This window comes from Molossus molossus, unplaced genomic scaffold (assembly GCF_014108415.1).
Source record: "Molossus molossus isolate mMolMol1 unplaced genomic scaffold, mMolMol1.p scaffold_m16_p_3, whole genome shotgun sequence".
In the NCBI taxonomy this organism is placed as follows: Eukaryota; Metazoa; Chordata; class Mammalia; order Chiroptera; family Molossidae; genus Molossus; species Molossus molossus.
In genome coordinates, this window is record NW_023425366.1 from 90,694,992 (window position 1) to 90,839,170 (window position 144,179).

Genomic DNA, 144,179 nt, shown 5'->3' on the forward strand with positions numbered 1-144,179 from the left:
ACAAACTGAATGCCGCCAGGGATCAGCATCAGCTGCACATTCTTCAGCTGTTATTTTTAGGTGAATGAAATTAATGTGAATACCGAAGCGTCTCTGTCTTTGAATGTAGATCTCCAATGTGGATGTGAAACTTTTATCCAGTGCCAATTACTGAAGTGGGAACTGGCCTCCCAAGGTTGTTTTTACTTGTAGGATTTCAAGTAGATATATTTCCATGGTTGTTAAATATCAGCTTCTGGGCATTCTTCCATAAATTTAAGACAGCTGTGAAAAGTGATTCTGAAAGTGTGGTCTACAGCCTATTGGAAATCTTCATACAGTTTCATATGGTTCGTAAAGTCATTAAAAGGACAAATCACAGGACACTGTGAGCACTTAAATATTTTCTCAACTGCAGATTTAGATCTAGTGGGAAGTCACAAAAGACAACATTGTTCTTCGCCGATGGCATGAATGAATAGAAAACTCAAACTGGACATAAGGTGTTCTGCAAACCAATTGTTCCAGAACCATCTGGGGAAGATACGAAAAATTAAAATTCAGATTCCAACTTGCTACCCAAATCCACTAATCTATATACATTAAGATGAGGCTAGAGCCCAGCCAGTGTGGCTCAGTGTTTGAGCGGCAACCCATGCACCAAGAGGTCGCCAGTTCGATTCCCGGTCAGAACACATGCCCAGGTTGTGGGCCCGATTCCCATTAAGGGGCATGCAGAAGGTGGCCAATCCATGTTCTCGTTCATCAATGTTTCTATCTGTCTCTCCCTCTCTCTTCCTCTCTCTCTAAAATCCATAAAGAAAACATTTTTTTTTAAATCAACAGAATTAAAATACACTGTAAATGGAGCACATCTTCAGCACGAGGAGGAAGTAAATAGGGTCAAAATGTGTCCTCTTTTCAATGCCAAAGTGAGTTCTCCCTCCAACACGTCTCATCCTCTGACTCACTAGTATTACCACTGCCGGTTAGGGGAGAACAGCTGGGAGTTGGAAGGAAATAATCCTGGATTTGGAAGCTTGGGCTGTTTCCACTTCAGGTGTCAAGATGTGAAGCCAGCCCTCAAGCTGGGAGACTCCAATCCTAGCCACTCCCATGGTGCTAACAACTGAACTAAAAGCCGCACTGAGTCATGTCTACGAGGGATGGCAAGCCAGCCCTGAGTGGGATAGAGTTCGGACTGTGGGTTAATAATGATGGGCTGTTTCTGTGGGATAATTAGTGCTTCACCTCCATTTTTTTTTTTTAATATCAGAAGAGGAGGCTTAGAGACATTAGGAAATCAAGTAAAACAAAATCTATTTACCGTGATTTAAAGAAGTCATAGAAAGGAGCCAAACAGTAGATGTAAGTCAGGTCACAAAAGAAGAAACTGCTGGTATATGGGCCCCCTGTATTGATCCAGAGTATTCTAAATCTGTACACCATGTACCCCCTCCTCATCTCAAGAAGATTTTTGGAGTTCATATGAAAAGATACCACATTCATCCGCCGGTGTTGCTCAGTGGTTGAGCATCAACCCATGCACCAAGAGGTCACCGGTTCAATTCCCGGTCAGGACACATGCCCAGGTTGTGGGCTGGATCCCCGGTGGGAGCGTGCAGGAGGCGGGCAATGGATGTTCTCTTTCATCGATATTTCTCTCTCTCTCTCCCTTTCATTTCCTCTCTCTCTAAAATCAATAAAGGAAAAAAAAAATTTTTAAGGTACCACAGTCATGGGAAGTGCTCAGCACCACTCTTCCATGTCAAATCTTTGTCCACTTCAAATATGGCTACTTCCCTGAAGGCGCCTTGTCCTCAGTTAAACAGAAGAATCACTCTCTGCCTCTTCTTTGTTGCTAATAGACTTTGCACCTCTTTTTTGGCGCATATACATTTCATGATTAGGTTTTGCCTGTCTGTTCCGTTGTTAAAACTCCTAAATATAAGGGCCATGTCTGATTATCTTTGTATCTTCGTAGCACAAAGTGGATTATCTTGCACCAAATTGGCATTTTACAATCTTGAGTCAACAGAATTTAAAGGAGTTATAAAAACACATAACATTTTCAGAGTATAGTTAGCCAGATAAAATAATGTGTAGTCTGAATGTTTAAAGTCTTAACAATATCCTCCAAAGTGGATGTTAGAGTTACCCCAGTTTCAACCTAGATTGAAGTTCAACTAATGCTGACTACACAGTGCCATCCGTGTATTTAAAGGTATCTGACATGCATGATTCAAGAGCATCATCCTCTTCATCCACAGAGTTCAGAATATATTAGTTTACATTTGTATACAGTGGCCATAATATCTGTTTACAATCACTGTCTTTTTTGCAGTTCTTTCATTTGAGCTCATGGCAAGGAATTGTTTGAGGGAATAATTTGAGTTTAGATAAACAGTCTTAATTGATGTTTAATCTCCAAATGATCAGAGATCTATTCAAAGGCCTACTGTTCTACCACATCTTAGAGGTAGGAATGCATAATTAAGCATCTGTACCTAAATAGATACTTCGAGGAAATAAAATAGAAATAGATAAGAATATTTTGAAAACTTGATAAAAATCTATTTATATAGGAAAACACTTAATACCATTATTATAGTCAACCTAACAATAGTAAAATCTTTTGATTCCTTCCCTCAAAGTTAGCTAAATACTTAGGCTTATAATTAAAAATGTCCATATAAACACCGTGCAGTGGCTTTTCATTCTATAGCAGTCTGTGTCTTAAATGTATACACAAGTATATAAAGTATACCTGCCCTGTATGTAATCTACCTCTGGGGAAGTTATATATATATTATTCTTTATCAAAGGTAAAGATCAACTAGATAATTCAGAGGTCAATAGTGAGCAGTTGGTAATTTAAGAATGATTAACAGTATCTTCAGCTATAATTTCAAAATCTGAAAACTGCTAGGATCTAGGGAGCAATTTTATTGGCCATTAAAATGTTCTTAAGCTGTAGAATAACATTTAAAGGCTCTACTGATGAGCAGAGCTATTAGTGGTCAGCTTAATTTTAAATAAATTAAATGTATTAATTTTACTAATAAATATTTAACTATGTATGCTGATGATAATACAGTAATTCTGCAGACTGAAGTTATCTTAAGATGATCAAAGCCTTAGGAGAATGGAGGAATTCTGACTGTGGCTACTTCTTATAACCTGGGGTGGAGGGGTGCAATTTATTTTTCATAAAACAAGAAGCTTATTTTCTTGCTAGCCAAAACACATAGTAAAGTCATCAATTTCAGTTCAACAAATATTTATTAGGTACCTTCTATAAGAGGAGTAAGTATAACATAATAGTTAACAGACTGGCCTCAGGAACTAAACACCTGAGCAAATCCTTGCTTTATCACCTCATACCTGGGTGACTGCTAAAGGTACTTCATAGCTCTGTGCTTCAGTTTCCTCATCTGTAAAATGGGGATAATAATAGTACCCATCTCCTTGGATAAAATAAGTTTAAACAAAATAATGTTCATGACATTCTTTAAAACGTGCTCGAGAAATTGTATTAGTCAGGGTTCTCCCGAGAAACAGAAACAAGAGGATATATAAACATAGAGATATTTCTCTCTATATATAGAGATATATGTGTAGAGAGAGATGTCTATAGATGCATGGAAATTTATTATGAGGAATCTGCTCTCATGATTATAGAGGCTGGACAGTCCCATGATCTGCCAGATGCCAGCTGGAGACTCAGGAAAGCCAGCAGTATAATTCAGGACCAGTCCAAAGGCCTGACAACCAGGGGAACAGTGGTATAAATTTCAGTCCGAGGGGAGGAGAAGATGAGACGAGATGTCTAGCTCAAACAGGAAAGCAAGGAAAAGGGGGCAAATTCCTCCTTCCTCTGCCTTTTTTTTTGTTCAGCAGCTCACTTTGAATGATGCCCACCCACACTGGAGAGGACGGTCTTCCTTACTGAGGCCCCTAATTCCAATGCTAATCGCATCCAAAAGCACCTTCACAGACACACCCAGAAATAATACTTGATCTGGGTACCCTGTGGCTAGTTGAGCTGACACAAAATTCACCACCACATAAATGTTAGCTGTTTTGGTGGGCAAGACACTGTGTTTGATGCTGGAATAAGGCATAAATACAATACAATTCCCTCTCATAAAACAGAGTGATTCTGCAAAACTCCGAGAAGTAGTCATCACTGTCATCTTCTCCAGAATCCCAACTCTGCCTCCTGGGTTGAGTACTGAGAGGAAACAATGAGAGGCATTCATATTATATTTCCAGCATATCTCATTTGCATAGATTTATTAAGAAATGAGGGGCATTTAGTCTTGAAGGAAGAGCTCATTTGAATGAAAGCCCAAGGAGAAATAACTTCCCTTCTGTTGCTGTCCATCAGCCCTCCAGAGAAAGACGTTCCCTGGGAATTGCCTTTTCTGGTCTGTGTTGTAATTGGTTTCCAAGTGTCCTTGATCCCTCTCACCAGAAAGTAGATGGGAAACATTAATTCATTTCTAGTCCCTTTACACTTGAGATAAAATTAAAATATAGAAGTTCAAATTTGAAAGATCAATACACATTTCCAGGTCAGCATATCTTCTCATTTCAAAAAGGCTCTCTGTCAGCACTGAGTGGCCGAGTTGAGTGGACCCTATCATTATTTGCAGGGCTACTTTGTAGGATTTGAATATGGCCCTTGGGCTATAGCAGGTATAGGCAGAGGGGGAGCTACTGGCATCATCTGAGAATTTTTAGAGCTTTTGCTTTTTCCCCCTGTCACTCAATAACCTTCCTTCTCTCAGTGAGAGAGATCCAAATGGAGTTGGCTTAAGCAAACAAAAGGAACTTATTGGCTCACATTAAAGCAAAACCCAAAAATATCCTGCGGTAAACTGAATGCAGGGGCAGCGGGACCAGAGTTCAGTACATATCATCAGAGCTCCATCTTTGCCTGTTACAGGCATGGTGTCCCCTATCAGCCCAGGTGTCTCATCCCGCTGGCTGTGTAACCCCTGTGGAAGATACCATGTGCACCTCCCTACCTGACATCTCCCTCCCCTGGACCACTTGCCCAGCCCTGAACTCATCTGTGTCCAGGGCGCTGGGGTACAGGTCCTCCGCCCACCCTCAGAGCAGCACTAGAATGTACTGGGAAGAGCAGAAGTCTGGAGACCCAGGTCTGGATCTCAGTTCCACCACATATTAGTGACATGAGGCAAATGGTCTAGTTATATGCAAGCTGTGCCTTAGGTTTTCATCCAGAGAATGGAGGCAATACATTGTACCTATCTCATCATGTTGTTGTACTAGCAACTGAGTTAATACATGGAAGGCGTTCTGGCCGGTTTGGCTCAGCGGTTGAGCGTCCGCCTGTGGACTAGAGAGTCCGGGTTCGGTTCCCGCTAGGGGCACGTACCAAAAAAAAAAAAAAAAAAAAGTGTACATGGAAGGCGTTTATAACAGTGCCTTATACCTACTAACCATTCAGCAAGGCTCGGTAGGGATGCTAACTGGGAGGAAGATGAGCAGAAAGAGGAGAAGGAAGAATAAGTGGTGGAACCCCCCACCAGAACCACATGGAGTTGGGGGGGATCGTCTTAAAACTTATCAGTTCAAGGCAAAAAAGACAAATCCCCCCAAACCAGCAGGTACTTGTTTCTAGCCCCTTCATCAAGCTGTCATTCTCTACTTTCTGCCCTGACAGACTCCCACATGGTTTGGGTGCTAGAAAGATAACAGAGAGACCTCAGCAGGTAAATCCCCATGGATGACCCGCCTCAGCCACAGACACATAAACGTGTTGCCTGGATGCTTTTAAAAATAAAGCACGTTGACAAGGTAAAGATATGCTTTAAGGCTCCCGCAAGTAATTTTCCATTTGTAAATCTTGCTGCTACATATATGACTAAAGCAAAGATGCTACACATGACTGTGCTGCAGGCCCAGAGAAAAATAAACCACGTCAGACGTATTTTTATTAAAAAATAATGTCACTCCCTAAAAACTTCTTTCTTCCAGCAAATGAGCTGCACCTTATTCGTGCAGGCAGGGGTGGGAGGAAGGAGGTGGAAGAGGCCAGGGAGCAAGCAAGGGAGGAGAGAAGCGAAATGAACCCTCTCCCATTAGGGCGCGGGGCCCGCGCGCTAACAAAGACGCCCGCTCCCGCAGATCCGCGCTGGCAGCGGTGCGGGCCGCGGGTGTGCTCAGCTGTGCAGAGCTGATTATGGAAGATGAAAGGGCTCGGCAATTTATTTCATCTCACACTGAAGCACTGCTGACAACTGAAAGTGAGGACAGAAGGATTCATTTGTTCAACTTCTGTTTTAAAAAGCAGACTTCAAATGATACCACAGAGAAAAAGGAGGAAACGCTGCGGTGTAATAAAATGTCTATTTTTTTTTTTTTAACCCAGTAGCTGCAGCATTTGTATTTGGTAGATGGGTTTGGAAGGAAAGGGGCTGGGGTTTTTCTGCGGTCGTTATCAATTCCAGGGAAGAAAATGTATGGACTCAGGATCAATTCCTAATCAGAAAGGCCAAGTTCACCTAACCTGCCAAAGCATTCATGTCCTTGCATCCCTGAGTCCAAAGATCAGGCAGAATAAAAAACAACAACAACAAAAAACCCTCACCCTGCGGTGTTTAAATAAATATTTCTTAGAAATTTGAAAATGGAAATGATTTTATACATAATCTTTATGCCAAAAGTGAATAAATATATTGTACATGATAGAGAATATATTTAAATTTTTATTATCCTGGTCTTTAAAATTTTTAATCCACAAATCCATATACTCTTCATTTAACTATATCACTGTTTGATTGAAATTTGGGGGGGGGGGGATGTTCCACTTCCTTTTAAATAAAATGTGGTATTATTTTTCATCAACACATTTAGTGTTTGAGAATGAGAAATATTTCTCAGTTCAAAGACTCATATAAATTATTATGAAATCTAATCTACCTAGCAAAGTAGTCTTATCCCAAAAGATTTATAAAGATGGCTAATATTCCATACCGGTAGCACATTAGTTATTTATGGTTAGTATACAAATACAGATCCAAAGTTAAGAAATAACTTCTTTGACAAAGAGAAAGAAATACATTCTGCCTGTAATCATTAATATTAAACTAAAGTATCAGTAACACATGCACATCATTCTTAAGCAATGTTTTTCTTAAACAATTCAGTTGAGTGACTGATTCTTTTCTTTGTAATTTATATTAGAAATTTGGTTATTTTCACTGTGTTTTCAATTTAGGTTTTGTTTTTTTTGTTTTATGGTTTTTGTTTGTTTTAAGACATCAGCAAAGCAATAAAAATGGAAACGATTATGGCTAAAATAAGCTCATTAGCTACTTTAGCTCTCAAAACCATTAAATTAAAGAGTTCGTTTTTCAACAAATATTTTGGGAGCACCTGCTACGCCAAGCACTATTTTAGGAGTAGGAATAACAGCATTTAGAACGTCCCTGGAATTGGGAGACACACAGCCCTGCCTCCAGTCCAAGAGAGGGAGACAGAAAATGCACAAGGAAAACTAACAGGCAAATTAGATAAGAGTTATGGGTTCGATAAATGTAACAACACAGGTAACACAATGAAGACTGACTGGGGGCAGGAAAAAGGAATTGCATCTGGGAATTTCAGGAAGGTCTCCTCCCCTCCCAAAAAGGGCATCTGCAGTAATGTGAATGAACCTGGAAGATATTATGCTAAGTGAAATAAGCCAGGCAGAGAAAGACAAACACTGCATAATCTCACTTATATGTGGAATCAAAAAAAATTAAACTCATAAAAGCAAAGAGTAGCACAATATGTGCCAAGGGTTGGGAGGTAGGGGAAATAGAGAGATGTCAGTAAGAGTACAAACTTTCAGTGATGCAGGATGAATACGTCCTGGGGATCTAATGTGCAGTGTGGTGACCGTAGTTAAAATACTCTATTGTACAGTTGAAATTTGCTAAGAGAGTATAACGTAAATGTTCTCAACACACACAGACACACACAAAAGTGGTAATTGTGTCAGGTAATGGATATGTTAATCCGCTGAATTGTGGCATTTATTTCACAGTGTATACATGTAACAAAACATCATGTTGTACTCCTTAAATATTCATTTTATTTGTCATTTATTTCAATAAACCTGAGGAAAAAAATACAAAGAACTAACCTTTAAGCTGGATTGAACGATAAGAAAGACCCGGCCTCTTGAAGATCTGCGGAAGAAGGTTCTGAATCCTCAAACAGAAGAATGATTGTGGCATTCTCCAGGGCCAGAGAGAAGGCCTGAGCAATGGACCAGGCTGGTGGGCAAGGGGGAGAAAGCAGAACAAGGTCAGGGTATCTACAGGAAGGGGCCACTCTTCAGAGGGCCGACGGGCCCAGCAGTTTGAAATGTTTCTAGAGACAAAGAGAAGCCTCTGAAGAGGTCCTTCCGTCAAGGAAAGTGGCGACGGAGTTCTGAGCAGCAGAATACCCAGCTCAGATTGAGGCTCCTGGTCCTGTCCTGGAAGACTGAGAGCTTCAGATGATGGAATTTGAAAGTAAAAAGAGCAAGTGTGAAGGCAAATTATAATTAAGTGATGATGACTGTACTGATGTTCTAACTGTAAAGTCATAGTGATCAAAACCCTTCAGGGGCAAATCTCAGGCCTGGGACACTACAGATTTGTTTATCTGACTGAGAAATTATTTCTCAAAGACACTTGAACATTAAATTGTACATTTTTGTTCTGCCATGTGAATGGTATTTAAAACAAATAGAAGACTCAACATAGTTTGAAAAGGGTCTGTTGCAGGTGGTGGTCTAGGTACAGCAGGCTCTGGTAAACCCAGCACCCTTAACTTAAGTTATACATAGCTTAATATGGAGTGCAATATTGAATACTGAGTATATGCAATACTGTTCCAACATTGAATTTAGCCTTATTACATACAGCCTAATATTGACTTTTGTATACCACATCATATAAAAATGCAATCACTTTTCTATATAAGCTAATTAATATTTATTGCCGAAAAAAACAAAGAAGTAGGTAAAGCACATAAAATCTTTCACTCACTCTTACAGTAAGTAGTTAATAAATGGTGAATGAATAAATGAACATCTAGATTTCAATCATTTGTCACTCAATTAAAATATGCTATTTAATTGAAATTATTTGAGCTACAAGTTTGTTTGAATAATATCTCTTAATTTTTATAACAAAATTTAAGTCTACATGATACAAGGGATGTGTAATATTTTACTTTACTTAATTTGGGACATAGATTTTACTGCCATAAAGACAACTTGGGGGAAGTAATGATTGATTTAGTGAGAGTGTTTTGATAAGGCCTGTCGTAAAATACACTTTTCTTAAATTTGCCTTCACAGAATTAAATCAGAGGGAAATGCTTTAAAAACATGTCTAAAGATGATACTTCTGAATAACCAGAAACATTATAAACAAATCACTGACTCAAGCACATGAGAACATTAACAAACGAGGATGGCAATTGGGCGGTGTGCCTGGTGATTTCATGCCCTGCCTTTTTCTCTTTCCATATGGTATAAATTACACACAATGAAATGCATGTTCTCTTAACAATATAGTCCAATGGCTTTTGACTAATGTGTACACCTGCAAACAGCACCATACCACGGAAACTTCTCTCAAGTTTATTTCCAGTAACTCTCCTCACCCTTCCATTTAAGGCAATAGTTTTTTTCTCATCACAGCTTAGTTTTACCAGGTTTAATAATTCATTAAAGAAAATTATATTACTTAGCAATAAAAAGGAATGAATTATTGATAGACCCAACAACACGAATAACCCTCCAAATAATCATGCTGACTGAAAGAAAAACCAAACAAAAGAAGACATACATACTGCATTATTCCATTTATATAAAATTCTAAAAAACACAACCTAACCTGTAGTGACAGAACTCAGATCACTGGTTTTCTGGGGACCAGGGAGAGAATCAGAAAAAGAAATTACAATTGGACATGAGGAAATTTTGTGAGTATATTCATATGTCAAAACTTACCAAATTGTACACTTTAAATATGTGTAGTTGATTTTTTTTTCAATTATATCTCAGTGACATTTTAAATGACAACTCAAATGGTAAAGCAGTTTGCTGGAGAAGAACAGTTTACTTTGCAAATCACTCTGAGCTTTTTTTTTTTTTAATCCTCACCCAAGGACATTTTTCCATTTTTGTTCAGATAGAGTAGGAGAGAGAGAGAGAAACATCGATATGAAAGGGACACATCGAGTAGCTGCCTCCCACATAACACGACCAGGGCCAGGGACAAACTACAACCGAGGTACGTGCCCGGAAATTGAACCCATGTCTCTCTGGACTGCAGGCCGACACTCTAACCACTGAACAAACCCGGCCAGGGCCACACTGAGCTTTTATATTCATTATGTAATGAAGCTTTCATATTTTTTTATTTGGAACATTTTTTCTCTAAATATGTTTCTCTAGAGCAATTTTTTCTCCTCCTCCTATGATTCAATTCTTTGTATATCCAATGTCCTTGTATTGTCACACAACACAAAGGTCAATACAACTCTTTGTATTTTTTCACTCTGGGCTATATGGTTTGTCTTATTTCTACTGCATTAACTGCAAGTTCACTGATCTTTTCCACTGCCCAATCTGTTCTTATGATCTCCAGTGAATTTTTTCATCTCCCTTCTCAAATTTCCATTTCTCTACTGTGAATACCTATCTGTTCATACATTACATCCATTTTTACCATAGTTATTTTAAAATATCTATATTATCTTAAATTATTTTTAGCCAAAAGTCTCTAGTTAAATTTTATTTCTATGCCAATTACAAAACAAATGTGAATACACATTGCTTTAGTCTAAGTAGATGACTCCTTTACTTAATGTTTTATGTAGTTTTTATGTACTACTCAAAGTATAAACACTCTATTCTTTAGACCCAAACCTTTTCCATCCCATTTACCCATTAATTTGGACACATGAGATGTGTACTGGACCTAAAATTAAAAGTTCTGCGAGAACCACCTTCACTGAAAAAGAAAATCGCTGACCTAGTAAATATTGCAATGTGGTTTCGGTCATACCACATATTCAATTATATATTACTGACTGATCCACTAAAATAAGATAGCAAAAAGCTTCGCTCTACCTTCAGAATTCTCTTTTCTTTTTTTCCAGAATTTTCTTTTCTTTTCTTTTTTTTTTACAAATTGCATGTTCCTATAATCTTCTGTTATAAAGAAACAAACAAATAAAATACTGTCTTAGTCCAGATTTATTTTGAAGTGATGCTGCACTTTAAACTTTTGTTGCAGTATAAGTCACATAAAATACAATGTATATATCTTACTCTTGCAGTTCCATGATTTTGACAATTGTATACCTCCATATAATAACCACCCAAATTAATATAAAGAATATTTGATCACCCCCAAGGTTTTCCCCTTTCCTCCTTTCTAATTGCTTTGCCCCAGAGATAATATAATTTCTATTAATATAGAATAGATTTGCCTGTTCTTGGAACTCAAGTAAAATGAAGTTATATATAAGTACTCTTTTGCATCTAGATTCGTTAACACAAATAATATTTTTGAGAATTATCATGCTGTTTCATCAATCAGAAGTTTATTCTTTTTTTATTGTTAAGTAGTATTCCGTTGCATGAATATACTGTAATTTCTTTATCTATTTTCGTACTGATGGACCTCTGGATTGTTTTCAAATTTTGGCTTTTACGAATAAAATCTGGCATAAACATTTTTATATACATGTTTCTATGGATAAATGCTTTCATTTCTCTCGGCTTAATACCTAGAAATAGAATTGCTGTGTCATAGGATAGATTTATATTTCATTTTATCACCAGCTTCCTTATGCTTAGTGTTTCTGTGGTATGTCTTTTTCCACTCTTAAATTTAACTTGTGATTTTAGATATTATAGAATGTAATGGGTCTTGCTTTCTATCCAGTCTTATAATTTGTTTCTTTCTAATGGAGTGTTTAGTCCATTTACATTTAATGTAATGATGGTTTTGTTAGATCAGTTGAATTCTACTATCTTATTTATTTATTTATTTTTTCTATTTGTTTTCTATTTATCCCATCTGTTAGTTATACCATTGTTTATATATTCCTATTGTTTCTTGGGTTTATAGAGTAATTTTTACCATTCAATTTTATCTACTTTATTGACATCTTAGCAATCTATCTGTGTGTGTGTGTGGTGGGGGGTATCTGTCTGCTTGCATGTGTTTTAGTGGTTACACTAAAGATTGAAATATGCACACTTCACTTAACCACCGTTTCAATTCAAATAATATAATACTTCAATCAAAGAACTATATAATGGTATAATTTAATTTAATCCCCAGTCGATTTCTTGTATCCTAGCCATATATTTCAACATATTCTATAATTATTGTTTTTGCTTAGTCTTTTAAAGGACTTCAACAGCCCTGGCCAGTTTGGTTCAGCATTGGCCCATGGACCAGAGAGTCCCAGGTTCGGTTCCCGCTAAGGGCATGTACCTCGATTGCAGTTTGTCCCCGGCCCTGGTTGGGGTCATGTGGGTGGCAACCACTTGATGTGTCTCTCTCACATCGATGTTTCTCTCACTCTCTCTTCGTCCCTCTCTCCCTCCCGCTCTATCTGTAGATAAATGCAAAAATGTCCTCAGGTGAGGATAAAAAAAAAAAAAAATTAAAAAAACTTCAACAATTCCATAGGCCTGGGAAGGCTAAAATTAGAGTTCAACGGCATCAATACAGCCAAGACCTAAGAGGTCAAGATTCTAAAGAGAACAGTTCAAAGAACTGAGTCCAACATCTCTTAAAGATCCTCTTGAAGCATTTGCCAGTTTGTAAGTAGTGTAGGCCAAGAAGCACAGAAGCAGGGCAGAGAGTAGTATGAGTTTGGTGATCTATGCAAGATTTTTGTCAGTCTCATGTTCTGGGGAAATTTTAAAAATGGGATTAAAGGACCATGAAGAGGATGGAGTTCTGATTTAAACAAAACAAAACAAAGCAAAAAAAAAAAAAAAAAAAAACCCTCAAGTATTCAACTGGACACCAGAAAGGCTACAGTCTAAGAGTGAGGTTAAGCTAAAAAGAGACCAGCCTTGCAAAGCCTGGAACCCAGCTGTGAATCAGCTCGGTCTGCCTGGATTAAAGTAATCCATGCCTACTCTAACTGCCTGCCAGAAGCTAAAGAAATCCTATCTACAAAAAGATAATATTCTCCAGGACCTCTATAATCTTTATACATAATTTCCATAAGTCACTAAAAAAAATTTACCAGTTTTACAAAATAAAAGGGGTGCGGGGAAAGCAACAGAAACTCATACACAGATGATCTGGATACTGGTTTTCAGACAGACTTTAAAATAGCTATGATTAATAAAGATAATAGATGATAACATAGAGAAATTAATCAGAAAACTGGATTTCATATCGGATTAATAAAATGGCAATTCTAAAACTAAACAATAATAATATCTGAAATAAAAAAATGCAATAGAGGCCACCTGACACCACCAGAATACGTAAAATTAAAACTACTCACAACTGGCGGTGGCGGTGGTGGTGGCCGTGATGGTTGGTGGTTGCTTCTGGGGCCGCAAGCAGAGGGCCGCGCCGAGGGCTTGGCCATAGCAGCGGCAGAGGCTGTGTGCCCGGCTCCCCGCCTGGCGGCCTAGGCCGCAGCGCGTGCGGGCTCCAGGGCGGTGCGGTGCGGGGCAGGCCTGAGAGCACTCTGCGCCGAGGTACCATGAGCGTGGAGGTGCAAAGGCTCAGGTCAGACAGGCTCCTGTTTCTGGACACCTAGGAGGCTGAGCTGCGGCGCCCACAAGCAGGGCTCCAAGTTCGAGTTCACTGACTTCACCCTTCGCAGCCAGACGCTGACGCCCCCTGGCGGCTCTGGAGTTGGCAGCCGTGGGGGCTCCGTGGGCAGGGGCGCGCCGAGATCAGACAGCTCCGCGCGCGGAGGGCTGACCCAGGGAATCCTGCGGGACCCGCCCGTGAGGACAGCGTGGCCAAGCCCAGTGTGGGTGCCCCTGCTCAGGTGACATAGCTTCCGGGTGGATTTCGTATGAAAGTCAGCCTCACCGACAGGCTGCAACGTGCATTGAAAACGTTTGCTGTGAACGAGACCTCGGTGTGTGGCCACACCTACCTCAAATCTGCTTGGCCAGGAGGAGGACGCGATCAGGGGCCAGCTGCCTGAGCACTTCACCGTCAGAGTTCCCCGACCTCAACCACTCCCGAGTTCACGCTGTGAAAACTGTGCTGCAGAGACCTCTAAACCTGATCCAGAGACCGGTGGGCACGGGGAAGACCTCAGCCACCATGCCTGTCACCTGGCTCAGCAGGGCAAGAGGCCTGTGCTCCTCTGTCGCTAGAGAGTCGTGGATGAGCTGAGGGGGAAATCCACCAGACCAGGCTGAAAATCGCGGGGCCAAGGACTCCCAGTGTCATTCTGACCCTGCACAACCCTATCAGGAGCATGGATAGCATGGCGGATGGAGTTCCAGAGGCTGCAGAGCTAAAGGATGAGACCCGGGCACTACCATCTGCAGCAACAGCAGTACCAGGCCCTGCAGCGCTCTGCCAAGGGAGCAGCTCGGGAAAGCTGCTCGTGTGTGGTTGCAGGCACCCGCCCTCCCCCACCCCACCTCCACCCCCAGGCTCCCCGAAATGCAGGTCGGCTCCATTTAATCAGCGAAAACACCCATGCCTGTGACGGTTTTCATTGCCAAATCGAGGAGCATCTGTACCAAGGCAATGTAACTTGATTTTGGGTCAATTTGTTCTAAGCTCTTTTGTCCCCAATAATATGATAAACAAAAGAGCTACTTACCACAATGGCAATGTTATGAGTGATGGTGACAAAGTAAAACAACCAAAATTATTATACGTTGTTAGTGGGAATACAAAATGTAAAACCAGTTTGGAAAAAGTGACCATTTCTTACAAAACTAAATAATAAATTTTCCCTATGATCCAGTGATTCCACTCAAATATTTAACCAGTCGAAATAGACATAGCACAAAATGACTTGTACAAGGTTATTCATAGCAACTTTGCCATAGAGCTCTACACTGGAATGTGTCCAGTTGTCCGTCAACAGAATAAATAAAAAATAAACTGAAATACTCAGCAATGAAAGGGGATAAACTACTGTTATGGGTTGAATTGTATCCCCCTCCCAAAAGACATATTGAAGTCCTAATTCCCAGTACCTCTGAATGTGACCTTTCTTGAAAATGGGATTTTTTGGAAGTAATCAAGTTAAAATGAGGTTTTTAGGGTAGGTCCTAATCCAATTTGACTGGTGTTCTTATGAGAAGAGGAACTTTGGATACAGAGACAGACACCCAGAGGGAAGACAATGAAAGACTCAGAGGAGAAGGCAGTCATGTGACCGCGGAGAAGCACCTACAAGCCAAGGAATGCCAAAGTGGCTGGCAAACAAAAACCAGAAGAAGCAAGGAAAGGGTCCCCCCTGGAGTCATCAGAGAGAACAGGGCTCTGCTAACACCTTGATTTCAGGTTTCTAGTCTCCAGAACTGTGGGACAATAAGTTGTTTTAAGTCCCTCAATTTTGGGTTGTATTTTTATGGCCACCCTAGGAAAATAATACAACTACTAATATAGTTAATAGCATGGGTGAATCTCAAAAGCCTTAGATTATGTAAACAAAATTTTTAAAAAAAGGCTCACCCGGCTGGTACGGCTCAGTGGTCGAGCGTCGACCCATGCACCAAGAGGTTGCCGGTTTGATTCCCGTTCAGGGCACATGCCCAGGTTGTGGGCCTGATTCCCAGTGGGGGGCACTCAGGAGGTGGCCAATCAATGTTCTCTCTCATCGATGTTTCTCTCTTTCCCTCTCCCTTCCTGTCTCTCTAAAATTAGTAAAGGGGAATAAAGCCTCACGTGAAAGATGCATACTACATAATTCACTTCACATGAAGTTCTAATCTATGGTGAAAAAAATAAGGCCCTGGCCAGTTTGGCTCAGCGGTTAGAGCGTCGGCCTGCGGTCCCGAGAGACCCGGGTTCGGTTCCCGCTAAGGGCATGTACCTCGGTTGCAGTTTGTCCCCGGCTCTGGTCAGTCGTGCGGGTGGCAGCCACTCGATGTGTCCCTTCACGTCGATGTTTCTCTCTCTCTCTGTTCCTCTCTCCCCCTCCTACTCTACCTGAACAAAAAATGGAAAAATGTCCTCGGGTGAGGATAAAAAAAAAAAAAAGAAAAGAAAAAAATAAGAACGCTTGCTTATGGGTGCTGAAGTTGGGAGTGACAGGAGAGGCATGAGGAAACTCTGGGGTGACAATGAAGTTCTGATGCTAATGCTCCATATCTTGATGGGGGGTTGAGTTAGAGAAGTATCTGCATTGGTCAAATCTCAGCAAATGAATATTTTTTGTACATTTTATTGGATATAAATTCTACCTCAAACAAAATAAAAACTATATATAAATACTGAACTCTAGCTAACAATATACATGCTGAAGTATTTAGAAGGAAGTGTACTGATGTCTGTATTTTTTTTTTTAAGAGTGGGAGGGAGAGAGGGAGGAAGAGAGAGAGAGAAACATCGATGTGAGAGAGACACATTGACTGGCTGCTACCCACACGGCCCCAACTGGGGTTGGTGACAAACTGTAATGCAGGTACATGCCCTTAGCGGAAACCGAACCCGGGACTCTCCAGTCCGCGGGCTGACAGTCCAACCTCTGAGCCAAACTGTCTGTATTTTAATTTGAAAAGAATTAAAGAGTAAAAAAGATTGATGAATGACTAGAGAGGTAGATAGGTAGATATATGGTTATCCAAGTATATTATGATATTAATGGCAGAATTTAGTTGGTGGATATACAGGTGTTCAATGCAAAATCCTTTCAATTCTTCTGTATGTCTTAATATTTTCCTAAAAAAATGTTAGAGAAAAATAATGTAATATAGGGGTTTGCTAGCAAATTAGACATAGCTGAAGAGAAGTCAGGCTGAAGCATAGAATTTTATAAAGAACTGAAAGTATAGAAAGGGGCGTAAGTGATACTAGACTCAGTGATAAAGACTAATACAGGTATAATTGGAGTTCTAGAGGCAAAGGAGAAAGAGAATAGGCTGGAAGCAATTTTTTTAACAATAAGTTTTGAAAGCATATAAAAGACTTCTAGCCACATATTCTCAGTTAATGCAAGGATTTTCTTTGAATACAAGGAAACCACAACTAGATACATCTAGTTAAGCTGCTGAAAAACGAAAACAAAACTCTCTTAACGCATGCAGAGGAGCGACCATAACACTGAGAACCAACTTCTCAGCAGGACAAGACATCTTTAAAGTGAGGTGCACGGACAGAGGAGCATTCATTAGGCCCTATTATGTGCTAGGCTCTAGGCTAAAGCCTTCACAAACGTTATCCTGTTTAATCCTTATACCCTCCCAATGAGGTAGAATTAATATCCCATTTTAATAAAAGGAAATCAAGGCTTTGGACGGTTCATTATTTGCATAAAGTCAGACAGCCCACCAGTGGTAAAGATTTCAATTATTTGTGACAGAGTCCAAACACATTCCTCTTACAGAGTATGCTTTCTCCTGTGTTATAAATGTTCTGCCCTTTCCCCTCCATTCCTGTGCATCTGCCTAGGCTCTAGGTCTCAGCATTCCCTCATTTGACAAATGTCTGCCAAGTCTTGGAGTAGTTTCGACAGTATGCTTGGGGTTAATATTAAAGGGAGAGAGAGAGACAGAGACAGAGAGAAAAGGAGAGGAAGAGGGAGAGAGAGACTAAAAGTGGTAGAACACTAGTATCTGATACTGGATATCAAGGACACAGATCACATTACTGTATAGTACTGGAGCACTGACTGTAGCGAGTGCATTTAATTGTCATTCCTTCTTTGAATGCAGTATATCTAGTCTCCATTTTGACACTATAGTGGAAGACTGAAATGCTACCTTTGTGTCTTGTTAGCACCGTATTGTAAAGTGTATATTATTATAGAAAATTGACAAGGTGATGAGCTGTCACTGTAGCTAAGAGAATATCCAATTTTTAATGAATATTATTTCATAAGGAAATGTGCTGATGACAGCTTATTTCAGGGGAAACTGTTGATGCATAACCTTTTTGCTAGACAACATCATCTCCGTAGTGACTACACCTAAACAAACTATACTAGAAATGTGTGCAAGAAAAATTTTGAGAAATGAGTACATAAGAGTAAGCAAAAATATTTTAAATATATTGGCTCAGCATATATATATATAAAATGAGAACTTTTATGGCGTATATTTTTATGATGAAGTAGTAATTTATACCCCAATAATATATTGGTTTTGTTTTTATTTTCTTTAAGTCTCTGATAAGTCTGTAAGAATATGTTTTCACAATAAATTTACATGTGTGGGTAAATGCACAAATGTGTATAGGTATATACTGATATGCATATAGATAAAAATTCCAGAGTCAGTACTTCTATATCTTATAAACACATCCAGCCTGACATCTAAGCACTCATCTTCCACTGGTTACTGGAATTAGGAGAGCTAAGTTCAATTCCTGATTCTACCACTTTTATAATCTTGGAAAAGTCTCTTAATTTCTCATTTAAAATGATTTTACTTCTCAGTTAAAAGGAAGAAAATAATATTGTCCTCTGTACTTCACAGGGTGATCAGGAGGCCTTTCAAAGAAAGAATGTGTATGAAAGAAATTTGATGTTGCCAAAAGATAAAACAGTTAGCAATATAATCGTATGTTATATTATAAATATATAATATAAATTAAGTGTAAATACACACATACACACACACACGTTTTATGATATGGCCAGAACTTTTCTAGGAATCACTAACCTATGGGTTCAAATAAGGTCATGTTAATAATAATAAATGGCCCAGCCAGTGTGGCTCAGAGGTTGAGCAACGTCCCATTCACCAATACGTCGCCAGTTGAATTCCCGGTCAGGGCATTACAGAAAAAAATTTAAAAAATAAATAATAATAATAATAATAATAAATGAATTTTACCATTCCATTGTCCACATGATAATAAAGCCACCTCAAAATCTGACCCCGATTATCCTGGGACAATGATGGGGAGTGATGTTTGGTGAGTTCATGGAGAATCTTCTCATGCCTGCTCTCTAATACTTTCATGACGTTGGTCAAGGAACCCGAGCCACCACTTCACGGCCCACCCGCGTGAGGCCACAGTGACTTCTGCATCCAGGTGCTATCCTGCCACACGCACAAAGCGGCCCAAGTCCAAGGAGCCCGCGCGCTGTTCTGCTCCTGCTCTGCACTCAGAGAGAGAATGCCTGTCCAACTGGCCCAATTTCCAACTTACTCTTTGTTACATTGGCAACAGACTGTATTTCTAAGGGCCCTCTGTTTCCTCCTGTAACCCTCTCTGTCCACAGGACCCTGCCTGGAGTCCAGGTTTACAGCCCAAAGACTGGGGCAGACAGTGCTATTTTGTTGTTGTTATGTTTAATTTATCTTTATTGTTGAAAGTATTACAGATGTCCCTCCTTTATTTCCCCATTGACACCCTCTTCCCTGCTCCTGCCCCCCCGACCCTTCTCTGCACTGTTTTGTTTTTGTTTTGTTTCATTCTTTCCAGCCTCTCCCTTTGCTTTCTCCCTATATTGCAAACACCTTGTTTCATTCTCCTTTAACCAAAAAGTATTTTTAAAATCCATCATGTTAGGTGTATTTCACCAGGAGGCCTTTCTGGACTGAAAATATCTGAGATCTGTTTGGGAATACTTAAGTGTTCCAGCTACGCATTGTTGTGTAACCTACTGCTCCAAAATTTAGTGACCTGAAACAATAATGATGTTTGCTTTTCACAGTTCTGGCTGGGTGGTTCTTTTGCTGGTGTTCCTGAGCTTACTCATGTAGCTGAATTCAGCTGACTTGACTGGGGGCTAGGCTCAGGTAGGACACTGGGATGTCTGGGCCTCTGTTTCCACAATCTCTCATTCAGTAGACTAGGCTAGGATCCCTTCAGTAGCGGCAAGAATATACCAAATAAACAAAGTAAAAGCTTCCAGGCCTCTTAAAGCCCAGGTTCTCAAAATCACAGCATCATGTCCATAGCATTCTGTTGATCAAAGTGAGTCAAAAGGCCAGCCCAGATTCAAGAAGAAATGAACTATACTTCTTGATTAAGGAGGCATGCAAATAGAGATTTGATAGGAATTGTTGGAGGGTCATCTTTGAAGATAAACGACTATAGTTCAGCCTCTGGCCACAACAATGTATATCCCTTGCACATGCAAAATACACTACCCACCTCCCAAGATCCCAAAAGTCTCATTCGATTACAGTATTAGCTCAAAGTTCAGATTTTCATCATTAAATTATTCCAAGTGTGGAAAAGGCTCCACAGGTTCAATTATTCTGATGCAGCTTCTCAGGCACAACTCTTCTTGATTTGTGAACTAAAATGACAAGTCATCCCACCTCCCCAGCTCACCCCCACACATGCATACAAAATACAATAGTGAGACTGGGATAGAATAACTATAATCGAGTGTCCTGTTCAAGAAAGAGAGAAATAGAAGGTGCTTGGAGCCACTGATCCATAGCAATTCTGAAATCTTGTTAGATACCTATTTTCAGGGCCTTCTACTCTGGGTATAGGGAATGTGACCTGATTAGGGAACAGCTCTTCCCACGGGGAATAGGTTCTGACTCGTTGCTCTCTTGGCTCTTGGCTTGTGCACCAGGCTCTTTCCTCTGCCCTCTGAGCCATCACTTGCTCTCATCATAAAGAAAGAAATAGCCACCATTTCACAATTAGTTTCTAACAATGCACTCTGCATATCCACAGCTGACCAGGACTTATTAAAAGTTGGAAATGAGGTATATAATCTTGATGGAGGAGGCATGCAAATAGAGAGATGATAGGAATTGTTGGATATATTTCTGTAAATATCCCCAACAGTGTATGTGGCCATGATTAAGTCATTTGTATAAACTCATCAGTGTAATTATATAATGAATACATAAATAATCTATATAATTCATATGCGAAATTAAACTCTCTTCTAATGCAATTAAGCTGTGAAGAAATATTTCCTGTGACCTAAGAAATGAATTATTATTTTATTGTCTCTTTAATCTGCTCTTTTACTTAGTTCTAGAAAGGAAAGAAGGCTATGGTTTTATCAAGAGGGAGAAGAGAAACCAGGTGGTGTCATAGATTTCCAGAAGTGTATGAAAACATACACACACACACACACACACACCAATAAAGATGTGTCTGAACTCTATTATCTTTTAGATATGTGCAATGGAAAGAGTGAAACCTACTTGAACATGGCCTAATCCTCACTGACAATCAGTGTAATTATATAATGAATACATAAATAATCTATATAATTCATATGCTAAATTAATACTAACAATACTTCAGTTTTCCAGCTCTCCAATACTTCTTAGAAGCTTTCTCATGAAAATTTTGGCTGCAAACTTCAGAATCTGAGACAGGCTGGTGCAAATATAAAACATTACCATGTACCCTTGTAAAGGACCTGCATTAACTGCTTGTCAACTGTTCAATAGGGTTCCAATTTTCACCCCTCCCTGGTTATTTATTTACTATTTAGATATTTTTTCTTATGTAAATAGGGGTCATTATCAGAGGCAACATTTTAATGCAAGCATGATAAAGAGTGAGTTCTTTCTTTATTATAGGGTTTCTTTTGTTATAGATTTTAAATTTCCTGCCATCCCTCATTTCCTAGGATTTTCGGTTGTGCATTTGTTGGGTTTTTTTAAAAAAAAAATCTGTCTTTTGTATATTATTTTTCTAATTATTAATCTTTGTACTTTGTCACTTTATTTTGCTATACTTTTCAATCCCTTTCTATATGTCTATGTAATATATCCATTTCACGCTTCATCATTTCTACCATGTTGGTTCCCTGTGATTGTGTTATGTCTCTCTCACTTTTTGCCACCTCCCTTTCCATCAGTTTCTTTAGAATAGGATACACTACGTCTATTCTTTTAACTGTTGTTTCCAAAACTATATTTTAATATCTAATATTATAATAAAGAAATGTTTGATTTATGTGTCCAACTTTCTACCATAATTTTTCTTGTGATGTGTACTTTCATTTTTCGTTGCAGTTCTTGCCTCTTTTTTCTGGCAATATGACTCATCTTTTAATAGGAGCCTTTTCCTCTGGGTGGGCCACTAGTTACAGAACAGAACAGTAAGGTGCTGGGGAAAATGAGCTGGGCTATGAGGAATGCCAGTTCAGATACCTTGCCCCAATACACGTGGAAATATATCGAGGACAAAACAATAGTTCAATCCTTGTACCTTCTGTATAACAAATATTTAAATGAAGATATATTTTCCATCTGAGAGACAGAGAGAGAGAGAGAGAGAGAGATCTGGAAATAATCTAAGTAATAGATGTAATATATCTATACTTATAATATCATTTATTGTATAAGTTTGTTAACATGAAAAGATATTTATCATATATTGTTAATATTTTTAAAGCAATTAAAATAATGCTTACTGTATCATTTTGCTATGTAGGTATTATAATATATATTTGTTTGAGTCTGAAAGGAAAGTGAAGTGAATACTGAAGGCGTACCTTCTATATCTAACACTTTCATTGGGCCAGTGCATCCACGGCTGGGCTGCCGTGAGCATTGACTACTGACACCTCACCACTGACCACTTTCTCTACAGAATTATCCTTCACCAACTAGGAAGAGCTTGCCCAGAGTTGCAACTCCCTCATCCCATGGCATCCTGCCATCAGTGACCGAATCACACACAGCATAACTGCCTGCCCCCATTGCCTCGATGTGTGATCAACACTGGTGCAATCCATGCTCTGAGTTCCCCATGAGTTCCGCAGCTTGAGACTTGAGCTGACTGCACAAACTTCCTCAGCTCTATCCCCTGCCTTATCCTATTACTTGTCTTGCCCTGAGAGCATGGTCTAAATCATGTGCACCTGATTCTATTGCAGGTGTGGTTTCTGGGGAACCAGACCTCAGAGAAACATAAAACACAATGTTAAAAATAGTTCCACAGGTACTGTGATTAAATATCATTTAGTTTATTGTCATGCTTTTCTCTAATTAAAATATATTGTTTGTATTGTAAGAAAAAATAAATTACAAAAAGTTTTAAAATATTGTTTCTAAATTATGTTTCATAGGCTCTTGTTTGGTAGAACCTGGAAGTTAAATTTAAAAAATATACCAAATAGAAAGTTTAAAGAAAACATTTATTATATTTTAATAAAATGTGTCTATTTAAATAACACTAACATTATTTGTACATGTTAGGTGAAATTATTTTGAATATGGCTCCTTGCAAGTTTCCAAATTATTAATAATAAATTATTTCCTGACACTAGTTCAGGTCTTTTATTAGAACTAATTCTAGAATTTTATATTAAATGAAATATAAATATTAATCAGAATGTTATTGGTCCTTTTCACCTTCTTCCTAGAATTTCTTAAATAAGCATATATTCACTTCTAAATATACTTGAAAGGGCATATAATAATATAGAGCCGGAAGGATTTCATTTCTTTGTCATTTCTTTCTGTTAGTCATATCTAATTCACTCAAGTCTACATAAAGAAAGGCTTGAAAATTTGTGCAAATTTTTAGTGTTATCCATGTAATACTTTAAATTATTTTTTAATAGTATCTATTTTTCTATCGTGTGTGTGTGTGTGTGTGTGTGTGTGTGTGTGTAATATACCTCCCAGAAAAAAGGCTAGGCATGTTACACAAGTTTTTTACTTCATCCTCACAGCATCCCATCAACATTATAATTATTCATAAGTGAGGTCAGATCGTATGCCTGAGGGTGCTGGATCTGTCATCTGGTACAGCTATCAACTGGGACCACCCCTTCCTTACCTTACAGGGTTTCGTAGTCAGATTTGCTACTTTCTCCTACAATATATTTTATACCTTTCTTCATTAAGTCTAATAACCAAAACTGTTTCGCCCAAATAAAATGGCAAGTCCTTATCTAAAACAACCAAAACCCAAGTAACTTATAAGGGACCGCTCAATAGAGGAGAACTTATTATTTAAGGGCATCCCTCAGAGCTTCAGTGATAAGTGAAATTATATTACATTTCTCAACAAAGAGGAAACTATGTTCTCCAAAGTGCATAGAATTAGTTCCGAAATTAAAAATTCAGAAGTTAGACTTAAATGAATGCCATCAATTAATTTTTATAAAAGAACTAGAACCGTTTTGGGGAAAGTTCAATTGTCTTCTAAATGAAAATTAGATAAATAACTTCATTTTATTGAGAAAAATCATTATGATCTGAGAGATAGAGTAGCTGACTTTTTAGCCTTCAATTAAAAATATCAATCCTCCAGTGTGGTTCCCCAAATCACTCACCCACAAACGAGAACTCAAAGAGGACTTCCCCTAGAGAACAAAGGGGCAGCAATGGACAGAGACGATGCTTTTTATTTGATTCTATTGCTTTCAATGATAATGAGGTTATTTAAATACCCCAACATGATCAAATAAATACTTATGTTCTTAAAAGTCCCAGGTACTGTCTGTCTGGTAAGTTGTACCCCACAATTTAACAGAACCTTAAAACAATAAACCTATTTCCTATGTATTTTAGGCGTCTTTAGATTTCAGTGCAATCTTACAGCTGCTTAAAAAGTCTCTGGCTGTTCAATTTTTTATAAAGTTAATAAAGAAGGAAAAGAACACATGCCTTTGTTTTTGGTAAGAGATCTATAAAGATATGGTGTGGGTTCTTAATCACGCAACAGGAATCTGACTAGTAATTTGGAAAGACCCAGAATTTCGGCCTTTCTATAGCGTTCCACATTTTCATTGTCACTGTTTTTCTTTGAAGTACATTTTAGAAAGAAAACAGTATTTCTGTGTCTGGTCATCCTGTTCATCGACCCTGTTTTTTCACTACCAAAAAAAAGCATTTGTCAGTGTGTAGAACTAATGTACGAAACTAGAAACACCTATGAACTGTACGAAATTTTATGGCCGAGTTAAAAGGGACCATCCCATTTGTTACCATCTTCTCAATGACACAAATGGCCGAAATCCCAAACATCATAATGTAGCTGAAACAAGACAAAATGGACCGTTTTCTGTACAGTATCACTTTTTCTTTCTTTTCTTTTTTTTAAAGGCATGGAAACATTTGCCGAAATGTGATATCTGTAATAACAAGCCACAGGGGGAAAAAAAAAAGCAAAACATCCTTGCACAGTGATGCTATACTCTTACATTTCGCCTACCCACACAAATTGGTCCCAGCAGTTTTCTCTTTAATTCAGAATTTATGGAAACATCTGAGATTATAAAATTAACCAAACAAAAACAGATGCTATAATTGTGAGGGGACTCCATTCTTGGATGAATACCAGAGCTACACATTAGTATATGAAGTGGAAACATTTTAACTTAAGTTCTTATATATCAGTTTACAAGCTGATGTGGCTTATTCCACATGAAAACAACGATCTGAAACAGCTTGAAGAAATGAAATGATGTTCACGTAAGTGGCTCATTTTTCTCCCTTTCAAAAGGAAGACAAGGAGTATTAAAATGACAATTTCCTCAAGTTTCTTAATTAATAATATAAAAACTCCCACCTATATTTACAATTCCTAGGAAGGATTGAGGGAGAGTCATGTCTTAGGAGAGCTTCCACACTGCGCTTTTATATTACTCTGGAGTTAGCATTGGTCAGAGGTAGTAGCTTCAACTAAAAAGGAAAAGAACATCTTTCTATTTGAAGTAAGAGTAACTATTTAAAGGTAGCAGAAAATACCCTTCTAGACTAGCCTACACTTAGACCTTGTAAAAGACCTGGAAATTATCCTTTGGAAAAAGAGACATAAAAAGTTGAACTTTGCTAGTCTTATTTCCATTTAAGGACTGAATGAGGATGCAGCAACCTACTCCTTGTGGCTATGCCTTCGCCCAGGCTGTTTTTAAGGTAAAAATACAAAGAAAATTAGAGACTGAAAGTCAATTTTAAAAATGACTTCTTTTTAGGAATGAAGGGCCTTTGAGTGATCTTAGATGCTTTTTCTGGAAAGTAGTGGGTTTGAAGAACACACGGCAAAGGCTCTGTTTCCAAGACTGGGTAAGAGGGCTTTCTTTGTAAACATACTTACGGAAATGTCAGGAAAATACCTCCAAGGGACCTTGGCCAAGACTTGTTTATTGGATTTACACAATTGAACCAATCATGATTAAATGGCCTCAGGGCAAAAGTTCAAAGGCATAACAATCAGAATGCATAAAAAATAGAGCAACAACTGGCATATATTAAAATAAATAAGATGTCAATGCAAAGAGACGTGTCTTTTAGTTCCTTCCAGTTTTGCTTGTAGAGTCTAGTCATTAGACAAGGGTGGACCAAACCATGGTGAACAAAGAATCCCACAAATAACGGCCTGGAAATCCAATTTCTCCTCGCATCCTTCATGGATGAAATGTGGTAACTGTCAGAGGGAGCGCTCCAGCTGATTTATGGTTCTGTGCTGTGGAATACGCAGTTTCCCACAGCGTGTTCCAGGGAACACAAAGCTCATGGAATGTGAATAGTGTTAGCCAAATGCTCTACTTTCCCACCGAAGTGCATCATCGAGGAAGCACAGATGGAAATCTGGTTTACCAAATTGTCCATGTTCCTAGAGTCCAGCTTTCCCAAACTTATTTGATCTCAGAGTCCCCTTTTCTGAGCCCCAGTCTTGTAGGAACAGTGTCCCTTTGGAATACACTTTGGAAAACCCAAATTCAAGTGAATGCATGTACAAGCTCTGTACAGAGTCCCAGGCCCAAAGGTGAAGAAAGCTTGTCGCTTGTTCCACGCGGGCCCCTTTCTGTTCTCTGTCACATTTTGGTCTGACTCTCTTTCAAATAAGGCGAAAATGGTTGATAGAAACTGGAATGTTTCCCTTCATATGTACATTTGCTTGCAACAGAACAGAGCTATGATGTGAAAGAATATATTTTTATCCAGATCTTTTGGGCAAGTGAGAGCAATGTTTGGAGAACTCATGAAGGTATTTACAAGATGCCATAGACAGTCATACCTGACCGTGCTCCAGCCCAAGCTGTTGAGGGTTTGGAAACCTGAAATTAGCATTTCTAACTGGACCAAGAGATCTCAAAAGCATTTGGTTCTCAAGATTCCTGTATCTGACAAATTTCATGAGTTATCTGATAACAGCCTCACCATGACTTCATATTTAACCTTCTGTCCAACCCAGAAGAGGGCACCATATCTGGTATCAAATAATCCCCCTTTTACAGAGTAGCCCTTAAGAATCATATATGATAGAAATTTCCCCAGAATAACCTTCTGATAATTCCCCCATATTTTCAGCTCTAGTTCAGAATGTATTCTGCCCACAGGATAATTTCAAAAGAGAGAGATCACCTCTCGTTTCATCTTTTCTTCTCCAAGTACAATATCTTCATTCTTTTTTTTTTTTTTATCCTCACCCAAGGACATTTTTCCATTTTTTGTTCAGATAGAGTGGGAGAGAGAGAGAGAAGAGAGAGAGAGAGAGAGAGAGAGAAACTTCAATGTGAAAGGGACACATCGAGTGGCTGCCACCTGCACGATCCACCCAGGGCCGGGGACAAACTGCAACTGAGGTACGCACCCTCTCTGGGGTCTCTCTGGACCATAGGCCGACACTCTAACAGCTGAGCCAAACTGGCCAGGGCAATATCTTCATTCTTTGTATGGCAAAGCATCAGGCCCCCTCACAATTCTGGATATATCATTACAAGTCTTACCTTGATGGTCAATATAACTCAAGTTTGGCATCCAAAACAACAACTGTGATACTCAGCATAGAACAGAGGAGCTAGCTACACGCTATTGAGTTCAGTATTCTGTAGACACCTTACTCACTGTTTAAAATGCTTTTAACTGGAACTTCACATGTCTCTTTTTCATTCTCTGGCACCTCTTCAATTCTGCATAACCTTTCAAAAGTTGTTTGGCTCTGAGTTCCATATCCTTGATTCATGTCCATCTAATCCAGAATAATTTAACTCAATTAGTAGTTATCTCCTCAACTAAGCTGAACTGGAATGCCTTTCTTAAATTGTCGTTCTATCCTTTCACTAAAGAACGAACCTTCACAGAGCACTATCCGTAACCCGGACACTGTGGTGGGCATCAGATAATGACATCACATGTACCACTGAAGAGCCACAGTCTGATATGGGAGAGAAACATGTACACAACCCATCATAATGCAGTGACATGGCATTCATAACAGAGATAGGACAATGGGCCAAGGAGAGGGGGAAAAGGAGCAATTAATGGGAAGGTTGCTTTGTGTCTCAGTTTCTTTATCAGTAAAATAGTAATGGTGTACCTGTTCTGGGAATTAAATGAGATATTTTTCAGTACTAATAACAATGTCTGTTCCATAATAAGGGCTGAATAAACATCAGCTCTCATTATTAGTTGAGACTCTTGATATTAAAAAGCATCAAAGCTCTAGCCAGTTTGGCTCAGGGGTTAGAACGTCGGTCTGTGAACTGAAGGGTCACAGGTTTGATTCCCAGTCAAGGGCATGTATCTGGGTTGCAGGTTTGATCGCCAACTCCGGTTGGGGTCTTGCTGAAGGCTACAAATCGATGTGTCTCTCTCACATCAATGTTTCCCAGTCTTTCTCCCTCCTTCTCTTCCACTCTAACTAAAAATCAATAATATCCTTGGTGAGGATTAATAAAATAAAACAAAAAAAAGCATCAAAAAACATTAATAAATTAAGGGTTCTATCTATCTCTGCCCATGAAGAAGGCAAAACTAGGACTCTTGCATGGGTGGGTAGATTTGGGGTTCACTTTAGGCCTTCCTAAAATGTAGTCTTCTAAATGCTAAGAGTCAACGTGATGAGCTCCTTCTGTAAATATTACTCGAGTAGGTGCTGAATATCTGTGTGGCTTTCTGCATTCGGTTTGAGCTTGGATTAGCTCTGGAATGACAGAGATGTCACTTCAGATCAGTTGGTATTGGCTAACTGAAGTACTGTGAACATGGGAAGCTGCGCTTGGCTCCATGGGAAGGGGTCCTGAACATTTAGTCGTCATTCTTGGGAACAGGAGGCGAGGTGATGGCACCGATGTCATTTAACTGGTTACCCTGAACTGGATGTTTCCTACTAGAAAGGCACCTGGCACAGGAGCCACCCAGCTGGCTGAGGCTCAGCGGACAGTGGGTGCGTTGAGTTTGCCTGGCATCCAAGGGCACTGCACTCTCCAGGCAGTGTTCCTACAAGCTGTCCGCACCACAAGGCCATGGCGCAACTGTTCCCCAAGGTGCCCGGAAAGTCAGTACTCAGAAGTCCAAGCAGAAAGCCAGTGAGCATCTTGACTATTTCCCCGTTACAGGGTTTATTCATTCTCCAAACAGTTACTGAGCTATGTTTGCTAGGTACTGGAAACAGGATAAAGGACAGGACAAATATGGCCCAACATTCATGGTACTTCCACTTTCGTTAAGAGAAGACCATCAAGAAACAAATTAACAAGGGATTACTGAGCAATGCTTAAATAAAACAAATAAAATATAACCAGTTGACATGAAATATAGTGATGGGGCCAAAGTTCAAAGGGAGGACTCTAGTACTAGAGATAAAAACAACAGACTGAAGACAGGGTCTTAGAAGGAAGCTGAGATCTGGTGAGAGAGTGGGACAAAAGTGGGAGCATAGGTAGGATCTTAGCTATATGACCACAAGTGACCACCGTGGGTGAGGGATTCAGGAAGTTAGGAACATAGGGGCTGAAAGGGGGTGCAACATGGCTGCTACTCTTTGATCATCACTGTGCATGTGATGAATGTTATTGCAAATGTAAAATGTACAGGTCAACATGGGGCAGCAAATGCTATTTACAGAGCATGATGATTAAATACCTACACCAACTAAAATCCCTACACCAAAGGGCTGCTGTTTGATTTTCTGCCCCAGTTAAGATAGATCTGGGATCAGGGATAAATATGTCCCCAAGGCTTGGGAAGATGAGTGAAGAGCAGGAGGAGAAGCTGGCATTTAAAAACTATCAGATCAAGTGATTATATCCTGAGGATTCAGATATGAGAGAGCCATGCCTAATTTGCTTATGGTGATGGCAGCCAGAACTCAGCTGGATTTTCTAACTACAAATTCAATTCAGGCTTCACATATTTGATTTATTTCCTGGGTTGCTGTGATGGTTATTTTTACGTGTCAACTTGACTGGGCTGAGGGATGCCCAGAGATCTGGTAAAACAGTATTTCTGGGTGTGTCTGTGAGAGCATTCCTGGAAGAGATGACCATTTCAATCAGTAGACTGAGTAAAGAAGATCCAACCTCACCAACATGGACAGGCATCTTCCAATCCTTTGAGGACCCAAATAGAACGACGACAAAAAAAGGTTGAGAGAGGGCAAATTTGCTCTCTGCTCACCTTCTCCTACTGTCTGACACTGGACATCAGTGCTCTTGGTTCCCAGGGCTTTGGGCTTAAACTAGAAGTTACACCACCAGCTTTCCTGGTTGTCCAGCTTGCGGAGAGCAGATTGTCTCGCCCTCTACAATTGTGTGAGCCAATGCCCCAATACACACACACACACACACACACACACACACACACACGATCTCCTACTGGTTCTTTTTCTCTGGAGAATCCTGACTAATACAGTTGGTATAAGAAATGGCAATTCATCAGCTTCAGAGAGAATACCACACATGACAAGTTGGCTAGGCAGATACTTGACAGGACATGCTTTGTCTTTAATGCAAAAACACTTATCATTCGCCCTGGTCAGTTGGCTCAGTTTAGAGCCTTGGCCCGAGGACCAAAGGGTTTAATTCCCAAAGACATATACCTGGGTTGCAGGTTCCATTCCTGACCCCGTCAGGGTCTTGTGGGAGGCAGTCAATCTATGTGTCTCTATCACATTCATGTTTCTCTCTCTCGCTCTCCCCCACTTTTCCTCCCCCACTCCCTCCCTTCCACTCCATCTAAAAATCAATGGAAAAATATCCTTGGGTGAGGATTAACAAAGATGAACAAACAAAAAAACCCCACTTATTATTCAATCTCATTGTTAGCTATTATTTGTATAGAGGCTCTAGACTTTGTATCTCCTGTGAAAAACAGATAGTTAAAAATAAATATTCTGCATACAGCCCTGGCCAGTCCGGCTCAGTAGTTAGAGTGTTGCCCAGTGGACCACAGAGTTGCAGCCTCATTTCCAGTCAAGGGCACCTACTGTGCTTGTAGATCAGTCCCTGGCCCTGGTCAGGGTCGTGCAGGAGGCAACCAGTCTCTCTCACGTCAATGTTTCTCTCTCTCTCTCTCCCTTTCCATCCCACTCTATCTGAAGATAAATGGAAAAATACCCTGCATATTAAGGTTCTAGAAAATTCTCAATTTCCTAACTGATGAAAGATAATATTAATAGAGATTATATTATTATAAATATAAATATTTAAATGAAAGTATATAATATTAAATGTTTATTTGGGAATATTATTGAATGCAAGAACTCAGACTTGAGACCGAAGCAGGAAGATAAATTAACTTCTGAGGGATTCTACTTTACATCCCCTCGGGCTCATCTGCAAACAGCCCAAGAGAACAATAACAAAATTAAATGAAACAATTGATTAAACATGATTTAAAATCTGTTTATATTGTATGTCTCTAGCCATCTTTACTTTGGAGTTAATTAGAATGGAAATAAATTTTTTTTAATCATCCATTTCTTTCTCTGTCTGTCCATGTAATAAAACACGGATCTAAGAATTTCAGCAGTCCTGCCTAGATTGTCTTAAGGGTCAGCTTTTATTCGACCTATGTTCAAAAATGAGAGAGGCAGAGGGAGAGAGAGTGAAGTGAGGGAAGGAGAGAGAGAGAGACTATTATTTGGGGTTAAAATATAGAATAAAATAGAAAACAGATTTAAAATTCACTTGACCAAAAACTTGATTGAGCTCAATGCTTTCACCAAACATTAATGTGTTAGAACTTTAGTGTTTTCAACATTTTCTCAAATCTTACTTTCTAGTTTCAACAAACACTTATTAAATGAAAGGTGTTACTTTCCATTACTTTCTATGAAAGATAAAAAGATAGAACACATCCCGGCTCTGAATAGGCCCTTTCTATGTTGTATAGGGCATACATCCAACAGCATAGAACATACTTGGTGCTACCAAAGGGGACCATGGAGCAGCTTTCCCTCTATCTAATCTCCACCAATCCCCAAACCTGGCCTGAAAGCTCACAATGTAAGCGAAGGTAGTGTGATTTCTATGCATATACAATTTTAACACATTCCCTTGCCCTCTCTTCCCGTTTGCTACTGTTAAACTCCTCCCTGTAGAAATTCTGGACCTTCCAATGGATCTTTTGCTGCACAGCAGAGGAAGGAAGAGCAGAACAATTTGGAAGAAAGGGCATGAATAGAATGTGGTAAATCCTTGGAGAAGAGATAGGACCTCAGTGTTAGTTGACGGCTCTGTCAGATTTCCACAAGCAGGGAAGACTCTGTTCTATGATGTGGAATGAGGAGAGACTATGCATGAGATCAGCCAAGACATCTAGTGTTAATTTTGTTTCAATAAAAGTTAGTAACAACCTCAACTAGAACACTTAGGGTGAGAGCAGAAAAGAATGGGAAAATATATAATGGCTGCAAAGAGTTGAATCCATGAGATGCTGCAACTGAATGAGTTTGGGAAGAGAATATGATCTGCGTTCTTTTTAACCTTGGAGATCATTTTCCAGTACAGTACATACATAAAGGAGACTTATTTTGGTAAAATGGCTGGATGCATGCAAGAGAGTTGAGGTGACTGATTAGGTTCCCGATATGCTGAGGTTGAAGTAACAGGTGATGTACAAGTAAATGTAACACTCAGGCAAATGCAGATGAGATCTGAGAAGCAAGAAAGAGTTGAGTCCAACCTCCTGTTCCTATTAACTTCTAGTAATCCACTGTATAAATGAGTTGATGTTCACCTTGGAAACATCTCTGCTGAGATTCAGCTTGGAAGCTGTACTCATTTGGGCTACTCCTTGAGGTAAATCTCATTTCTGGAATTCCCAGCCATGCTTTAGCACTGGGGGTCACTTCCCAGAGCTGAGGGGTTGGGGCATATCAAGTTCCTAGAGAGTCTCTGGAAGAACCCATCCCACAGTCATCTGTCAGCATCAAACTTTATGCAAACCAAGCTGGCATCAACTCTCAGCACGAGCAGAACTGTTCCTGAACCCAGTTCACAGGGTCCTCCTGATGACCACCCCAGCTGCCTCAACTGGGAGAGTGAACAAGTAGCAACATTATCCAAACAGAGCTTGCAGGGAATCCAAAATGGGGAGGAAGAAAAGATACGTGGATTCTGACGTGTGGTGCCTATAAAGTTCTTTGAGGGGAAAGGTGATTAGCACAGAACAGTTTAACACTGGACCAACCATTGAATGTCACCATTATAGAGCGAGAGAGAGAGAGAGAGAGAGAGAGAGAGAGACGGCGGAGAGAGGGAGAGAGACTGAGATTGTATGGGCACTCGTTTCTAAGTCTTGCTTTAGGGTAACTCACTTTTTACCGTGTCTCGAATTCCTCAACTGTGGATAACAGTATTGATTGTGCCGCATGGGTTTACATTTGAGAAAAATAAAACAACAGCTCTTTCCAAGTAGAAAGTACTCTGGAAAGACTAAATAATGATAATGTCCCTCTCCAGCTTGTATGGGTTGGTGAATGCTTTTTGACTTGGCTATTTTTCTTGGGGGGCTATTCACAGAGACTCGTAGAGATGTGTCATTTTCTATTGCTTCATTTGTCTTTCTCTTTCCACTGTAATAGCCCTGTCTCCAGTTCTCACTTCCACTGATATCAGAAAAATGTCTCCCTGTTGCTGGGTCTGCAGCTTCCTTTCTGCAGATCTCTCCATCTCTGTTAGTCCATCTTATTTAATTTCATGCTCCCTACAGACCTTCCTTATTCTGTCATAGATCTTACTTTGAAAAATCTATTGTGCTTTTCAGGTTCTCTCCTCAAGCCTGACTTGTCCACCTCTCTGACATCTCATTTTCTTTCGCCGTGTACCTTGCTATGCCTTTATTTAATCCTCCAGAAAGGGGATATCAAGTAGGAAAGGGTGAGCTTATAAATTATAGAAAGACCCAATCTCTCTACCACTAAAATGCTGTTCTACTGATCTAATTTGTCAATATATTGTTTAGTACCTCGCAAAATCAGACATGCACAATTGGTAGTAAAAATGGACCAAATTGGAAGACGTAAATTCCTTCTGATCTCAGGTCCGAGAAGCGTAAATCTGCAGGCTGGAGTAGAGAAATGTTGATGAAGGTGCATTTATTAAGGGCTTAAAATCGTATTACTGACATTTCATGAAAGCGTTGGGTCCCAGCTCCCTCGATGCATTTTGGAGGACCCAGAGGTGTGATGAGAATAAATGAGACCTCTAAATACTCCTCCCTGTGTGCTTACCCTCAGGAGTGGCTACCCTGTGTTCTGTGCATGTGAGAAATATACAGACACATTCACAAGGACAACATAAACCAAATGCATCACAACTTAACTTGATACAGCACTTCCTACTGAAAATGAGTATTTACCAAAAAGACGTGTTTCCCCAGGAGCTGCTATGGGTATGCTGGGTGCCCCTTACTTATGCACCTTCTTAAAATGCAAATACAGGGTGGGGCCAGGAAGTTTACAGTTGTTCGCATGGAAAATAATGCAAAAATTAATGAACAATAGTACAAGAATAAACTGTGTTTTGCATTCTCACAGCTATAAACCTACTTTTGACCCTGTATGGGTCTTTCCCATAAATTATATTTTAGCTAGCTTTTTGAGACAGTGAATGCCTTTACCATTAAAAAAAAAAAAACAAGATATCAATTAAGAGTTCTAAAATGTTATGATCAGGATAATTACCACCACTATAACTTTAAAATAACTGAGCGTCCTTTTATGGGACTGTGATTACCCACACAAGCCGACTTCGCCATTCTAAGTGGCTTGGTATGCTCTGCTTATTTAAAACGTGCACAGTGACAACAGTAGACCATTTCACAATGGCTTTCGAATGCAGAGCTCACCCGGGTCTTCCTTCCATCTCCACTTTCCTCCTCATTGCTCCCTTTTCATTCCCTTCCTCGTCCCGCTATTGTACACACAGTTTCTTGACAAACTTTAACTAAATGGACCCGAGTTGTGATCTGAATGTATAATTCCTACATCTTTCCTGGAGGATAGTTCAGGGAAATGTACAAAACAATGGCCATTTCTCCTCTAAAGCATGTGAGCAGCATCTTCTAGGTCTATGTTGACACAAGCTTTCTTCTCATCCATTACAACTAAGCGATGGCTTATCAGATTCAGCACACTTGGAGCGTACGCTTTCTTGTTTGCACTAAATATTAAAATCTGTCCTGTAAAATGATGTCATGTGGTCTGTCTTGAGGCAATCAAATTGCTGAAAACTGGAGAAGTTCTTACTGTTAAAAAAAAAAAAAAATGTAGGTAAGGAAAATAAAGGAGCATTGCTTGGGAAAATAGAGAGGCAACAATATCATGTAATAAATTACCCTTCCAAGTGCTTATTTCATTTTGTGTAGCTTTCTTCGGCTTCCAGGTTCTTGAAGACTGAGAATGTAAGAAAAAAAAAAAGCTGGACTGTAGCAGAGAAAAGATTAAGTGAGGGCAGTGTACGTTCATGATTCCTATATATAATAAAAGCATTTTCTGGGCAAAATTAGGACTGTTATCAGATAGAGATGCACGTGTGTGGAATGGGGTGATTTTTATACACCCTGACTTTTCTACTACTTGATTAAAAGACTAGACATTCTCCATTAAGATTTGTTCCTCTGCCTAATGTGCAATAATTGCAACAGAGTGCTCGGTGCAGGGCCAGCACTATTCTGTAATAGATCTGGGTCACTGCGGAGCACATCGCGCAGCCCTTGGCAACCGGAGATAAAGCACTGGTTAGTTCATCTCTTGCTTTTAGCTGCAGGGCCACTGGTTCTCCCGCCTAAGGAAATGAATGGAGCTGAATGTAGGCAAACTGTCGTATCCGAGGCCTTTCCGTTCCCACTGTCCGCGTACTGTTCCATCTCTAGAAAACATTTCTAATAACAGTAATGCGAATCAGAAGTGTGGACGTGTGAATCGCAATGAAAAGACAACCCCTTCCCTTTTCTGGCTCATTCTCTTTATTACCCTATACTTCTTTAAATCGGTATTTTACGAATCTTTTCGTTCACATACATTCTCTCGTCTAATTTTCTGGTGGAAAAATAGAGTTCAGCGTAGGATTTGTCTACAGGGCTGACATCAATAAGCTTAGTGAGTGGTTTTCTTTGGAGAAATGTCTCTTCGTTTCGCTTCATTACCTTTACACCCCAGACTTTCTTATTTACAGACGGCTATTCACAGGAATTAATTTTTGCCACGTCTAAACACATTTTTCAGGGCTACCGGCCAGGGCTCCCCCTCTGCTGTAAGGTCTGCTGACTTCCCACTGATCTCTTTCCAGTCTTCTAAGACCACACCCGAAGCACGCTCTCCTGCCCCCACCCTGCACTGTGCACCGAAGACTCAACATCTTTCATTCTCAAAAGTTTTCTTTGTAAACATTTTAACATCATTATTGTAATAGAATTTAGGGGGGATGCAATAAAAAGGGCAAAAGCAATGGAGCAAAAATCAGAACAAAAAAATGAGATCGAACGGCTTCCTTTCAACTCCAGTGCATGTATTTCAACGCACTGATGCGCCAGGGCTGAGATATGCATTTTGCTTTTGAAGATCTTTGCCTTAAAACACGTTTGAAGCATTTAATAAGTGAGTTAGGACTGTGTAAATCTTGTTAAAGCAAGTGAACATGAAGTGCACGGCCGCAAAGGCAGCCCGTTCACGCTTGGAGAGAAATAAGTGTTCTTATTCTGCTCTTACATCAATATCACGGGGGAGGCAAGAATGTGCACGTATTTCCTTGCTCAACATCAGTGAAAATTCTCCACCTTTTGAAGAGAGAAAACAGCCTGGCTGGTGTGGCTTACTGGGTTGAGCGTTGTCCCATGGACTGAGAGGTCCCTGTTCATTGACGGTCAGGGCACAAGCTGGGTTGCCGGCTCGCTCCCCAGTAGGGGGCGTGCATGAGGTGGCCAATCGCGTTTCTCTCACATGATGTTTCTCTCTCTTCCTCTCGCTCTAAAAAAAATCAATAGAAAACACATTTTAAAAAGAAGTAAGTAAATAGAGAAAAGATGCCACCATCAACAAACATCCCTGCCTACTGTTTATGTATTTATATTTATAAGATAATTTTTATTTTTACCAGGCTTTACAAGATTTCTTTAATCCTGTGTAAATGCAGAATATAACCTCTCCCGGCTGTGACCATCTACAGAGAAAATCCTTATGACTCCTACTTGTCATTTTGAGTAAATCCCTCAAAATGAAGGGAGAGGCTCAAAACAGCAAAGGACCACCCCCAAGTGCCTTGCCATCAAGAGTAAACACAGGAAAATGTCCTGAGGACATAGCACTCAAAGCAACCAAGGGCCAAATGTCTGAGACACACGGAAGTTCATCAAGGTACCAGAGAACCAAATTCCCAAAGTCACATTGTCAACAGATCCCCCAGACAAAAATATTCACTTGGTCCTAATTCCAATTGGCACCACCTATTCTGAGATGAGTACAAACCATTTCATTAAGCTTATTTCCTATAAAGCATATTACCACAATTTTTGATGACTAACTATAGATTTTTTTCCTTATTGACTTTAGAGAGAGAAGAAGTGAGAGGGAGAGAGAGATAGAAACATTGATGAGAGAGAACATCGATTGGCCCCCTCCTGCATGCCCCCCCACCCCCACTGGGGATCGGGCCCACAACCTGGGCATGTGCCCTGACCAGGAATCAAACCAGTGACCTCTTGGTGCATGAGTCAATGCTCAACCACTGAGCCACACCGGGCGAGCAACTATCCATAGATTTTGAAGACAAAAAACTTCTTTCTCACAGGTGACCTTGAACAGGTACCCACTTAACATATTTTAAGTCCTTCCTATTCCCCACTCTGAAATGCAAAATCTGTCTCTTTATATGGAGAAAATATATTTTAATAATATTGGCAAAGGACTAGGAACTTTATCAAAGCATAGTCCACTTTCCATCCATTGTAGATTCTCAGAGTGCTTATGGCCATGAGTCTTCTTGTGTTTTCTTTCCTTTTTGCACCAAAAGGGATGCTGGAGTCATTTATTTCCTTGCCGGAGCACCGTGGATGTCTTTGTACGTCTGATAGCATTATCTGACAAATAATCAATGTTTGGCTGTAACCTGAAGGCCTCCAAAGCTTGAGGACATTACTCAGCGCGGTATCATGGGGAAGGAGGCAAAGTCGGTATCAATTGTTCTCTACATAGAAATTATCATGTGATTCTTACCCAGGACTCTCCATCATGACACTTCCTATAGGATTACATTTAAAGCTCAGAATTATTTTGATTATTCATCATGTCATCCGTTGTATCTCGACAGCTTTTCTCTCACAAACCTACTCCAGCGCAAGTGAAGCTGAATGTTTTCTGACGGGTATCGACAAAGTGACAGAAAAGCCGTATGTCTCTATGCTCTTCATTTTGCAGAGAGGTTAAAGTGACCTTTTAAACAGACCCACAATAAAATTGGGATGTGGAAAGCGTGTAGGGCCCAGGTATAAAACACTCTCCAACCTAGCTGACATAAATACTAATAGGATGGAATAATTTGAGTGAACACAGAAAGAATAAATCAAATCCACGCACACTGAAATATATAAAACTATTGTAGAGACACAGACCATGACTAAAGATGTGATTTACTTCTGCCAAAGCCCAGTCCAATAAAAATAGCATATTCCAAACCACCTTCAGAGAAGCACACATGTTTACAAATTTTTCCTTGGTTCTGAAATGTTTTTTTCTCTGTTATCGGCTAATGGGAAGCATAAAGCATATGGACTGATAAGAAAAATTCACTGGTATATCCTTTTGAACAGTAAGAAGAGTGAGCATATAATTTACATATAACATAGGTCTTATGTTATAAATACATAATCCTCTCTTGTCTTAACTTTCTATAATGTACTGCAAATAGAGAGCTGGAGTTAGGCAGGAAAGTCTTTAAACTTGGATATGAATGGGCATATGCAAGCACTGCGTAATGAGTTCCTTTATACCTTGTATACATAGGCAGATAATTATAAAAATCTGGGGTGTTGTGGTGACTGCAGCTGGTTTTGTGATTATTTTTGAGGGCTCTGCAAAATCAGAGCCATTGTTGAAAGGAGAATTGAAAAATACAATAAGACATCCCTGCTGAGATGCAATAGTGAGGGAACAGCAGAAGAGTGGGAACGGAAAGTGTAGGGCAGTCCTGAGGTCACAGGAGACCCCCGAGAGAGCCGTCATTAAGAATAACCACACCAGAAATGATTGCTGTACTTACAAGAGTATCCTAGACATCGGACTGAAGAATTTAAGACCTTCACCTAGGAGATAGAGGTCTGTAAACTGAGCTGCCCTTGAAATATTTGCTTGATGAATTAGGTTCGGAATTCCTACTGCCTCACTGCTGCAGACCGTACCAGAGAGACTGCGGTGCTAAGCACCCCAGAGGCAGACTCCATTAGGTGGACTTCATGATGGGGCTTGCATTTGCAATTCAAAACAAAGGCTGTTCTCCGGGCAGCCAGCTTTCAGCAACGAATCTTGGCATTTTAAGACTTACTTACAATGTTTTGTACCATTAAAACTCTTCTACTGCTTGAGCTGAAAGCAGCATTCTGAAGAATATGGCGAGAATGAACCAGTTGTGCAGCAAAGTCTAGGTGATAGAAGAGGCTCTTGGAAAGTCTTACATTCAAAAGCCCGACATGGAGTGCCCAGCAGAAACTACAAGATATGGAAAACTTAAAATTTTTATTTACATTTAGAAAACAATGACATTTATAACAGAGGACGTGTCATCTCTCTTAACACTGCGAGCAAATGAAAAACAGTGGTTATTTAACAAAGAAGATGTAATTGGAGATGAGTTATCTCAAGAAGCCCATCTACCATGATTCATTCCAGCAAAAAGTATTTATTAAGCACCTACTATCAATGTTTACTGAGCATCTAACATTAAACTGAAGCAAACCTACATAACATTGCTCTCGTGAGAGACTGCTCCATCACAAATGAATGACTGCACTCAACAGTTTCTCCCTCCTGGTTCTTGATTTAAGGCTCCTGTTTGAATTCATTTTTGGAATTCCCAGTCCCCAGCATCTTAATTTGTATTTCATGTCCTCCCTAAGGCAGTCACCCAGGTGCACTTCAGGTCAGCCACACTGAAAATGTGCCTATCTACTTCAGATTCTCCCAGAGGCTCCCAAAATAAATTGCGCACATGCCACAGAGCCTATACTTTAATCGACCATCCCAAATATGCCCTTCAAAATCAGTAAAAATCCATGTCATGGTCCCAAGTGTTATATAGTAGGAGACTCAGAGACAGAAGATAATATTTTATTACATGGCTATATCCCATACGGGTCATTGTATGTGACGTCTATTCATTATCATGTCTTTCTTCCAAATGCAGAACCAAGTAAGGTCAGGAAATCTATCAAAGCAATGTCTGCATCAGTTGGCCAGTTGGAAGGGCATGTAGGTTATTGACCCAAGCATCAGCATTACCTGGGAAACTTTGTAAAAGTACACATAGCCAGGTACCTTCTCTGGAAATCTGGACTCAATAGGTTTGGGGTGAGGCCAGGATATTTGATTTCCCCCCCATCCTTTAGTAACACTGGTGCACAGCCAGGGCTGAGAAACACCACGCTAGGAGAATTCTTCAGGCCCACGGAAACTCCTCACGCATCGTTCCATGCTGCATGTGTCAGACACGAGAGCCACCTGGGCAGAGACGCTCTGATGGCGGGCAGGGAGGAAGGGCAGTGAAAGACACAAAACATGGACTTTGGCCCCAGAGCAGCTGGGGTCCCCTGGGGACTCTACAGTAGTGTCCCCTGGGTTTCCAGAGGGGTAAGCGGAAGTCATCAGCTGCCTTGGATGGGGTTAAAAGCACATCCAAACAAATTGGTCTAGAGGTAGAACAGTCATCTGCAGCTTAATCCTAAACACTCATTTACTTTGGTCAGTGCCTGTCTTGGGCATCCAACACCAAAACGATAGCCGAGGAAGGTTCAAGTGTGTGAGATGGTTGCCACGGCCGGAATCGGCACTGAGCAAACATGATTCTGATTTCAACTTCTAGGATTCTTCAGGTCCTTCCAAAACAGACTGAGGACTCTGGAGACGCCTCAGCGACGACCGTGCTGTTTATTTAGTGGTTAGTTGTAGCTAGGCTACCAGTGTTCTGTAGCAATATACACTCAGCATATACACTCAGAGAACGTGGCCCCATCTTTCAGGGACAAAACTGATGTCCAGGAGCAGTTGTTCCCCACCAGCACACGTCCACTTGATGGCAGTAGCTGACATGGGCTGCTGATGTCCACACTGACCCGGGGCCAACTTCTCCATTGGGCACAGTAGGGCAGAGTTCAGGGCCCACAATAGTCTTAGGGCCAATGAAAAGGACTTTATTTCTTTTAAAATCAGAAAAAAATCAGGCCAAAGGTAATGTTTAATATATTTATTTTTATACAATGCAGTTATAAAATATAATATTTAATGTTGTGAAGGAAGGGGCCCATGAAGGCAAAAGTGTGTAGTACCTCTGACGGCCACAGGCAAAACAGGTCATCCTTGATCATGGCCAGCGACATCATTTGAGGGCTCTATGCAAAATGAAAAATGTAGGGCCCCTTGCTCAAAATAGTATAGATTTCAAGGTGGTGCCATCAGAACATTGAATCAAGCTTAGGGCCCTCAGAGCTTGGGCCCTGTACATCTGCCCTCATTAGCTGGCCGAGGGCACCATTATAGGGTTAGGAACCGGTACTTGATAAACTAAGACCAGGGTCTTCAGTGTTGTTTTCAACCTGTCTTTCTACATTTCCAATCCCTTCTTTCTCCTTCAGACAAGAAGATGAGAGTACTGAAGAAGAATATGGCTGTTCTGGGCACTGGGTAGAGAAATGTCATTCCCTTCATGACTATCATTACTTTGTTGATACTTTAAATTCCACCCTGTCATTGGGCAGAGGATCTTCTTTTCCTCTTCACCCACACATATAATCTTGAGTGACCTTGAAATATGAGCATTCAAGGCACCATAACTTGTCTTAACACTTGTCACCGTCACCAGGTAAGCATCCCCACCCCGCCCCTTACTATTGCTTTGAAACACACTATGGTTGGTAAAGAAAATGCCACTGTTAAACCTACCTCGACACAAAGTTGCCGTTATTTATTTATGATGTTACATGAATCATCTGCACTTTCCCTGATAAGCCCTGGGCGGTGTGTCTTTCATTTCAGCTGACATTTGGCTGCCATTTGCCAGGCTAAGTAACTACTGTGCAATCACTCTGAGCTGATGCATGGTCATTGTTTTGCACAAAATGGATTTTTAAGTCAGCTGAAAGGCTTTCTGAAGAATATAATTTGACAAAGTAAATTTTTGCCCATATAACAGAAATCAGCCAGGGCTGCACCAAATGTATTTTTTAAGATAGCTAAAAGGATTTCTGCAGAGAGTTTGACAAAGTATTTTACTTTTGTGCACAAAACAAAAATTGATTAGTTTTGAACAAAAAGGATTTCTCGGGGCGCTGAAAGGCTTTTCTCTGGGAATTAAATATATTCTGCTGCTTGCAGGATAAGGTATTTGAAAGTAGTGTCTTTGAGAAGACAAATAGTTGTCGGTGACATTTTTTTTTTCAGGAACATGTTAAAAGAATTTACTTAAATGACATTTCCAGCCACCTAAACCTGGTTTGGCTGCAGATATCTTACAGTTCAGAGAAAGATGACCCATTTTCCAGTGTATACGGCTTATTGCATGATTCATTCGCGTTTGATCCTGCTCCTAAATTGATAGAATCACTGAGTAGACATTTCACTGAACACTTTCCCCCTTCAGTTTAACTATAGGAAACTAGAAATCTGAACAAATTGGAAGGCACAGAGTTTTAACTTAAATTGTTTAGCTTCAGGGAAATTTTGCTGAAAATTTTCCTGGTATCCACAGTGCTTCTATTTGAGGAGAGAAGGTGATTTAAAAACATGCAACTTATACAAAAACTGAATCAGTTTTTCCAAAAGCATCCATCTGCTGCCATGACAAGTTTAAAAGTTAGAAGATAAAGAGTATGACCTACTTACCCAAAGTGCTGTAAGGGTTCTGTACACACGTTGGATGCAGGGAGAATAAGCAAGTATGTAGTGCAGTGACTTTGAGTAGTGATCCTTTCTTAAATATAAATAATTTTTTGGAGTACACATAAAAGTAAAAATTTATACTAACTATGTTTTTTGATATATATCTTGAATCTATTTTTGAGCTTTTATAATTCACTGGTGTAAATTAGGAATTTCTTTTTCCAGCTCAGTTTGTAGTCTCTGCATAAGATCATGACAGAGCAGAGTCTAGTTGTTCCTGTCCCTCATTCTGTCATTATGCCATTAAATTCAATATAAAACCTATATCTAAATGTTCTTTATTAAGAATACATCACTGAAGCTTTAGAAATTCCATATATTATGACCTATTTAATGTCTAGAAATTAAGGGCAGCTTGTTTTTTAACAGTTTCATTATTTAACAAGACTGTATTCATATTTATGAAACAAGTTTGCGATTTGTTTACATTAACTGACAGAAGATTGCAATATATTATCTTATTTTTGTCCCATTTTTCGGTCTGAAATCAAGGTAATTTAAAGTAAATAGAACCCTCTTATCTACAAAATGTTCCTTATCATGTTTTGTTTTGTTTTTAAAGCAAAGATATTTAAATAAAAGAAATGAGAATCAGTGGGTTAATGGGTCAACTCTTTTTAATTTAATTATTCACCAATGGGTAGAAGACACACCTACCCACATGTTCTCATGATCATTATCACGCCACTGCCTCCCTGAAGCTTGACAATGAACAAAAACAATTTCTTTTTTTTTACCCTCAACTGAGGACTTTTTTTTTTTTGCATTTATCTTCAGATAGAGAGGAGGGAGAGAGGGAGGAAGAGAGAGAGAAACTTTGACGTGAGAGAGACTCATTGTGTGGCTGCCACCCACACGACCCCAACTGGAGCCAGGAACCAACTGCAACTGAGGTACATGCCCTTAGCAGGAACCGAACCCAGGACTCTCTGGTCCACAGGCCGATGCTCTAACCACTGAGCCAAACCAGCCAGGGCCAAAAACAATGTCTTTATTGACCCAGTTCTCTAGCTTACTATCAAAATAAAAAATAAAAGTAATACACACCTACAGGACTTTGAACAATAACCTATTTTTAAAGAGAGGCTAACAATGTACCGTTTCATCTAGTGTCTTAACTCATTTCACACCATGGCTTAACCAGGCTGTTTAGGAGTGTTTGCTGTCCACGGCTAATCTAAGTAATGCCATTCACTGTGGACGTCAAATCCAAGGGACCCCAGACGAGTGGATGCCCCTGGAGGGTACCTCTTGGCATGTGATTTTCCTGGTAGGTGTGGGCACTTCACCCTGGAGACAACAACTGAATGATGATGACTCACAACAGGCATCTCCAGCGACATGAACCACCTGAGCAGTGTTGGGTGGAGTCTTGCAAAGCAATGCCAAGCTGTTAGGTTGAATGAGTATTTGATGCTGTATTAATTGTGAGAGTGAGTCACAGAGACCAACCCTTCACATGGAAAAGGCAGAAAAGGAGGCATATATCTTTAAAGGCGTCAGAAACAGAACAACTTAACAGCAACATGAAAGCAAGATGAGCTTAAAAGAGCCCACAAGGAGCTGAACACTGATAGAAACACAGGAAAATGTAACTGTCCATGAGGGACTACTTCATGATGACAAATCATCGCATTTTCTTGGGAAATGGGAGAATATAAAGGGTCTGAGTTTCTGAGGAATAAATAGTCATAGAAATGCTAGATCATAACCATTGCTCACTCAGAAGCTGCGACTAATGTTAAGAAAATCACCGCGTGGAAGTCAGGACTTGCTCCACTCTGATTCACAACTGTGAGCATGTTTAAAAGCTGCAGCTACTTTTAGAGGTGCCAGTAGTGAATTCATTTCTTTAAAACTTGCATGATTTTTTGGGTGCTGGTACACTCAAGTACGAGTGTGAAAAAAGTGACATTAACTCATATTTGCTGAAATAGAATAACCGTGGTATCTCTACACACTTGGAGCAAAGGAGAAGAACATTTCAATGATGACTGACAGCGAATTTTCTGCCAAGCCTTCAAAATATAAGTTAGAATCAGATTTAGCATGATTTGGGGAAAAAATAATGAATTGGATATTTCTGCACCTGAGCATGGTATTTGCAAATTTATGCCCATTATACTTAAATCATTGTGTGCCAGGCACATACTAGCTTCGTGATGAGAAAATGAAGACTCAGAGAAGTTCAGTGAGTCAGCACAGCCTGGTCTCAGATCCTGCTCTGTCCGAAGCCACAGCCTCTGCTGCTCATTTTGACGTTGTCATACAACCCATTGCTGGCACACATCAGCGATGTGCCCTGAGAGGAGCTATTCATTGCTTCTCAGTTAACATACACAGTTAGTTCACTCATTTAGAAGCTCATAATCGTAATGCTTGCCCATGGTATTGTTATTCTCAGGATTAAAAGAGAAAATGCATATAAAATACTTAACACGGTTCCTGGCACATTGGAATGGTGGCCACCTCCCATTTGCTCAGTTGTGGTTTGGGCCAGGCCAGGAGTCCCTGACGTGGGTCCATGGATGAGCTTCAGGGTGACAGAAAAGAAATACCTGGAATTTGATAGGGTAAAGTTGTGTAGGTGCACATGCATGCTTGTCCATAACACATAGCTGGGACGATGAAGACAAAGAGCTGACTCAGAAAATAAGAACCCCGCCCTCTAAAAAAGTATGTGCCAAGATTTCATAGAGGGGAGAAGGCAACTACCCTTCAGGGAGCCCGAGATAGTTAAAGAGACACTTAGCGGGAACCGAACCCCGGTCTCCCTGGACCTCAGGCCAACACTCTAACCGCTGAGCCAAACTGGCCAGGGCTAAAGAGACACTTAGATCACTTTAACTCTTTTTATACCAAGAAAAACCTTGGAGCAACCACTAGTCAACTTCTCCAATTGAGAATCAGACTGCTTTTTAAAAATTAAAGAAAACAGAACTGACTTTTCAAATTTCCTTGATAAAATTCTATTGCTTATGAAGCTTTATTTTCTCACACCTCTCCAACAGCCATTCTATAAAACTCCAATTTTGAAAAGGGAAAAAATATTTCAGGAAAAGTTCTGAGTCAGGTTTGAAAAAAATCTCCCATATTTTATCTAAGTTCTAAAAATACTAAATAAGATCAAGGTAAGTTATTGGCAGCTTAGCACACTGATTTTTATTGAGAAGTTGCAAAGTAGTCATCTGCTTTAGTTTCCTCCTACATTGTGTTTTTAAAATCTGAAGACGGTGCAGAAAAAGCCAAAGATTTATCTTCCCTTGAAACACTTAGTCATCTGCTAACATGCCAACACTAGGCCCACATTCTCAAGTGGCAACAACCGGCGGAGCTGGGGGGGAGGGGGTAGCTGGGGGGGGGGGTAGCCGCCCTCATTAGTGCACTCACTCTCCAATTTACTGCAGTCCCCACTGTTCTCTTACGTCTAACCCTATTTCACTTCACCCATTTACGCTACCTGCATTTGAATTTATGACCCCTGGTAGAGAAACCAAAAAGGATTTTCTTAAAAAGTAGCCATGGCTTTTCAAACACGGGAGTTTGGTTCATCTATTTACCTAACACTGCCTTATGAACTGGACTGCAATAAACTTCAGTTGGGTTGAGATACTTGCTAGACAGACAGGGAATGAAGAGCGGTGTCCGTGCAGCAGTAGCAAGAGAGATTAGGGAAGTATCGACAAATGAATTGGTTTTCCCTAGCATCCCATACGTGTTTACCTAACACCGCTGTGGATGATCATTAGCTAAAACTGTTTCACCACTGACGGTAGAAGATAAATCTGGGACTGAGGTTTTATGGGCTGCCTTCTATAAAACCGGACTCCGGTAGCACTGAACACCAAATGCACATTTTCTTCACAGTTCATTCATTTACTGAGTAAATTACCTGAATTACCCTTAAGTGATAGATACTGGGGACAGAGCAGGAAAAGAAAAGATAACGAAGACGTGACTTCTGCTCTTGCGGAGCTTTCAGACTAGTGGAGAAAACAGACTTGAAAACAATTCGATGTGGTTTGGGGCAGGTGGGCGTACGGTGACTGGTGTGAAGGAAGGATCGGAGGGGTGGGGAAGGCAGACTGGACACTGGAGGCTGGATACATGAAAGGGGGTGGGGCACACCTATTCAGATACTCCAGAGAAGACATGAGAGGCTGAACTAGACTAGAACAAAGCACTAGGAATAGAAGGCAGTCTCAATGTATTTAAAAAGTCACTCAGGAGCTCATGGTTCAAAAGAAAGGCCAGTTTATCCAAGTTTCCACAAGGGAATGCTGGTCAAATTTGAACACAAGAGTGAAAATGTGGTCCTTTGGGCCTTTAGACCTAATCAGATCCCAAGTTATTGCACTTGCTCTCCAGTTCACCCCAGTCCTCACCACTCTCTAATACACACCAATTCGCTTAACTAACTGAAACCTTGTTCAAAATAACCATTCTTAAAATCACCCAGGTTTTTTGTTTGTTTTTTAAAGCACTTTGTCAAGTCCCAGAAAGAATCATTCTATTTGGGCCTGAAATGCCATTCTCTATGAGATTTTCACTCCTCTGTGTCCCAATAGCAATGTTGCGAAGCCTGTTTTCTACAATTTCCTTTACTATGTTTTAAGTCCCTAAATGTCTCTCATGCCAGCTCATGTTCAAAGTGTCTGAAATATAGGAGTATAAAGGGTTGAATGATGTTCAACACTAATCCACGCCACCCAAAAAAAGATTATGTCTACTCAGACCCTGTGAATATGATCTTTATTTGGAAAAGGGGTCTTTGAAGATGTAATGAAGTTAAGAGTTTCTACATGCGATCACCCAGGATTATCAAGTGAGCCCTAAGTCCAGTGACGTGCCCTGTGAGAGGCAGAAGACACAGCGGAGAAGGCCACGTGAAGACAGAGGCAGAGACTCAAGGACCCACAGCCACTAGAAGCTGGAAAAGGCAGGGAAGGATTCTGCCCTAGAGCCTTCAGAGGGTATACGACTCTGCCAGCACCTTGATTTCCAAACTCTGGCCTCCAGAGCGGTGGGCAAAGAAGTGTCTGCTGTTGTAAACCGCCCAGTTTGTGGTCGTTTGTTACGGCAGCCCTAGGACACACAAGGTGGTACTCAATGTATATTCCTTTAAACAGTCATTTGATACATCAAGTAGTCAGGGCTGAAGCTGCTCCTCAGGCCAGGGACTGCGAACTAAGAGAAGAAATTGTCAGCTCTTCAAAAATAAGGATGGTGGGGCGCCAGGTTGTAATCGGATGAGGGGCGCTCTTTCCAGTGTTGAGACTGGAGTGTCCCTGCCTTCCTCCAAGGCCGTCCAGAGGCACGGACCCAGGGAACCGAGCGCCCACCGGGAAATTCCTGAGTTGGTTCTTGCAGCTCCGAGGGTCCCTGTGCAATGGTTGGTGGTCCGATGTTGGTGTCCAAACTGGGGGGCCAGGGGAGCCTCTCTCCACGTGATGATGCCTAAGAAAAGCCACACCTGCAGAAACCATAATTATGGGTTTTGAAACACCTTTTTGTTCTCTGGGAAGTCCTCTTATTCTCCTACCCCCACTTTGATATGAGTCTCCTCCTGCACCCAACATGTAGCTTTCAAACACATGTTTCCGAAGCACGTCACTCAGAAAATCATGGAACTACTTGCACATTGTTCAGTGAAGAGTGAAAAGTAAATTTAAAATAGTATGTTGAGTTCAGTACCCCTTAAGAACATTAAATAGAGGTTAGATGGACAGTACTTACAATTAAAGGATAAAGGAACTGAAATAGGAACAGTGACTATTTCTGGGTAGTGAGATTTCTCTCTCTCTCTCTCTCTGACCAAATTTTTTCTATTATATAAAAACAACAAACATTTTAAAATAGAATGAAAACACAGAATAAGAGACATGACAGCTTGAGTATTCAGACGCTGAGGTGAGCATTGACCCAGGCGGTCGGTGTTGGCATGAGGGTTGCCCAGACTCTGAGTGCACAGGTTTCACCCACTGTGCAATGCAGCACAAGCCCCCGAGGGTGCAGAGGAAAGGCTGGGCTCTGGTCAGAAGTCTAAGCTGTGGACAAAGCAAACCTGACTGGGAATCCCAGACCTTGAGCAAAGATTTTAACCATTCAGATTAAATAAGATAGTGTATAAAAATCACCTGGCATAATATCTGATACATAATAAGCTTCAAATAAATATAAATAATCTATTAATTATCAATGTGTAGGTTATTCATATTCCCTCATAGACTATTAATTCATTTCATATTAAGATATGCAGAACACAATTGCAAAGGTAAATAATCAAAAGCTAAATATTACCCTAGTATTTCAGAGTAACTCATACTTTCAGTAATTTATATTCTTACTCTGGTCCTTGAGAATAGATATTTTCTAGCTGACCATGTAATTACATGAAATTATAATCAAACTTCAATTTATAAGAAGGTCTCTAGTTAGGCCTTTTATAATATTAGGCAAGAATAATATTTTTTAAAGATGTCCAGGCAGGTTCTTACATCGATCACCTAAGTGTTGTGCTTCAAGAATTAACAACTCTCCCCTTCGGTCCACTAATCTGCTCCACAGCCACAAAGGAGCAGCCACGTGTGAGTGGTCTCCATCCCCGCCGGCCAGGCCAGATCAGCAATGCCTGCTGGAAGCACTACGGCCTGGAACATGGCACCCAGCCTGATGGCCAGATGCCAAGTGAAAAGACCACTGTGGGGGGAGATGACTTCTTCAACACCTTCTTCAGTGAGACAGGCGCTGGCCAGCATATGCCCAGGGCAGTGTCTGGAGCCCTGGAACCCACAGTCATGGATGATGGACGTTCACACTGGCTCCTATCGCCAGCTCTTCCACCCTAAGCTGATTGCAGGCAAGAAAGATGCTGTCAACAACTATGCCTGTGGTGCTACACAACTGGCAAGGAGATCATTGACCTCGTCCTGGACTGAGGTTGGAAACTGGCTGACCAAGGCACAGGACTTGAGGGCTTCTTGGTTTCCACATCTGTGGTGCTAGACCTGGCTGTGGGCTCTCCTTCCTGCTGATGGAATGTCTTTCTGTGATTGTGACAATATGTCCAAGCTGGAGTTCATTTACCCAGCCCCACAGGTTTCCACGGCTGTAGTTGAGCCCCACAACTCATCCTACCACGCTGGGGCACTCTGATTGTACCTTCATGGTTGACAATGAGGCCATCTACAACATCTGTCATAGAACCCTAGACACTGGGCACCCAACCTACACTAACCTGAATAGGGTGACAGGTCCAATTGTGTCCTCCATCACTGCTTCCCCAGGTTTGATGGAGCCCTGAATGTTGATCAGACAGAATTCCAGACCAACCTGGTGCCCTATCCCTGCATCCACTTCCCTGTGGCCACATATGTCCCTGTCATCTCTGCTGAGAAAGTCCACCAGGAACAGCCTCTAGAGCAGAGGTCACCAGTGTGTGCTATGAGCCAGCCAACCAGGTGGTGAAATGTGACCCTCACCATGGTAAATACATGGCTTGCTGCCTGTTGTACTGAGATGACATGGTCCCCAAATATGTCAATTCTGCCATTGCCACCATCAAGACCAAGCGTACCATCCAGTGTGTGTTCTGTTGCCCCACTGGCTTCAAAGTTGGCATTAATTACCAGCCCCCCACTGTGGTACCAGGCGGAGACCTGGCCAAAGTACAGCGAGCTGTGTGCATGCTGAGCGACACCACAGCTACTGCTGAGGCCTGGGCTCGCCTGGACCTCAGGTTTGACCTGAGGTGTGCCCAGCATGCCTTTGTCCACTGGTATGTGGGTGAGGGCATGGAGGAAGGAGAGTCATCTGAGACCTGTGAGGACATGGCTGCCCTTGAGAAGGATTATGAGGAAGTTGGTGTGGATTCTGTTGAAGGAGAGGGTGAGGAAGGAGAGGAATAAAGTTAAAATGTCACAAAGGTGCTGTGGTCTGATCAGTTAATATGTATGGAGCAGTGTATACTCCAAGATATAATTATTGGCCTATGCTTTAAAACACAACACTTTGTTATAGACCCAACCTGTCCATTTCTCTGATGGGTTTGAATAAAGTATTTTCTGTCTTAAATGAAAAAATATAAAATAAAAGATGGAAAGCCCATAGCATTTTTCACTGAGGAACTTCTGAGCCTTTTAATGTAGTTCCTTAACTAATTTTACAAAGGAGAAACTGAAGACCGGTTGGTTAACTGATGTCCCCACAGCCTCCTAGTTAGATACAGGCAGGGAAGTCAGCCTTTGCATATCCTCAGGCAAGGTCTTTCCACTGGGCCATTTCTGTTTATCTCTGTCAGAGGTAAGCACTGTGCCCATTCTGTTGCTATAATACTGATAGGGATGAGGAACAGTCAATGCAGCTTCTTGGGGACAATTTATACTCAGACAAGGAAGTTAGTTACATGAAGTCAACCAAGACTTAGATGATTAATCGGTAAGCAAGTGAATAGTGAATCCATAAGAGGATTAGGTAAGTTTTTGATGATTGGTTTAATATTGCTTGAGAGGATTGAGTGAGATTAAATTACTAAAAGCTTTGTGATATCACTTGTTTTATTTTCATAGCATTGACATAGACATCTGCCTTAATTACTCACAGTGTCTCTCTTTTTTATACCTATTTAGGACATGTTTGCTAATGGGATTTTGCAGATATGCGACATATGAATTACCCTGAAGGAATAGTGGGGAGGATGGTGACACCATGACTATACATTTATTTATTCATCCTCCCTCTTATCATCAAAAGTAGTCTTCACATAGTCAAACACCAAGCCCTGAAGAAAAATGTGTGAAAGAAAGGAGATTTCATCAAAGGAAACATGTTTGTCTAGTAATAAACGTAGGTTTATTTAGATGATGTTAGGAGCAACTTTTCCTGGTCTCAGTAACGTGAGACCAGTGTTGGGATCAGGAAAGCACTAAGACCCCTCATTTTAAAGAGAGGGCCCCAAAATTGCACCAGAAAAATTCTTCTGAGGCTTACAAAGAAGGCAGAAAAACCAGTGTTAGTCTTATGAGCTACTACCCGACTCCCTCACCTCAGCCTTCCCTTCCTCAGAATCTGAGGGGTGGAATGGGAGGAGAATCCCTGGCCTCTGTATGGAGAAGAGTCAACGGCAAGATCTTTCTTCCATCTTTCCTTGGAAAGTACAGTGGGGGTCGGGAATGCTCCAAGAAGCACACTCAGAGATTAGGGAATGCCGGTGAGAGAGGGAAACCAGCATCTTGTTTCCAGGTTCATCCTTGAAAAAGTGTCCCGAGCAAGAAGCAATGAATTTCACAGATCCCCTTGACACATATCCTTGGGATTTGGGGGAGAGGGCTTTCTAAAGACATAGAGGCACATGTCTACTACTCACTCAAGACATTTTCAAAGGCAGGAGGTTTGCGAGAGTAGTCTGAGCTAGAACTTGAGTAGAGACCACATTACCTTGTGCCCAAGAAGAAACTGATGGAAAATACTAGTACTCTAGCCTGGCCAGTGTGGCTCAGTGGTTGAACATTGACCCATGTACCAGGAAGTCACCAGTTCAATTCCCAGTCAGGTCACATGCCCAGGTTGTGGGCCAAATCCCCACTGGGGAGCATGCAGGAGGCGGCCAATCAATGTTCTCTCTCATCCATGTTTCTATCTCTCTCCCCTTCTCCTTTCTTCTCTCTCTCTAAAAATCAATAAAGAAAAAATTAAAAAGAAAAAGAAAATACTAGTACTCTAGGTTCCCACAAATCTTGGAGGGCACTGTAAATAACCTCAGATATTCTAGACAGGCTCATAGATGTTCTAGGTGAAGTAAATTTCCATAAAGCTACCCAGGTGGTTTTCAGGTAAAGGAAGATAAGTCCTTCTTGGAGAAGGAGTTTGGGGTATAGACTATTTACCAAAGGTAAGTATATAGCCTATATGTATGGTTTCGTCTCTCTTTGTGAGTACTTGGTACTGGAGGGGATAGGATATAAGGCAGCTCCTCTAAGGTAAACAAATACATCATCAATGAAAAGACAACCTCATCAGCAAAAAACAGCTGAAGAGTTGGAACAAAACCAAACCAAAATATGACCAAACAGGATTCTAAGACAGACTTTTGCTGCTGTCCTGGAATTGGAATGTATTAGGCCAATGTTGTCCAAACATTCTAAAGATAACACATTCAAAAGAGAGACACCTACCTATGCGGTTAGACACCTCTCATAATGTTTAGTCAAGTGTGAACTTTGGGACTGGTTATCACCAGCTTGTACCCCAAATTCTCACCCGTTAGAAGACCGATGATAAGAGAGAGGGGAATAAGTCAAACATCACAAAACCTTATGGGGTAGACCACTTTACCACACTTTCAAGCCAAGAAAATGAAGGGAAACTCCTAAAGAGTCACTCATAGAGATTAGAGTGATGATAGGGAGGGAGAAATGGCATTTGACTCTTGATTGGACACTTGCTTAGTCAGTGGACCTGCTAATCTAGCCCTGGGTTTGTGTGATTAGAGAAGATAAGTATTAAAAAGAAATAACAGAGAATGGCAAGAATTGTCCTACACACATGCTTTTTACTAAAATGGCAAGAATTCATGACGCTTCACTGGACTCTACAGAAAGTGATTCATACTTTATCTCCCTGGCTAGTAGCCCATATGAGATCTACCACAGAGCAAGAGGACACCAACAGCAATAGACTATGGGGTGGAGCTGAGAGATGAAGGAAGAGGTTGTCTGAGCTGGATTTCCAAGGTCAGGCAACAGTGCCCAGGGGAGGTGCTCCAGGGCCTTCCACAGAATTCAGGTATGCGCTCCATGAGCAAGCCAGCACTAGAAAGCCCAACAGGAAGAAAAGCAGACACGGCAAATGGAGAGCTGCAATGTCAGCCACTGCGTACATTTGTCTACTTTCTCTCCCCACACTTTGCCCCAAGCCACAGGAGGGGCTAGGCCTTGAAGAGGCAGGAAGGCTTCTCCAAGCAAGATCAACTACCTTCTTCACCCAGCTACTCAAGCTGTCAGGATCCCAGCTATGCCTGTTCTGAGGGGAAGAGAAAAGAGATACAAGTAGTTTCAGAATACACACACACACACACACACACACACACACACTACTGTTTAGAGCAATTTTAGGTTCACAGCAAAACTGAGTGGAAAGTAGTTTCCTCAAATAGGCACAGACTCCCACACTATCAACATCCCTCATTAGGGTCCATTTGTCACAGTCGATGGACCTACACCGACACATCATTACCCTCCAAAGTCCATAGTTTACAGTAGGGCTCACTCTTGATGTTGCAAGTTCTATGGGTTTCGACAAATGTATAATGACATGTACCCATCATTATAATATAACACAGAATAGTTTCACTGCCCTAAAGATGCCCTGTGCTCCACCTATAATATACCTTTAATATATGGATTTTCTCTGGAATAGCATTGGGCTCATTACAGATTTTCATTCCCTAACCTCTGCACGTGGGTAAATAATAACCCTCTGTAAGAATATTCTTGGCATTTTGGAGTTCATGAACACGTGGTATTTTCTTATTATTTTCATAACTATTTATTCAATGTTCTTGCTATCATGTCTCTGCTCCTAGGGTATTCCAGTCTGCGTGAATGAAGTCTACAAATGTAAGTTGTTACATGTTAAGAACATCAACACTTTTCCTAGGACAGATATTGCTAATATTCTCGCAAGTTCTTCTTAAAACGAGTTGATAGTTTTGAGTAATTTTGAAAGCAAAACATTTATGTTTATACCTGGTTACCACCCACAGCACTTTCCTTTATGGCTTTTGTCATTGGGTTTCGATTAGACAGCCTTTCCTCTCAAGAGTATATAAATATTCCCTGTATTTTGCCACAATTCTTTTTCTTACATTTAAATTTTTAACTTAATAAAACATTATTTTGGTGTAAGATATGAAGTAAGGATATTGACTGATTTTCAAATGATGACTGAGTTACCCAGCACACTTTGTTGAAAAATCCTTTTTCCCCTGAACTTTTGAGGCACCCAACCCCTTATTAGTTGTATAGTTTCAGAGTATTTGGGTCTGGCTCTGGGTTTTTTATGTTGTTCCACTGATCTGCTTACTAATTTCCTACACCATTGTCAGCCTCTCTACTTACTATGTCCTCATGGTTTATCTATTCAGGTTTCCAAGTTATTTTAGGTCCATATTAGACATTCACATTTTTTTAGGTCGTTCCCATTTTTTTATTGACTTAATGCAAGAATTTTAAGTGTATTGTCTATTGAAGCATAATCATGACATTTCCTCTACGACTATGGTTTTCCTTGTATTATATACTTCTCTTTCTCCCTCCTCTTATTTAGCCAATGGTTTGGTTCTATTATTAGGCTTTTCAAAATTTTTATATTTACTTCTTAAGTTTACCTTTTCCTTCTTTTCTAATTAATTGTTTTAATCTTTGCCTAACTATTCCTGGTTACTATCTACTATCACTATTTACTATTTTCTTTATCTTTATTCTTCTCTCTTACTGTTCTTGGCTTTCACTGGGTGTTGCTGTTTTTATTTCTTGAATCAAAATAGCAATTATTTATTTTTATTCTTATTTAATAATAAAGATCTTCTTATTATGATTTTTATTCTAAATGGAGATTTTTGCTATATCCCAGAATTTTTCATGAATACCGTTTCATATTTGTTTATCTGTAAATACTCTTCAGATTAAATTCTGATCAGCTCTACCACCCAAAAGCTGCTTGGGAAAGGAGCTGAATTGCAATGAAGGAGGGAGGTGAACCTCTTCCGGGACACAGTGGGAGTTTCCTTGTGGCCTCTACTCTATGGTCCATTTTATAACTGTTTCATGGGGACTGGAAAAAAATGATATTTGTTATTTTTTGGATATAAATTTGTAAATATTGTTTAAGAATTAATAATGGCATTGCTTATACCATTTAAAGCCTCTATATTTGTATTTTTTTTTTTTTATCTCTCAAAGACTAAGAGTAGTTTATTGAAGTTTCCTTATACTATTATGCTTCTTTCATTTTCATAAGAGACTAAAGATCTAAAAATAAAACAAATAAGTGAACAAAAAAATAGAAATATTGAGAACTGAAAGATATTACAATTTTGGTGAAAGAAATGTTTTCATTGAGATACAAAGTCCAGAGACCATTAACAGAACGGCTTAATATATTTAAATACAAAATTTCTGAAACTTTTATGGGTAAAGCACCAGAACCAATTTTTTAAATTATTATTTTTTTATTGATTTTAGAGAGAGAGGAAGGGAGAGGGAGAGAGAGAGAGAAACATCAATGAGAGAGAACATCAATTGGCTGCCTCTTGCATGCCCCCTACTGGGAATCGGGCCCACAACCTGGGCACATGTCCCGACTGAGAATCAACCCGGTGACCTCTTGGTGCATGGGTCAACGCTCAACCACTGAAATGGGCAGAAACAATTTTATTTTAATTGCAAACATTTGCAACAAATAAAATAACATTCCAAAGTTGAAATATTCTCTATTCTTTTTTAAATATTCAGAAAGAATAACATATAAAGAACCTAAAATGTTTATAGAAATAAATATCAGCACCCCAAACTTGATTCCTCGTCTTTTTTATCCCTGTTTGGGAGTAGACAGTCTACGTAGAAGGGAAACTGCTGGCCTGTTAGCCACTTCCAGGCTGGGAGGTCAAAGACTATTTCTCTCCAAGATCATTCCTTCTCTAAAGTCCCCTACAGCTCTCTCCATAATTCATTGTAATAACAATTACTGTGTCGTGCAAAGGGAGTCCCCAACCCCCAAATGAGCAACCTAACATGAGAACTTTCCCCAGTAGAGACTTCTTATGCCCATTAGTGACTAAATCTGACTACACCGTTTAAATCCTCCCTCTCGGGACGTTAAAATACAAAAGATGAGAGAGAGCCACCAGCAAGAGAAAGAAGCAAAAGACAAGAGCCACATAGAAGTCGGTAAGCAGAAATCATGAGGCTGTGGAAGCCATAAAAAAAAAAAAACATGAGGTAAAGAGGTGAGTAAAAAGAGACAGAAATGACAGAAGGAAGGAAAGACATAATACTGTTACATTAGAAGAAGCAAGAGAAACTCAGGAATGAGTAAAGCAGAACAGGTCAAGTCGCAGTACTCAGATGTTCTCTGAGATGCTGAGTTTCTTTCTCTGGGCAGGATGAGTAAGTTTCTACTTCTTTGGGGTCTGACTTTTCAGCGGTAAGAATATGATCTTGTGTTTTTCAGATACACCTTTATAATAACTCACTAATATTGAGATATCCTAAGCTGTTTCCCCACCCTTGTAACCTGAAAGATCCTCACTAAAACATTTCCTCGGTACCATTGCAATTGGTGCCATTCTGATTTCATAGTACACTTCCCAAGTCTTATATGAGCCTGTTGGGCATCTCTATTCCATAGCCTGACTTTCCCTCCCACTGAATGCGCCAAAATAATTGATGCCTTCTTTACTCCAGGACTGTTAACATGCCCTGCAATCATCGGTACAAATACTTTATTAACAATTTGTATTTATGCAACGTCTGCCACCCAAAGAGCTCAAAGCTGTTCACACACATTGTCTCATTAACCCTGATTGGAACCCCTTTTTCATCAGGTGGAAATGTGTACCAGCTAACGAGTACTGTCCTCTCCATCTGACTCATGGGAAACCGAACTCCAGAGAAGCGTTCTTTTTTCAAGGTCAAACAGTAATCTGAGGAATAGCACAGAAATATAATGCAAAACCTCTGCATTCTTATCCTGTATGTTCTACCCTAGAAAAATGCTCATTTCAGATCATATACATATTTGTTGGAAGGCACCAACAGAAATTTTTTTAAAGGCAGCTTCTTTTATTGGGGGTTTAAAATCCCATTAACTCAAGTATGAAAACTTAGTGAACTTCAACTTAACTTTTCAAGAGGTTATCATGACAGTCAGAGCCTTGCATAATTAAATTCTAGTACTAGACAGCATTTTTACTGGCGTTTTAAACCAGTAAAGAAGATTCTGGTTGGCATCTGAATGTGCTCCTTCTCCATATTGGAAACAGAACAAATAACTTCAAGATGACAAAAGTGAGAGCAATAAGCATTTTCAAGAAGAATGCAACATTACATATCGAATAGCTGTCACATGGCAGACATACAAATGCACATGTCACTGCAACCCTAGAAAGTGAGGAAATTCAGGCTCAATGCAGTTAAATAAATGGGAGGACTGATTCTTTGTCCCTTCATCTTTGCTTCTCTTACCCGTGCTTTTTACTAACACCACACAACTACTACAAATAATAGTACTGGTTGCTACTGCTGTCTTTGTTGTTTTGAATTGTGTAATCCCAGAATCAGGGGCCAGCTGACTATAGCATGCTGCAACCACCATAATAAATGCTTTATGTCAGTTATAGAAACATCTAAGAAAGGTCCTTGAACAGTAGTCTTTGATATTAAAAATTCTTCAATACTATTTGCAAATCCAAACCCTGAAATATAATTTAGCTGCCTGGAAAAACCACCATCAAGACAGTTCTACACCATGACTATATGGTTAGTACAATCAGAAAAAAATGGATATTTTTTCAAACTGATGACTTAACCAGTCATGGAGTAAGACAGGGTCCAAAGTTTGCTGTGAGCACACAGATTCACATGAAAATTTTGCAAGAAACCTAGAATGGATTAGGAGGGTGCATTTGTAAATATTTATAAAAGTTTTCCTAACTCCACAAGTTATACACATAGTGAAAACCATCAGAGGGTCTTCAGAAAATTTCTTAAAGCAGGACAGTTTTATTTTAACCATAGTTTGCCATGTACAGAGTAAATCTAAAGACTAAGACAATAATGGGCTAACATCTACCAAGGACTTACAATTTGGCAGTCATGATTTACATACACGTTCATTTAACCTTCACTATACAATAGGTGCTACTATTATTCTCATATAACGGATAAAGAAACTGAGGACTCCAGAGGTTAAATATCTCGTCTATCCTTGGATAATAAACCCAGCAATTTCACTTAAGAGCCAGACACTTACGTATTAGTTTCCACGTATCTCTGGGAAGCCCACAGCATTTTTATGAAAATGCTCTTTACATAATAGGCATTAATACTATATAAATGAATCCCTGAATATGGAATAAGGCTTAATATTATCATCAGAAATGCAGAAATAATTGTTGGTACTGTCTAGTCCTATATAGGTATGCTAATTCAAAGATATTAACCAAGTCAAAATGTCCCTTGGGACACATGGGCCATGGTGAGGGTGAGAAAATCTGTGTCAGAGGATCATTCTTCTTCACGTGATCTCTGTGGCACTGACTATTTGCTCCTGGTCTCAGCAAGAGGACCCTGAACTCAGGAAACAGGTGGTATTTTGCAGCACCAAAGACAGAAGGAAACCGGCTCCTTTGATTTTACTGAGGCCCACGATCCATCTAAACCCACCCCATGTCTGACCTGAAGGAGGTCCTGTGAGGTGAAGGGGGAGCCAAGAAAAGCCACTGTTGACTTCCAGTGTTTCGTTTTGCTTTTAATAATGACATCTTTCAAACATACATCATAGCAGAATCAAGAACTACATTCATGCCATGTAACCACCATTTGATTTAAGTATATTCATTTTGCCAGTCTTTTCTCTTAGCATTCAAATGTCACGAACAGAGTGGAAGGCCTTCCCTCTGATTATCCCTGTTTCCTCTCTTCCTTTCCCAGAAGGACCACTATCCTGAGAGAGGCATGTGATCTTCACAGTGATGTTTTCCCATTTGCTACACCTGTAGTATCTATAAACACTATGTAACATTGGTTTGTGTATACATAAAGTTAACATAAATTTTCTCTAATCTATCCTTCAGTAACCTGCAATTTTGCTCAGCTCTTCTTTTACTGTGGATATATGTGTGTGTATATATATATATACACACACATATATCCACACGTACATATAACATTTACCATTTTAACGATTTTTAAGTGTATAGTTCAGTGGCATTAAGTACATTCACATTGTTATTCAACTATCAGACCATCCATCTCCAGACCTTTTCCATTTTCCCAAACTGATTCTCTGCACCTATTAAACAATAACTCTCCACTCCTGCCTTCTCCATAGTCCCTGACAACTACATTCTATTTTCTGTCTCTATGAATTTGATTATTCTAGGAACCTCATGTAAGTGGAATTATAGATTATTTTGTCCTTTTGTGACTGGTTTATTCCACCTAGCATAACCTTTTCAAGGTTCATCCACACTAGAGCATGTATCAGAATCCCTTCCTTTTTAAGGCTGACTAATAGACCATTACATGTGTGTACCACATGTTGTTTATCCATTCATCTGTTAATGGGCCCTTGGGTGGCTTCTGCTTTTGGCTATTGTCAATAATGCTGCTAATGAGTGCATTAATATCTGTTCAAGTCCTGCTTTCATTTCTCTTGGGTGTATAACCAGAGTAGAATTGATGAATGATATGGCAATTCTATGTTTAATGTATTAGTCAGTGTTCTCCAGAGAAACAGAACCAATAAGATACATATAGGTAGATGTATACGAAGATTATTATAGGAATTGGCTCACATGATTGTGGAGACTAAGGGGTCCCACAATCTTCCATCTACAAGCTGCAGAACCAGGAAAGCTGGTGCTGTAATTCAGCCTGAGCCCAAAGAACTGAAAACCATAGAGCTGCTGGGGTGAACCCCAGTGTGAGTCTAAAGGTTGGAGAACCAGGAGCACGGATGTTCAAGGGAAGAGAAGAGGGCTGTCCCAGCTTAAAGACAGCAAACTCGCCCTTACTCGATCTTTTCCTTCCATTCAGCCTTTAACAGATTGGATAAGGCCCGCCCATAACAGGGAGGGTGGTCTTTGTTCAGTCAACTAGTTCAAATGCTGATCTCTTCCCTCACAAACACACTCAGAAAAAAGGTTTTACTAGCTACCTGGGTATCTCTTGGCCTCGTCAAGTTGACACATCAAATTAACGATCACTCTTAATTCTTTTGAGGACCCATCCTCAGCAGCTGCACCATTTCACATTCCTGCCAGCAATGCACAAGGCTTCCAATTTCCCCACCTGCTCACCAGTACTTCCTGCTTGGTTTTTGAGATTTATCCATATCAATACAGGTAGATACAATTCGTCTATTTAACCTGCTGCACACTATTTCAGCTTAACAATAACCCACAACCTCGGGACCAACTTGCTGCACACTATTCAATTGTATGAATGTGCCATAACTCATTATCCATCCCACCATCAATGCCACATCGAACATTTCTATATATCTCTCTGTTCACAGATAGGAGAGTTTCTCTGGGCTACATCCCTAGGAGTGGAATTTCTGAATCATAGGGCCACTGTAATTCAAACCTTAATATATAGTGCCAAAATGCTCATCAAAGAGGTGTTTCCCTATTTACACTCCCACCAGCAGAATGTGAGGGTTCCTGTTACTCCATACCCTTGGCAATAACTGCTATTTTTATTATTTACATAGTACTGCTCAGCATTTAGAGCAGGAAGGAATTCTGTGTCTGCTCAGTCCACAGTTTACAATGATTTTGTTTGTGCTTTTTCATTTTTGCTTTCTCTCTTCCTGGTCCCTCCTACACCCTGTCCCTGGTGATTCCCCTTTCTCCCTTTGAGGCCAACTTTATCATAACACTAATCTTAGATTCTTCCCCACTTGTGAAACTGTCAGAGCTCAGCCACTAATCTCCTTCTTTACAGGGACAATAAAGTGAAATGACTTAAAGTTCCGTGGGGAATTTCTACAGGGTGAACTAACATCTACGTGTTTCCCAACCAGCAGAGTTGGCTTCTAAGCCATTCGTTGGCGGGACAATGGGGAAAAGTCTGGGACATGAACCCATGGGCGGTGGGAGCAGAAAGGATGCCCTGGTGTGATTGGAAATCTCTTGTACACGTTCAGGACTGGGACTCGGGCTGGGCACGTGAGTCACTCAGGAACAAAGTGTAAGGAACGGGAAGAACTCAGGAGTTGAGAAACACTGTGTGTTAGAAAAGTATTGTTAAAAGCAAAATTAATGGGGGAAAATGCAGGATAAACAAAAATCAAAATAATGACGACCAGTGTTATGATCACATCTCTATTGATTATAGCCATTTCAGTTTAATCTGATAAATCCTTTCTTGATATTAAGAGTACTTTGGACATTTAAAAAAAAAACAAAAAAAAAAACAAGAGTCAATTAAGGAAAAGTAAAATCCACACAGGCCTCGTTTTAAAAATTCACAATAAAATAGCTTTATGACTCCTCTCGAATGTAAGACTGCCAAGGAGACCATCAGAACAACATTTCACCAATAAAAGAAGGGCACCTTGGAAGTTTAGCATCACAGAAGTGGTTTTCTCATCTATAAACTGGAAATGAACATTGACAGTCATTCGTAAACTTAGGGAACTGTATGGATTACTCATCACTATCCTATTAATATTATGTTCGTAATGGAGATTTTCTACAATTACTCAAAAGGTGGCCCATACCATCCAAGCAAGGTATATTCATTTGCTAGAGGTGCCACAACAAAATACCACAAACTGGGTGGCTTACACATCAAAAACTTATTTTCTCATAGCTCTAGAGGCTGGAAGCCAAGACCCAGGTGCTGGCAGAGTTGGATTCTTCTGAGGCCTCTCACCTTGGCTTGCAAATGAGCACCCTCTTGCTGCCTCTTAACATGGTCTTTCCGCGGTGGGTACATCCCTAGAGTTTTTCTGTGCATCCAAATTCCTTCTTCTTGTAAGGATTCGGGTCAACCCTAAAGGCCTCATTTTAACCGAATCACCTCTTCACAGGCTCCACCTCCAAACACAGTCACATTGTTAGGGACTAGGGTGGTTAGTAGTTTAACATATGAGTAGGGGGCAGGGGGACACAATTTAGCTCCTAGAGGAGGAAATAAGACTTTTACCAGAATGCAGATGAAACTTTATCCTTCAGCAGTTAATCAGGGGCTAAGAGAGGAAGCCCCCCTTGCTCTAAAATAGGTATTTCCTCAATCGTGCAACCAATCAGGAAAGAACTAACACAGCAGCACACTCTGGTTCAACATAAATAGCTATAAGCCACAAAACCTCCCAAGTCCTCTGGAGCGAGCACTACAACCTTACTCAGTTCCTTGAGTAACCCCTGGGCTCTACTGCATAGCATGGAGCTGCAGGACAAGATGGCCAAACCTTCATACAGTCCAGCCAGTCTACCAAACACTGCAGTGTCACTGACAGTATCACAGCTCTGCTACGGATAAGTGGGGGTCAGCAGGACATCCCAGCAGCTGGAATGAAACAATCCCAGCTGAACACAGAACCAGGTAATCCAGCCCCTGTGTAAATGGTTGGGGCGTTCCAATGCATACACGTTCAGCTTCTTTCTATATAAAAATACTTCTTTTAAGCAAAAATTTGATACTTTTTGTGACTCTAAGAGGTAATATCAGAAAGAGCATGGAACCTTTACCTAGCAAGCCGAATTACCACCCAAAACAGGGTGTACATCTTATTTAAGTGGCATTGTCTGGAGAGAAAAAAAAAACAGAACAATATTTAATAGCTTCTCAAGTCCCCTAAATCTAATGGAACAAGTAGTTATTTGAGGATTCTTATTGCTCCGTTCTTCTTGAAAAAGCCACGTAAACTCGACATTCTTGAGCCACCACACTTGGGAGATAAGGACCCCAACATCGGGGGGAATAAGTCTGTGAGAATATAAACTGCTCATTTATAAACTTCTTACATGCTTCAGAAGTCAAGGCTTGTATACATCTAGAACAACAGTTATAACAGCTTCCTTTGAATGGGATACGTTTCAGAGAGCCAATTGCAGAAGTTGGTGTTAACAAAAACCATTGTCCATTTTGTTATGTGTGTCCCCGGTGGCATCCTGGAACCCCAAAGTCCAAGTTCGTGGGGTTTAAATTTGAATTTTTGGGGGGGAGGGGAATGAGGTTTGATTGTTGTTTCTAAAAATAATGGTATTTCTTCTCCATGCAGTGTCTGACATCTTAATAAACGTGAACATGGCTTAACAGCCAGGCTGCAAATCCTTTCTAATGTCAGCAGTTGGGACTAGAAAACTGCTTTTCTTATTACCGTTCCTTCCTAATGCTTAAAAAAAGCCACCTGGAATAATACTCCCTACTCATCTCACCTACTTGCTAATCTGGAGTCTGCTGAAGGAAGCACAGCGTGGAGAGCATATTGTGATGGGTGAATGGCTGTTTTGAAAAAAGAAATGGGTTGGGGGAGGCATGACATTAAACAGGACAAACCGTCCAGGCTTTTGCTCCACCAAACCTGGGGCAATGTCTTTTCAATGTCATTCTTTAGAAAAGTCTTAGAGACCCCTTTTTAAATAAGGCAGACCAGGAAAAATAGGGGGGGTTGGGGGTGGGGAGAAAAGAAACAAAAAGGGGGGAGGGGAAGTGCTAGGGAAAAAAGCTTTTATTTTAAAAAGCAAACAGCTAAGTGATTTGCTGCACACTTGCCATGAATAATAACAAGCAGATTGGTGGCGTGTTCCTCTTTTTAATTAGCACGTTGCCTTCTGCAGCAGCACCCTGTCTACGAACGGGGCACCAAGAGAGCCCCCCCCACTCCCACCCAAGCAGTGCGCAAAGCAAGATGGGCAAAGGAGCTCCAGTCAGTCCCTGTGCAGATTTAGAAAACATTTTTTTTCTCCCCACCTTCTCTCTCTCTCTCTCTTTCCTGAGATGAACTACACTCACCAGTGCCTAAGAGTTCTGGCTAGATTTTTTTGTTTTGTTTTGTTTTGCATAGAAAACACCATAGACATCCACGAAGCTTTCTTCATTTGACAATCTCTGAATTACTGCTTTGCTGTTCAAACTATAGAGCTAAAAATCCGAAGGCACTTAAAAGCCAGGAAGAGTGCAGGACCAGAGAGGGAACTACTCTATCTGGATCAGAAGTGGGACGAAGCCCTCCACAATCTGCACTCGACGAACAGTGTTCAAATGGAAGCGCACACACTTTCCACGCCAAAACAACCGCGGTGCTGGTTAAGGACCTTTGTTCTGGAATCCTTCTGTTTGGAAGAGATTTAGTCATATAAAGTAAGCATCAACGTAGCAGAGGCAAGGGTCTTTCGGCTAAGGTTGGACAACTTTATAACCTCTTGCAAGGTGAACTTCAAGAGCAATGTGTCAGGGGAAAAAAAAAAAAAGCAAGCAAGCAGTTGGAAGAATGAAAACCAGTCTTGCACATCATACTCCTATCTGTAATTAAAAAGTATTAGCAACATCCCTGTCAGCAAGTTCAAATACCAACCAGCTCCGGCGCTGCTGTATGCTTCTGTCTGCACGCACGCGGATCTAGTGCAGCATGCTAATTTGTTTTCCATCATCGGAACGTTGAGCATGCTGACACAGCTAGGTGAGGCAATCTAAAATTGTGCCAGGATTTGATTTTCAAGTGAATGCAGCCTCCAGCTGCATTTGATAGCGTACCACATTGATATGACACCTTTTCTACAAGGTCTTTGGTGGAATACATCTGCTGAACAGAACAGAAACAAAATATGTGCCTTGACTCCAACTTGTGGCAGGGAGCTATCAAAGGGGAAACCTGCTCCTATTCATTTGCATAACATGCAGATGAACATCTAATGAGAAAGATATTGACAGACATTGCCTTGTTAGCTGGCAGTGCTGTGCCTAACAGTATGTGGTACCCAGACATAATCTCCCGTAATGGTATTTTGCAATTTAAATGTTTTTTTCCTCCTCCAAAAGAAGACACACGTCAATAAGTGCCAGGCATCAATAACTGACATCTGAGATAAAATAAACTGCACCGGCTCCTGGCTCATTCAGACAGAACCAGCCCAGTTTATTCCAGGACATGGTTCTCCAAGCTGTGTGCTATTTATGGGCCGAAGAAGAGGGAAGGGAGCTGGGCCTCACTGCTCACTGATGCCTTATTTTTAACTTGTGTTCTGGTGGCTGCTCTTTCAGCCCTGGTGACAGTTCCGAGTATATTTCAAGGAACATTACTGAGAACAAAATCGAAGGCCATCAATATTAATGATCTGAACCAGGAAGGTAGCTTTTAGTGTGCAAATTAATTACCCTAATCATAGGGTTTTTTGTATCCATTTTAATGAAATAACTATTTATTTCATTGAATCCGTGCTTTTCTTTTGCAAATAAGGCACATTTACATGATAAATACATGAAATTTAAAAGGATGACTAAATTAAATTGAGAAAAAAAAAGACCTTTTTAAATACAATTTTCTTAGAAAAAACAGCTAGATTAATGGGTTGGTTAGCTGACTGGCATCTGTGATTAAATCTTTTTTAATGTACGTCAAATAGAATTTAATGGACCTTGAGAAATGTCTACACAGTCAGTAATATTCAGGGACTGGGGAAGATTCCAGTTGTCTCCTGTCATTTGTTGCTGAACCCCTGACGCCTTGGCCCTGGGACGCTGCTTGGCCCATGGGACACACTTCTAGTCCCTACTTTCTGGCTGGTTTCTCTTGCTTGATCTCTTCTTTTTTTCAGACCAGAGTGTCTTATTTCTTTTACAGTGTAACCAACACAGACATGTTTTAGAAGTGCGGGCAAAAAAAAAAAAAGAACAACTATGCTATCAATAAAAGCATTAAAGTAGTATAAATATGCCTCATATTTAATCATCTAATTCGTATTTCTTCCCAACTGTGCTGGCTTTGGTAACGAGAGAGTGAGAGAGACAGGGAGGAGGGAGGGAAGAAAGAAGAGAGGCTGCTTTAATTCAGAGAAATTTTCAATGAATCTTTTAGAGTCTCTGGGTTTTGAAAACTTTATTTATTGTGGGTTAGCTTTGAAGGGCAGCAAATTCAACAGAAGAGAGATTTGAAACACATTCTGACTCTTTTTTTTTTTTTTTTTGATAACAGACCCAAAGAACAGAGCATCTTTCTGTGCTGGCTTCCCCCCGGTTGTGCCACCAGAGATGTCTCTCTTCCCTTTGATTTGCAATGATCAATTGCAGCTGTGGCAGCCGGGCAGGCGGCCCCAAGCACCGAGAACACCAGCTCTCTCCCCAGCACTAGATTTACATTTCAATGGCTGCCAGCATTTTAAACATAATTACAAGCTTTTTAGATTAATAATTTTCTGGGGCTTGTCTAATATTTTAACAACATAAATATTAATTTAGCTGGTTTAAAAGGAAACATCTCCCTCCCACGCACCACCTCCACCTCTCTCTCCATCTTGAAAAATGCAGAACAAAGGCCTCAACCCAAATCTGATTGGGACAGGATGGTGCTGGAAGGTAGGATGTTGAACCAACAGATATGATGAAAATACCTGGGCCCTAACCTGGCCCAGATCTTATCATTTTGAGGTAAATCAAATATGGCAAAGTTGGGGCAGGGTTTCTGGAACAAAAGACAGTGAGGCTATTTTTTTCATGGGCAATGTTTCTAAAGCCAAAATTTTCTTAAAGTACATTGTTTCTCTCCTGGCTAGAGTGGCTCACCGGTTGAGCATCAACCCACGCACCAAGAGGTCCCCGGTTCGATTCCCGGTCAGGGCACACACCCAGGATGTGGGTCCGATCCCCACTGGGGGTCATGCAGGAGGCGGCCAATCGATGTTCTCTCTCATCGATGTTTCTATCTCTCTCTCCCTTTCTCTCTCTCTAAAATCAATGAAGAAAAAGAATTTTTTAATATTATTTTATAAAGTAAATTGTTTTTTTGTTTTCTCTAACTTAGAAAGTGGACCCACAAAAGCTGGCAGATGGAATTCATGTTTCTTCAACCATATTTCAAGTGTGGAGGGAGCTCTCAGAAAGATTAAGCTGTCTCGATGAACTCAAAGTCTTGAAAACAGAAAAAGGGAAATTGCCCACAAAAGATACTGAGACTGTAAAGAGGCTTATATTTCACTGTTACTGCAAACTTCCTTTCTGCTTATTATCATTCCAACACTTTATTTCCTACCAGCTGACACAGCTGGGAAAAACATCACATTCTCTCGACAGATGTGGACTTGCTTAGATTGCCTGGCCATACTCCGAGGACCGGGATCTACATGTTGCTGTCCCACAAGCGTTGAGCATGTTGTAGACATGGGGGCCTGACTCCTTTTTTTCTTTTCATATTCATTAGGTTGCTACAGGTATTCTCTTTAGAGCCAATCACCTGCTATCACTCAGCATCATTCAAACAATTTACACTGGGCAAATAAAATCAGAGAAGCATGTTTCCCATATTTCCTGATAAATAAGAGGAATCACATAGATTAAGGAAAAAAATGGATAATAGTGCTGGTCAGAGGTGGCGAGCAGGTCATTCGCTTGCTCTCCTTGATAAAGTGCAGAGCTACAGTAATTGCTCTGAGATCTCTTTGGGAACAAGACCTTTATTTCCTAGGCACCAAAGCCATGGGATTGAGCATTGCTTGAAAGTGACTTGGGGAATAAAACTGCTCATGAAACATGCATGACTAACACATAGGCTGCCAGGGGAACTTAGTGTATTATGTATGACCCTTCTGTAATTGTAAGGAAATGATATTCATTTGAGTGGATGTTTATCACAGTTAAAGGTGCACCTAATGAAACAAAGGTCATAAGCCTAAAAACATAAGGCTATAGCCCTTTTATTGCACCATTTCTCTCTCTGTTTGAAAAGACCTGGCCTTTATTCACAGCTGTTTTGCTAACACCTGTGCGCTCTGTTTATGCAGCCTTAAAGAGTTCCTGTCACCCATATTTAAATGCCAAAAGGACTATTATATTAAATGCTCTTCTAATAGTATATCCGCACATCTGGGAAATACCAGACAGTATGCTACAATAGATATCAATTTGGGCTAGACTTTTAGCTACTGACATTTGGTTAGCTAAAGAGTTTTTTTTTTTTCTTTTTCTCCCTTAGTATTTCTCTATGGGAAATGCCTACCTGTACATTCAGATAAAAATTTGGCTTGTATTCTGAGATCAGCAATGACGTGATCCTTCCGGAGTAGACCCGTCTCTCGGGCAAAACTAGGAGGCAACATTGCAGAATGAATAGACTCCAGGATTTGGGAGCCAAGCCTCCCAGACTGGAATCCCAGCTCCAGTCCTCATGAGCCCTGTGACCTTGGGCAAGTCACTTAACTACTCGGTGCTTCTGAACAAATTTCCATCTAAAAAATGAGACCCGTAAATAGTTGCGACCTCACAAGGTGGCTACGAGAGTAAATGAACTAATATTTGAGAAGCACTAGAGTTGTTCCTGGCACACAGGAAATGCTATGTGCTTATCGAATAAATGAAACAGACAATTCGCACGGTTCGTTTGTTATGCTGTTTCCTCCCCCAAACTGCCATTTTCTTTTGCACCTAATTAACTTCCTCTTGCCCATGTCTGTCTTTAGGGTCAGATTGTGTACCACACCTCCTCAGCCTTCACAGCTGCCAGCCAAGGCCAACCGTGCACAATAGCATGGCTTGGGAAGGTCGCAGTGAGCCATTCTACGGGGGCTCGCTCACTTAGAAACACTAAGTACCTGTGGACTTTCTCGGTATCACTGACACTTGCCTGGGAAGTTCACAGAGCGCTAGGAAGCAGGTGAAAAAAATTACTCCTGCAAAACATGCACTGGAAAAAACCCCAAGAGTCTTCATGAGCTGAATCCAAATTAATAGTGACTTTCTAAATTACCTTAATGTCATTTTGTTTTGCCTCAGGTTGTGAGCAGAAAATAGAAGAGAAAATAAAGATGCCCCCTTATGTGGGGAGTATATATTAACTCTACAGAATTTTAAAGATTTCCTAATGCCTTCATTCATTAATTTATTCTGATCTCAAAACTCTCATTTGCGATGCACAGGGCAGTCTTCACCATTTCCAGAAGATTTTGGATAACTTGCAAACTCCTGACTTTCCCTTCCAAACTGTAATTTCTTACAATGATCAAAGTTGTCTGATACCAGATAAAATACAAGCAGTGAAGTCAGTGAGGAAGATGGGATTTTTATAAATACCACAAGACTGGCAGCCATTAAATAACCTAATAAAACATATAAAATCACACATCTTGAATTTTTAGACTTTAAAATTACTTTCTTAGATGTTTAAAATTAACTACACTTTAAAATCATTAAAATCGTTTTTTGAAAACATTTAGATTTTAAAATCAAGTTACGTATAGCAAGAGGGTTCTAAAGCTAGCTTGCCTGTGTTTGAACCCCAGCTCTAGCCCTTACTGAGCAACCAAGGGGAAGTTACTACACCTCTCCATGGCCTCAGTTTCATCTGCTGAGTATACCCCTGGTAACAGTACCCGCTCATAAGTTTGCTACGCTGTAGACGCAAGACAATGCAAATGAGGTGTTTACAGCAATGTCTGGAATGTAACAGGTACTGTTATTGTAAACGATTATAACTTTTAGAATGAAAACCAGCATTTCAGGAAATTTGGGGCATCATTATACCACCACCAGTGCTTAATGCTCAGAGGACTTGTTCACAACAACTCTGATGATGTTAAAATCTGTCCACAAATTTTTTGTCACTCCTCCCTTCAAAAGGTAGAACTCACTTCCCTCGCCTTGAAGGTGGACTGCACCCAGTGACTCACTTCCGATGATTCGAGTGGAGTGGAAGTGATGGTGTGTGGATTCCAAAGCTGGGTCACACAAGGCACTTCCATCCTGCCCATTCTGTTGAGTCACTGTTCTGGCAGGGGAGGGGTGGGGAGCCAGCCGCCATGTTGTGAGGACACTCAAGCAGCGCTAGGGAGAGGCCATGGGACGGAGCCACCTGAGCGCACACTCTTCAGCCCCTGCCAAGCTTTCAGGTGATTCCAGCCTCCAGGCCTTGAATCTTCCAGATGAAGCCCCAGACATGCGGGACAGATATAAGCTATTCCTGTTGTGCCAAGTCTCATCCCAACCCAACTGAAAAGGTGAGATAAGAAATAATGATTGCTGTTTTAAGCCACTAAATTTCGGAGTAATATGTTACGCAGCAATAGATGACCAAACAACCCCTTCACTCTAGAGGCGGAGGTTGCCCTTGCCAAGCTGTGGATTTGGATGCACAGGGATAGGAAGTGGAGCCAGGCTTCGGAGATCTACATGAGCATAGGCTGCAGAGCAAACTAGAAAATATTCATGTGCCTTCGACTATCTTTCACTTTTATGTACCTATTAACATGGGGGTCTTTATTTTCCCCCATAGTTAAGTAAAATAATTCTATCCAATATGTAGTTCTTATTTCTAGGATAACCAGCCACCCCGGCTGGCCCAGAACTTGTCCCTGGTTTAGCAGTGGAATTCTTACCCTGTCTTTTTTCTGCCTGGTCAATAAGCAACATAGCCCATAACTGAAGGGTCTGTCATGCAAACAGGAGAGAACTAGGCAGAGCATTTATTGTACAAGGTCATGTGATGCAGAGACACCCAGATTAACAAATTCAGCTGCTTAATTCCATTGTGGACACATGAGAACAGCCTTACCCTACAAAGTCGTTCAACTGGAAGTTTACCAGGATTATGAACATGGAAATTTATAAGTAAATTAAGGGTCAGCAAGGGAAATGGTAGCTTGCACAATAGAGTAGCATTTGCATCCAAACAATACATATATAAATTATAAATTGCTCTCCTCCATTTGTTAGGGCAATTTTTCCCCTTCCCTCATCAGGAGGGTTACCCGCTAACCTTGAAAGTGGCAACAGTACTCATATCTGATATTCAGCAACGGTCACTGTGTGCCAAACACAGTGGAATTAAACATACATTAACTTAATCAATGTTCACAACAAGTCTAATGAGGCGAATGCTACCAGATTTCTATTTTACAAATGAGCGAGCTGAGGCACAAGATGGCTAAATAATGTCTCCAAGGTCATACCACAAGTCGATGGCCAACTCCAGTGTTCACACTCCACATGGACACTTTGATTAACTCAGTCTCTGATAACTCAGTTTTCTTCATTTACGTGGGCCCTAATTTACTCTCCCAATTAGAGTAAATTAGCAAATTAAACTGCCTACTGGTAATGGTGACCTTGGACTCCCACAGGGTCCCCCCCCTGCCAGAAGCCTCAGTGAGAACGAGGATCTTGGACCAAGAAATGCGGAGTAGGGACGGTGGGAAGATAGCAGTGAGCCGGATGGAGAAAGAAGTCGAATGGTGGAGAGGAGCGCAGGAAGGTGAACGTCACAGAGAGAGGACAAAACAGTGGAGAAAGAAAGGACGAGGAAAGAAGAGAAATAGCCCTGGCCGGTTTGGCTCAGCGGTTAGAGCATTGGCCTGCGGTCCGGAGAGACCCGGGTTCAATTCCCGCTAAGGGCATGTACCTCGGTTGCAGTTTGTCCCTGGCCCTGGTTGGTCGTGTGGGTGGCAGCCACTCGATGTGTCCCTTTCACGTCGATGTTTCTCTCTCTTCCTCTCTCTCCCTCCTACTCTATCTGAGCACAAGATGGAAAAATGTCCTCGGGTGAGGATAAAAATGAAAAAAATAAATAAATAAATAAAAATAAATAAATAAAAAATAAAAAAAAAAGAAGAGAAATAACAGAATGGGTTAGAGGAAAATGAAGGAGGAAGAGAGAAGGCCATGAGGGCTGGCAGAGTTGTTGTGGAGAAAATGTGAAGACAAGCAAGGGTTCTAAATGCAGATGTTGTCATTATTTAATATCTAGTAAAGGATTCCAATACTAAAAATAAGTTCATAGTTAAAGTTTTTTTTTAATAAGAATTTTTCCTTTAAGAAGTATTATTAGAGGTAAAGGGGGAGGGTTTGGAGTCCACATAAGAAAAAAAAATGTCCTGGTCCGAGACTTCGTCTGAGGTGAGCCAAGCATCTCACTGCACGGGAATAAAGGAAAATCTAGGAAGTGCTAGGTGATGCAGGTGGTAGCAGAAGGCACACTTCCTGAGAACATTCTACCAGAGCCGTGTCTTTTTGAAACAATTTTAAGGAAATATAGGGGCATTACAGTTAAGATAATGATGAAGCCTGGCCAGTGTGGCTCAGTGGTTGAGTGTCAACCCATGCACCAAGAGGTCACTAGTGTGACTCCTGGTCAGGGAACATGCCCAGGTTTTGGGCCTGATCCCCAGTGGGGGGCGTGCAGGAGGTGGCCAGTTGATGTTCTCTCTTATCGATGTTTGTATCTCTCTCTCCCTCTCTCTTCCTTTCTCTCTAAACCATAAAGAAAAATAAATAAAGAAAAATAATGTTGTAAACAAGTGCAGTGGTTTCTGACCACGGTGCTGTATTAGAATCCCTGAGGGAAGTTTCAAACAATACTTCTGAGCCCACCCACCCCAGCGTGATTACAGTAGAATCCTTCCAGGGAGAGCTAGACATTAGAATTCATCAAAAATTCTATAAAGTAAGTCAGTATGAGAAATTCCAGGTTCAAGAAGTGGCAGAAATGTCCCAGCAAGTTATTTGTGGATATTGACAACCTAATTCTAAAGTTTAGGTGAAGAAGCAAAAGGCCCAGAACAGCCAACACAATACTGAAGGAGAAGAACAAAGCTGGAAGACTGACACTGCACAATTTCAAGACTGACTGTAAAGCTACAGTAGTCAAACTGTGGTATTGGCAAAAGAATAGACAGATAAATCAATGGAACAGAAGAGAAAACCCAGAAATAGACCCACACAAATGCAGGTAACTGATCTTTGACCAAGGAGCAAAGGCAATACAATGGAGGAAACAAAGTCTGTCCAAGAAACGGTGCCCGGACAACAGGACATTCACATGCCAAAGGGTGACCTAGACGCAGACCTTACACTTGTTACAAAAATTAACTCAAGATGGGTCATAGATCTAAATGTAAAACACAAAATTATAAAATTCCTAGAAGAAAACGTAGGTGGAAATCTAGATGAGCTTGGGTATAGAGATAACTTTATTTTTTTAAATTTATTTTTAATCTTCACCCAAGGATATTCTTCTGTTTATCTTCAGATAGAGTGGGAGGGAGAAAGGGAGAGAGAAAGGGAGAGAGAAAGAAACATCGATGTGAAAGGGACACATCGACTGGTTGCTTCCCGCAGGACCCTGACCAGGGCCAGGGACGAACCGCAACGGAGGTACATGCCCTTGACCAGAATCGAACCTGAGACTCTGGTCTGCAGGTGGATGCTCTACCATCCAAGCCAAACCAGCCAGGGCGAGATGACTTTTTAGATACAATACCCAAAGCACTACCCACAAAAGAAATAATTGATAGGCTGGATTTGATGAAAATTAGAAAGGTCCGCTCTGCAAAAGATGATGAGAAGACAAGCCACAGACAGGAAGGAAATATTTACAAAAGGAGTAGCAGGAATGTAAACTCATGAGAAAGATGGGAATATTTCAGAGCGAATTTCACTATAAATAAGATGCACCCCACTCCGAAAGCTGAAATCTGGGTAGAGTGGGGCAAGGATGGGGTGTGATAGGGGTGCCTCTCTTCTTCCAACATGGTGGTGTCTTGTTGTCGCCACTAATTCCGATCTTATTTTCTGGCAGGGTCTGCAAAGCTTCTTAATCCTAACAAAACAAAACACGGCCCCCAGCAAACGGGTGTCGTGAGAGCTTTTGGATTGTGGTCTCTGCTGACGTGGCAATTTCCTTGCTCTGCATGTCTGCTTGGGTCATTTGGGGCTTCATTGTTTTTTCTCCAGGAAAGCCAGCTAGGTGAAGACTGCTAAAATTCCAGCACCTTCTCCCCAACACCGCCTCCCTCTAAAACGCCTCGGCAGAAGTTCAGCTCTTATAAAAAGCAAGTCAGCTCCAACCACCCTTGTCATTTCCATTTTTCATACATCAGCTTCTGGCGTGCAGTAGGCATGCGACCTCTCCATGCAGTTTTATCTCGTTTGCCCACTGCCATCGGCTATAGTGTGGGACAAAGTCCACTTTCAATTTCAATCTCAAACAAAATAAAAGAGCCAGAAAGTCATGAAAGGGAAAGCTGCCCAGAGCCATTAATATGCATCTCACTGCCAGATCCTTCTGGTTTATCCATCAGATGTGAGGCAGGACCTGCTCCCTCGCGCAGCTGCTGAAGCCCTGACCCTGGTTACGGGGCCTGTCAATCACAGCAGCCCCGAGACAGCCCGCGTGAGTGCTGGCGGCGAGCTGCGCACAGCCAGACACGCTATCGAGTGACGCCCCGACCGGCGCGGGACCCCTTTCTCTGATAACAGTAGCAGTCCTGGGACCTTTCAGCAACAGAGTGGAAACTACCCTAAAATTTATTTCCGACACCAAGTTGAGGATTAAGGGAACCAGAGGAAATGACAGGGTTTCCAGAGGGAAAGTGTGCATTTTCTTTAAAAACAAAAAATGTTTTACAGCCCGCATGGTGTTCACATCTCTGCTTTTAGAAAGGGGCCAGTTCAGTGCTCTTTAAATACATCCGTGGGTCCTGCTGAATTATACATGTGGTTGGAATTAGAGAAGCCTGCGTCTTATGTCTGTGTTTACTCCGAAAAGTCAGTAAACCCTAGACAAAATCGAACCTGGATCTGGTTACACACACACACACACACACAACCCCTCAAGGTTAGGACTTCCCGATAAAAGGTATAAGGACATGGAAACTGTCCCATAATTTTATCTTAATTGTTCCTAGATCAAAGATGGCAGAAGTCCTTCACTATAGACCCAGAAATCTCCTGTCACCATTTCTATGAAATCAGACAACATGGTTTATTGGCTCAGATAATTCGGAACGCTTTCTAGTTCTTTCCCCCTCACTTTGAAAGAGTATGTGTTGGATATACTCAGAGAGTACGTGAGCTTTCTAGACACTAAAGCGTTCTAGCCTATTTGCCTCCTCCAGAAATGCTCTCTCCTACCTGGCTTGGTAAGAAGTTTAATTGAGAAAAAGCAGGGGAGGGAACACCAGGGGTGCAGCTCAAGTTCGCGTTGGTCAGGATGCACAGCCGGTGCCAGTGGGCTGCCTCTCTTCCAGGAATTCTACACGATTGATCCTCTTTAAATAAATCTGGCTAGCTAACAAATAGTTTTCCCTTGCCAACATTTTCTCAATATGGTCTCCAGACTCTTTATGGTTTAAAAAAATTATCAAATAAAATTCATGAAAAGGCAACAAGAAACATATCTTACACAATTTCTGTACAGAATTCAAACACGGCTCTCGTGCCAGAAACACACAGCTGGGGCCTGACGCGGCAGAGCCATCTGCTCTACACCCCTCACTGAAGCTGCCTGAACGCGGCAGAGCTGGGTAGGTGCATCTCTGTTGGAAACACACAAACACCATAGCTCTGGAGCCTCCCTCTTTTTTTTCCCTTCATTGCCGTCTGTCCATTTGGATGGAATTGTCACGAGAGTGTTATATGCACAAGATGGTGCAGACAATGTGGGCAAAATACAATTGCTTAAAGCAAACCAATGTTTGCACCTTCATGCTTAAGCTTTGCTGATTCCAACTGGGTTTGGGATCATTACACCTACAGAAAAGATGGAGACACTCAGAATGAGCCCTGAGATGAGCATCTATCAACTCGGTGGACAATGAAGTCCTTTCAGACCCAAACCAGGTATCCATCGTGTCATTTCCATTCATCTATTGCCTTTATGAACATAATTATAAATAAAATAATATTTTATAGTATTATGTTTTAAATTTCCAGAGGAATCTCATCAATTTGTGTTATTGCCTAAATGTGCTAATAAAACTTAGGCAGTTCTGCCCGTGTGGCTCAGTGGTTGAGCATTGACCAATGCACCAAGAGGTCACCAGTTTGATTCCCGGTCAGGGCACATGCCCAGGCTGTGGGCTCGATCTCCAGTGGGGGGCATGCAGGAGGCGGCCAATCGCTGTTCTCTCTCATCGATGTTTCTACCTCTCTCCCTCTTACTTCTTCTCTCTCTAAAATCAATAAAGGAAAAAAAATTAAAAAAAAAAAAAACTTAGGCAGGCATCCCCTTTGACAGGAAGAGTGGGCATCCCCCTAACTACACTGCTGTGTGGCTTGCAGGATTTGGGTCCTCAGCTGCCTATGGGATGCTTGCTTCAGTCACACCAATAAGAAATACATTTCATTTTAAGAGTGTCCTTGACGGGGTGGGCCCATGTGCCCTCAGAGCAAGTGTGTCATCTTAGCTAGAAGGCTCTTTCTGAGCCTAAGCAGGGCATCTTTGCTGGTAGAGTCCTTGAACCCGTTCTGAGAATAATGTGTTTATATGGTTAAAATAAAATACAGAAGAATCAAAAGCAAATCAATTGTGTCAAAATTCATTTGTGCTACAGTAATGTATGTGCTTATTTATTAACTCATTAAGTAACAGAATCGGGCAGAGAGTCAAATACCTATCATAATTTAAGTGATGGACATTTCTGCAGAAACTCTAATGTGATATAAAAGTATATATGAGTTCCATTGGTGACACAGTCACAGGTGCTTCTAACACAACTGTGAGGTTTTGTCTGCATTCATAATTGAAGGAAACACCAACTTTCAGTTAGCGATTAGCAAAAATAAAGGTGTTTTTTTTCTCCCATCCAATTGCATGGGCCGCTGAATTCTATCCACAGACCTTTTAGTAGTCCCAGGTTAAGATCCCTATTTTGTTCCCCTTTTCCTTGTACACAATTAAGTCTCTGGACAAGATAAAAAAGATCTTGCTGTCCAAGTAGCAAGTGAACATGTTACACGGATGTGGAAGGTGTTGTGCTTCTGGATTTGTGGATCCTGCACTTTCCCTGCCAAAGAAAACCAGGGTGCTGCTATCTGAGCGTCACTGTTGGCCTTTCTCCATCGCATGCAACCTTTACCCCGTCTTCCCCTTTCCCTGTCATTTCAATTTTTACATGTGTTTGCCTTGGGGTGTTCTTCCTTGTTCCATAAATACTTCCATTCCTCTTCTGTCTGGCCATTCCTTCCTCCCTGATTCTAACATCATTTATGTGTTATTAATCACTGGCAAATGCATTGATCCTCATTGTTTATCTAATAGTCAAATTATGCTTCTCACCTAAATGGTGCTCTAAGAATTCTGAAGACCCCCTTCTTGTTTCCACTACCGTCTCACCGATGTTCCTGACTCTACGGTTATGGGATTCACCTGAGGACCACCAGCAAACACCTGCTTCTGGAACATACTCTCAGGGAGATTTAAAAAGCTTGTTCTTTGCTCCTGAGGGCTCTGGCAAATTGTAAATTATAGAAACTTGCTCACGTCTTGTTAGATATAAGAGCTACAGGCAGGAAGGGAATCATGTACTAGGTGGACAGTTGACCTAAATGAGCTGACAGGTCTAACCTACCTTTGGAATTCTAAGATCCCTGTGGCCACTGTAACCAAACAACTCAAAATTTCATACCCAGATCCCGTGTACCTGTAAATCGGTTCTGACCGGTGTCTTCACAGACGTTTGAATGAAATAGGCAATAGAGATTAGGGAACTGTTGACTACTCATGTTTGTTTCATACATGAGTTTCATTTTTTAGTTGGTTGTCCTATGTCTTTTATGTTCCTGCTTCATTTTGCTGCAGAAGAGCAGGGTTAAGCTTCATCTAAATGATTCCTTGTCTAGTGTCTAAAAATGCCTCAATCACGAATATACACTTTGTAAATGTTCTGATACTGCTAAAGAGGATGCAACTGCAGAGCTCATCAACGAGAAAACTAGTAGAAGACACCTTTTATCAAAATAGCTTTACCTTCTCCTGGTACTAATGATGAGACGCTAACTCTGAGAAATTTTTAAATTACAAACACAGAAGCACGCGCACACGTGCAGAAAAAAATGTTTTTCTGGATTTATTGAGATGCAACTGACATATTACATTTTGTAAGTGGAAGGTGTATAATGCAATGATTTGATATAATATGTATATATGGCAAAATGATCATCATATAAGGTTAGTTAACACATCCGTCACCTCACATAGTTACAATAGAAAAACTGTGTTTTGTATGTCATATAAAAGTCTATCACCCAGAGATGACCATAGTTAACTTATAAACAACCTTCTAGACATCTGTCCACACGTATAAATATACATGGGTATTACCATTTGCAACTTTACAGAAGTGGAATAACTTTGCATGTCATGGTGTCCTGAGCATCTTTCCAGGTCCATAAATATAGCACCACATCACCCTTGCTAATGAGCTTTTAGTATTCCATTGAATAAAGGGACCATAATTTATTTCACCAACTTATCTGTTGTTATTATAAGTATACTTTCAGAAAATCCAAACTTTTGGCACAGAAAACCAACTGGTGGTTGTCAGAGGCAGGGGGTGGGGAATGGGTGAAGGCGCGGGGGGGGGGGGGGTGTCAAAGGGACAAACTTCCAGTTATAAAATGTGTAAGTCATGGGGATATAATATAAAGCATGGTGACTACAGCTAATAATACTGTATTTCATACTTGAAAGTTGCTAAGAAAGATCCTAAAAGTCTTCATTACAAGAAAAAAATGTGTAGCTATATATATAGTGACAGAATTAACTAGACTTACTGTGGTGATCATTTTGCAGTATCCAGAAATATTGAATCATTATGTTGTACCCCTGAAAGTAATATAATGTTATATGTCAATTATACCTCAATAAAAAATTTTAAAAAACGTTCAGAAGCTGAATAATCTGGTGGTATAGTATGACACAGTCCCAGCAGCCTCTGCAGAAATCCCAGCATGCTACACATTAGACAGTGCCAACATTAGCCCTGCAGTCACTTAATAAAAAAAGCAGACAGTTTGGGGTCAGACTCTGAGACACCAGAGCCCACATATTAAAGGTCAAACCAAATCAGATTTTTAAAGAATCATAAAGGCATTCATCAAGAAATAACCTCCCCGCCCTGGCCGGTTTGGCTCAGCGGTTGGAGAGTCGGTCTGTGGACCAGAGAGTCCCAGGTTCAGTTCCCACTGAGGACACGTGCCTCGGGTGCAGTTTGTCCCTGGCCCCAGTTGGGGTCATGTAGGTGGCAACCACTCGATGTGTCTCTCTCACATCAATGTTTCTCTCTCTCTCTCTCTTTCTTCCTATGCCCTCCCACTCTGTCTGAGGATAAATGCAAAAAGAAAAAAAAGAAATAATCTCCCCTGAGGTCCAGGGAAATAGACATTTTTCCGAGGAAGACATACAGATGGCCAATAGACACATGAAAAGATGCTCAACATCACTAGTCATCAAGGAAATGCAAATCAAAACTACAGAGTTATCACCTCACACCTGTCAGAATGGCCATTAGTAAAAAGGTAACAAATAAGTCTAGATCTGAAGACAAGGGAGCCCTCCTGCCCTATTGGTGGGATTGTAAATTGGTTCAGCCACTATGGGGAAAAAGTAAAAATAGTACTGTACATCCAACAATTCCACTTCTGATATTTATCAAAGGATTAAAAGCATTAATTCAAAAGATATATGCATCCTATGTCTGCTGCAGCATTATTTACAATAGCCAAGCTATGGAAGCAGCCCAAGTGTCCATCAATACATGAATGGATAAAAAAGATGTGGGAAGTATATGTATATGTATATGTATATGTATATGTATATGTATATGTATATGTATACAATGAAATCAAACTCAGCCTTAACAAAAATAAAATAAAATCTTGCCATTTGTGACAAAATGGATGGCCCTAGAGGGTACTCTCCTAAATGAAATAAGTAAGACAGAGAAAGACAAATACCATATTATTTCATTCTGAAACACAAAACAAACAAATAAAACACAACAGACTCATAGATGCAGAGAACAAACTGATGGTTGCCCGAGGAGTCGGAGGAATGGGCAAAAGAGGTAAAGGTATTAAGAAGCAAAAACTCCCAGTTGTAAAATAAAGAAGTCGTGGGGATGTAATGTACAGCATCGGGAATATGGGGAATGATATTGTCATAACTGCATGGTTACAGATAGTGACTAGACTTACCGTGCTGATCACACTGAAAGGTATATACATGTCGAATCACTATGTTCCACATCTGAAACTAACATACTATTGAACGTCAACTATACTTGGATTTAAAAAGAAAAAAGAAATAAGCCACCCCACCCCACCCCCACTATTTATTGCAATCAGGACACCTGTGTCCTCTTCCTCTTGCTGGTGGGAACAGACCTCTGGCTGAACAGCCAGGCTGTGAGCTGGAGGCCCTGCTTGGTGCCCGGAGGCAGAGAGGAGCCTGTCTCCGGGCACACATGGTCAGTGGGGCCCTGGCCAGTCTGGCACTTGGGGAAGGGCAGTTGCTCTTCCCAGATGGCACTTTCTATCTGTACTCAAAGCCAAAGTAGGAAACGGCTATGCCAGCATTGGCAAGAACACCATGTGACTGGCATGAAGAGGTAGAACAGTCTCAGAGTCGGAGGATTTCACATTTCTCTGTAATCAGTCTCCCTTTTGTGCAAAAAGAAATCGAGACCAGAGTCCCAGTTTTACAGATGAAGAAATTAGGACACAGAAGATGCGGTCAAAGTAAGACTAAATGAGAACAGCCAGTCCCCAGGAAGAAGAGACCTGAGACTGAGATAGTCTGGGCATAGAGGTGGATTTACACAAAAGAAAGAACAAAAATGGAAAAGATGACAACTGTCGACTCACTTCCAGGAGACCCCGATGAGACACAGGGCCCCTGGTAGTCCCAGCAGCAGCTGAGTCCTCCCGCCTCTTGCTTCCGCTAAACAGTAACCGGAGCTCTGATGACGGGGAAGCCCAGCTTAATGGGGAGGCTGCGGAACCCCTCACTAGGCTGCGTCCTTTGGGCCCTGAGTAGACTAATGCATAAGATTACTGTGAAAGTTACTCAAACTTGGAAAGGGTTAAGTCATAGGAAAATGCACATTTTTTCCTACTCTTACATGAAAAAACATTGTAACGAATGTTCCTATTACCCAGGTAAGACACGTGGCAAATAGGGTGGCCATTACTCACTACCAGAGGTAACTTGTTCAAAGTCACACACAGGTACACGCTTCGGGAAAGACCCCAGCATCAGATACCCTCCTGAATGTCTGAGCAGAGGTAAGGCGGGAATCTTCTTTGAACTGTTGTACGTGCCCCAGGAAATAGAAGATGCTGATTTAAGTGGTCAAGAGACCCTGAATCCTAAGGGTGTGGGGTATTACCTTTCCCTGGCTATGAACTCAACCAGATAGCAAGAAAATAACTTTGAGTAAGGGTCCGGGGGGGAGGCGGTCAGGGAGTGATTAATTCAGTCCTTCATGCAGATAATGTTTAAAAAAACAGACATGTCTGGGTGTGTCTCTTTAAATATCCACATTTAGCAGAAAGGAATCTGATTTGTTTATTCCATTCTAAGCAGACCCTGACATCCTGTTGCCAAAAATATCCCCGCCTCCCCGTCCTCCCTTCCCAGTATTGTCCGCAGGTGCCTCCGTCCGGAAAATAAAGTCCTCTGCATGCGGCTGTGACTGGGTCCCCGGGTCCCCGGACCGTTTGGCAGTGAGGGCTGCTTGGCCCATTTCTCACACGCATTTGGGCGATTTCCAAACAGATGCATATGCATCTTCCCTTTCTTGGCAGGAGGGCTGAGAATTTAAGGATTCTTGTGGGGAATTTATGCTGCTCTAAAAACTTAACCCATCGTGAAAGCAACATAAAAGAGTTTGTATAAAAGAGATGACCTTTTGCCTCCTTTTGGAGTCTGTTGCTTGGCCTCCTGTGTCTCTGTTGCCTTTCATTAAAGCGTCAGCCACTCTCTTTGTGAAACTTTCTTTGTGTACGGGTGATTTTGACTGTCCTGGGCTCTCTAGGGTCTATTTTATTTTCAACAATGATTTCCATTTCATCTGAATCTATTGTCCTGGCCAAAGATGTGCTTCTTTATTCAGAAGTACCATCAGTAGGGATGGGGGAAAAATGTTTGAAAGCCATCTGGGGGCAATTTAAGCAAACAGGGTTAGATAAATTGGAGTAACCTATAATTTCATTACCTGGAGTTACATACTAACAAGGACAAAACAAGGAGTCCCAACAATGACTTGGGTGGGCCAGAGATAGATCAGTGGCCTGCCTGGCAAATCCTAAACAATAAATCCTATTCCTCTGAGTCATTTAATCCCCAAAAGATCAGAGAGAACAAAGAAAGCCTTGCAAATCAGGAAAGTTTTAGAATTTCATATCTGCCTGTGTTTGTCTGGGCTAAATACAGCCAAGAGCTTTCTGATATTCTTCCCCAAAGAATACTTTGAAAACTCACCAAACAGAAATTACCCTGTAAAAAGGCAGAAAAATACAATGCTCTGGAAATAGCATTTTCTTAGACGGAGTAAACTGCAAATAAAACAAAGAACATTAAACAGCAGTTGAAAAGAATAAGAAAGCCACTCAACTCCTTCCTTCCTTCCTTCCTTCCTTCCTTCCTTCCTTCCTTCCTTCCTTCCTTCCTTCCTTCCTTCCTTCCTTCCTTTCTTTCTTTCTTTCTTTCTTTTTCTTTTTTCTTTTTTCTTTTTTTTTTGACATTGTGAGTGACTTAATTAGGTTTTTCCCACTCCTGCTTTGATTAATACACTGAGGGAATGGATCGTTTTTTCCCCAATGTCTGTCTAGATGTTCCAGGTCTTATTTTAAATTTGCTTCCTTGGCTTTGACCTACCCTGCGATTCCTTGCCTCTTTCCCCCTTCTTACCTGTGGAACCTGATTAGCTGACACGGATTCCTCCCAGCACAGCTTCCCCCCTGCTCGGGGACTTGGAGTACAGTCACAGACGTTCATACATCTGCACTGACTCTCCGAATCTATTCTTCAGCTCAGTAGGATGCCCTGAAGAAAGGTTCTCAAACAGGGTCTACCAGGATCTTTATGAGCTGGGAGTTTATTTTTTCCTCTTTAGGGTAACCGCTTTGCTAGCAGATGACAGAGATGCTGAGACTCCCTGCATCCACTTCCTTCCTAGCACCCAGACCAGGGATTTAGGACCAGTCAGGACCAGGGAGCGCCCCCATGGAGGACTGCTCACGGGCTTATAAAACAAAGGAAGCTTCCTCAATCAGCTTATCTGCCTTAGTTGCACTTGATTCCAGATAGCCTGGTGCACCAACAGTTCCACCTACAAGAATGACAGTGGCTGAGGAGAACACACTTCCAACTGTGAAGCAATTAGAGTGCTGTTGAATGGCTGATTGCTTGCGTGTGGTCCTCTTAGTTCCCTGGTGGAGCACGCTCATAGTCCTGCAATTGGATAAAATGGATTGGAATGAGCACTGCCATATAGCACTGCCAGCTGTTCTACTGTTAATAAAGACACTATTTAGCTATTAATACATCCCATTCTTCCATGTTGTGCTCATTCAAACAAAATACCTTTGTTTGCAGAGGGGGTGTGCCTGCACCTGTTCCGAATTCGGGACTCTGTGGCCTGTGGAGGACCCCCGGTGCATGCTCCGCAGCGGCTGGAGCTTCCAAGCAGTGTCTGCTGGCACAAAAAACAGGGCAACCAGACAGTGGGATTCAAAAGAGGAAGAGGGACGCTCTAGAATATATAATCAACAGCCTGGCTCATTGGCAAATTAGACTTTCCTTGTAATCAAGTACCATGTGACTAACGACCCTTCCCTTTTGCAGGGAGTTATCGAGTTTTAAATATTCCTGGGTCTGAAGGCAGGATTCTCCATGGTGATATCAGCAGGTGACAAATGCTGCCTAAGGCTGAGGAACTAGCAGGAGGTAACACACGGCAGATAAGCAAAGCACTTGCTTCTTACTAGTAAGAACTATACTAGGCTCTTTGGAGGGTTGTCTTCAAGGAATTTACAATGAGAATAGAAAGACAAGACTTACATACACAGAAGAAAATAACCCACACGAAGCAAGCTATATTATGTTTTCATTCCTGTGTGAACAGAGAGAAAACACAGCAGGATATCAAGTGGGATCTATCCTAAAATTGCAGTTAAGGTCCGAGGTAGAACCACCAATTAAGTGCTACCTGTGGGAGAAAATTTCCCCAGAGTTTATAAGGACACTGCCCTACCACTGATAACACCACCACCACCATCACCCAAGTCTTTATGAGCAGAGGATAAAAGAGACCAGAGAAGAGGAATTTAAAATAACCATAACCTGTAGGAATCAGATGTTCATAAGTGCATTAATCTGCTAGAGTTGCCATAGCAAATTACCAGAAACTGGTTGGGTAACCTACATACATTTATATCTCATAGTCTGGAGGCTAGGACGTCTCAAGATCAAGGTGCTGACAAGGTCAGTTTCATTCTGAGGCCTCTTTCCTTGCCTTGCAGGCAGCCCCTCGCTAGCTGTGTCCTCACATGGCCTTTCTCTGTGCATTGTGGGAGGAAGGGAAGAGGGAGAAAGCGCTCTTGTGTGTCTTCTTGTAAGAAGGCCCTGTTATATCTGCACCCCACTCTTCTGGACTCATGTAACCTTAATTACCTTCTTATAGGCCCTGTCTCCAAATACAGTCACATCTGGGGTTAGGGCTTCGACCTAGGAGGTTGGGGGTGGGGAGACACAATCATTCCATAGCCCTAGGTTATGATTTCCCTTTGCTCCTCCTGATGAGTGAGGAGTGGGACCATGTGGCCCAATCATCCAGAAACATTGAGGGCGATTTTAAAAAGAGGAAACAACTTCTATCTTCCCTGGCTGACATCCACTGGGGGCACAGAATCTACAAGCTACACACTCTCATCAGAGTTGCTTTCTGAGAAGGGAATGGTGAGAAATTCTGAAGAGACTCTGACATGGTTTTCTAAAGGGGAAGGTGTACTTGGATATGGAGACAGTACACTTTCTAATCTAGAGATTTGAAAGGGCTGGCTGGAAGGGTGTAGAAGACATGAGTACTAATCATGTGTTTTATTATTATTATCATTATTATTATTATTTTCTGTTTTATGATGTTTTGACATCTTAAAAAACTTGCCAGCCAGGGAGAGACTGCCCTCCTCCTGGGGATAGCAGATTCTTAGAGGCAGCAAAGAGCTGGGAGCATGTCTTGCATATGGAAACCAACCAATCCCAAGCCCAAATTCCCCAGCCAGCTCCCATATCTAACTCTCACACACCAATCCATGAGACTGCTTTCTATCAACCCAAGGCCAAGTATCAGTTGACTAGAGACCACCTCTATAGCCCAGAGGCCACCAACAGTATTTCTACTAGCCAATCCTACGCTGCTTACTCTGCCCTGCCTTATCTTCCCCACAGAAACCCCAATAAAGTTCTGGACTAGGTTTCCCTTCATTCCTTCTTCTGCTTCCTCACTAAAACCTAGTACTTCCCCAAGTGGCATGGCATGGTGTGACCCCTTCTCTCAGGAAATGTAAGTAATAAATTCCTTTTTCAGTGGCATTGACCTCTTTGTGTCTCACTCAGTCACCACCATAAACTAAGTAGGTTTCTTTTGAGACAGGGTGTCACCTCAGCATGCATAGAAGATTCCAGTAGTTCTTGTGGCTCCATCTAAGGGGCCTAGAGTTGGAAAGGGCAAGGGCAGCAGGGTTGCCCAAGAGGTGGTTGGGTCAGTGGACCACAGTCGGAGCTGGAGGCTTCGCTGTGCCTCTCTGAGGCATCTTTGGAAACAGAGGGGCTGGCTGGGTCTGAGCATTTTCCCTAGGCAGCTACATTCACGTACTCCAGACCAGGTGGAATAAGGTAGACGTCACTGTTCTGGGTCTACAGCCATTGTCATTATGGAATCAATTTGGCCTCCAGCATCAACTCTTCCTACAATCAGTTTCATTTTTTTTGTTAATTACATTTTCCCCCACCTTTTATTATGACAGTTGGGTCTCACTGATATAAAGAGATAAGAAAAATGAATCAAAAGAGGTCTCAAGAAGTGGACTATATTTGGTGCTGGAGATCTTTTAATCCAAATGGTATATAATTCCTCTCTTCAAATATGGGTCTAACACAGTGTCATCATAGCCTGATAATCCCAGCACTTAGGGCCAAAAATGGAACAAATTGTCCACAGAAAAAGAGGTATAGAACTGTGATAAATGAACAAAAAAGAATGGAGGTACAGTCTCTTTCTTGTACTTTTTTGCTTCTTGTACTCCCTGGCACACATAGTATAAAACTTTGAAATATATTAGGGAGTCAATAAATTCATTTTGAGAGGGGAAAGGGAGGAGGTATCATTTATAATACTTTTCATGGCAAGTACCTGAAAATTAAATTGGCTTAGCTATGAAGGTTATTATTGGACTGTATGGACTTCACAGGAGTCGATCAGTCTCTGGTATCCTCTTGCCTCTGCCCTCTTCCAGGGTTTTCCTGTTGGTGACGAAATCGTTTCCTCAGTGCGAGACATTTTATTTGCATAACGTCCCCATCTAAGGGAAGAGAAAGGCCACCTAAGCATGGAAGGTTAGCCCCTGCTTTGAACCAATAGCTGGGACAAGGGGCAAGAGAGTATATGGAATGGCTTACGCCAATCGAGATCCAGGTCTGGATCAAGAGGCGCACCAACCTCCACATAACAACCAACAGGACATTTGCAGAAGTTGAAAATGGAGACTGAACACTGAGGAGGCCTTCAGAACATTTTACAAAAGGTAGAACGTACAGAGGGAGAAAAGGAAGGCCTGAAGCAAGGGAGGAGGAAAGACAATAAAGAGGGAGAAAGAAAAGGAAGAAAAGGGGTGAGAGGGAGGGAGGGAAAACATGTAAAAAAAACCAAACAAACAAACCTGTTCTTATACCCAGTCCCTAGGTTATACACAGACAAAATGAAATGTTGTATTGGAAATGAAAAGGATTGCAAGGAATGCAGCATGAATTCAACTATCTTGGAAGAGAGCCTGATATTTTGTACCATTGTGCTCCTCTGGCTTATTCTATGTTTTTATCTCCAGAAGCAAGCTGCTTGGTCCTGGTCTGCAGAGAGCTGTAAGAGATAGTTCTTTCCCACTCCAAGGCTCTAGCTCCATGTCTTGACCACAGACAAAGCTGGCAGAGTGGAATGAGTATAGAAAAATACCAAGTGTGTGTCAAAAATTCAAGTTCAAATCTGCTCTTCCATACACTGTATACATTTGATCAAGTTGCATGATTTCTCTGTGATTTCTTAGTATCTTTACCAATAAGCTGAAGATAATACCTACCTCACAGTGTTATTGGAAGGATTACATAAAATAAGCTATATACAAAGCAACTGCAACACGTATTTAATAAGCATCAATTTGTTTCCTTTTAAGAATTTCCTGCCCTGGCCGGTTTGGCTCAGCGGTTAGAGCATTGGCCTGCGGTCTAGAGAGACCCGGGTTCGGTTCCCGCTAAGGGCACGTACCTCGGTTGCAGTTTGTCCTCGGCCTGGTAGGTCGTGTGGGTGGCAGCCACTCGATGTGTCCCTTTCACATCGATGTTTCTCTCTCTCTCTCTCTCTGTTCCTCTCTCTCCCTCCCACTCTACCTGAACAAAAAATGGAAAAATGTCCTCGGGTGAGGATAAAAAAAAAAAAAAAAGAATTTCCTGAGAATGAATTTTTTAACCAGATGGGACATTCAGTCTGAATTACTAAGTGTAGATATAATTTATCTGATCAGATGCTAAAGTCTTTTGATCTCTTATCCAAAACTTCCACAATAACAACAAAATCTACTTATTCTCATGACAAACCACTGCAAATGTGTTCTCCTTCTATGTAGCTTAGTTTCCCACAAAAATAATTATTCAGTATGTCTAAATAGCTATTGCCTGGCATGAACTAGATGAAAGAGAGAGGGGCAGAGGAGGAGGGAGAACTAGAAGGAAGGAGCGAGGAAGGGTGAGTAGGTTCAATTATTTATAATTTAGCGGTTTATTATCATTTTTATAGGTGATTATCATCTAACTCTCATATATTGGCGAAACATATAAAAATATTGTCCTGCCCTTGCTTTTATCTCTCTCCCCAAATTTTAGGTGGTTATTGTTGAAACCTCAGCAGAAGGCACCAACCTGAATGACGAACGAAGCTTCCCAGCCCAGGAGCTGCTGGCTCGGCCCTTGTTCCTAGAAGATTCTAGGGCCAGTTTTAGGAATACTGATAGTTCCCAATTTGAATTTTTTTCAATTCTATTAGCACAGTCATAATTTGCTACCTATTATTCATCAATAAACTAACTGGATAATCTTAGTATTTACTTAATATTTAGTTCTTTAGCTTCTCTTCCCATGCCTGAACAAAAATGCGGCAATCATTTTAACTTTCTACTCCCTTTCAGTTTTTCTTTCCGTGTGTGTGTGTGTGTGTGTGTGTGTGTGTGTGTGATTTTATTTATTAAGACTGAAGTCAGTTACTTTTTAATGGTATATTAGTAATTATGCAAATACTTTCCTAAATTTCTAACATATACTTAGTATGCTATTTGTGCAGTTCACTTACTCACTAATACACTCATGAGACTATGATAGAATACAATGGATAAAGATGTTTCCTGATCTAAATTCAAGGAGCAGAAAATGCAGACATAGGCAGAAAGTCCAATGTTCAGTTATGACTTCCTCACTGAAAGGAAGGAACACTGAAACGTGTCCATCTGGCACAGGAGTCATGAACACAGTGTTATAGTGCCTAAGTAATAAATTGTAGATAAACTTGTTAACTGAATTAAGGTTAGTTCAAGACAAATATGACTCAGAACAGATAAATTGTTTTTTTAAATAGTGGCAAAAAAAAAAAGTTCCTTCCAACTTTTTGCAAAGTAATATTAAACCAAGAGTTTCTAAATGTTTTCCTTTAATTACGCCATTGAGAAGGTAAAGGAGAGAAAATTCTGTTGTCAAATAAGTATGTGAAATCTTACAAGTTTTCATCTTTGGAATTCAAAAATCAAGGCTTTGAGAAATCCTGCAGTCAAAAGAAATAAATAAAATTAGTTGATTTTGTTTTTTTTATACTTGAGTGCTATTTTCTGATAACACTTATTAATATCCAACATTTGGAAAGTACTTACTTAAGAACATTACTCTCTTCCCTAAGACATCCTTGGATTTCTAGCAACAAAATGACATGTCTTTTGAGAATATAAAAAACAAGGAACATCATTATGATCTCAAACAAATCAAAATCAATATTTGTACATGTTAAGAACCTTAAAAAAAGGTGATATCATCTCCCTTGTAGTGTCTATTATATAAACCAATTTCTTAATCACTATTTCTAGAACACTACCTTGCACTTAGTCATTTTTTGATAAATACTCATTTAGTGGAAAATACTTCCAAAATTTTAAGGATATTCAATCTTTACACCTCACAAAAAAAAAAAACAAAAAAACAAAAACTAATATTTCCAGCTTTTTCTAGATTTAGGTCAGTGGAAATACTGGAATAAGTATCTAGACTGAAGCAAGAAAATCAAGTTTGGAAAAAGTGCAATAAATGTTTAAGAGATATATTACTTACCTAGGTGACATTGTCAATACACGAGGAGTGATTATGTGATAAATATTACAACCACATATTATCTAAACCCTCTGTCAATTCTCTAGTAAGCATGACCTTCCCTATATGTTCTATTCTTTTCTTGTAAGACATACATGTCTTACAGTTATTGCAGCTCAATGCCATGTAATACCCTGCAATCCCCAAGCACTTCACTGAGAGCTGCTAAGGCGAGGTGTTAAGGCAGGAAGCCGAAAGCGCAGCATCTAATCTCTGGAAAGGGAGACGGGTACACGGAAGGCAGTGTGCCCGAGCGGTCAAGGGTGCCATCTACGGAGCCAGATGGCCTGGCTTGGGATTCTGACTCTGATGCTTACCAAATACGTGATCTTGCACTCTTTGCTTAACTCCTCTAACGTTAAATTTCCCCATCAGTAAACAGGACGACCGATAACACCCGCTTCGCACCGAGTTCACGTGAAAGCGAAAGGACAGCGTGCAGACACTCAGCACTGTGCCACGCACTCCACAAGCCCAACAAATATTTGCGATGTTCATCGGGTGTCGCACGACGGAAAACAATAGCACGTGGTAGTCCTGGAGTACAGGTAGGAACAGATTTCTACGTGAGCGCAGGAGGAGGAACGATTTACTCTGCCTGGAGGGCACAGGCTCAGGGGCGGCAGCCCCGAGTTTTCCTAGGCCTTGGAGAGAGTCAACAGAGAGAGGCCGGGGCGGGACATTGCAGGTCAAGAATGGCATGAGCAAACTCAGATGGCATGACATGACATGACACATACAAGAAAAACATAAGCCAGGTGGTACGCTCGTCTCCTAAGGCAGCCGGAACACAGTGGCACACACTGAGTGGCTTAGAACAGCAGAGGCGTTTAGCGTGCAGCTCCGGAGGCTGGAAGTCAATGTGTCAGCCCAGGGGTGCGGCAGAAGGAAGCTGCAGGGGAACCCCCCACCCCCACCCCCTCGCCCCTCCTGGCTTCTGCTGCTTTGCGCCATCTTGGTCGTTCCTCAGAGCGCAGACGATTTCCTCCGATCCGACGTCTTCTCTTGATGTCCTCCCCGTGTCTCTTCGCGTCATCTTCCCTGCGTGCATGTCTGTCGGTGTCCAAGTCTCTCCTTTGTATAAGGACACCAGTCATATTGGATTAGGGCCCACCCTCATAGACATCATTTTAACTTGTCAAGAATCGATTTTCAAATAAGGCCATATTCTGAGGTGCTGGGAGTTAGGAATCTAGCTCATATCCAGGTGCGGTTGGGGGGCAGGGGGACAACTGAACCCCTAGCAGGCATTAGCGCTGGAGCAACAGAGAAAGAAATGGGCAGCAAGCTGGCAGAGGCCGTGGACACGGCCAGAACAGACTTTGTGATGCTGTGCAGCGTGTACTTTATTTTGCAGAAAATAAACACTGACGGCTTTTACCCAGAGGAGCAGTTTTGATCAGATCTATATTTTAGAAACTACCTCAGTTGGCGGCGTTGATGATGGATTGGGTCATTAAGAACCTGGAAAGAAGGATATCATGGTGGATACTGCTACCGTTCCGGAGAATGAGGTGGGGTCCGTCCCAGGGCAGAGCCCGTGGCTGGAGCAGGAGGGAGCAGATGCAGGAGAGGTTTGGGTGGCAGAGCTGGCGGAGCATGGTGTGCATGTTGCCACCTTCCCCAGAGAGGTCCTCCAGGGCAGAGTGCACCCCCGACTCACCCGGAATCCTTGCACAGCACCTGACACCATGGCTTGTGTGACGGAAGGTGATGTTCTCCCAGTTCTGGAGGCTGGAAAGCCAGGATCAGGGGCCAGCATGGTTGCTTTCCGCTCTGAGACCTCCTCTCTGATAAGCGGCCACCATCTCGCTGTGTGCACACGTGACTTTTTCTTTGTGTGTTTTTCCAAAGGGGAAGAGAGAGGGGCGAGAGAGAAGAGAGAGAGAGAGAGCGCGCGCGAGAGAGAGTGTGTGCCAACTGTCTGGTGTCTCTTCTGACAAAGGCACTAATCCCCTGGTAGTGCCTCATATCCATGGCCTCAGCCAACCCTCATTACCTCCCGCAAGGCCCCCGTCTCCAAATATCATCACATTGGGTGTTAAAGGCTCCACATATGACTTTCGGGGGCTCCCAAACATGTAGTCCATAACACTTCACAGAGGATTCAAAAAAATTAAAAAGATGAAAGAATCTTTTCAGCATTGGGATTTAGATTGCCCAGTAAAATCCAGGATACCCATTAAATTTGAATTTCAGATAAACAACAAATAAATTTTAGTATAAGAACATCAAATAACTAAAAAGTTATTTATCTGAATTTCACATTTAACTGGGGGATCCTATATTTTTATTTGCTAACCCTGGCAATCTGTAGGTGTACATGTATAGTTTTCAGTGTGTGCTTCCTCATGCAACCAAGCCTCTATATATTTGAGACATGCAACCTTTGAGCCACATTTATACTAAAAAAAAAAAAAAAAAAAGCATTCATTGTTTATCTGAAATTGAAATGCAACTTGCCCTGTAGTTTTTATTTGTAAGTCTGACAACCTTAATTGGGATAATTTGCTGATCAGTAGAACTGGGAATAATAAAAAGTAATGAAAAAAAATTCCAAAGTACATATAGCAAAAAAAAAAAATTTCACTCTCTCATGTAAATAAAAACTACAGGCTCTCTACTGGAGCCCTGTCAGTAAGAAAAGTATATCTTATCCTCTTCCCCTAGTACCAATAAAAGCATTCGATAAGTATTATCAAATAAGCAGTTACCGGAGTTCCCAAGGACGCTGAGTTAGGAGAAGTTCCAGCTGATATTAATAGAATCACAGTATTACCCCAACTCCAACGTCTCGCGTTCTAGAGGGCTCCAGACCCACAGATGGGAACCAAAGGGTCCTGGGGGTTTGAAACTGACAGGAAGATACAAATCTTGAGCCCTGCAGTGTCACAGCCCTGCCTGGCAGCCACCAGCTCAGTGCCCTTCGGAAGGCCAGGCAGCGCCGTGGGCCCTCGCCGTTTGCTGAGCAGGACGCGCCTGCCCATGGTTTCCTAACTACACAAAGCCCGCTGCTTCATTTTGTTCTTGCCCTTGCTCCGGCCGGGTCTCCTGCTGCACGCTAGGATGGGTTTGCCCACCTTCTACACAGGACAGGAAGTCCTTAGGGGATGCTCCCCCTGGAGGGCCCAGGCTCTGCGGGGGCTGGATCTGTGAGAATCTGACATCCCCACAATCTCTCTTACCAACTTGTCCCCTAGGCTGACTCTCCTCCTCTGTGCTCACTTGACGTATTTTCTGCTTCCATGTAAGCCCCTGAGATCCAGGCAGATCCTAATCCGGAGTTTAATGTATTTGATGAAATGTTTGCTTTGGACAAAAGTGGAAACCTTGAAAAAGCCAAAGAAATCTTTTCTTGTCCATTATCTACGTAAGTGATTCTGCTCTGTATGGAGATTTCTGACATGAAGACAAGCACAGATAAGGCTGTTAACTCAGAGCATCCAGGCCCGTGCAAACCTCATCCTGACCTGGATTTCCTCTGCCTACTTCCACACCTGTAGACAGGTGAGGAAGGTGGACCAGGGAGCAGTTCTGAGGAGTATCAGCACCTACTCCACCCATTCAGTGTCCTGCACATGCCCGCACTTCCCCGTTCCAGTACCTCTGGGGAAGCACTTTCCGAGTTTCAGCCACACAGCTGCTTTCCAACATCTGCTGCCCGTGGGCAGCGACTGAAGCTCAGTCCTCTTTCAAAGGAGTGCAAGCCCAGAAATCCCCCCAGAAGGGAGGTCCCTGCAGGGGCTGACGGGGGTGCTGTTCAGTTTTTGTTTCTAAAAAGTCCTGGGAATTACTTTCTGATTATAATGACAAGAACAAAAAAATCAGATAATTGCCCTCACGGAGCACGCCAGATCACTGCCCAGTGAAGATGGTACACTTTTCACAAACGTGACAGCCCAGCGGTTAGTACAGTCATAGGAAGTGTATGAATAACAGCAGCATACTCTCTAACACCACAAACAACAGAGTCTTCAAAACAGAATTATGGAAGTATTCATAAAATCTTCCTACTACGTAGGTGTTTTTAAAAAGAAAACAGACCTAATCACTACAGAAATACTATAGATTTCCTACTTGAACTTGTATCTTTTTACCTGGGCTATTTCTCTAAATAGAAACCCCTAGAAGAGCCTCCTTAAAATCAGAACAATGCATCTCCTGACCTTCTGAGGACTAGTCTTTTATCCTGTGAAACTTTATTTTTATAGTCAACTCTTCTTTCAAGCTTGCTTCTTATCACCAAGGTTAAAAAAAAATCTCATCAGAATGTTCCCAAATTGCCTCTGTTGGTAAATTATTCATATAAGGCAAAAGCTTTTCAATAGGTTTGACATGGCAACTTCTTTAGCAAAGTCATTAAGATAAGAGACCTCAGCAGGGTGGCATGTTATTCAGATTCCAACACAAAGCCTAACTGTGTGAGCTCTGATTTTTCTCTTCTCCTCCTCTCCCTTTCTACTTTACAAGACTGTTGTTGTTTTTTTTTTCTTTTGGTATCTTTAACGAAATGTCATTCAGTACAACAAATCGACACTCGGCCTCAAGTAACGCAGGTCTCTGGCAGCGTGTAAAACCCTTCCGCTTGCAGTATGATGAAACATTGAACACAGAAATACAGCTTGAGGAAAAAAATTCATTCCAAGTTCAGAGGTGATTTTAGAGACCGCCAACATTAAAGGCAACCTCTTCCGGAGGTTCTGATGACAGCATCAGTGAAAGAATTAGGTTAAGACTGAGTGCAGTACGTATGTTTGCCCAAGATAAATGCATGAATGGCGTTCCCTACAAGCACATATGTACTTATTTAGACAATGTTTAGTGGCTGCAGAATTTTCATGCTAACAAAAGACATATGTTTAAATGTCAGTGGTATCCGTTGATCTTCAACATTCACTACCAACCTGAGCTCAAAAGAATCAACACAGTTTATCCTGTGGGGCTTTTAGGCAATAAAGTTTAAGGGGCAACCTGAGGAGGGAGGAAATTGTATCAGCCAAATTACAATATGATTTAGGAAGCAGAACACAAAAGGGAACGGAGAACTTCAAAGTTTCTGCCCAGCTGCTCAGAGAGCTTCCTCTCCGTATACAATTAATTAATTCAACTCCACACGTAATTATGGGCAATTCGGATTAAACCTGGTGCTAAGGATTGAACAATGCTGACTGGAGAACTTTACCGTCTCACTTTTGTTTATTACACTGGAAAAACAACCCAGGTTTAATAAAATACTTTATTGGTTCATGACTCATCTATTATATTGTTACAGTCTTGGAAGATTCTAACTTGTCAAAATCTGTGTTCGTTCCCTTACAAAAAGAAGATTCAGTATGTGGAAAGCAAAGTCCAGTCTTCCCAGATCACAGGGTTCTCCTGTCTCGGTAAGATCACCTCCGGAGGTGACCCTGTGCTGAGGACAAGTGCTACAGACTCAGGCAGGGGCAAAAACGTGATGAGAAGGATGAAACAAAGGACCAACTAACACAAACAACCAGGGTTTTACTCACAGATCACTGACTGCCCTCTTCCATTTCCATATTGCCGCTGCCTACAGTGAGAGCAGGCATCACGACCCTTGAAAGATGGCAAAACTTTATTTTCCTTCATAGCATCTTACACCTTGGAAGAATTTTATTTTAGTTTTAAACCGCTTTTTAATTTTTTGATTATAGTTGACATACAATATCAATATTATATCAGTTTCAGGTGTCCACCCCACTGATTAAACATTATAAAATGTATTAAGTGATCATCCCCAAAAGTCTCGTACCCATCTGACACCATACATAGTTATTAGAATATTAGTGACTATATTCCCTATGCTGTACTTTACACCCCCATGACTACACTATAACTACTGATTTGTGTTTCTAAATCCCGTCACCTTTTCCGCCCATCTCCTCACTGCCTCCCCCACCCCCACCCCCAATCTGGCTACCATCAAAATGTTCTCTGTATCTGTGAGTCTGTTTCTATTCTGCTTGTTTATTTTGATTTTTAGATTCAATTACTGATAGATATGTATTTATTGCCATATTATTGTTCATAATTTTCTTCTTCTCCTTCTCCTTCTCCTTATTCTTCATGCCTGTCAGCTCTGTGGCAGGGAGGGTTCAGCAAAGGAACAATGGTCTCTGCCAGCACTATTATCTGGGAGAAATCTTCCCCACCCCCACCTCTTGCCTGATGCCAGAGAAGTTAGTTCCTCTCCATATGCCCCTGGTCCATTTCAAGCTGCTGCCCCAACGTTGGAGCTCAGAGGAAATGAATCGGAGTAAATTCATGCCTGGACCCTTTAAGAGAAACTGCCTAAGACTCCAGCAGCCTCCATATTACTCAACCACAGTCTGCAAGTTTTCACAGGCTGAAGATACCGGGACTTCTCTTCCCAGCACTGGAACCCTGGCTGAAGGGTCTGGTGTGGGGCTGGGACTCCTCACTCCTCGAGGGGGACCACCACAGCCAAGACATCCTCCCCAATTAAAAACCACCACACGTGAGTATGGGACCAGCTCTTCCGCACCTTCGCCCCTCCTACCAGTCTCAGTGAGGCTGCTTCTTTAATTTCCTAGTTGTGGGATTTCCATTCAACCAGATTTCAGGCGGTTCTGAATGATGGTTGTTCTGTAGTGTAGTTGTAATTTTGATGTGGTTGTGGGAGGAGGCGAGAACCATGCTTACCTACACCGCTGTTTTGACCTTTGGAGGAATTTTAAATGCTCTTTATCCAAAGTCATAAAAAGTCAGTCCACAGGCTAAACATAACCTCAGATATGTTTTGTTGAGCCCATAAAATTAATTTTTAATGTGTATTACTTGTAAACTTTAAAAATGATACAATTCCATGTATACATATCTACGTCTGGCTCTTTCTGAATACCTAGAAGTAGGAGTAACATTTGAGTTTGAGTTATTTGTCCCTGGTAAATCCATTACACCAGTTTACTGAGGTTTCAATCCAGGACACAGTATTCTACACACCTGGCCAGCCCGGACCCCGCGGAGGTATTACACTTCCTAACCGTCTGCTCTAACGCAGCCCACTAATGTTTCAGATGAGAGGCCCAGGCTCGGCGAGGGTGACTTTTCCGAAAATTAATAAGCCAATGCCAGAGCCAGGCCTAGAAGCTAGTTCTGCCTGTTGCAGCTCTCTCCCTCTCCTGTCTGATATCCTACCCAATGATGGTTCTGAAACACTGATCACAGTGGCACGTTGTAATTATAGTAACCGTAACTATGAAATACACCTTTTTCAATGTACAAAACCAAGGGATTATAATCAGATATAAAATATAGACTAGAAACTAAACCCCAAGATTGGGGACACTTATTAACTGGTGGTTTTTAGGATATTCACAACCCTTTTAAGCACTGAAATGTGTTCATTAAAGCCATATTTGGGGCCAATGTGGGTAGAAAAATGTAAGCAGGACTCAAAAGAAAACCAAGAACTTCAATGCTTCTACCAAGCGATTCAGAGATTCCTCTCTTTATATATAATTATATGTTGTTCATTAGAATTTGACAAATATGGAAACTAATTTTGGGGTTGAATCCAATTTGTTTTTGGCCAATAGACTAGATCATGCCTTTTTCACACTTTGGACTGATTCCTACTAACACAAGGTATTAAACCTTGATTCAGAATCATAGACTTTTCACATTCATCAGGTTTAATACCTTGTGTTAGTAGGAATCAGTCCAAAGTGTGAAAAAGGCATGATCTAGTCTATCGGCCAAAAACAAATGTTGTCAAGACCACTCTAGCTGTTAGATGTGGGTCACTGTTTACAATGACTGACAGATCCTTCCTGAAGCTGTGAGTTCTTAGGATCAACATCCCAGTTGCCCCTCTCTGCCCCGCCGAGGTAACCGTGGACGGGGTCCTGGAGTACTGCCGGGTCTGTGAAGTCCAAGCAAATCAATAATTACTGCATCCCTCTGACTTTAAGAAGCCCCGTTTTGCCTTTATTCCCACGCTGGAGTTGCCATTTGCACTGAGTGACCAACAGACGGTATACAGACTGCAGCTCTCAAGATACAAAATCAATAATCCACATTAAATGGGTGTCCCTGTTCTCTTAAGTGACATAGTCTCAAGTTGTCAGGGATCTAGTCAGAGCACTAAAATGTTGCCATAAAATGTGTGTTTTATTGCCTTCTCGCTCTAGCCCAGTCTTGAGATCACGCCCCCTTCTCCCTGTGCCGTCCGTAGGGAATAGTGCAAGGCCGAGGGAAAGAAGGGAATATAAGGGACAGACATCAGAGGGGACTGCGAGGGTGGCACCGTCACCCCAATAAGTGCTGGCTCTCCCTGGTGCTTTCTGCTTCACGCTCTGAACATCAAAACCACACGTATATAACCCCATCTTTCTGGGAATTCAGCATCCACATTTCTGCTTTGAAAATCATGAAGGCGTTATGGCTCCGGATTCTGTAATGGGAATATCACCATTTTCTCATTTATCAAATGAAGAGCTTGGACTGAAGCCAGATCAAAAGACAAAAGTTGTAAGATCCTGTGAACTATTAGTTTCTTAGGAAAACCCTGCTAATTCAGAAATATAACACTTGGACACTGCAGAGAAGATGCCGCTGTGTGGCTAATATTCACATTTTTTAATTTAAAGGCTATTGTTTTTTTCTGTCTCTACAGTGGATTTCAGAGATTATGTCATGTTTCAGGTCAACTCAACAAATATTTCTTTAGCCTTCTTAGATCCTGGGGCACAGTTATGCAATCAATCATTCCACAAATATCTGAAAAAGATAACATTTGAGTTGACCCACAAATATTGTGTCTAGGCAGAGAAACTGCAAATGCAAAGGCCCGAAAAGTGTGGCATGTTGGGGAAGTTTGAAGAACGTAAAGAAGGCCAGTATTAGTAAGGAAACAGTAGGAGGTGAAGCCCAGCAGGGGGCCAGGAATAGAGCCTACAGTCTAGGGAAAGACTGCAGATTTCATTCTGAGTACCACTTAAATTTTATTCCATGTGTTGCTGGAGAAGCAGAGAAGAAGGAAGCATCTAACTCAACAAGATTGACGGGGTGAGGCAATCCGAATGAACTGCGAAAGTGTTTGGCTAAGCCGAGTCTTAAAGAATTAACACGTTTAGCAGAAAGGAAAGTAGAAAAAAAGGGTAGAAGAAAAAGGGAAACAGGAGAAAGAGAAAAGGCAGTGGAGGTGGAGGAAACACCATGAATCCTGACACAGGATTTTAATGGTGTTTGGGGGAGGCCACAGGGGTTGAGTCTTGCGAGAGCATAAAATAAGAGATAGCATAGGCCGTATCCGAGACTGGGTCCGTGGGCTCGTGCTGCACCTGTTGATCTTACCATCATAGCTACTCAGATATATAAACCACATAGGCTCTGTGTATACTAAGAGTGTATATTCTATAACACTACACCTGTGGCCAGAGGACTTACAATCCTATGCAACGCACTTTTTCTCTCAGCATCTAGCATAGTGCTAGTAGATATTCCACAAATACTTGGAGCTTGAGGATCATTAAGTAAACCTCACTGACAATCTCTGCTCAAGTCTGCCAAATTTATCACCAGGGTTTTCGCCAAGTCAGGTAGGCGGAGAAAGCGTGTAGGCACTGATAACCGCTGCTGAGACTTTACGGTGAAACAATGTTCACAGGGCCCCATCACCTCCCTTATTTCTGGCCTTTAAAATTAATAAGGCATCCAATTTGTTAAGGTGACTCGTCTTGCCTGAGTAATGCTTTACTACCTTACCTGGAGTGCAAAGCCAATTCCTCGGGGAAGAAGACTTCACGGGAAATAATAACTTACATATATAAGCTCGATAGCTTTCAAAATGCTATTACATGTATAGTGTTTTATCATCATAGCAACTCTTTGAATTAGGCCAGGTAGCTGTTATCATTTCCACTTTACTTTTATGAAAACTGAGGCTCAGAGAGGTCGCGTAACTGATAGACTGGAGCCAGGGCAAGAACCGAGGCCTTTGCTCCCGTGTTATTGTCACCATGTGCTTTTCCTGGTGACAATCGTTTTAAAACAGACAAAGGCACCATAATTTTATCACTTAGGTAGAAAGGGGCAATGAATTCACTACAAGCGAATCTTCCAGGTCTGGCCAGTACCCAGGCAGATCAAGACGGCCTCATGTGTCTTAGTATTTCCTGTTACCACAGTTCTTACTGATCACCCATCACCCCAGGTCTGGGCAAGTCAACTATTTGCATTGGGCCCCTACTTACTCATAAGATGTTGATAAAACATACAAACTAAGGTGTCTTTTAGTTTCAATATTCTTAAAAATGGGGGATGTCTTTTTTCATTGTTTTCTATGAGAAGGGACTCCACTTGGAGGTGGGACAACATAGGGTCTCTCCCACAGTTAGAAATGTTAGGGTCACGGGGTGAGTGGAGGCCTCCCCTAGGCCTGAGCCCCCCACCGGAAGCAGGTAACTGCCAACACATCTGTCATAGACTCTAAATCACAGCCAATAACCTGCTAAAGCACCACCACCACCACACAGAAAAATGAGACCCAAGAGAGGTGTACCTTTGGGGAAGTCCTGGCTGCTTTCTTATGAAGCCAAGGAGGCCGTGAAGCAGGATGCTGGGCCCTTCTGTTCTCCAACCAAGTGTAGAGAGCCAGGTGGACAGCCCGGCCCCGAGCTTGGCCTCTCTGCACCCTCGCTTGAACTCCCCAATCTGGCGAAAGGTCTGGCTGATATCTCATTGTCTTCTTTCCCTTTCATTGACTTATTTTAATCCTCGCCCAAGGATACATTTCCACTTATTTTCAGATAGAGTGGGAGTGGGAGAGAGAGAGAAACATGGCCATGAGAGAGACACATCGGCTGGTGGCCTCCCGCACAACCCCAACCAGGGCTGGGGACGAACCATAACTGAGATGCATGTTCTTGACCGGAATTGAACCTGCGACGCTTTGTTCCCAGGCCAACGCTCTAACCGCTGAGCCAAACCAGCCAGGCTCCCTTTGCCTTCTTAGTGGAGAACAAGAGAGACTTTGGGAGGTGTATTCTAACACCACGTCCACTCTGCCTCCATAGCAGAAGTCCAGCTGAGGACACAGAAGCAGGACGATGGCCCAGGGGGAGCCTAGAAAAAGACGGTGACCCAGTGACATCCAAAGGCTCTTGGCTCCTCTCACAGATCAGGGCTCTGCCCACGGGGATGCGAGGAACTGCCTGGCTTCACTCCCCTGTTCATTCCTCTCAACTGCCTCCTCCTCACAGCTGTGACCCTGCGTGTCCTCAGGCCCCTGCCCCACCCCCGCCCATGAGCAGATTTTCCTGCTTCTCTGTGTCTCCAACCTCAACCACCCTCTCAGTAAGTGTAGCTTTTCCATGTTCCTCCTCATCCCTCTCTCCAGCTGGCTGCACGCCCAGGACCTGGAAAAGAGGCGTAGCTTAAAAAATTTAAACATCATGCTTCAGTACATTTCTATTCATAGAAGCCCATACCATCCCATTTTGTTTCCACGAAGATTCTTTTTATGGGAACAATCAGTTCCAGGGCACAGGACCAAACAAACGCAGGCTTGGTGCTGCCGTACCCTGGCCCCCAGGCCTCCAGAAATCGCTTTCTCAAAAAATGCCATTCCTCTGGCCTCTATCTGGCCTGTTTCTGTCTTTATTTCCAGGTGTCCGGGGAGGGTGCATTCTCTCTCCTCTCCCCTATGGATTCATGGCTATTTTGAATTTCTCCCACCTGTCTCTCTTCCTGTCGGTTCTTGTGCTTAAGACGTGAGGACGGTTCGATGTGGGCCCACGTGGGTCCTTGACTGCTTCCTCTGCAGTTCTGCGTTGCTTCCAGTGACTGGTGCTTTTTGCTGGATATGCGTATAAATGTTTGTTTGTGTGTGGGAGGGGGCTGCTATTATTTTTAAAGCAAAAAAAAAAAAAAAAATTTCTGTAGCACTGTGTAGCCCTTGCCAGAGGAAGTCTCAATCTGGCTGCCTCTCTCCCAGAAACAAACTACCCCGTCACTCCTTGAGCCGTGGCCAGAGCCAGCATGTGGCACTGGCCCGTGGCCAAGAGGCTCTGCTACTGGCAGGGAGGTGGTGACAGACTGAGGGGGACTCAGAATCCTCTCTCATCGCTTTCTCAGGGAACCGAGTCCAAATTCATTTCCCTGCTTCATACATTCCACTGGAGTCAAAGCCAGCAAGCGCCACATAAAATGGAGATTTTTAAATACGCTTCAAACGACAGGGCTGTTTTCTCACCATTGGGTTCACGGAATGACAGGGGAGGAATGTTGCTGGAAGCGTTCTCTGGGCACAGAAACGTGTGGTCATGCCTCTCGGATTGACTGCTGATAACGTGGTGTCCAGGTGGAGGTGAGGGCAGAGATTTAAGGGGGTTCTTTGCCAAACGGGTCTGACTTGCCAAGACCTTCCTGGAGCAGCTCCTGCTTTCCTGAGAAGGTCCAGGATCCAAATGGCACCAGCCAGATGTGAGAAAGCCCTTCAACCTGCCCGCCGCCCCTCCTCCTCGGCTGAGAACTGGAGTGGTGAGTCCACCTGGCTGTGTGGGAACAAAGGTCCTTCTCTTTGCCTGTAGCTTTATGGGTTGGCAGCTCCGGAAAAGCCTCCCTTTGATCTCGAGCTTTGAAGGGATCAAACAAGCTGCTTTAATGGGTGGGAATGCGGCTCTGAAAATCCTACCTTTTGTCAGTAAAGCATTTCTCCTTCTCCTGGGGCAGGTGCAATCAGAGATGGAGTCTGCTTTCCAGGCCCTGAGCCAGATGTTCTGCAACCAGTAGAACAAAGGAGTGAAAGTGATCAGGGCAGCAACTGACAAGGCCTTGTCGGCAAATGAGGGCTGCCTTGTTGGGACTTCCTTCTTGACGTGTTTCTTCCCGAAGCCTGCTTTAGGTCCACTGCCTTTTACAAAGGCCAGAAATCAGCTGCTTTGGTGTTAACCATGTTGCTCATGACTTCTTGGAGCTGTTAGCGTTTGTTTGGAAGAGGGCTCACCTTTAAGCCACGGGATTTGAGCTAACATCTTTTGATTTATGAGATATGTTTCCAACGCTTTTCAGTCTAGGATCTGAGACTCTTTCCGAATGCCAAAATAGCCTTTAAATAACCACTTTTATTCCCTCAGCCTAAGCTGCTACGACGACAGAAAAAGAGAAGTCAGATCACAGTATACTTCCTGAGGACCATTCTAGCATGATGCTGAGGATGTGCTGTGGAAATCTCCCCTTAGATAGAGAATTAAAACATTTCTCAAGCTCACCCGAAATAAGCACATTCAGCACACTCTATAATTCCTGGGTAAGTGTATCACTTCTCTGTATAAATATTCTCCAGAAATTGCCTTAAATACTCGAGGGAAAAGATGCTGGTGATGATACCTCCAAATGATTCCATAACTGTTCAAGCCAGCAGCTGAAGTTGTCTTGGTGATGCTGACATTTTATCAAGCATCCCTTGGAACGGGCTCTCTCAGGTATATTCTGTACATCCCTAGTCTCTGGAGATGCTCACTGAAGACAGAACTCCATAGCCAAGGAGCTAGGGAAACTTTGATGTGCCCATGAAATTCTCACTGAACATTAAGATCATTGTCTCTTAGAAGAAACTAGTTACATACTATTTAATTCACATAACCCTAAATTATCTGACCAGGGGGTATGTTGTCTATGTAATGATCAATATCCCATCAAACTGACTCTGGGGAGAACACACTATGAGATGTTCTGCCTTAGAGCACACTTACAGAATACACGTGGAAGGCCTGGCTGGTGTGGCTCAGCTGGCTGGCATCATCCGTGCCCTGAAAGGCGGCCAGTTCCCTTCCTGCTCAGGACATATGCCCAGGCTGTAGACTCAGTCCAGGTAGGGGGTGTGCAGGAAGCAGCTGATCATTGTCTCTCTCTCTCACATCAATGTTTCTCTCTCTCTCTTTTCCTCTCCCTTCCTCTCTCTCTACAAAATAACAAATAAATAAAATTCTAAAAAGGATATACCTGGAGTACTTTCTTAATAGATTTCCAGGTCCTTTCCTGGGATCTGACTGGGTAAATCTGGAGAGGGGCCTGGGATCTTGATTTAACAAGGACACCAGGATTCTTATGGATAAGGTAAGTTTCAGAAATTCTGGCTTTCTCTATACCTACCTTCTTCACCCTGCCAAACACACACACACACACACACACACACACACACACACACACGTAGGTATGCCAGTTATGAAAGCACACCGTAAAGTTTACAAATCCCCTAAAGGTAACAGAGATGATTTCTTGGAATAAAAAGGCAGAGATAATGTAGACAGTGGCATTCTAACTCAAGTTGATGCATATGAAGTCAGTTTACCTTTTTATTGCAAGGCCCCTAAGAATAGCGAGCCCATCAGCCTGAGAGTGAGCAGGAGGGGGCCCAGGAGAGGGCCGAAGGGGCCCAGGAGGGCGCCCAGGGGGCAGGTAAGTGCACAGACGTGGAACACAGCCACCTGGGTCTGTGATCCTTGCTCTGCTGTCTCATGTTTCCTACGTCTCTATTTGCCTCTCCTGTAAAATCGGGAATCATAAAAATAATAGTGTTCCCCAACATAAGGTATTACAGGGGATTATATTAGACAACATAGGTAAATTGCTTAGTATAATACATGGCATGTTACAAATGCTTAATAAACATTAGCCATTAATTTTATTTAATATGTTTTTACTGATTACTTAGAGAGAGAGAAAGGGAGAGAGAATAGAAACATTGATGTGGGAGAGAAACATTGATCGGCTGCCTCCTGCCCGCCCCCTACTAGGGATCAGGCCCCCAACCCCAGCATGTGCCCTGACCAGGATTCAAACCAGGACCTCCCAGTCAATCCACTGAGCCACACTGGCTGGGCATATTAGCCATTATTTTTAAGCAAAGATTTTAGGAGGCATGGGAATACATAGAAGAAGGGACAAGAGCAAGTGGAAAGACCTGCCCTTGGATACATGGAAAATCATCCCAACAAAAGGCTCTTCTGAATAAGACAAGATGGGACTTGGTGAGCTTGCTTTTCGCCTTATCTGTGTTCGTATCAGCAGCTCTCAGACTCCTGCCTTGGGAGTAGGTGAGCATTTCTGGAAGCTTCTCCTACTCCCTGTACTTTTCAACCTTCTACGTTCCAGATCACCAGGGCTGACCTGACCTCAGCTTCCTGAGCCAACAGGTGCCAGGCAGCACGCAAAGGGCTACAGCCACGTTTCTCAACAAACAAGGCCTGCCAAGGCGGGGTGCTGATATGAAATTATAATCAATGCATTCATGGATTGGTTGTATTTATCACGTTGTTAGCATTGTAAATTTGTACCATTGTAGTTAGGAGTCACACAGCTTGGGGCCCTGTACCTTCACCTATTGTTTTCCCTGTGTTATGATAAATTTCCAGCAACACTTGATTAAAACTGCCAATTTGTTGGGAATAAAGAGAATCTCTAGACACCACCAGGACTAATTACGTTGTCCTTGCCAAAGGGGTAGTTGAATAATTGCATGTGATTATTGCACAGGCATGGCGCTTTTCACGTCAGTAGCAAAGCAATGAAGATTGATTCCCTTTAATTAATCATTCAAAAATAGCCCCCTCGTAGCATTCCCCAAATAGGAGGGAGCATGTTCCTACATCTTTCTTCCAAAAGGCACCTGGACGCAATTGGTTTCCTGATGAGATATCAAAATGCGTGTGCCTGTCCGAGATAGGAGGACCTCTCTGTAATTGATTGTGGATCCTATTCTCCTGATTCTTTATCCCCAGCTCTGAACTCTCTTTGTAATCTTAACAGCCTGGAGCACATTTACATAGCTTTCAGTAATTGTAACTCTGACTTCTCATTAGAAAGGGAGGCAACAACTTCTTTCTGATCCAATCTGGGCTTTATTTTGCATTTCCACTAACATGATAGATTGGGCTTGAGTGTTCCTAGTGTTTGCTTTGAAGGACCAAAGGCTTCCTTGGATAATATATTATCAAAAGGCATTGACACACACTATTACATATTACATGCATTGGGAGTTTCTTGCTTTTTATAACAGTATCCAAATTCAATGGTTTGAAAACATTGATGTCTACCTTCTCAACCCAGCCTTTTACATTTTAGGATACGTGAAGTCAATCTCTTAACATGTTGCTTGGTTTTTTCATACATTACTCTTGTCATTAACGTGACTCTGAACTGTCTGCTCTGGAAAAGGATTCGCTCAACAATGTGTGCGGACGGCCGTGTGCTTGAGGCTTTGGAGTGATGCGAAAAGCAAGAGAACTGGCCTGTTTTCTAACTGAGAAGCAAACTTGTGAAGTAGAAAATGTCCAACTTTGGCACAGCTCCGCTTCCCACACCCTGTTCTCACCAACTGTTCCTCTCTTTCCCATTTTCAGAAAATACCATATCAATACGTTTTTATATGATATCATTTTCCACTTTTTTAAGTCACTAGAGGAATAGAGCAGGTTCCCATCTTAGTATACTATCTCTTCTCTTTTTGCTCTGAACCTTTCTCCCCAAGGCTCCTTCTCCTCTCCACTCCCTCTCTGCACACTGCACACTGTGAGCCAGAGTCCCTCCCTGCCATCTTGCTCGGCTCAGCCCGTCCAGCAGACACAAAGGACGAAAAGAAAACAGATGCAACACGTGGGGATCACATCGGGCTTTGTTCTGTGTGTTCCCAGATGCTCATCAATGCTATTTTTGTTTCTTTACATTTAAGAGGCATTGTTTGAACACACTTCAAGAGTGAACTGGCTGAGTATCTGCTTGTGTGGGGTTGCCTTTTAAGTAAATTATAGAAACACGGAGTTTGATAGTACCTCAAAGAGCATCTGTCCCAACACGTTGAGATGGGAAAACTGAGGTCTCCAAAGAGGGAGTGGTCCTCTGTGAGTGTTCAGCAGGCACTATAAAAGGAGGGAAGGCAGAGGGAGGAGGCAGAAAGAATGCGGCATGAGCAGAAGCACAGCTTACCATAGGCACTGCCCGCGTGGGAGTCAACCCACGATTGGAATCTCAGTCCTGGCAGTAACATTTAGCCCTTGAGCCTCAGTTTTCAGGTTGGACATAAAAATGGCAACATACTCTTTTTTTTTTTTTTTTAATCCTCACCTGAGGACATTTTTGCATTTATCTTCAGACAGAGTGGGAGGAAGAGAGAGAGAGAAACATTGACATGAGGAGATACATCTACTGGTTGCCACCCACACGACCCCAACAGGGGCCAGGGACAAACTGCAACCAAAGTACGTGCCCTTAGTGGGAGCTGAACCCGGGTCTCTCTGGTCCACAGGCTGATGCTCTAACCGCCGAGCCAAACTGGCCAGGGGGACAACATATCCTCTTACAGGGTTGTCGTTAGAATGAAAAACCATACAGGTCAAGCAATGGACACTAAAGAGATTCTCATTAACAGATCGTGAAAATGCCAATGGTGATACCAAAGTGCTGTCATGTTTTCCAGGCCTCCGTTTTGAATTTTGAAAAGAACTTCAATTCATCAATCAAGTGTTCTTCATTTCCTCATAGGAGGAATTTGGATTTACTCTGGCATCAGTCAAGAATAAAATAATATATTGTTTAAAAGGATCACCTGTGGGTCTCTAAGCTTCCCCTCATCACTCCTCTTCCTCTCTCTTCCCACTATTAGATGCAGAGAACAGGGCTGGAGTGAAAATATAATGGGTAGTTGGGAACAGGCAAGTATAAGTCTCTGTGGCTCTGAGCTCCCAGTTAGATGGAAGTGTTACTGTGACACCACTCAAAGAACTCCCAGGAGAAAGCTTCTATTGATTCGATCTATCTTGGAGAAACATGGTAATAGTGAGAGCCAGAAGCTTCCACTATGAATCCCAGCTCTGGAACCCTCTACCTCAGGTGTCACTGAGCTTCACCAACTGCCCCGTGACACTGCCCTGCTCATCCTTACCGTGAGTTGGGATCCCTTTCCATACATTCATAATTGTCAAATTTAATCTGCCTTCCTTTGAAATCCTGTTAAAATGTAAATCGTGGTTCAGTAGTTTGAGGTAAGGCTCAGGGTTCTGCGTTTCAAACACACTTCAAGGAGATGCTGCTGCTGCTGACCTGTGGGCTATAGTCTGGGTGGCAAAGATGGGCGTATCACTGTCCTCTGGGCACTGCCTCAGCTTGCACCTGAAATGTCAGTCTCAGGACAGTCTTAGCTAATATGGTCTCTCCATCCTCCTAATGGATTTGCAAGAGTGAACATATATTCTCATTTTAAATGTGTAGTTACCATGTGTTTTATGTTTGTAATACCAAGAGTCTCTATTTTCTCTCATCATCCATGCTCATCACCAGCGGTCAGTAGATGGGAGGGGTAGAGGGAGTTATGGCTCCTAAGACAGTGAGAGTTTTCTCCCAAACTCCCCTCTCCCTTCCCTAGCAACCGCGCACATCACCTCACTGGGAAGTCTCCCATCTCGGTCGCACGGTTGTATTCCAAGCAAAAAATGAAGGTAGTCTTTAAAATGTAATGGCAGCAGAGACGCCTTTAAAGGAGAGGCCGGATGTGAGAATTGGAGTAGACGGTCAAACACCATATAAGACAAATCATTTATAGTTGTGCTCATGGACCTTGAAGCGCCTCATGATGGCTTGCTAGGGCTGCCATTGCTGAGCACTGCAGACTGGGCGGATTAAACAGCAGAAATCAGCTTCCCCCAGTTCTAGAAGCTAGAAGTCAGAGATCAAAGTGTCAGTGGGGTTGGTTTCTTCTGAGGCCACTCCCCTTGGCATGTAGATGGTTGTCTTCTCCCTGTGGTCCTTCCTTAGGTCCCTCTGTGTCCTAATTTATTCTAAGGACGCCACTCACACTGGATTAAGCCCCACCCATATGACCTCATTTTATCTTAATTACTTCTCTACGAGTCCTGTCTCCAAGTACAGTCTCATTCTGAGGTACTGGAAGTTAGGACTTTCACATACATATTTTGAGGGCACACAATTGAGCTCATAAAACTATTGTTTTAGCCCCCATTGACTCTGCACCCAATACACTGTCCCTGTTCAGAAAATTCTGTAGGGGAGCAGGATTTTATCACCTCAAAATATCTCTCTTTTACATGAGGGTGATTGTGGGCTGATTATTTTTAAGAAACAGAAGACTGGGGAAGGGCTTTTTGCCTTTCTGCTAACTGCCTAAAGGAATCTGGACAAGGAGCCTCCTCCAGGATGGAGCTGTCACCAGAGATAACTGCAAAGAATACGAGCTAGAGGTAGAGGACTTGGGGGGACTCGGCAAGGCCTGCTTGCTCAAGGTCCTCTCCCTGGCCCTTTGCATGACAAGCATTCGCTCGCCAAAAATCTGCTCTTTTCATTTTCCTATAAATTTTGTTCCTCCCTGTTGCAGTCCCCGACCCACCCTGTTCTTAGCTCTGGCTGGCATAGAAGCCTTCATTGCCTGATTGCCTTTGGGTCTCATATTCTTATGGGGCCCCCGTACGTATGAAATGAAACTTGTTTTTCTCCTGCGACTCTGCCTCGTGTCAATTTGATTCTTAGACCAGCCAGAAGAACGCAGAAGGACAGGGAGTGTTTTGTTGCTGCTTCAATTGCTCAGCAGTAGAAGCGGGCTCTCAGCCGTGTACGCCCAGCGGGAGCAGCTGCGCTAGAACCCCTGGAGCAGCTCACAGATTTCCACTGAGTCCTCCCCCCCCAAAATAAAGTGCAAAATAAAAAAAATAAAAGTAAGAAGTGTTTCTATTCGTGCCTTTCTGAAAGGGTAGCTCTTGTTTCTGAAAGAGAGGCTTAGGTCAGGAAGATCAGGCGCAGACAGATTGGAGTTGAGATTTAACATGGGCAGCACCCCTGAAGCCTAAAAAGTACTCAGGACCCCAAATATGGACAAGTCAGAGCAAACTGGGCAGGCTGAAGACATCCTTCCCTCGTTTCAGCTCTGCTTTCATAGATCCGACCTCAAAGGAAGGCAGTTTTATAAACACCAGCATTTTTATAAAGAAATGCAAAATCATACACACACACACATGCACGCACGCACACATCTCTCACCCCAACCATATACAACATCAAGAACCAGCTCCTTACGTCTAACTAAATGTCTCAGCATGTGCCTGACAGCGTTACCATGTTTTCAGTCCTGAGGTTGCAACACCTGATAACCAATATTCTAGGTGCAATTTCAAATTCTGTGCTATTTTCCAGAAGACCATTAGCCTTTAAGGTTCACATTAAGCGGTGGAAGGCTTCCTTTGATTTGTCAGTCACTGTCACCCCTAGGTCCCCTTCTGCCTTCCTGCTTCTGATGTTTCTCCCACCTGCAAGGCCTGGACAATGCAATGGCATGCTATAAAGAAAAATAAAGTACTTTTCAGCTCCCCAAATTGTCTCTTCTGGGAGCCTATTTATCAGAAGACACAACACAAAAGAGAGGAAGTGCTGTAGGTAGATATTATAAATTCCACTGGGGTTTCAGAAGTTGAACCATCTATTTTATTCTAGCAGGAGATGTTTTCTATATATCTGCTGATTGCACATTCATTCTTTAATCTTTATACATGAAAAGCTAAAAGCAGAAAGCCATGGACTGAAATTTTCTCTGTAAATTGTTGAACATTTGCAACAGATATAGAAAATCACAGTGTGAAAGCTGTTAAAGCTGTGAAAAAATAAATTGGAGGCACCACAGGAAATGAAGGTTTTACATAAGGACAAGGAGCCAGCCAGAGTTTTCAAGTCCATTTTGTAATAAAGGAAATTACGATCCACATAAAGCCCACTTTGGGAAATTTACATTTTGATGGATAATGCGCTTATAACAATTAGCATGAAATGTTTCTGGTTTACCTACGACATGTTTCTAATAGATAGTCCACATGTGTCTTTATCAGAATGTAACTGCTAATATTTGAAGTGCAGGTAATTCCTTGGTTCTCATTTAAAATACCATAATGCTCTCCTTGCTCCGGGCAGACGAAAATAAAATCTCAATTAAAATAAAAGCAGGCATGGTTCCAGTTAAGCAATGATCATTTAGAGAATTAATGCAATAAAGCTTTTTCCATGAAATGCACAGTCAGCGTGGTGGGGGAGCAATCGTACCAGCCTGGGACTCCAGTCCCCGGGATCCAGACCAGCGTCTCTTCTACCAGGTTGTTGAATCTCCTATACTTCACTTAACCTCTCCGAGCAATGGCTTCCTCATGGACAGAAAATGAAATGCTTGCCCTGGCCTGTTTGGCTCAGCAATTAGAGCGTCGGCCTGCAGACCAGAGAGTCCCGGGTTCGGTTCCCGCTAAGGGCACGTACTTCAGTTGCAATGTGTCCCTGGCCCTGGCTGGGGTTGTGTGGGTGGCAGCCACTCGATGTGTCTGTCTCACATCGATGTTTCTCTCTCTTCCTCCTTCTCTCCCTCCTGTTCTGTCTGAAGATAAATGCAAAATGTCCCCAGGTAAGGATAAAAAATAGATAAATAAAATAAAATGAAATGCTTGTACCTGTCGTCTGCCTTTGGAGCACTGAGCTTTATGATCTATGACACCTGTGGAAATCCTTGTGATACTGAGAAATAAGAGCACTCAACGGGCTTGGTTTCACTACAATCTAAACTCAGAATTAGGAAATTAGTGTGGTGACGAGGTGCACAGAGATCACCAACAGGCAGCCCTGGGCCAAGTCTGGATTTCAGCACTTTGCCTGGCTAATGCAGTATTTTGATTAAAAACTACAACAACCATGACAAACAGGAATAACCTTTCAGATGTCCAGCCTGCCACAGCGCCCTGCTTCTCCATCATACTCCATCCGGCCTGACCCATCCACTTACGTGTTTGTCTGACCCACGGGGGAATTTGAGTTTATGACTCGGACCTGTTATTCATTAAACAAATAATTTGCTGAGCTTCAACTCTGTGTGTCAAGCACTGTTCTGAGTATTGGGATTATAACGGTAAATAAAATAGACAAAACTCCGACAGCATTGACATCTAGTTGGATTATTTACTCTTAAGTGAATGTTCAACTTATGTAGAAGTGGAAGGAGTCAGATAAAACGTACCCAGGGCTACCTTGTTTCTCAAATAGAGGCCATAGATGACCCAAGACACTGTGCTGGTTGTTACTGTGCCTCAGAAAATGCAGGACTGGGTCAGTCCTGCTACAAACTTCACCAGGCACCTGAGCTTTATAATTTGTCTCTGCTGGCCCCCTCGGCTTATGGCAAATGTGTCCCTCCTCCCACATCTCCAGGCTTAAGAGGGTTTCACTATTATGGTGAACAAGAAACTCCAAGGCAGAGGAACTGGACCCTGTGTTCTGGCTCTGCTGCCACCCAACCCCACGGCCCAATTTGTCACTCATCCATCTGTTTTCCATCCCAGAATCTCTCTCTCTCTTTTTTTTTTTAATCCTCACCCAAGGACATTTTTCCATTTTTTATTCAGATAGAGCGGGAGGGAGAGAGAAGAAGAGAGAGAGAGAGAGAGAGAAACATCAACATGAAAGGGACACATCGACTGGCTGCCACCCGCACGAGCCATCCAGGGTCGGGGACAAACTGCAACTGAGGTACGTGCCCTTAGCAAGAACCGAACCCGGGTCTCTCTGGACCGCAGGCTGACACTCTAACCGCTGAGCCAAACTGGCCAGGGCCAGAATCTCTTTTTAATCTACTGCCAATTTCTAAGTGTCAAGATGAGACAGATCTTTAAGAATCAGTGAAAATGCTCCCCAAAATTGGCTTTGCAGTCTATCTGTTTATCTCTGGGTGTTGGGGGAAGGTGGGAAAGGGAACATTGACTCAAAGCACTGACATGGTTGTTATCAAAATGCAAAGCGAGACTAAAAGGAAAATAAACGTAATCATGACATCAACTGTCCACCGACGTGAGGGAGAAAGATGGCCTTCAAAACTAGTGAAAATCGTTGAAAAAAGGCCCTCGGAACTAGTGAAAATTGTTCTCAGGTTTCCCTGTCCGTGATCACACAACTACAAGAAAAACGGAAGAGCAGTAGAAAGAAAGCTGGACCAGGATCGAAACTCCAATATCCTGAGTCCTGGCCGAGCCTTAGCTTCTGTTGCTAGAAGTGCAGGGGATTGTTCTACACTGCTTCTCAACCATGACTGCACGTTACAAAGACCTAAGGAGATGCTCTGGCGGTTTGGCTCAACGGTTAGAACGTCGGCCCGTGGACCGGAGAGTCCCAGGTTCGGTTCCTGCTAAGGGCACGGACCTCCGTTGCAGTTTGTCCCCGGTCCTGTGGGTGGCAACCAGTTGATGTGTCTCTCTCACATTGATGGTTCTCTCTCTCTCTACCTCCCTCTCTCACTCCTGCTCCATCTGATGATAAATGAAAAACTGTCCTCGGGTGAGGATAAAACAAAACAAAGACCTAAGGAGATTTTTTTTTTTTTTAATACAGATGCCTACACCTCACCCAGACCAATTAAATCCAAATCTTTGGAGGGAGAGCCCAGAAACAGAATAATTGACCACTCCCCAGAGGATTCTCCTGTCCAGGCAGGGCCAGAGCCCTGGCTTAGAATACCCATCAGAACAACATTTACATGGCTGGCACTAAATTAGCGTTGGTTAAATGGAACTAAACTCAAAGCTTCTAACTCCAACATTTTATAATTCTTATTATACTTTCTAGTAATTTTATTTCTTCTGAAACCTTTTTTTAGCTAAGATATCTTTCCAGTTACTGAAACTTTAGAGTTTCAACAGAACTAAAACCAAACTAAAAGGAAACCAAACAAAACATAGATGACCCTGTAGTTTTAGGATATGGAAGTTATTCTAAATAAAGCATAAGAGGAATCTAGACTAAAACGGTCATGGGTTTGAATATAAAGATTCCGCATATCAGAAAATATAAAATGCCAGTAATAAATTGGCAAAAATATTTGCGTATGTGCAAGATATAAAGGATTGTTATCCTTACTATATAAAGTGTTCTTACAAATTAATAAGTAAAATATAAATAACATAATAAAGCAAATGGAAAAAGGATGTGAACAGACTATACATTATAGAAGAAATATAAAGAGTTGATCAATGCTAAACAGTTTTAAATTGGTAGTAATTCTATTGTGTTAGAGAACTCTTTTTAAAGAAATACAATTTGCCTGGCTAGTGTGGCTCAGTGGTTGAGCGTTGACCAATGCACCAAGAGGTCACCTGTTCAATTCCCAGTCAGGACTCATGCCCAGGTTGTGGACCAAATCTCCAGTGGGGGCCATGAAGGAGGCAACTAATCAATGTTCTTTCGCATTGACGTTTCTCCCTCTCCCTTCCTCTCTCTCTAAAATCAATAAAGAAAAAAGTTTTTTTTAAGAAATACAATTTAATGAAATATTTTTATCAAATAAATTTGAAGGATTAAAATTTTTATCTATCAAGAAATTATCAAACAACACATTAAAATGTAAAGGCTCCTATCTTTGTCTTATGATCAGGACAATGTTCTTGCTAAAATAATCACTCCCCAAATTTTCAAACATGCAATGTGTATGTTTGCTTCTTAAATGTCTTTAACAACCTCGAAAATGTGTTCCATGTAAACATTAATCATGAAACCTTTTTGTCCCCCCAAATATTTAGGAAAATAAAGAACCTGAAGTTGAAGTTTTAACCCTAAGGAGAGAGCAAGTCAAAGAGAATGAACCAGGTCTCAGAATGACAAGCCTGCCGGGGAGAGAACACACAGGAACTTGGGAGCGAGGGACAGTGCGGGAGGGGATGGCCGGCCCGAGAAATACCTATGAGGTCCAAGGAAAGATGAATGACAATTACCAAAAGCCTTTTCCATTTTCAAATCTTTCTGGGTTGGGAGTATGGCATGGCATCCAGAATGCAAAAATCAAGAATTGCAAATGATAATATTAGAATAGTATTGAACATGTTCATGAAAAACCAAACACAAGGGGGAAAGTCCTCCAATTATATACGTTGTGTGCAAAAGAAAATGCATCTTCAGGAAGTTTACCAATTTCATACTGTTTCTAGGTCAATTCCAGGTTTTCAATTATTCTCATGATGAGGAGAGATCCTTTCTCAGTCTTCTTTCAAACCTATCAAATCCCAATTAGTCATACTTCTTACTTTTCTCTTAACTATAAAATGAGAACATTAGCCAAACCGAGGCCAACATTCTAACTAAAGATAACACAGAATTAGAAGCTGAAGTCTTTGCTAAATAGCATCACTAAAGGGACCTTTCCAATAAGTATTTCTTTATGTAACAGTTAAAAAATATTGGAAGCCTTCAATGTAAAAAATGTTTTAAATTATAGATAGATAGATAGATAGATAGATAGATATAGATAATTGTAGGTAGATACAGAGAATGACAGAGAAGGGAGGAGGATTTGGGGTAGGTTTTATTCACATTTGCTTTTTGGGAGTAAATCTGCCTAAAGGAAGAAATTTATGGCCACCTCATTGCCCAGGAGTTACTACCTTTAGTCAGATAAGAGCAGCTCCAAGACGGCTTCTCTCTGCTTCTGTTGATTCTCAATTCTCTTCAGTTCAAAATCATTCTTTTACCAAAGTGGCATATTTGGGTGGCACCTTCTGATCTCCTTCAAGCGGAAACAGCAAGGTCAGGCTCTCTGAGGCAAGGAATTTAAAGAATCTTGGATTTTGTAAACCACTGATCCTTTCCACTGAAGAAATGATGAGTCTTTTTGTCAAATTCCTGTAGTGAGCAGCTAAGTTATCTGCCTGTGCAAGATTCCCCTTAGTAAAGTTTGCTATTAAAAACAACAGGAAAATAAAGTCCTGCTAATGTAGACAGTAAGCTCCATGGGGTTAGGTAGTTTAAGTCGTGTGTGTGTGTGTGTGTGTGTGTGTAGCTGAGAAGTAGGGGACAGTCAACAAATGTCATTTTCTTCTCCTCAAATCTGGAAACAGTAAGTGCAGAAAATATCATAATTACCTATTACTACACATTGATTTGAATAAAGTTCACATTATTGTGCCTGCATGCAAGACCTTTAACCATGTGTACCACTACTACTTGTCACATTTTTCTGCCAACCTGGGATACTCCCCACACCCTTATCCCCACTTTCCTAACTTTCATTTTAAACTGTTCATTCCCTGGATATCCAAACCTTGTTTGTTGGGGGTTTTTTGCAGGCTAATTATCACTCAAAAACAATTATCATTAAACAAGTATGGGAGAAGCTGAGTAAAATTAAGTTTAACAGATTTCTTTATTAGAGAACTTCTCAGAACCTTTTGTGATTTTTTTTTTAGGTAAGCATATAATATATATGCTTTTAATATATATGCTTTTTAAGGTAAGCATATAGTACAATATATTTACCAAATGTATTTGACCATGGAACACTTTTTGGAGTCCATGTCACAGGACAAATACTCCAAAAAATACACTTAAAGAAACAGTACTCTAAGTCCTACCTACTCCTCATGACCCAGCTCAAATACCTCATCAATGGAGTCGTCCTCCATCTCCCTATGAGACACTGACCCTGAGACAGACCATTGATTCACAAGGATTTCATTATAACAACGAGCGTAGCTTTTATTTCAAATTGAAGAATTATGTTCATAGTAATATCAGGAAAACAAAATTAACCTTTTTGCCATGTAATGACTATTATTGATATTGTGGATTAGAACATGAAGAGAACAATCATAAGGGTCTGGGTGCTCCTGAATGAGTGTCTGGTGGCTACTGGGAGCATTTGTGGGGAGAATTATGCAAGTGGAGTTAAGTGACTACTCTGCAAAACAATACTTAACTTGCATAAACAACAACCAGAACAGCTATCAAATCAAAATCAATTATCTTTAAAATGAAAGCATGTTTACACACCAAGCATTCACATGTCAACAAACACCCACTATTCCTCTTCCTGTTTCCTTCCTTTTAAAAAAATATATTTTCTTTCTTCCTCCCTCCCTCCTTTCTTTCTTTCCTTCCTCCCTTCCCCCAAACATAATGGGTCAAAAAGTGCCCGTCACCTCCGGGATGGCTGCCATGTTTGCCCTTTCTCCCTGGGCTTGCTGCTGGTGGTTTAGACTACACGCCCAGAACCTCGTCCTTTCTGGCTAGCATTTGGTTCAGTAGACACTTTCTTTCAGAAACCTTTTTGGCCATGGTAGTTTTTTGTGTAACATGCTCTATAAATCAAATAATGTTTTTATGCCACCACCAGTGGGAAAAATAGACATCAGTTACCACCCAATGAAATATAATGAAAAGAGTCCAGTATCTGTAACATTCCAGCCAAAAATATATTACCAGGATCTAATTAGGAAACATCAGACAACCCCAAATCGTGAGGAAACATAGACAATCCCAAATCAAGACACAGTCTATGAAAGAAATGACCTATATTCTTCAAAAATGATAAAATCACGAAAATCAAAGAAATACTGAAGAATTGTTTCCGATCAAAGAGACTAGAGGGAGGTAACCACTGGAGCAACCCGTGATCCTGGTCTGGAACCTTGGCTACGGAGGATATGGCCGGAACAACCGGCAGAACTTGAATTCAATCCCTGGGCACAGGGTGGGCAGGTGTTCTATGTACTACGCTTGCAACTTTTCAGTGATTTTTGAAACATTACTTTTCTCCCCTGGATTGCAGTTATTTATGTGCTGTCTCCCCTCCTAGTCTATCAGCTGTTTAACTTCAGGATCCACAGCTGTGCTCAGTCTGCTCTCCGTCCACAGCTCCTGGAGCATAATAAACCCTCATAAGTGTAGGAGACAGGAGGGAGAGAGGGGAGGAAGGAAACTCGCCCAAAGTAGACATGTTACCCACTCCGCCAGACAGGTCAGTTGGGCTAGGCTCCTAGTGACACTGGGTAGATAATGACAGAGGAAAATTCTATCCTTGCTTTAAAGTGTCTCTAGGGGGAAGAAAAATCACTGAAGTGCGTTTTTGGACCAGCTTGTCATTAAGCTGGAAAAAGCTATTTTGTTGCCTTAATTAGTTTTATTGTTTTGACATTTTAGCTTTTTAAAGGCTTTGTGCTGGAATTCAAGTACAGTATTTCATTGCCACAGAGTCTATTTTGATGAATGATTATTATACAAATGAACCTGGTAATAGGATCCTTTTTTTCCTAGAAAACAAACAAAATCCACATACAAATGCTCAAGGACTCATACTTTATATTAAACCTGTGTTGTCCTCCTTAAAAGCAAAACAAGATAAACACATACACGCACACACACAACTTGGTTCTGCTACAAAAATCCAAATGGAAGGTATTGACGCATTAATTGACACGTTACTACTGCAAAGTATTTAATGATGAGATCTTCACACTATTTTTTTTTTCTTGGCTTAGAAAAATAATAAAGTAAGGCTGATAAAATAATACATTAACCTAGGATCCTTCGTTTGTTTAGAGCAATCTTTTAGGGGCACTAATTCTTTGCTTCTTATCTTCAAACCTAACCTTTTCTGTGTGAACAATCTATCCTCAGTGGCCATGCCTTGAATAGGCTGCCAACCATATAAAAGAGACGCTCTCGCTCCTAGAAGAGATGCCCCACCCACTTGCTCCTAAACAATGATCGTGTGTAGGAGCAAAGCCTCCCTGGACTTCATTGAACGTGGCATTACTACTTCCTAGGGGATGCTGTGGCAGATTACCCAGCAGGATTCTAGTTCCAAGAGCATGGTAAACAATTAGACCTCATTTACATTTTACAATTAGGTTTCACTTACATTTTACTGTGATTTTTACACGCATCAGAGGATTTATTTCACATCTTTACTGAATCCACAAACCGTGAATTTCAGCATCCCATATTTTTGACATGTTATTCCACATGCTAAATGTCGGTCATCCATTTGGTTGAACAAAGGCTAAGAATTATACAAGAGTGTGCCCAAATTGAAATGAAATGACTCTGAAATCTAAAAGCTAAGCTAAATCATCTACAGCAGCTTTGTAAAAGCCTAGAGATGAAATGCAAATTTCCCCTGGTGTTAAATAAAATATGTTTAACTCATATCATGTGTTCAAAAGGTCTCCCTGGATAGATTTCTGAAAGTCTGTCCGTTTATTAGGGCACCGATGATATCCATCAATTGGAAATCAATACTTACTGCTGAGTTCTAATTATAAATTATTGGGAAAATGCAGGTGGTAAATAGGCAGGGCATTTCTTGCTAATAATTTAAAATTAAATGGGTTTGATTTTCAGTATGTGAGTTGAGAATTGTTGCTCTTATGTATTTGCTTTTAATTTCAATTTTTTTCAAGGTTTGGTTGCCAGAGGAACAGTTTCTCTCTATGGATTGTTGCATTTGAAATTCTGAAAAGCAGGGCTTTCAAATCAAATATGATGATGTTCATAAGGAAATAACATGCATTTACATTTTATTGGTACCAATAGAAGTTTTCCTGCTTTTTTTTTTTTTTATGGTCACTTTTCTTCTAAATACATAACTGTGTGCATATCTCAGCCTTTTAAGATATTTTTTTGTACAGAATTTCAATTGCTTTTCTTTTTTCAACATTCCTCATCATGCATGTATGCCTATATAATGAAGCATGCCTCCTTCCTTTGTGTAAAAGTACATAAAAGAATTTTACAGTCAGCAAAATAAGCCGGAACTTCATAGACAAGAGGTTCTCTTTTCCATGGGCTGCCTCATTTCTCCGCTCAATTCTGTCACTGATGTTGTTTAAAATATATGTAGTTATTTTAAAAATTGACTTTGTTTGCCTCGACTGCAGAGGAGCGGGATTCCACACCCAGGACTAATTCTTTATACTCGGCATTTGCATTAGATCCTGGGGGCTTTCCCCAGTTTCCCGCTATTGATTCATTTGTGCCTCAGGCCAGTATTCCGTTGGTGACCTGTACCATGCGCCAGGCACAAATATGACAGCTTCTGCCCTATGGTACCCAGAGCTCAGTAGTGAAACATGACAACAAAGACTGACACTCATTGTGACGAGGGGTGGGGAAGAGGTATTTGGGAAGTCCCACGGGAATGTCAGACGAGAAGCACCGCACTGGAGGGCAGTCTGCAGTCTTTCCCCTGGGCAGGCCGTGGAAGTCAGGGATGTGGGTAAATCTAGAGTGTTCTACCTCGTCTCCCTGCTGGTCTATTAAGAAGAGGTGAAGAAAAAAGAGACTCGGATTAAAGGGCTAGCCATGCACCAGCTCAGGAGAATTGAGGATACAGGAATATACCCTTAACCCAAGCTCGGCAGAACTATAATTAGCAATAGGTGATTAGGCCAGACCTCAAATGCAAACAGTTACTTAAGATCTTCCCTCTCTTTTTTGGGAAAAGTTTCAAAGAAGACCAAAAGCCTTAGGAGGTTATTAATAATTTATTTTTAGTTCATGTGCAAATGTTAAGTCTACTCACGGAGTCCAATATTATACAGATATTTCATGTGCAAAAAATAAAAATATCAGGACAGTTTAGTCCATCAATTCATAGCTCTCACCAATTGCCCAAACATTTTGTTGTACAACATAAAATATCCACACATACACATCCGCACATGTACCACACACACACATATACATATATACACATCAAACACACACAGACATACACACTTGGCAATATATGTATATGCACAGGGACACATGTACAAACACAAATACACCTACACAGAATATCATTTAAAAATAGCATTCTAGCCCAGCTGGTGTTGCTCAGTGGATTAAGCATCAGCTCAAGGACCGAGAGGTCCTGGTTCGATTCCCAGTCAGGACACATACCTGGGCTGTGGGATAGATCCCCAGTGCGGGGCGTGCAGGAGGCAGCTGATCGATGTTTCTTTCACATCGATGTTTCTATCTCTCTCTCCCTTCCTCTCTCTCTAAAAAATTAATAAAAACATATTTAAAAAATAAAAAAATATGTACACTGATAAGGTGAATTCCCTCACCTATAGCATATTTTGCATTCCCCTGACCTGCTACTTAAGCATGTCCTTCGAAAGCTCATTTATCAAAGGGTTTTAGGGCTACAGCAATTCTGCAGAGTTGAGAAGAAATAGTTTCTAGAGCACACCCAGTTTTGTTACTATATAGCTCTTCTTTGTTTGCAGGAGTAAGCATTAATTTTGCCTAGCAATAGGTGGGCTGTGTTGTCAGCCTAACCATCCCTCTTTTTTTTTTTCTCCATAAAGTCATCATTTGTGGATTATCACATGGTTCTTTCCATTCCTGGTCACAAGAAGAGTGATTTTTTTTCCCTCTCTGATCAGATACTCAAGCTTACAAATTGGCTACGGTAGCCGTTTTTCTCCATCTGGCACATAAGCAAGAGACTCTGCAAATGTGGGTTTTATATTATTCAGTGGTGAGACTGACAGTCTTGTGAAGTCAGAAATGGATACAGTAGATTCAGCTGCCATGTCAAATCAGGTGGAAAGTCTATCATTGTTTGTGATCTGATGAGGACAGAGGAGTCAGCATTGTGGTATTACATTCTCCAGTTGAAATCAAGTGATAGAAATTTATAACTTTCCCAAGGTATCATTTATCTAGCGGTGGTGGTGTCCATGGACAGAGTTACTGAAGCTTACAGTGTTGCATGTCTACAATGCCTGCAGACATCCTGACTGCAGCAGCCACGGCTTCACCTGGACCGTCAGCTCAGCTCTGCACATCATATGAGCGGTGGAGGGAGCTGGAGCAAGAATGATTTTTGCAAATCACATAACATGCATTTGATACATTTGCTGATGAGTTAAATGGTTAAACTGAGAAATAAGGTCAAGAATTTTCCAACAGAGGGCTCCACCTTTGGAACATACTGCACATACCCATTTGATGGCCCTATTTTCTCCAAAATAGGAGCAAAGTTAAAAAAAAATCCATAGGCTCAATCATAGAAAATAGCCAAAAATGTAAACAATGATCCTAGTTCAAAGATCTCTATCCCAAATTAATAATAATAAAAATGAAAAAGTAAATGTCCAACAACATGGAAATGGATAAATGCATTATAGTCTATAAGTACAGTGAAGTATAATGGTGCCATTATAAAAACTTATAATTAATTTTAATGGCAAAATGTATATCATTAAGTTAAATAAATCAGGATATAAAACTGTATATACATTATAACTTTAACTATGAAAGAAATCTGTATGTGTGGAAAAACACTGGGAAGAAAATATACTTAAATCTGAGAAATAATTATATACAGCAGAAATATCAGTGGTTGTTTCTTTTTTTTTAAGGGGTGCCTTGCCAGGGCAGGAATAGGGCAGAGGTCTCCACCAGAGACGGTCCCTGTAGAATGCACACCCACTTTATTGCCGGCACTTTAAATTATTTTTTTCTTTATTGATTTTAGAGAGAGAGGAAGGGAGAGGGAGAGAGAGATAGAAACATCGATGAGCGAGAACATCGATTGGCCGCCCCCTGCATGCCCTCTACTGGGGATCAGACCCACAACCTGAGCATGTGCCCTGACCAGGAGCCGAACCAGCGACCTCTCGATGCATGGGTCGATGCTCAACCACTGAGCCACACCGTATATTGTTTTCTCTATTTTTCCATTTTTTTCTACAATGAACATGTATTACTTTTTTATTCCAGAAAAAAAAAAAATGAAGGGAACTAAAATATTGTCCTATAAACAGACCTATTATGATGATTGGCTACCAGGACTTTTTCTATATAGATTTGCGTGTTGTTATTTATCCTTCTTTTACAAAATAATCTGTCATGACTTTCTAAAAGGTAATATGCTCTTTGAGGTATTTCTTAAGTTAAAAAAAAAAAAATGACTAGGACGTGAATAACACATGTATACATTTCTACTTTTTCCAGTTTGAGGGGCGAACAAGAACCATTTCCTTTGCAATGACCCGTATTCCCCCAGTCAACGTGCATTTCTGGGCAGTGGGTTCTGGCCTGGCCCCTGGCAGCAGGCAATCCCCCTATGCATGGACTGACCCTACTGCTCAGTGACCCGAGGCAGCTTGGGAATTTCGGACCTGTTCTAGTCATTTTATTCATCATCAAAATTTTGGCTATGAGACAAGTTGTTCTTGAAATCATTTCACCTCTGGGGTTCATTTTGCTTTAATCATTAACTTCAGCTTTCAATCTCTTCCCCTTTATTCCCATCAGAAAACTTCTCAAGCCTCCCGTCTGGCACGGAGATTAGCGCCGAGGCCTGTTGGTTCCATCAGCCCGGTGCTGCATTATGCTCCGTGACATCGCGACATGAGGTGATTGGCCCCGGTGCACTCGAGAGGGACCTGCTGCTGTGGTTCAGCAAGGCAGCAAGAAGTTTTGAAAAGCCGCATTCCTGTTGACATCATACTTTTTAAAACACTGGATTTCTCACTGGTTTTGCAGAAAATCTGGTTTCTATATGACTAGCTCGCTTGTTCACATACATAGGCGTGCTGGCTTAAATTGAAATTTTAATTACTCTCTTATTTGGTACGGATTGCTTAATAAATTTTAGGTTATATTTTTTACTTAATTATAGGGGTGTGTGTGTGTGTGTGTGGTAGAAGTTCAAAGATAGAGAAGGGCAAATGGAAAAATATACTTTTTAATTCTTGCTGAAATATGTGTTGAACTACATGTGCTGCTTTCTATTTATTATTATACACCTGTGCCTACCCGACACTGCGACTTCCTTTGTAGGAATTAGAAATATGCATTCAATGTTTTAAACACCACCACAGAATTTGAGCCTTAAAATTTTGTTTATTTTGATCAGCTGTAGGCAATGAAAACAAAATATACTTTCAGTCCATTTGCCTTGATTTCTCATTGATCCAGTCCTGACCTCCAGACATGTCTCGGAAGGGTGAGAGCTCACTCGGTCTCCAAGGATATGCCGCTGCGTACATGACTTTCCTCCGGATCTATTGGCATTGAGTCCTGCTCACAACCAGCCCCAGAATAATGGAAAAAGACAGAAGTAGGGTGGCTGTTTTGCAAGACACCAGATCCCTATTTTTTTAGTTAATTGCCTTTTATCCTGTACCCCTATTTCAAATCTAAACAGTTTTTTCTCATTTGTTTTCTTGTCTTAATTGTATATTTTTGGTAAAGAGTCACTACTCAAACATAGCCCTAAGATTATATACATTTATTAGTCTTCTTTACATAGTTACTTGTTCTTTACTTTTTCATCTTAACCTTATAACTTAAAGCTGAATCATTGGAAAACAGAAAAGAAAAAAAAATGCCTAAGTCGTTTCTGCATTGGTGACACATTCTTTTTAGCGCTGAAAAATGCTGCAAAATGGGTTACAGCTTTGGGCACTAAAATGTTTCTGTAGATACATTAAGTACCATAATTTTTGTTGAGATTTAGTATCTGGCTAGTGTAGAACTTGTTTTTGGCCTCAGGTGGGCTTGTTCCTGGCACGTCCCTTTCAGTCATCAAGGAAATTCGTGCACTATCGGACTTAGTGGTGCGAGCGAAGACCGATAAAGCGTGTGGACCAGCCCACCCATTCTCTGTCCAGCCATGTAACCAACGTTTGGATCAAAACCAAAAAAGAATGTACATCAGGTGGAGTTGGGATGTGACACTATTGCTAAAACTTAGACCAAGTACTGAGAAACACACGAAAATAAAGCTCATTGTCTAAACTTTTCTGAAAGATGCACTACTTAGTTCTAAATCAATTCCATTGAAAAATTTCATGGAACTAGACATAATGCATTTGAAATCAGTGCTAAGCAAAGTGTGCCTTCAGAAAGGAACTGGTCTTGGGAAGGGGAAACCCTGGTGCGGGCCCAGCGATCAATCCAGAGCTTTTGAGCACAGGTCAGGGTCCAGGCGGAGCTGAAGGCAGTGGCCTGGAGCCAGACTGCGATTCAAATGCTGTGGCTGTCACCTACTCCAAGAACTTGGATAATTGATTTAATCTCTTTTAGCCTCAGGTCATGGGTAGAATGGAGCTAATAATCTCTCCTACCTCCTAGGGCTGTGCATATTAAATTACCACAGGTAAAGCACCTAGACAAATCCCTAATGCATGGTAAGTGCCTAATAAATACCACTGACTATTCCAGATTGGATAAAATTGCACGACTAAAACACATCATCCATTTTAATATTACTAGGAAAAAATCAATTATATGATTATTTTGATTTATAGCAAGTATTGTTCTCTGCTTGACAACGTGAGGAAATCAGCTGACTTTTATTAGATATATTTTCTGTGGTAAGAGACACAGTCATTTTGACCTCTGTGTTTTAAACCATTTTCAAAGCAGGCAACTTATAAGATGCTACTATGAGGAACCAAATGTGCAGGTGCTACTAAATCTACAACTTAAAATAGGTGTTCATGTTAAATCAAATGTATCATTGAGGAAAGACTGCAAATTCCCAATAGTGGACAAATATCTCTTCCTGATTGGCAGACAAGAGAAACAGGCTTTTATTTTTTTTACTTATTTAGTTTTGGCTACCAGAACTAATAAGCTAATAAACCAAGACTTGTGCATCTCCAAAGGAAGCTGGGGGGGGGGGGGGGGGGTAGGGGGAGGGGCAGTGGAATGAGAATATGAACAAGGAAAACACTAGCAACTTGGAAGAGAAAATTGGGTGACTAGAGTAGTTCAGCTCTGAAGCAGAGAGACATAATTATATGTTAATAACTCCATGCAATAATTAAAGGACTTACTTTCACCGGAGAAGGCAGTAAGGAGGGAGCTGAGGAAAGGCTGCTCATGTTTAGTTGGCCTCTGGCAAAAACTCAAGGTACATTTGCGAGTACCAGGTCAGAGGTACTCCTTGACCGGTGCAAGGGAATGTTTGTGTAAAATCGTGTGACCAAAACTATGTACTTTCAACACAAATTCCCCATGAGAAATAATGATAAAGGAGCAGTGCCACTGGAGTTTAAACTCCAAGACTGAGGACTTCTAGAAGTCCAAGACTGAGTTGTTAGCAAGGCTGGTTCCTTCTGAGAGTTCCGAGGAGAATCTGTTCCACGCCTCTGTTCCACCTTCTGGTGATGACCAAAATACTGGACGTTCCTCAGCCTGTAGGCGCGTCCCTCCGATCTCTGCTTCCATGTTCACATTCATTCTCCCTGTGTTTCTACGTCACACGGCCATCTCATTATAAGGACACCAGTGATAACAGATGAGGGGCTCACCCTTCTCCCGTATGACCTCATCTTAACTGATTATATTCACAATGACTCTAGATCCAAATAAAGTCACATTCTGAGGTACTGGGGACTGAGACGTCAACATATCTCTTGGAGGCACATATTTCAACCCCTAACAGTGGCTTAACAAGCAATTCGTAATAAGAATTATTATCCCTACTTTATAGAGCAGAAACCTGGAACTTCCCTAAGTGTTTTGTCCAATGTCATACAACCATTTCTTGGGTTTAAACTCAGCTCTTGTGTTTCCAAATTTAATGTCTTTCTGCAATTGCATCACTATCACAACAGCTTCCACTTATGGTTTCCGTGCTATTTATCATGAAATGGATATACTGGTTGACAGCTTTTGATGTGCAAGTAACAAGAGAAACAGACAAACAAAAGAACCCTGTGGCTGTTACAACTGAAAATCAATCGGCATGGTGGGCTTCAAAGTTAGTGTTTGACTATTCTTCCTCTTCCTCATCATCTTCCTTTTCTCTCCTACCCCTTCCCTTCATTTCCCTTCCTTTCTGTTCCTAACAATTCAGTCCAAGGCCAATAGGCGGGGCCTGAACAAAGCAGCCTCTTGTGTGGGGAGGGAAGATGGAGGCGGTGGCAGACCAGGGCAGAGCGCTAAAGGCTGGGTAGCATGAGGGCTTCTACCCTAGGTGGTGGAATGCTCTGTGTGTGGGGTGGAGCCCACCTGAGGTGAGGAGGGCATCAAGGTGGGCATCGGCCACCGCTCATGGGACGCAACTGTGAGAACACAGCCTCACTCCTGGGATGTTCTTGCCGAAGACGCACAACCAAAATCTAACCCTGAGACCAGGCAAACTCACATCTGAATGGAATCTTCTAAAGTGTCAAGAGCCTGAAAGCAAAGCAGAACTGAGGGACTGGTCTAGATGGAAAGAGGCAGAGAGACATGAAAACTGAACGCCATGCAAACTTCTGGACTGCATTATCTTGCTATAAAAGTCGTTGCTGGGACACAGGACAAAACTTGAATGTGATCTGAGGATAAGACGAAAGTAATCAATGAATGTTAATATCCTAATTTTCATAGCTCTGTTCTGGTTATTTCAGAAAATATCCTGATATGTAGAAAATAAATTCTCAAGTATTAAGTTGGCATTGTGTTCGCACCTTACTCACAAATGGCTGAAGAATAAAAACTTTTTTGTATTATATTTGCCAAAAACAAGAGTTAGGGTTTGATCTGGTGGCTCCGTGACATCATTAAAGACGCCATGTCTTCCTGTCCACTCTGCCTTCTCCTGTGTCAGTTTCAGTCTAAGCCAGACTCCCTGACATGGCCCCAGGATGGTTGCCAACACAGACAGAGGACAGAGGGGGTGTGGTGGCAGCAATCACCTCCAGAAGCTCTCTGGGAAGAATTAGAAAGTTAAGTAGACTTTTTCCTGGAAACCCCAAGGAAATGCCTTCTCCAACATCATTGGCCTAAACTGAGTCATGCGCTGACTCCTAAACCATTTGTCATGTGCAGGGAATGGATTATGTTTATTATCTTAGGCTTGACCCACCTGCTGCTCTTCCCAAAGCACATGGACTTCCCATGAGGGAGGTTTACATAGCTGAATGAAATTTGAGTAGGTATCAAAAGATGGAAGAATGAGATTTTGGGTAGCCAGCTATAGAACTGAGGTTCAGTATGTCATTGTGGTTAAGAGCTTGGCTTCTGAAGCCAGACACGTAGAAGGAACTGGGTTCTGTTCCATTCTAGCTTTAGTTTTGTGCAATGACTCTCATCTCTGCCCAGCCTCGGCCATCTACAAAATGAAGATGAGAGTCTTACCTGCCTCCCAGGAAGACTGTGAGAATTCAGTGAGTCAGCAAATGGAAAGCACTCAGAATTGCACCTGGTGCACAGTGAGCATTAAAAAAACATAAAATAGCCCTGGCTGGTTTGGTTCAGCAGTTGGAGCATTGGCCTGCAGACCAGAGAGTCTTGGGTTCGGTTCCCGCTAGGGGCACGTACCAAAAAAATAAAATAAAATATTTTTTTTCATTTGTGACAAGATCCCATTTTGTAGGTATATTGAGTCAACAGATAATTACTGCACGCTTGCTATGGGTCATGGTCCGCTCTAGATAATGAAAGTGGACTAAGAATCCAGACAGACTGGATCTTTCTAAGACGCAGTTAAATAAGCAGCTTGCTTAGAATGAAACAGGGAGCAGATAGCAGAGCTTGGCTTTGAGGTCAGGCTGCTCACGTTCTCATTTTCCCTCCAAGGGCCAACTGCTGTCTAAGTGGAGGAAGTCAGACTGCTCGCCAAAAGCAGGGGGGATGTTTCAGAAGTAGGAATGCTTGAGGTGACGCGTTCCTCCAAATTTCACACATCACAGCAGATATCTGTAAACTTCCTGAATTTTTCAAATTGTAACTGACAGTAGTTTGAAACGACAATGGAGAAGAGTTTGGTTTTGTTGTTAGCCGACATTTCTTGAGCACTTACTTTATGGCTTGTGCTATATAGCAACTCATGTGGCCTTCAGTACAACGCTGTGGAGGCAGTGTTATTGCTAGCTCCAGGGTACAGACGAAGAAATGAAGGCTTGCTCAGAGTCACAGGGAAGTCACCGATGAAGCTACAAATCGAAGCCAAGTCAGGTCAACTGTGGCGCTTTTAAGCAGCGGCCAGCAGATAATACTTATTAGTATTTGTTGAGTAGCTACTATTTGCCAGACACTGTTAAATACTATGGGCAACAGAAAAGTGGAAAATTCCTACCTCCAAAGCAGTCTCCTGCTGGTCTAGTGTAAGCAATCCACAATGAAGACCGCAGGCACTGTGGAGTTTTCAATGGTCAAAGGAGTCTCCTATAGCTGCTCTTAGCATTGCCCCATCTGAAGGGAGGCTCAGCTTACGTAGCAAATTTAAGTGAATGTTAATGTTTATATATAGCAAAATGCTGTGCATATACATATTGCAAGTATGATGGCAAGAGAGGCAGTAATTTAAATGAGGGCAGCAGAAAAAGTGCCATAGACTTAAAGGTGAAATCCTCTGGGTCGTGCCCATCTCCCTAGAATGTTCTCAGGCAGAGTAGGAAAATGGCCGTTAGAGAATAATATAGCAAGTTATAGTTATTTATCTCTTGCACCTTCCATGCCTCCTGTTTTGCTTTCTCTATCTCTATGCTCTTACACACCCCTTCCTTCCTTTGCTTTCTCCTTATCTTTCTGTACCTTTAAATTTTTCTCTGCCTCTGCCTTAAGCCTGGTAATGGCCCTCGGGGACTTTGCCTACCCTGCTGCTGACATCTGGGGCTAAAGCGTTTGTTAAACCTGTGTTCTGGGTGATAGGGTATCAAATGGAATCCCTGACTAGTTGCAATTATTAAGGGTCCTGTGGAACTTCTCACTGCGGTGTTAACGGAATGATCTGGCCCCTTGCCCTCTGCGCTATTGCTTTGGCCTCCCGCAGACCCTTGTCTGCAGTTTCATTTGAAAAGCTATCTCTCACATCTTCAAAGGCTCTTCCACTGATTTGCCACAGTCAAGGCCATCTCTAGTAAAAAATCTCCCATTGGCTGCCGGGCTTGGGAGTTTCTCTCCTAACCACAGCCATGTCCCTCCATTCCCTCGTGATCTCAGGCCATTCCCTGGCTGTCTAAACACCCCGAGCTGAGAAGTGCACCCAAGTCTATCTTCCGGGGGACATCACATGCTCGGCATTTATTTTATTCCGTTCCTGTTCTACTACCCGCACATGCTAGTCTTACACCCTGTTCTCCTGGCACCCCTCTGTCTGCTTGGGGGCAGTTATCTAGGCTGGAAAACTAAGCCATGAAGGGAATAATACCTGTAAATAATCAATAGTATTTTTTTCTGATCCACCCCAGCAAATTCCCAATTCTCTCCCCAGAGTTTTATTTCTGGGTCACAGATAATAATGTCTCTACTGAGCAGTTAGCAGGTGTTGAGCATTTGGGTCAGTGCCTAACACTGACTTGCTTAGTCCCAACAAACCTCCAAGTGCTATTAGTGCTATTAGTATCAGCCCCATTTTACAGGTGAAGAAACTGAGGCACCAAGAGGTTAAAAATTCACCCAAAGGCACACAGGGAATAATGACAGAGCCAGGATGGGGCCCTGAGCCTCTACTCTGCCCATCACCCAAGCCTGCCTCTCCCCTCCTGTGAGACCATGATGCTCTGCTACTTAAATGCCCTCAAAGGCTATAGGATGAAGCTGGAACCACCTACACAGCAAGCAGACCCTTCATATTCATGCCCCCACATTATCTTTCAAGAATGATCCTCTACCCCTCCACCCCACCCCCCAATGTTTGGAATGTCCATGCCCTTGATATGGTGCATACTCTGGTAAGTCTACCACCAATCACGCTGTTGCCTCTGCACGAATGCCTTTTCCAACACATTCCGCCTGGAAAACCCTTGCTCATCCTCCAAAACCCACCCGAAAAGTCTCGTTCTCGTTGAAGTCCTCAAAGCCAATGATTACGTATACTCTTTTGCTCTCTACTACTTTGTAATGTATATGACAGCATGGGGCAGGGGGCGTGGCTTCAGAATCCTAGGGCTCACACGTGTGGTCAGAGTTTCCGCTCGCTGCTGTCTCTCTCCATTCCCCAGAAGGGCTCCCTGCACACGGCAGGCCTGTGGCTGTGGACAGCTCCAGACGCACATCTTATTGGGTTAGTAATTCCGGTAAAAAGAAAGCGTTTTCTACAACAGTGCTAACAGAAATGTCACAGAGAGCATTCTGATTAGCCCGGCTTTGATCCCATGTCCACCCCTAACCAGTCACTGTGACAGGGGAAAAGGAGAAATTCAGCAGAACAGCCTGTATTGTATGCCCACCCCATCTGTGGAGAAGGTACTGGGAGAAACATGCGGCAGTCAGCCTACACGAGACAAATAAAGTGGTGACCCCGCACGAAACTGGGTTCTTACTTTAAGAGAGGGAGAGAGGAATGCTGGGAAGATCACGGATTTCCCTTACATCCCCCCCGAGGGTGCTTACATGCGTATCACTTTTTTTCTCATACTATTTCCAAAACACATTCACTAGGAACTCTTCCATGGGGAACCAAAAGCACACAATCAAAAGAGCCGATCCAGACGTTTGTTCGACGGCTGTGCCCAACTCCGCGTCCAGAACCTCTGGTCTCGGTCACAGCACGTGCGGCTCTTCCGCTGTGGCAGCCTGTGAAACAAACGCGGCCCACACACAGCGTGAGGTGGCAACACCAGTGCTCCAAGCACGGCCCCTTAGGGCCACCGCTGCGGCTACCATCCACAAACGTGTTAGGGACTGCGAAGATTCTTGTCGGGCAGCCCAGTGGCTACCTCGGTCAGTTATCATTGCTGCCCTGGTTCTCTCCTCCGGGAAGACCACCCATGTCTCTTGCTCCTCACACCCACATGGGAGAAAAGTGCAGAAAAACGTTTCTTTTCTGAGGGCTTAACTGGCAGAGCAGCCCAATCCTGGTTTACAAAATCTGGGAGGACAAGAAATTGCAGGCCCAGGACTTGCAAAGTAAGTCCCTTAAAAGTTCACTTGGCCTGGCCGGTTTGGCTCAGCTGTTAGAGCAGTGGTTCTCAACCTGTGGGTCGCGACCCCTTTGGGGATCAAACGACCCTTTCACTGGGGTTGCCTAAGACCATCGGAAAACACGTTTCCAATGGCAGTTTATTAACAGTAGCAAAATTACAGTTATGAAGTAGCAACAAAAAAATTTTATGGCTGGGGGTCACCACAACATGAGGAACTGTATTAAAGTGTTGTGGCATTAGGAAGGTTGAGAACCACTGAGTTAGAGCATCGGCCCATGGACTGGAGGTCTTGGGTTTGTTTTCCAGTCAGGGGCACATACCTGAGTTGCAGGTTTGATCACTGGCCCTGGTTGGGGTCATGCGGGAGGCAATCAATTGTTATGTCTCTCTCACATCAATGTTTCTCTCTCTCTCTCTCTCCCCCCTTCCCCTCCCTCCCACTTTCCCACTCTCTCTAAAATCAATGGGAAAATATCCTCTGGTGAGGATTAGAAAAAAAAATTTACTTGGCCACTGTACCAATTAACTTTCTAGAAAATCCTCAGACTAGTCATTGAAGTCAGAGAATTTGTCAAGGCCTGGTCTCTGAATGGGGGTTAGGTTCAGGGCTACTCTTTCCCCTTCTGTCTCCCAGTGAGAGGCCCATGACAGGCACCCCATAGCCCCGACTCTCAGCATCCTCACAGCAGGGCTCTGTCCTCACCTCTCTGCCTTCAGATGGTCCAGCTTAAAGCCCCACCGATATCTCTTTCATAATATCTTACTGAGGTTGTACATGTGTGGAGTGGAGGACTCTCTGTACTATGTACCTAAAACTAGTCTAAAATTTAAATTAAGTTTATTAATTTTTTTAATCAGCAAGTTCCAAAATTTTTCCACAAATCTTTCCATAAGTACAGCTGTAGGAGGCATATTTCTGGATCAAGAACAAGCACTGATACCATAAAAAGCTGCTTTGCGGCCACACAATGAGCATCACCAGCTCCTCGAGTGGAGATGGGAGAACCCTCCCCCCCCCCCGACCCCGACCCCGCACCATTCCGTGATTCCATCTCTGAGCTTTGGTTGTCTGCTACACCTCACTCCTGCTGGCAATTTCTACATCCATCAGTCTTTTGTTTTCAAGCAACAAAATCAGATGGAAGCTATCAGAAAACACATGATCGAAAATAACAAAAAAAAAAAAAAAGAATACAATTACACAAGAGACATTCATTGATGAACTCAGATCTCTTTGGGACTTGCAGAAGCCCGGACATGAGGCCTCCAGAAAGACAGAGGCAGTGCAGCTCTAGAAATCCCGGCAGTGGAGAATGAGGGGCCGTCTCTCCAGAGTGTTGCCATCAGAAAGAAATAGCTCCTCCTGTTTTCCACACCCTGTGCCCCTTAGCACAGACTCAAACTCCTGAGAAAGAGAATGCAGTGGGTTTGGCTTGAGCCACGTGCTCATTCCCGAATGAATCCAGGATGAGGTGAGAAGTCAGGGAATGGAGTACTTTTCTCTCTAATTGACTCTTGGTTTTGGACCCATACCTGAGGTTGATAAACTCAGGATCATGGACAGAACGAATTCCCTACAAGAAAGAATTTGTGTCACCAGAGAAAGGGGAAAGGATGATGAGAGAGCCAGCTTAATAAACACCCTCTGCAATATCAAGTATGGTACTTATCTCTTTGCATTTTACTTTGTTGTTTATGCCTAGCACTCTTGCTGGACTTGATATTGCTTTAAACAGCGCCCCTATGTCTACTTAAAAATTAGATACATAGAACTCTCTCAATAAGTGTTTTTAAATTGCTAGTTTAAAGTGTTATCCATGCAAGACATACTAACAAGGATCTTTTAGTAATATTGCCCAACTATTTTTTTTTAATTTTATTTTTGTTACAGACGTTTCTCCTTTTTTTACCCCATTGACATCCCCCCCCCCCAACCCTGTCCCTGGCTTTGTTGTCTATGTCCATTGGTTATGCATACATGCATATAAGTTCTGTGGTTAACCTCTTCCCGCCCCCCACCACCCTCTCTTCTGAGGGTTGTTAGGCTGTACCCTACGTCCACGTCTCTGAGTCTAACCCTATTCCTCAGAGTGTTATGTTCATTCTATTCCACAAATAAGTGAGATTATGTGGTATTTGTCTTTTTCTGCGTGGTTTGTTTTGCTTAGGATAATACTTTCCAGGTCCCTCCATGTCGTCTCAAAGGATAAGAGATCTTTCTTACAGCTGCATAGTACTCCATTGTGTATATGTACAATCGCTTTTATATCCATTCGTCTACTGATGGACACTTGGGCTGTTTCCAGATCTTAGCTATTGTAAATAGTGCTGCTATGAACATGGGGGTACATATATTCTTCCTGATTGGTGTTTCAGGCTTCTTAGGGTATATTCCTAGAAGTGGGATCACTGGGTCGAATGGAAGTTCAATTTTTAATTTTTTGAGGTAACACCATATTGTTTTCCATAGTGGCTGCACCAGTCTGCATTTCCACCAGCAGTGTACGAGAGTCCCCTTTTCTCCACATCCTCGCCAACACTTGTTTGATGATTTGTTGATGGCAGCCATTCTGACAGGTATGAGGTGATACCTCATTGTTGTTTTAATTTGCATCTCTCTGATGATTAGTGATGTTGAGCATTTCTTCATATGGCTCATGGCCATTTGTATGTCCTGTTTGGAGAGGTGTCTATTTAGCTCCTCTACCCATTTTTTTAATTGGGTTCTTTGTCTTCCTTTTGTTGAGTTGTATGAGTATGAGGATCTTTTGGAAATTAACTCCTTATCTGATGTATCATTGGCAATGATGCTCTCCCATACAGTGGGTTGCCTTTCCATTTTGATGGTTGTTTCTTTTGCTGTGCAGAAGCTTTTGTTTGATGTAGTCCCATGTGTTCATTTTTTCCTTGGTTTCTGTTGCCTTAGGTGATATATCAGTGAAAATTCTGCTGCGTATGATGTCTGAAATTTTGTTGCCCACATTTTCTTCTAGGATTTTTATGTATTCACGGGTCACATTTAAGTTTTTTATCCATTTTGAGCTTATTCTTGTGTAGAGTGTAAGTTGATGGTCTAGTTTCATTTTTTTGCATGTAGCTGTCCAATTTTCCCAACACAATTTATTAAAGAGGCTGTCTTTACTCCATTGTATGCTCTTGCCTCCTTTGTCAAATACTAATTGAGATAATGTCTTGGGTCCATTTCTGGGTTCTCTGTTCTGTTTCACTGGTCTATATGCCTGTTCTTGTGCCAGTACCAGGCTGTTTTGATGACAGTCGCTTTGTAGTATAACCTGATATCTGGTATTGTGATCCCACCTACTTTGTCCTTCTTTTTCAAGATTGCTGTGGCTATTCGAGGTCTTTTTTTGGTTCCATATGAACTTTTGAAGTATTTTTTCTAGTTCTGTGAAATGTATCATTGGTATTTTGATGGGGATTGCATTGAATCTAGAGATTGCTTTGGGTAGTATGGACATTTTAATGATGTTAATTCTTCCAATCCATGAACAAGGTATCTGCTTCCACTTTTTTATATCTTTCTTTATTTCTTTTTTCAATATCCTGTAGTTTTCTTCAAATAGATCCTTTACTTCTTTGGTTAAGTTTATTCCTAGGTATCTTAATATTTTTGCCACGATGGTGAATGGGATTGTTTTTTCAGTTTCTCTTTCTGTGAGTTCATCATTGGTGCATACAAATGCTGTCGATTTCTTGATGTTAATTTTGTATCCTGCTACTTTGCCAAATGCATTTATTAAGTCTAGTAGATGTTTGATGGAGTCTTTAGGGTTTTCCATGTATACTATCATGTCATCTACAAATAATGACAGTTTCACTTCCTCCTTTCCAATTTGAATCCCTTTTATTTTTTTCTTCATGTCTGATTGCTGTGGCTAAGACTTCCAGTTCTATGTTAAATAAGAGTGGCAAAAATGGGCATCCCTGTCTTGTTCCTGTTCTTAATGGAAATGTTTTTAGTTTCTGCCCATTGAGTATGATATTGGCTGTAGGTCTTTCATATATGGCCTTTATTATGTCTAGATATGATCCCTCTATTCCCACATTGCTGAGCGTTTTTATCAGAAATAGATGCTGAATTTTGTCGAATGCTTTTTTAGCATCTATTGATATGATCATGTGGTTTTTATTCTTCATTTTATTTATGTGGTGTATCTCATTTATTGATTTGTGAATATTGTACCAGCCTTGCATCCCTGACCATGAATCCCACTTGGTCATGGTGAATAATTTTTTTGATGTATTGCTAGATTCCATTTGCTAGTATTTTGTTCAGGATTTAGGCATCTATGTTCATCAGGGATATTGGCCTGTAGTTTACTTTCTTTGTAGTGTCTTTTTCTGGTTTTGGAATTAGAATTATGCTGGACTCATAAAATGAGTTTGGAAGTCTTCCTTCTTGAATTTTTTGAAGTAGTTTGAGAAGAATGTGTGTTAGTTCTTCTTTGAATGTTCGGTAAAACTCCCCCGTGAAGCCATCTTGGCCTGGGATTTTGTTTGCTGGGAGAGTCTTTGAATTGTTTTTTTGGTCTCTATGTCATTTATTTCTGCTCTGATCTTTACTATTTTCTTTTTTCTACTTGCTCTGGGGTTTTCTTTTTGTTTGCTTTCTAATACTTTAAGTGGTGAGGTTAGATAGTCTATTAGAAATTATTCTTGTTTCTTGAGGTAGGCCTATAGTGCTATGAACTTCCCTCTCAGAACTGCTTTTGCTACATCCCATAGATTTTGTGTTGTGTGTTCATTTTCATTGGTTTCCAGGAAGTTTTTAATTTCTTCCTTGATCTCCTTGGTAACCCATTCATTGTTTAGTAACATGCTATTTAACCTCCATGTGTTCAAATGTTTTTGCATGTTCTTGTTGCAATTGATTTCTAGTTTCATGCCATTGTGATCTGAGAAGATACTTGATATGATTTCAATCTTCTTGAACTTGTAGAGATTTAGTTTGTGTCCTATCATGTGGTCTATCTTTGAGAATGTCCCCTGTGCATTTGAGAAGAATGTGAATTATGCAGTTTTGGGGTGTAATTCTCTATAGCTATCTATTAAATTCATTTGGTCTAATGCTTCATTTAGAGTCTCTATTTCCTTGCTAATTTTTTGTCTAGAAGATCTATCCAGTGATGTCAGCAGGGTGTTCAAGTCCCCTGCTATGATCGTATTGCTGTCGATTTCTCCTTTGAAGTCCTCCAGAAGATTTTTAATATATTTTGGTCCTCCTATATTGGGTGCATATATGTTTATCAAGGTTTTGTCATCCTGTTGGATAGATCCTTTCAATACTGTGTAGTGGCCTTGTTTGTTTCTAGTTATGGTCTTCATTTTGAAATCTATTTCATCAGATATGAATACTGCTACCCCAGCTCTTTTTCCCTTTCCATTTGCTTGGAAGATTTTTTTCCATCCCTTCACTTTCAACTCATGTGAGTCTTTTGTTGTGAGGTGGGTCTCTTGTAAACAACATATAGATGAGTCATGGTTTCTTATCCAATCAGCTACTCTGTGTCTTTTTATCAGAACATTCAGTCCATTTACATTTAAGGTGATTATTGATATATACTTATTTATTGCCATTTTTGTTTAGTTTGGTTATATTTTTCTTCCTATTTCTTCTACTAATTGCAGCAGTACTTTTAACATTTCTTGCAGTGCTGGTTTGATGCTAATGTATCCCTTTAGCCTATTTTTTTGTCTGGAAAGCTCTTTATTTGACCTTCTATTTTGAATGATAGCCTTGCTGTGTAGAGTAGTCTTGGATTCATATCCTTGTTTTTCATGACCTTGATTACTTCATGCCATTCCCTTCTGGCCTGTAATGTTTTTCGTGAGAAGTCAGCTGAGAGCCTTATGGGGTTTCCTTTGTAGGTAACCTATTGCTTATCCCTTGCTGCTTTTAGGATTGTCTCTTTGTCTTTAATTTTTGGTATTTTAATTACTATGTGTCTTGGTGTGGGCCTGTTTGTATTCTTCTTACTTGGGGCTCTCTGTGCTTCTTGAACTTGAATGCCTTCTTCCTTTACCAAATTAGGAATGTTTTCTGTCACTATTTCTTCAAATATATTCTCTAACCCTTGCTCATTTTCTTCTTCTTTAGGGACTCCTATAATATGACTATTACTATGTTTCCAGTTGTCCCACATTTCTCTTAAGCTGTTTTCCTGTTTTTTAATTATTTTTTCCTTTTGGCTTTCTGATTGGTTGCTTTTTTCTACCCTGTCTTCTAATTCATTGATCCAGTCCTCAGCTTCCTCTACTCTGCTGTTTGGACCTTCCAATGTGTTCTTTATTTCTGATATGTCATTCTTCATTTCTTCTTGGTGGTTTTTAATTTCCAATTTGTTGATTTTCAACATTTCTGTGTATTTATTCATTGTGTTGATGTCCTTACTCATACTGTTGAGCTGTCTCAAGATCATGGCTCTGAATTCTAGCTCTGTCAATTTGTTTAACTGCTTCACATTTATCTCATCTTTGATAAAGGGCTCTTGTTCTTTCATTTGGCTTTTGTTTCTTTGTTTTACCATTTTGGCTATCACAGTGGCCTTTGGAGCCTGCCAAATTTTCCCTGTGGGTATTGGTGTTCTGCTGTTTGTGGCTCCCTCTCCTGGGTTTGGATGAGCAAGGGAGGACCCACCTTAAACATCTCTGTCAAGTCTTACTTTCCTGGTTAGAGTTGCTAGCCCAGGAATGGTTCAGTTATTCTCCAGCTTTTCGCCTGGAGGCTATCTGTAGTGGTTACTTGAAGAGCCTCTGGGTTCTCAGTTGAATGAAAAACTCCCTCAGGTGCTCAGCATAAGGGGATTTCCCAAGGGTGGGGCCGATGCTGGTTGTTAATGAGCCTCAATTTGCATTCCAATGGCCCACCTGGGTGGGGTTGAGGGGCCGCCACCTCTCCCCAGAGCCTAGGAAGGAGCAAGATGGCCACCTTCCTGCGTGGCTGCAACTCAGCAAAAGCTCTGAGCACCCTCCAAATCCTGAGCATCCCCACACAGTTCCTGTCCAGTCTGCCCTTTCTTGGCCAGAGCCCAAGGTGAGTGGCTGTGGCAACTTTAGCATCTGTCCCAGCTCTGCGCTGTGCAGCTGTTTGGAAGTTTAACCCGAAGGCACTGCTCACAGCTAAGGCCGCTGCTGTCTGTGGGCTCCCAGCCTCCATTTCATGCCTCCGCAATCCTACCAGGATTGAGTCAGTGTCCCTGGTTATATGGTCCTCGCAAGCTGCTTTTCTTCTGCTTTTTCTCAACTATTTGTCTTTATTTTATTTGTAATTCCAGCTTGGTCCTGGGAGACAGTCTATGTAGCTTCCATTCACTCTGCCACCATTTTGGGATCCGTTTTCTCCATTTTACCCAACTTTTTGAGTGATAATGTAAATTACAGATAACATTTTAGGAAAAGTAGTTTACTGCACAAAGCAAACCACTTGGAGACTTATGATTCACTTTCTAGTCTCTTTCCTTCCCTTCACATCTGTTCCCTACATGGGAATAATAATATCTACCTCATGGTTGATGTGAAGGCTAAATCCAATAACATTTATAAGGTATTAGCCATCTACAGCATATGTTAAAACTCAATAAACAGTATAGCTTTTATTAAATCTGATCTTCCATTTGATTTGATACGTGAATATTTCCAGAGGATTTTTTTTTTTTTTTTTTTTTTTTACAATAGCCACAGATTATAAATAACCTAATGGGAAAATCATTTTGGAATCTCTGCAACTTTGCTAGCTCTGATCCCATTAACAATGTGTTATCAGTCTTATTAATGATCATTACTCTATCCCTTACACAAATATTAAGTTTTTACCTTTTAGCCCCAGGCCCTTTATTCCTGTGCTCATTAACTTTGTACTGTTATAAAGTCATTCTCTGTCACTTTTTATTCTTGTTCCTCTAGGTGATTTTATATTAATAAGGACTCCTGGCATTTAGCAACCTTGCCATGAATGTTGCTTTATCTTTTGTCATAGGTTGGACCTGCTACTTGCCCATTAGGCTTTGAAACTAAGCTGTAAAGATTAAAAAGGTACAGTTTACAGAACTTCTACAATCACTACGTATCTCTGTGCTCCCTTTCTACTTTTCTCTGTTCTTCTCCCATTCTCTCTGTTCCCAGTGTACCTGAGAAAGAGGCTGGACGTCTTACCCACATCAGCGCTCTCTGAGTCTCTAGCTCCTAGTCCTGGAGAACAGGGACATCACCTGCTGTGGTCCTTGTTCGACTATGTCAATGTGAGACTAATTTGGGGTCCTCTGCAGACATTTACAATTGTGCCAGGCCAACAAATTATCTAGCCCCCCACCTCCCCTATGCTTGGTCTTTCTGGGAATGTTTTAAAAATCTCCAGAATAAAAAGATAAAATGAAAACATAGCTTTTCTTAACTCCTTGAGTGAGAAACATGTTATATTATTATTAGTTGAATGGTGATCTGATAATGTAATGCACATTCTTTCTCCAAACTTTTTATGTATTGACTTATCTATTCATTCAATAAATATTTCCCAAGCCTCTCCTTTATTCTAGACAATCGAATCATGCAAGTACTGGGCTGTGCCCTTTACTTATACAGTCTAGTGTGGAAGACTAGTAATAAGCAAAGTACTATAAAAGCGAACAGTAGACACTGCTGTGGAAGCCACACAGGTGCCATGGAAGCACACAGCAGGCACCCTTACCCTGGAGCCTAGCAGCGAAGACTTCCCAGGGGAAGTACAGGATAAGGAGAGAGATTTAGCTACAGTATCTTAAAAGGAAAGAAAAAGTGAAGGAGGAAGAAATATAAAGGCATGTCCAAAAGCCTACAAGTGAATATCTTACACAATGCTTAGCACGTAGAAATGCTCAATGCACCCTCGTTGACTGAAAGAGATAAAGCATAACATGTTAGATGACGTGAAGTAAGTGAGCTACACGAACGTAGGGAAAGCAGGCACAGTGAAGCAGACTTGATACATAGAGGCCAGATCCTGTAATGCACATACAAGAGGTCAAAGTGTTGCCTTTTGCGGATAATTAAGAACAACCCAAAAATTTGAAACAAGACAATGACTTTGATAGATTTTTGTTTTAGTAATATTCCTTTTACTATAGTGTAAAAAACTGGATTGATGGCAATACAGGAGATAAAGAGACTAATGAGAAGTTTACAGAGTAATTTAAAGAAGAGAGACAGTGATTGGGATTAAGATGTAGTGGAAATTGGATGGATCTGAGACATTAAGGTTGTGTGAAAAGGTCTTGGAAACATTATATGAGAAGCATAGGCTAGGCAAAAGGTCCAGGAGGAATCTCAAGTTATTGACCTGACCGATTAGGTAAATTGAGGTGCCATTCACTGAGATAAGTAACATGGAAGAAAGAGCAGGTTTGGAACAAAAGATAATGTGAGTCCTGTGTTGAGTTAGAGATGTCGGTACGTCCACAATAGGGATGACGATCCAAACGGAGATAACTGGGTCTGAAGTCAGAGAAGACGCGCGTTAGAAGTGAAGATTTGGAAGTTGTCAGAACATGAATGGAGAGTAAACATACTGAAATGGATAGGCTAATGAGAGGAAAATCTAACCAATATCAACACTATAGACCTGGGCAGATGAAAAGGAGAATGCAAAGAAATCTAAGAGGAAATGGTCTGAGTTATGGGGACAACCAGGAGCATATGATGACATGTATAGCAATGAGGAAATTTTAAGAAAAAAGATATTATCATCAGTGTCAAATGCTGCCCATGTATGATTATGCCTATTTATCCAATGAATTTTGCAACGACCTCAGCTCCTGTGACCTACGAGAGTAGATTTAGAAGGGTAGTAGGAGTAAAACCCAGATTACTTTAGGTTAAAGAATGAATGGGAGGTTTAAAAAAAAATAGAAGCAGCGCCCTGGCCAGTTTGGCTCAGCGGTTAGAGCGTCAGCCTGCGGTCCGGAGAGACCTGGGTTCGGTTCCTGCTAAGGGCACGTACTTCGGTTGCAGTTTGTCCCCAGCCCTGGTTGGTCGTGTGGGTGGCAGCCACTCGATGTGTCCCCTCACGTCGATGTTTCTCTCTCTCTCTCCCTTCCTCTCTCTCCCTCCCACTCTATCTGTATAAAAAATGGAAAAATATCCTCGGGTGAGGATAAAAAAAAAAAATAGAAGCAGCAATACAGACTTCTTATTTCAGAAAAATGTGCTATGAAGAAGAAGAGAAAGAGAAGTCAGTAGCCAAAGGGGTATATAGGGTCAGTGCAAGTGGCCAAAGTATAGATGGCCAAGGATCACCAAGCATAGCAAAGTTTGAGATACAAGCAAGAAGGAACACGGTGAACAATTTGCGAGCTCTGCAAAAGCACAAAGAACAGGACTGAGTGGCTAGTGCAGAGGGCACATCCCTTGGGAGAAGGGACGCGCATTTCACAGGTGTCTGGAGAACTTGGTGGGTAGAGATGCAAGGTGTGGGTGCAGAGATAGGAGTCTGAGGGAGGCCTTGGTTAAGGGCTCTCATTTTCTCTGTGAAATACGGAGTGGGATCATTGAGTGAGAGTGAGCAGGGAGGCAGGGGACAGGGAGTTGAAGGAGATTGGAGGCTTGAGCAAAAAGAACACAGGCCAACCCAGAAGGACGATCAGGGAACAGAGCCCAGTAGATGCTGGAGTCCTTAAAGGTGGAGCTGGGCTCATGGGAGGCATCAAGACTGTGGATTTATGGAAAATCGACATATTTGCTAAAATTGCTACCACCCCAACGCCATGAGAATAGGAGGAACAGAGGAAGCAGCGGTGGGCTGACAGCTGAGGCCTGAGTTGGAACCTTAGCTCTGCCCCAAACAGCTAAGGTTCCTTTGTCAAGTCGCTGGAGGTCAGTTTCCTAATTTAAAAAATAAAACAATTGCATGATCTAAATCTCTGTGAAAACACGGCTGCCGCCGACGCCAGGTAGGAAGGTACCTCCACAGTGTCACCAAGGGCGGAGCAGGTGATCCTGTGCCCCGCTTCACAAACAGCTGGACCGAGGGGAAACTCCTAGAAACAATGTTTATGTTGCGGAAACAGACATTCCCCAACTGTCTCCAAACCCTTCTCTTGCCCACATTCAGAAGCAGCCTCAGAAGGAGAGCCGATGGAATCTATGGGATTATCTAGAAAAGTAGCTCCCTCTGCTAGTACCTCCCAGGGAGAAGACAGCATCTTGGCTGTGGAAAATGACTGGTGTGGAAGGACCCACAATAAAAATCTTCTCAGAGAGGAAGAGACACACTAGGGGGCAAGACGAACAAACCTTCCTCTCACTCCAAAATTAGTCAACACACAAACAAAGTGAAAAAAGAAAAAAAAAAAATTTTTTTTTTTTTTTTTTGTAGGTAACTTTCCTAGAAACTCAGGCCAGGGAGTCGAGTAGGGATTTTTCTTTCATTTGCTGTCTCTGCCAGATGAGTAATTTCAGAACAACCGCTGAGTGCTGAACAATAAGACATTCAAGGATCAAAACGAGAGAGTCATTTTTTTCACTACAACACCCTCGGGAAGCTGTTCACTGTCTCTGGCAGACAAAATTATTTTCCAGCCGGCTCCTGGAGGACCATCTATAAACAAATTAGAAATTTCAAAGGGTTTGTTTTCTGCCTTCTGGCTGCCAGTAGGGGCCGTTCCCTTTGTGTCCTTCATATGAAAAAGTAATTTAACAAAGAAAA

General features: G+C 41.6%; 1 pseudogene; it reads left to right on the plus strand.

The window, feature by feature from the left end:
• Positions 1-50,050: 50,050 nt before the first annotated feature.
• Positions 50,051-51,355, plus strand: LOC118641693 (annotated as a pseudogene).
• Positions 51,356-144,179: the final 92,824 nt, after the last annotated feature.